Source organism: Antechinus flavipes, chromosome 1 (genome assembly GCF_016432865.1).
Source record: "Antechinus flavipes isolate AdamAnt ecotype Samford, QLD, Australia chromosome 1, AdamAnt_v2, whole genome shotgun sequence".
In the NCBI taxonomy this organism is placed as follows: Eukaryota; Metazoa; Chordata; class Mammalia; order Dasyuromorphia; family Dasyuridae; genus Antechinus; species Antechinus flavipes.
Window position 1 is genome coordinate 93,698,604 of NC_067398.1, and position 144,179 is coordinate 93,842,782.

Below are 144,179 nucleotides of genomic sequence, written 5' to 3' on the forward strand. Positions count from 1 at the left end.
GTTTTCATTTCTTTTGGAAACTTTTTATGCCTTGATTACATATCTGGTATAAAATGATTTGGAAAACATATTTCTGTGAGTAGATTAATGTATTTTGGATTTTAGAGGCATATCAGAGAAAAGAAGCTCTTTCCCCATTTACTTTTTCCTTTCTTATTTTACTTTCATTCATTTTCTTCACGTAAAAGCTTTTCATTTTCATGTAATCAAAATTATCTGTTTTTTCTTTTGAAAAACATCTCTATCTTCCCTTCAGATATGAATTCATTCCCTATCTATAATATGAAAGTTGTATTACCTTCTCTAATTATTTTTATGGTATGCTCTTTAATATAGAGGTCATATATCCTTTTTGAATTTGTTATGGAATATTGTGTAAGATAGTGATCCAAGCTCAATATCTTTCAGAATTTTTAAGTATTCTTGTCAAATGAAAAGTTCTATCTTAACTATTTATTTTTTAGAGTTTAATATTTTGAGTTTTAAAATAACAGAGTTGAATTATTTCTTTCTTATAAGCCCTAGACCACTGGGCTCATAAAGCCTACTTTTCAATGTAGAAATCAGTATCAAAGTATTCTCCTGATCTTGCCTGTCTTCTGCTCCTTTTTGGTCTCCTTGACTAGATCTTTATCCAGGTCATACATACTAATCTTGGCTGTCCCCAAAGGCTCCGCCCTGGTCTCTCTTCTCTCTCAATACTATTTCACTTGGTGTTCTCATCAATTATCTCTAGCCCTGATTCTTAGATCTATTTATCTAGTATTAACCTTCCTCCAGATGTCCCATCTCATATCACCAATCACCTGCTAAACATTTTAAACTAGCGATCCTATAGACATCTTAAATTCACCATGTCAAAAATGTACCCATTATCTTACCTCAAAAAACTTTTCTTTCTTCCTAACTTCCTTATTATGTGGAGGATCAGACCATCCTCCTAATTACTTAGACTTACAAGTGAGGTGTTCTCTACTCTTTGATCTTTCTGGTCCCCATCTCCTGTAACCAATATTTGCCCAATTTGTCATTTCCAGCCTTGCAATATCTCTTCTTGACACCCTTGTATGTGTCCTCATCACCTTAGCTCTAGACTACTGCAAAAAGCCTCCAGTCCATCCCCTAATCAGCTGTCAAAATGATCTTCCTAAAGCATAGATCTGACCATATCTTATCCCTACTTGATAAACTAGAGTGGCTCTATCTTCTGTCCAGATACAAATATAAATTCCTCTGTTTGACTTTTGAAGTCCTTCATGAAAAAGACTTCTTATCACTTTTCCAGTTGTCTTACTCTTTATTATTCTCCACATTAATTCAGGGACACTGGTCTTCTTACCATTCTATGCATTTTTCACTGGATGTCTTCCCTTACTAGAATGCTCTCTCTCCTGCTTTATGACTTCCCTGGCTTCTTCAAATCTTAACTAAAGTTCCACCTTCTTCAAGAATCCTTTTCCAGTTCTTCTTCATTTTAGCACCTTTCCTCAGAGATTATCACTCTCCCACCTCAATTTATGCAATATATAACTTGTTTGTACAGAGCTGTTTGCATGGTGTTTCCCCTATTAAGACTGAATTTCTTGAGAGCTGGGACTGGTTTGTTTTGTTTTGTTTTTATTTTTCTTCTAAGTATTAACCACAGTGTCTGGCACATAACAAGCACTTAATAAATACGTGTAGATTGACTGACTGCTTTGTAATATAATTTGAGTTCTCCTTTTATTCTTACCTTTTTTCCATTATTTCCTTTGATGTTCCAAATCTTTTGTTCCTTCGAATTACTTTTATTTTAGCACTTTAAATTCACAAGTCTTTTACATGCATAGTTTCACTTGAGCTTCACAAAAAAAATTACTATAACATAGACACCAAAAGTTTCAATATTCCCATTTTGCAAATTAGGAAATTGAGATTCAAAGAGCTGTAGTAACCTACTCATGCTCCCACAGCTGCAAAAAGTCAGACTCAGGACCCAAACCTATATTTTCCAAATTCCAAACCCAGTCCGTGATTTTCTATACTAAACCACCTAACAGTTGAAGCTATACAAAAGTAAAATGGACAATTTTATAAATCAAGCGGTTTTTCCATAACTAAAGTTCGTCACATTAAAATTATATAGATATTTCATTTGGACTAGCTATTTTCCTTTCTACCACTGCCAGCCTATGATGCTAAAACAGGTGAGATTAGCCTATCAAGAAAGAAAGCATTTTCCTAGTGGAATTCTCAATTGTATTTTTCTGTAGAGTGGATATATTCTCAATAAGGAAAAAAATCATTCCTATAAAGATGGAGATTTAGGCTTCAATTGTGGCTCCATTATTTATTAGTTTTATAACCAGAGACTAGCTACACATTCACTCTAGGAGGTAACTTCTTCTCTGTGGTAAAAACTCTGATATTGTATGCTATGACGCTACTGTCTAAATGGGTCCATCTCTTATCATTGGAATACTTTGTACTTGGGGTCTGTCATACTGAGTAAGCATTAAAAAATGAAAGCAATACATTTTATCTTTACTAGCCAAAGCACTAGATTTTATAGAAGACAGAAGGAATGATGTTATAAAATATGAAAATAAAAATACAGCACAGTTCTGTAAAGATGGTGTCCAAAATTATGAAGCTTAAAAGGAGCTAAAGCTTAGAAAGAAAACTAATTTAAAGGGAGAGATGGGAGAGTTAACATATTCCAAGGAGAGTTAAACTATATTCCAAGTATCAAAAAGGGAGTAAACTCCCTTGTGAAGTGGACAAAAAGAGAGAGTTGCTCAACTCTATTTTGATTCTGCTTTCTTTGTTAAGGAAAATACTCTTTGAAGCAGAAATTACAGAGTAAAATTGACTAAAAAAACTTAATACCCAAGGTAAATAGGGAAATTGCAAAGTAGTATCTTGCTCCCTATATACTAACCTAGACCTACCCAGGACAGCTCCAGTCCCAGCACCAATAAAGCAGGACTTTATTGCTTAAGCCTACTACATCTTATGGCTACAGATGGGCAGGGATACTCAGAGGAAATAACTTACAAACTCAATATGGGTATAGAAATCTATCTTATCTTGCAGGAAAATAGGAGGGAAATGACATATGGGAAGGGGGTACATGATAAAAGAGAGGGCATATGAGGGAGGGAGTAATCAGTAGGAAAATATTTTTGAGAAGGGGCAGGATAAAAGGCAAGAGAGAATGGAATAAATGGGAGGGAAATACAGTTAGCTATAGGAATTGTAAAAAGAATTTTGAAATAATTTTCTCTATTAAGGGCCATAGATGGCACTAAGTCAAATTTATAAAAAAAAATAAGAGCCATGTCCCAATTGATAAATGATCAAAAGATATGATCTATGCTATAGAGTCATGCATATTCTTTGACCTAACAATACCACTACTGGGCATAAATTACAAAACATTTTTTAAGGAAAAGAATCTATATGTACAAAAATATTTATAACAGCTCTCAGAGCAAAAAAAAAGGAAATTGAGGGGATGTCTATCAATTGGGAAATAACTAAATAAATTGTAATATTTGATTATAATGAAATGTTATTATTCTATGGGAAATGGCAAGCAGTATACTTTCAGCAAAAACCTGTTAAGTACTTCATGAACTCAAAACAAAGTGAAATGTATTGTATACAAAGTAATAGCAATATTCTGGCATGATCAGTTATAAATGACTTTGTTATTCTCAATTGTACAATGATCCATGACTACTCTGAAGGATTTATAATGAAAAATCCTATCCATAAAAAGAAACTGATTATGTCTAAATACAGATTGAAGCATTCCCTTTTTTTATATTTTTATAAACTTAATTTTTCTTGAGGGCTTTAATTTTCATTAGGGTAGGAAATTTATGGGGTTTTTTTCACAACTTGATTTTAATGGGAATGTTTTACATAACTTCACAAATGATTTCTTAATTGTGGGTGGGGATAGGGAGAGAATCTAGAACTCAAAAAATTTTAAAACAAATGTAAATTTTTGTGTTTTGAATATAATTGGGTAAAAAGAGAGAGTGAAAAAAAAGAACTAAAGAGGAGGAAAGAAAGAGAGAAAGAAAAGAAAGAAAGAAAGAAAGAAAGAAAGAAAGAAAGAAAGAAAGAAAGAAAGAGAGAAAGAGAGAAAGAAAGAGAGAAAGAAAGAAAGAAAGAAAGAGAGAAAGAAAGAAAGAAAGAAAGAAAGAAAGAAAGAAAGAAAGAAAGAAAGAAAGAAAGAAAGAAAGAAAGAAAGAAAGAAAGAAAGAGGGAGGGAAGGAGGGAAGGAGGAAAGAAGGAAGGAAGGAAGATAGGAAGGAAGGAAGGAAGGAAGAAGGAAGGAAGGAAGGAAGGAAGGAAGGAAGGAAGGAAAGAAGAAAGGAAGGAAAGAAGGAAGGAAGGAAAAAAGGAGGAAGGAAGGAAGGAAAGAAGGGAGAAAGGAAGGAAGGAAGAGAAAGATTAAATAAATATCTTAGGTCACATGAGTAATATATTGCACATCTGGGATTTGAACTTGGAAGCAAGTCTCTAGAAGAGTTCCTCAGGGATCTGTGCTTAACTCTGTACTGTCATTTCATCAGACTTTGTGTATTTATCAAATTTACAGATGAACTAAAGCTAAAGGAGATAGTTAATTCATTGTACAACAAAGTCAGGATTTGAAAAAAAAAGTCTATATCAACTAGATGAACAATGAGTGGAATTAAATAAGGTGAAATTTAGAAGAATGCTTCCTTATAAGAAGAATGCTTCCTTATAGGATACAAGTTAATTGAAGATAGGGACCATTTCAATTTTGTCAAGTACTTAACACAATTGAAGACAGTTGCTTAATAAATATTTAATGAAGTAAAGTGAATTGAATTCATAGTTGATCCTGAACAGGAAGGAATAAAATGGGTCAATCTCTCTGTATTCAGCATAGTTTGAAGTCACTCAGCCTCAAGCCAAAATTCTGACAAAGCACATGGTCTCCAAGAGCCTGAAGAACTGAAGAAAAGGCATATGTTGAGGAGGGGGAAATGGGGAAAGAAGGGAGGGGAGTACACTTGCTTTTCTGGAAGAGGCTTTCTGCAGCATCAGGCAGCTCTCGCAAAAAAATATGTTGTTTATAATAAGAAATATCCTTAATATTCCTCTTTCTTGCAGTGAATAGTTTGCTATGAGCTGAGATACAACTTGTCCAGTTTTCACCCATACTCTCCCAACATGCGCGCCGCACACACACACACACACACACACACACACACAATTCAACATATGAACACTGGAGAGATAATCATAGGGGCCTGGATCTTACTTGGCTCTGTCAGAGACATCTGGCAGAAGTTTCTTGATGATTTGAATCAAGATACATACTATTCAGAAACAATGCATTTTGCAAGTATAATTTTTGTTATTTCTTTTCAGACAAAAAAAAAGATTTCACCCGCAAAAAAAAAAAATAGCTTGAATATATTTTTAGTATCTCTACCAACTGTTGTGCAGGGTTGAGGGGATATTTTGCTCTTTAAAATATGAATAAAACAGTGATCATGGATAATTTGAAAAAGATAATCCTGGAAAGCTAGGGAAAACATTTCCACAGAGGGAAGGGAAAGAAAAATTAGTGTGGACATGATCATAGCTTTCAAATATTTAAAGATCTACCATGTAAAAGACATATTGAACTACTCCTTCATGGTCTTCTTTATTGGATTATCACCCACATTCTACCCACCAAGTACAGGGGTCTCCCAAAGCTCTAGGCCACCTTCTCTCTTTTCTCCATGTTCTCTCCATCATGATTTGTATTGGTTTGAATGAGTTCAATTGTAATTTCTATGCAGATGGCTCCTGAACTCTAGCCTCATATTACTATTGCCAGCTGGACATCCCAACCCATACATCTCATAAGCAACTTTAATTCGACATGTCCAAAACAGAATTCATTATAAAAGTAAGAAATAAAATAAAAGTCTTTTTATATCAAGGAACTTACAATCTAATGGGAGATTCAAATAATATTCAAACAATAATGTGCAAACAAGATATAAATATGTTATATTATTGATAAACTTAAAGATAACTAAAATTAAGGGAAACTGGGGAGGGTTTCTTGGAGAAGATGAAATTTTGTTTGGAACCTGAAGGAAGCCATGGAGGAAAAATAAGGAGAGAGAGAGAGAAAGATTTCCAGGTTTCTAAGATGAATATATGACCATATCAAACCCCTATTCAAAAATCTAGATTGTTTTTCTAGTTTCTCTAGGATAAAATATAAAATTCACAGACTGACTTTTATAGCCCTCCACAATCTGGTTCTCGCTGCCTGTTCAATCTTATTTAAAATTATGATCCTTTACACTTTTCTTGTTGAACTGGCTGGCAAACTAGGCCCTAAATGATACTTCATGTTCTGCCCTATAGTTTTCCACAAGTATTATTTTATGTCTTGAACAAGACAGGTGATCGGATTTGGAATCAATGAGACTTGGATTCAAATCTTGCTTGAGATATTATGTGACAAGTCATTTAACTTCTCTATTCCTGTATTTCCTCATTTTAAAATATGGAAATAAGGAGGAAAGGTTGGAGTCAAGAACCTCTAAAATCTAGCTCTGAAACTATGATTATATAAATGCCCTCTTCACCTCAGTCTCTTAAAATCCCCACTTCTTTGGTGACCCAGTTTAGTTGCTGCTCTCAATGCATAGCTTTCCTGAATACCTTGGTTCTTAGCAATTTTTTTTGCCTTATTGAAATGACTTTATATTATCTTATACATACCTAGCATTTACTTGCTTTATGTATATGTTGTTAAATTCCAAAAAAATGTAAGTGCTTGTAGGCAAGTGATTATTTCATTTTTTTTTATTTTTCTATTCCCAGTATCAAGTACCAAGCATTGTATTTTACACAATGTCACCATTTAATAAATGTTAAATTAAATTGAACTTAGTATCTGTGGATCTTAGGGAAAGAATCAGGATAAATGGATAGATATTAGTGACAGATATTTGTCTCCATGTAAAAAAACTTCCACCAATTAGAACTGTACAAACTCCAGATGGAATTGCCTTTCATTATTTTGTTGTTTGGATTTTCAGATTTCCTTTTAATCAGATTGACTTAAAGTTTAATAATTTTGTTAACCTTTGCAAAGAAGCAATTTTAGGTTTTGCTTATTTTTTCTACAGTCTTTTTGGATCCATTTTATCTAGTTCTCATCAAATTTTCAGTATCCTTTTTGTGCTTAGGTTGAGCATGCTTAATTTCTAATTTTTAATGCATTTTCAAGTCAATAATGTATGTTTTGAAAAGGAGCTCCACTTCTATCCCCAAAGGACTGCCTTAACTTAGTGTTAGTAATTTGTATTTGCTTTGTCATCATAGTTTTTGCTTATGTAATTATTAATTGGTTATATTATTTATTTTTTACTCATTATTTAGAATTTCATTATTAGCTTTATATTTATGTTTTGCATTCTCAGAATTGATTACTTTTTTTAAATTTTGCTATGATCTATTTTTACTATTTCTTTTTTATGTCAAGGTAAATATCTGTAATGTGGGACCTGATACACAATTTTTGTAAAAGTTCAATGTGGTGCTGAGAAATATGTATGTTCTTTAATAGTCTTATTTGGAAAACATCATGTCTTTTACCTCTAATTTCATCATAAAATCTATATTTTCCTTTTTGTTTCTTTCTGTTAGATTTTTCCAACTCTGAGAGGGAGACATTAAGGTCTCCCACTATCAGTATGCTACTATCTGTGTCTTATTATAATTAAAGTCATTATTTCTTTTACTCTTGTGCAAAAATATTTGTGGCAGTCCTTTTTGTAGTGGCAAAAACTGGAAACTTGAGTGGGGATAATCATCAATTGGAAAATGACTGAATAAAGTATGATATATGAATATTATGGAATATTATTGTTTTATAAGAAGTGATCAGCCAGATTATTTCATAGAGGTCTGAAGAGACTTGCATGAAGTGATGCTAAGTGAAGTAAGTAGAACCAGGAGATTATTATATATGGCAACAACAAAATTATACGATGATAAATTCTGATGGACATGCTCTTTTCAACAATGAGATGATTCAGATCAGTTCCAATAATCTTGTGATTGGAGAGAGCCATCTGTACCCAGAGAGAGAATTATGGGGACTGCATGTGGATCACAACCTAGTATTTTCATTCTTTTTAGTGTTGTTTGCTTGCAGTTTGTTTTCTTTTTCATTTTTTCCATTTTGATCTGATTCTTCTTGTGCAGCATGATAATTGTGGAAATATGTATAAAAGAATTGCACATGTTTAATGCATATTGGATTACTTGTCATTTATAGAGGGAGAGGAAGGGAGGGAAAAATTTGAAAGATTACAAGGGTAAATGTTGAAAATTATCTATGCATAGATCTTGAAAACAAAAATCTTTTAATAATAAAAAGAATATAAATGCTCTGGCATTTGGAATATATAAGCTTAATAATATAATTGCTTTGTCTTCTATGTTTCTTTTAACATTATATAATTTCCTTGTTTATCTCTTTTTATATTGTAAATTATGAATTTTACCTTTTGCTTTGTAGAGTGCCTGATTGTAACTCTAGTATTGGGGATTCACCTGATGCATTATTAATTCTGTTTTAGTCTTTCATTTTTATATGTATAATGCCCCTTTAAAGCATTTTAATTTTGAGGGGTTTTGGCTACCAAGTCATATTTATGACTCATAGGGTGCTTGCTATCCATAAAATGCCTGTGTCTTTTTTCAGAACTGCTATCTAAACATGTATTTCCCATCTTATACTTGTGAACTTCATCTTAGATTCATTCTAAGAAATCTCTCAAGATCCTCTGGATCCTGACACTGTCATTCTACTTGTTTAACATCCTTCCCAGATTTCAACTATCTATAAATGTGATAAGTATACTATTTATACCTCCATGCAAGTCATTGAGAAAATGCTCAGCAGCCCAGGAACCAAGCATGGATGAAAAGGTCTTATGAAGAAAATTCTGAAAATGCAAAGAAAAAAATCAAATAAGGAAGAAAAAAGAGTATTATCTGAAGAGACCAATATGGAGGCAGAAAGGACTTGTCTTAAAACTTAAACTTTTGAAAGACATATATTGAAGATAGAAGCAAGTTCACATAACAGAAGTTATGTACAAAAGTTGACAAAAGCTATGAAAATAACTTCAGGAGTAATAAAAGACAGAATTAGGTGAGGCTGTAGAAGAAAATTAAATGTAATCTTTTTAAAGTAATCTTGGTAAAAAGAAGAGAATCAAAATAAGGGATAGAACCACTGCCTGAGGGTAGATGGAATAATGACAACTGATTAGAGAAAGCAGAGCTCTTGAATTTTTATTTTCCATCAGTTTCTATACAGAGGAGAATGACCCTTGAACAGGAAATAAGAGAAAATAAAGATGACTAATAAAAGTGTTCATACTCAAAATAAGTAAGGAGATTATAAGTCCCTCACCCTTGATGAGTTCATGTAACCTAGAAAAGAATGAGGAGATATGATTGTTAAGCTATGTATGTAGAATGAAAGAAGTATTACATAGACAAAGAAATTTCCTAATTTTTAAAGAGACAAAAAAAGAATCTCCAAACTATAGACAAATAAGCTTGACTGTGTTTCCCAGAAAAATTCCAGAATGCATGATAAAAGAGATGGGCAGTGAACATAAAGAAAAGTAAATCGTTTTCATGAAGAATCAAGAAGATTTCATGAAAAAGAGATCATGCTAGAGAAATATATTCTTTTGTTAAGGCTACCAAACTGGTAGGTCAAGGGAATGCCATAAATGTATTTTGACCTAAGTTTTAATAATCCATTTTTATAAAGTCTCTCCTGCTATTATTACAGAAAATAATTGAGAGAAGTGAGCTAGATGATTGTACAATTAGATGTATAATTGGTTTAATGGTCAGAACGAAAGAGTAGCCATTAACAATTCAATATCAATTTAGAAGTTGTACAGTAAAGAGCCCGAGAAATCACTACTTGGATTATATATTTATCAATAACTTGAATAAAGGTAGAAATGACATGCCTATCTAACTTGAAGATGTTATATATAGAAAACTGGGTGATAAAGTCAGGATTCAAAAAAAACTTGAGAGGGTAGAATATTGAATAAAGTAAAATAAAATTAAATTAAATAGTAATAAATGTAAAGTCTTGTGCTTGGGTCTAAAACTATTTCATAAGTAGAAGACTGGATAAATATGGTTAAAGAGCAGTTTATCTTAAGAATATTTAAGAATTTTAATCTATTGCAAGCTCAATATGAGTAGAGAAGGATAACTCCCAGGTGTAAGGATTTTACAATTCTGATGTACACTTTCCAATTCAGAATATGTTTGGAGTATTATATTTAGTTCTAAGCAATAACTCTTGAGAAGGGCACTTTTAATTAGGAGAATATCTGAAGAACCTAAACCATGATGATGGAGGGCATCAAGTCCATTCATTTCATATGAGGATCAGTTGCAAAAACTGGGTATCATTAGGCTGGGGAAGTAAAGATTTAAGAGAGGAGTATGATAGCTATCTTTAAGTATTTGACAGGCTGTCATATGGAAGAGATTAGATGCATTCTGTTTAACATCAGAGAAAAGAACTAGGATTACACAATGAGTGTAAATTATGAAAAAAATCAATTTAGGCTTAATGTAAAAATCATCTTTCTAACAATTGGAGCTATCCAAATGTGAAAGAAATCTTGAGATGATAGTTAACCCCTTCCCAAAGATATTTAAGCAAATGCTGGATGACGACTCTTCCAGCAAGTTAGGATGAGAATTCTCTTGGTGGACGAGTTAAACCAGATGACCACTGCAGTCCCACTCAAATCTCAGATTCTGTGATTCCATGACTTACCCCATAGAATCTCATTTCTTGGGATCATATTTTTCCTTCAAATATGATTTTTCAAAGGATGCACAAAGATTATGAAATCCTGAGTAGCAGTAGGAGAAAAGAAGTATAAAAGACTACAATGTAGGCTTTTTCTGGCTATGAAAACCTGGGTTCCTGTCCCTATTTCTAACTTCCATTATGACTGGAGCAACTTCTCTGGCCTCCAGTTTTCTCCTCTGGAAAGAGATAGGGCTAAATGAGATCATCTTTAAAGCCCCTTCCAGTTCTAAATTACATAATCTGCATCCTTATGAACCAATGACAGACTATAAATGCCTATGAGCATCTCCATTAGAATGAAGAAACCAAATTGTGTCTCAAGACCAGCTGAGAGCATCTATAATTGAGAAACATTGCAGCTATACACCAGGAGATGGCAGCAAAGAGTAACAGCCTGGCAGAGTTGCTGGAAAGAGCAGTGTCCTAACACCGGAGTACATCATCAGGAGTTTCCCAGTGTCAAGGCTGAGATGCTTCAGAAACAGATTTTTCCTACAGATTTTCATCCCCCAACTAATGCAGAAAGTATATCACAGGACAAGCAGTGAAAAAGTTCTTGTTTTTATGATGCTCATTGGTAAAATCTTTTGTTTTGAACTAGTGGAGATTATCTGATTGGTCTACTAAAAAAAAATTTAAACTTTTTAGTGGAGGGTAAGCCATATAGTGATTTCTATATGATGGTTCTGACAGAACCAAAATGGAAAATGGGATCCAAGTAGCATACAAGGACATGTTACTCATTTTGCAATTGACTAAAATGGAATATTTAAAAATTTAAACATAGAATGGAGTACAATTTAGCTTTGCTTATAAATTAATTCATAGGCATTCATTAATAAGATTGTAGGAGGAATTCTATAATCATAAGATGTTAAAGTGCTTATAATAACTTATTTCAAGTTATTTGGATAGCTTTAAAAATACTATATAAAAACAATTATTACATGTGGCATTCTCATCTATTCCTTTACAAGTACTTTAATGTTCTTTCTAAAATTTCTAATTAATATTTTTTAAGAGTTTAGTTATTAGAACTCAATGCATGGCCCAAAGGGCTTCCCTACTCTGGAGACTTACTGCTAGGGACCCACAAATCCTAAATAAACCAAATTCAGTCTTTGGGCTAACTACCTAAGGAAAAAGTCAGATTCATTTTATTGTATTCTTTGACTTTTTATAACCACATCCTGCCACTTTGAGAAAAAATTACTTAAAGTTTAAAGCATGTCTAAAGTGCCCCTAAATTGTAAGACAGGTATTCTGTGAACAATGGGAATCATGAACAGAAAAGTTATTTTTTTTAACTCTACACAAAAGTAATGCTTAACATACAAAAGAGCCACAAACTTCAGAAAGACTTAAATCAGTATTAATTACTTATAACTACTCTTTGTGCACTGACGAACTTAAATAAGCAGCAATAACACCTACTGTCATATCCTTCCAGGAAGCTGAACTTTTATGTTTAAATATTCATGTTTTATTTGTGTTCATAGGTTGGAAGATTGCTAAATAAACACTGTTATATTTCACTTTGCACCCTACACTGTCTTCCTCAAGGAAGATTTTCTGTCAAGTCAGAACAAGAATTTAGCTCTTCTCTTTATGGTATGGATTCTCTCTAATGCGGAAACTCCCCCTTCTACCAATCAGCCCTGACCAAGGAACCCAGGACCTCCAGCCTTTTGAATTTACAAGATAGCTTCCAAGATCAAACCTGCCCCTCCTTGGGATCCCTTTTAGGTTACTTGTACACTACAAAGGAAACACTAAGTATCCAGAAACCCTAAATACAGACTAAACTCGCTTACCAGAGCACCTGCTCAAGCTGGCATATGGAAGCAGTCAACATACAAGCAGGTGGAATGAAATGGTCCCTCTCCTCATCACTCATGGGAGAGGCTGAAGCAGTACTGATAGAACTCACTGAGCCTGCATCACTCCCTCTTAAAGATCCAATGAGTCTGGGGAGTTTCCTGATCAGTGATTAAAAAGATTCGTTATCATCACAAATAGCCATGGAAAACTTTGTCCTAAAAGTTTTTTCCTCAGAGAGCCCAAAAGCTGAGCTAGACAATGTGGTAACTTGGGATAGAAGTTGGTTATCTCTGTACATGACAATTACAAAAATATTAAAACCATGCAGATAATATAATTTAGAGGATAATATACTTCCTAACAGAAAGTAAGAAAAATGGAATCTAATTCTATTTTAAAATTCTGAAAACTGGATGTCCATGACAGTTTGGCCACTAACTAATTATATCGCTGCTTGATTTTCCTCATCAGTAAAATTATGTAGCATTATGGACTACTGGCCTCTAAATTATGCATAAAATTCCCTGCCAGCTGTCTATTGACTTATAAAACTCCATATTAGAATTAGCATGATCTCATTATTTATTTATTTTGTTACATATTTTCCAATTTTATTTTAATGTGGTTTGGGCGTCATGACCAACATTTATTAAATACTTTAATCTACATTTATTAAATATTTCTAGTTTACGAGTCTCTGGGGCATTAGAATTTAAGAAAAGGATAGAAAAAGAAAAAAGAAAAACCAAAACAGTTTCTGTAAGGCAATGGGGAGCCATTGAATGTTTTTGAGTAGAGGACCAACATGATCAGCTCTCCCCAACTCTAATTTTTTCAATAATAGCTGGTGGCACAGTAGATACAGCACTGGTCCTGGAGTCAGAAAGACCTGATAGACACTTGCTTGCTGTGTGGCCCTGGACAAGTCATTTAATCCCTGCTTACCTCAGTTTTCCTGTTTGTAAATCAGAATAATAATAATAATAATAATAATAGCACCTACTTCCCAAGATTATTGTGAGAACCAAATGAGATAATCACTATAAGGAGGTTAGCATATTGGCTGACACATAATAGGCACTATATAAATGCTAGCTATAATTATTACCATCATCATTCATATTAATATTAATATTAATATACAAAATAACTAATGAAGATGACATAAAAAGTATCTACCTAAATTAACCAAGGTGCTGTTCCAATTATCTAGGTAACTTTATTTGTGAATATTGAGCCTCTGTGTACATCTTAAACGGTATGTGTAGCAGCTAGTTCTACTCATAATATTTTATGAATTATTTTTTAAAATAGTCCTTAATTTGACCTTGCCATTAATTTATCATGATCTTCCTGAGGAGTTCACAGTCATAAAGTTTTATAGCAGAAGTTTCAAACTCATGGCCCACCAAGCTCTCCAACTTGCAGCCAAAATCAGATTAAAATGTAATTGGGGAAATGTTTAACAAAATAAAAATACAATGCAATCCAGTAGTGCTTTTCTAAGTCAACATGCAGCCAGCACAAAGGGATTCATTTCTATTAGAGTTTGACACCACTGTTTTATAGAATTGCTCTCTTCCAAAGAGCTAAAATTCTCTAATCCAAACAATATTTCCCAAAGTTTTAAAATTATTCAACTGTCCCTCTTCATATCCCATATTAAAATCTGTCCTTTTCAAATATTATTCTATTTGTTTTTTCTTCCTATGGTTTGATTAACTTCATATTTGTTAAATCTGTCCTTTTCAAATATTATTCTATTTGTTTTTTCTTCCTATGGTTTGATTAACTTCATATTTGTTTCTCCTTCTGGAGACCTTTACTGATAAAGTTTTTGTCACCATAGAATCTAAATTAATTCATATAACAGTCCTAAAGTGAAAGACAAACTTTCTGTAACAACCTACAAGACTTTTCAGATGATTTAATTTTTTCATTAGGAAAGAGGGAATGGAGTCTCAACAACAATTTATCTGTCCCTCTAAAAAAAAGCAAAGCTTTACACACTCAACATAGATTGTGATCTTTGGGTGAGGGAAGAGTTGGAAAACTTAGGAGTTTAAGTGAGTTTTATTTGGTTCGTTGGTTGGTTGGTTGGTGGGTAGTAAGAGCTCATTTCATTTGAATCTTACAATACCTACTGAGGGTGTCATTTTTCGTATATACACTTCCCCAATAATCAATCAACAAACTATTACTATATATCAGGTACAGTGCTAACCATTAGTGATGAAAATACAAAGAATAAAGCAAAGGTTTTGTTCTCATTTTTCATTTATATGCAAGAAAAGTGACCCCCCCCAAGTAATCTATCTTGTCCTTTGCAGTATTTTACCATCAGATTTTATAGAAATCACCCAGAATAAACCTGATTTTATTCCAATTTATCCTCTACACATTGGATAAATACAACTGTGGCCTACTTTTTTAATGCAATAAAACCAAATATGGTCCTAGACCACTCTCCAACCTATTTAATGCTCTTTGGAAATATGCAAGTGAATTTATCCCTCAGTCCTAAACAAAGGCAGAAATCTGCTCCCTTAAGGACTTGGCTCCAGCTAGTCTAGGTTTTAGATAGTCAGATTTCAGATTTCTGGCACTAACCTCCTTCCCCAGTTCTGGTATTCCCAACAGCCTGATCCTACTATGGCTCCCTTACAATAAACCTCTCTCCTTTTATTATTTTCTTTTGAGTAGGCTTAAGAAAAGTACTTATTCTGTCAATCCTCACTCTATAAAAAATTTCTCAGCAATGGGTAGAGACTGAAAGACTTAGTCTTTCCAGATGAATCAAAGGGGTAAGAAAGAATAGATACTAACTAGAGCCCATTATATATTATGTCATTCCAGGCCAATAGAAATTTAGCAACAACACTCAACTAGTCCTGCCAATAACTGGATGAATTTCACAAAATCAGTTTTGCCCATATTTCCCCACAGGCATTTGATTCTGAATAGATATTGAAGTCTTAAGCTAACAATATGAAGCTGTATTGATGAAATTTTAGACCAGCTAATAATAATGGAAAATTTAAGGGGAAAGGGAGTTGATGAAAAGCACTAAAAGAAAAAGAGTTCATTATTTAAGAAATATACTTGGGGAAATTGATAAGAAATTTGCCAGGAAAGGCACTTAGATCCACATAATATACTACATGCTTCAGTGAATTCCAGCTGGATAATAAAGTTAAACATTAAAAAGAATCTTTTTTTTTTAAAGTATAAGAAATAAAATAATGTATTTATTTGAATATGAAGGATAAATGACAGTTTTAATTTTTAAAATAGAAGAAATTGTTAAGAACAAAATTGATGTCCTTGACTTCATTAAGATAAATATATCTATATTTATATATACTGTATAAATATGTATATTGAATATATATATACATATATATATACACACACAACAAAAATATGATTTAGGAAAAGAAAGAAAAGTTACTACTAAAAACAAATATGGTACATAAAAATTTGACATCTCAAATACATATACATAGGAATACATAGGAAATACATAGAAAACTAATAAAATCTATATAAAGATAAACTCCAAGAAGTAAATGAATAAATAGTCAAAGGATATGAGCAAGTAATTTATACAAGAGGAAATACAAATTGTTAAAAACAAAAACGTTCAGCATAACTAATAATCAGGGATGCAAATTTAGTTCAAAGAAAAAATGCAAATTAAATTTAATTGGTTATACTGTTGTTCGATATTAAGTTTATAATGTCATCTCTATTTTTAAAGGAAATCATTAAAGTATGAATAAAAATATAAGACACAAAATATGTTGCTATAGAAAATATATTTAAGACAGAAAGACACAAATTTATAATGTAAGGTTGAGGGGGAAATATTATCGATCAGCTAATTACAGAAAATTAATAGCTACTATAATGATGTTTAGAAAATACTGAATTCATATTAGGAAGAAGTAAAGAAAGATAAACACATCACTAACATGATGATTAAAGAAACCATTAATGTTAGCATTAATTACATAGATATTTATAAGGATAGCAAATACATGTTAAAGGAAAAATTAATTGGTTACAAAAGGATTTAGAATAATATTAACAATGAAGAGAAATTCAATACCCCAATTTTGGAATATAATAATTCAGAGAGGAAAACAAATTAGAAGAAGTTTATAAAATTGAATAATATATTTTTAAATGTTATTTAATAGATATATGTTGAAAACTGGATGATTTTATTTGCTAATTTGCTTTTGATTTATACCAGGAAATTTGCAAAGATTGATCAAATCTATAAGTTATACATGTATAAGTTGTATATAAATATATAAATATAAATAAGTTGTAAATAAATACAAAAAATTACTGTATGAATGATGAAACTATAACATTTTGTAGAAGCAAATTTATTTCCTCAAATGTTTGTTAACAAAAGAGAAAAAGGAAAGATTTATACTTGATATTTCAACTTAAAATTGATTTTTAAAAAATCAGCAAATAAACCAAAAATAAGCATAAGTAAAACACTAAATTCAAGTGTGAATCTAAAAAAATTGAAAGCCCAAAAAATAGCAAACAATGAATTGAGTTTTAAAGTATTACTAATTGATAATTAGCTTACTTAACAAAGAAAAGAGAACTGAAAACCAAATTTAAAATATTAAGGATACAACAAAATAGTAAAGAAATTGGAGTAATTATTAGAAAATAATAGAACAAAGTTGAGAATATAAAAAGATGAAAGGCTATAAAGATATTATGTCCTAATACTGACAAAATAAAAACAGGTTATACAATAAACTAATATCAGAAAAAATAAATAAAACTATATGTTAATAAACTACTACAATAAAAAGATCAAGTGGATTCACCAAGGATATTTATCAACCAAAGAACTATATGCTAAGCAAATTGTTTTCAAAAACGAAAAAAATACAATAGTGTTCTGTAAGACAGATATGAACCTGATATCCAAACCAGGAAAGAGTAAATTAAAGAAGCAGAATTTTAGACCAATATAATTAATGAATAACAATGAAGAATAGAAGATTAAAGAGAGAGAATAAACAATAAAAAATTTTAGAATTTACCTAAAAGATCATTCCAAAACCCAAAAACCCTTTGACAAAATACAGTAGGTATTTATTTTTAAACTGTTTAAAAATATGGGAAAGCAAGCATTTGTTTCATTTATGATTCAAAACTGTCTGTAAAGGGAAAATATTAGAGCCATTTCCACTGAGCTTAAGTATAAGACATATTTTAATTTGTAATATATCTATCTAAAAGTTAACAATAAGACAAGAAAAGGAAATTAGAGAAATAAGTAGTAAAATAAAGTTTAAAAATTTATGAACAATTTAATACTTCACTTTTAAAAATAAGAGAATTGACAAAATAAGTGTTTTAGATAATAAACAATTTCGACCAGAAAGTTATATAAGAGCAACCACAAAATCAACATATTTATCATTATTGTAGCTCACCTAATAAAAATTTAAAAATAGAAAAATATAATTTGAAATAACAACAAAATGTATTAAATATCTGTTAATCAATTTAAAATATAGAGAGAGCATGCAAAGTTATCTGTAAACCAATGCTTATATAAATAAATCAAGAACTAAATAAGTGGATAAAGAACTAAAATTTGAATATAAATAACCTGAGCTCATATCAAAAAGTGACACTATTTCCAAATTAATCTAAAGATTGATGTAATACTAATCAAAATATCAATTAGAAACTTTTAAGAATTAGAAAAACATTAACTACAAAAAACAGACCAATAACATCAAAGAAAACTGTTGAAAAGGGGTGGGGGTGGGGGGGAAGGAAGGGAAACAATGCACTAAACTTGTACCATTAAGCAGCAACTACACAAACTTTCTGCTAGTGGTTTAAAAAATAGATAAGTGAAATATATTTGATAATAAGCTTGAACTAGACTCATATTATGATCTGGCATTCAGTAAACTAAAGATGACAAGTTACAGAAAAATTCGTTATTCAACAAAAAATTTTGGTTAAAATGTTGAGCAATTTGTAGAAATTGGGAATAGAGTAGAGCCTCACACTAGACACATCATAAACTGGAATTGGGTCAACAATCTAAATTCTAAAATTGTCAAACATACAAAACTAGATAACAAGAAAATGTCCTATCTTTCACAATTGTAGAAAGGGGACAAATTCTTTAAAAACTTTAAATTATAAACAATAAGATAAATATATTTGATTACATAAAAATTTTAAAAAAAGATTTTTGCACAACAAGCAATGCAAAGACATCAAAAATAAATAAATAATAAACATTTGCAAGAATAAGAGTAATTTTCCAAGAGATTAAAGATCATCAAACTAAGTGAGCAGAGAAAAATGAAGAAATACAAAGTTTTAATCATTACATTAAAAGTTGTTTTTAGTAATCAGAGAAATTCAAGTTAAAATAACTGAGTTCCACCTGACATTAAGGAAATTGCCCAAGAAAATAAAAAATAACAAAAATTCAATGTTCAAATGGCTATAGTGGATCGGGCAAAAATTTAGCCAACTTTTTGGAAAACAACGTGGAATTGTATAATCAAAACTATAAAAACATGTGTACCTTGTGATTTAATGGTACCACTACTAGGACCTTTAGGAAGCTGATGTCATTAAAGACTTAGCTTTAAAAAATAATTTATATTACTTATAATTTTCAAAATACATAAACTTATAAACATACCAAATATCCAATAATCTGGGAATAGCTGAATAAATTATAGAATGGAATTTGACAGAATATTATTATTAGGTGAAAAAATATTAAGAATTATAAAAAACCATCCTAATTTTAAGAAATTATAAGAAACATAATAAAACATACAAACAAATGAAGAATGTAGAACCAAAAAACCTGCGTATGGTGAAGCTGACAATCAGTAAATAGATTTATAAATATATGCACAATCATTTAGAATCTTTTTTATTTAATTTATTATTGATTTTCTTTTCTTATATTTGTATGTGTGGTTACTTGTCATTGGAAGAAAAAATAAAATTTATATATGTTATAAATGTTAGTTGTGTATAAATATCATTTGTATGTGTTAGAAATATAGGTATATGTTCATATAAATGTACATTTATATATCAAATAACATCTATATATGTTAAATACATTATAGAAGAAAATTTGAGACTAAGTCAAGAAATTATAAAAAGAAGATAAAGTACAGTACAGGTATGTATGTATTTTAAAGTAGTTGAAAGGGAAAAAATAAGAAAACAAAAGTGCTATTTGTATTGCCCTAAAATACTTTCAACTTACTATTTTGCTGTTCATTTAACAAACACTTATGTTTTATATTTTAATTTTTTTAATCTTTGATTAAAAAAAAAGATTTGGAGTCCATCTGAATCTTTCAGAAAGCACTTATCTGGGACAGTCTTCAGGATTAGAGCCTCCTGCCTCCACCTGATGGCACTGTATGTCTATTACAGGAGCTGTTATCTAAAGGGAGAATTTCATACCTAAAGTACTGAAACCTTGATACACTTATCAAAGAGATTGACAGCCTTGTGACACTTATTCAATTTGATTATTTTTGCTTCTTGGTCTCCTTTGTTTTCTCACATAGTTTTTTACCTTCCAGGCATTTCTGAAAATATAAAAGCACACACTGGGTACAATGTTACTAACTGCTGTAAAATCTCTTAACATTTCCTTCATATCTACTGAACCAAAAAACCAAAAAAATCCTGTATAGTATCGATACGGAGCACTCCATTCTAAACCCCAAATCTAGAAATTCCTTTTAACTGGTTTCTCTGGACAAATCTTGGTAAAGTTCCAGATTCTGCAACCTAAATGATGAATAGTGATTATGTCCTTTTGTCTCTTCCAGTCTCCACTCTTTACTTATCTGTTCTTGGGCCACTTGTATTCATTTTATCAGGGACTTAGATGAAGGCAATATTATGTAATGGAAAGAGTAGTCATTCTGGAATCTGAGGACCTGGGTTATCGTTCAAGAATCTATGTTGCGAAGAGAACTGTTCGGTTCTGCAAACATATATTGTATCTAGGATATACTGCAACATATCTAACATATATAGGACTGCTTGCCATCTAGGGGAGGGGGTGGAGGGAGGGAGGGGAAAAATCGGAACAGAAGCAAGTGCAAGGGATAATGTTGTAAAAAAAATTACCCTGGCATGGATTCTGTCAATATAAAGTTATTATAAAATAAAATAAAATATATATAAAAAAAGAATCTATGTTGCATCAGTTTCTTCATGTATAAAATGAAGTCATTGGAGAGAATGCTTTATAAAGTCCCTTTGTGATTCCAGAATACTAAGGCCAAAATTATGTTTACAAAATCTACAGGAACATGAAGTTGAGAGAGACAGCTAATAATCTAAAATTGAAGCTAATGGGAATGAATATAAAGTCCTGCACGTAAGTGCAAATTATCAATTGAACAAGTAAGCATCAGATGTGGCTAGAAAATAGTTTGTCTAAGGAAGAAAAAAAAGACCTTTGTGTTTTAGTGCATTCAGGATAAATCAATTGTGACATGGTCACATAAGCTCCAAAAGAGGTAGAGTAATCATGGGCTTCATGAAAAAAAGAATATTAAATCCTAGAATGAGGAAAATGTTAGGCTTCCTATACCCTGCCCTGGTCAGAGCACTATTAGGGTGATGCTGTGGTACGTTATAAATACCATATTTTAAGTATACCAACAAAGGCTAAGAAGATGAGAAACCATGAAAATAGTGAGAATATAATAGCAGTCTTTAAATATTTGGTGACTATCATGTGTCCTACCTACTTTCCTTGGCCTCAGGTGTTAGATCTCAGAGCCATGAATGGATGTTTCAGAGAGGTAAATTTGAACTCAACATCAGGAAAATCTGCTTTCCTGTTAAAGCTGTCCAAAACTGAAATGAGATGTCTCTGGATGCCATGGGCTCTCCATTGCAGAAGGTCTTCATAGAAACTGAAAGATGATCTGTCTGAGGTGATATAGAAATCATTTCCATACAAGTTCAAATTGAACAAGATCTTCTCTGGGATTTCTTTCAACTCTGAGACCTTCTTACAAGGCTTTTAATCTAGTCAGCCCTTCAGCCTAAATACTCCCAGATAAACCAAGCCTACCACCAGCTTCCAAAGGTACTTGAAGAAGGCTCAGGCAATACATTCTGATACTTCACTGAGTGCCTGACATCATCAATGTGGATACCCCTTCCAACACCACAGATCAGAACCCTTTAATGTCTTCTAATCTAATAGAATTTTCTTCATGTTCTCCCATTAGTCCTCTAGAAGGAATACTGGAAGCCTTCCAAGTTAAAGTGCTTAAAGCCTCCCTCTTGGCCTTTTAACAAATCATGAGACCTCTACACCAAAGGGATAAAAGAAAGAGGAAAGGGATCCATATGTACAAAAATATTTATAGCAGTTCTTTTTATAGTGGCAATGAACTAAAAGCTAAGAGGGTGACCATCAATTGGGGAATAGCTGAACAATTTATGGCATATGAATGCAATGAAATACTATTGTGCTATAAGAAACAATGAAGGGGATGGTTCCAGAGACACCTGGGAATACTTATGTGAAATGAAGCATAGTGAAGTGAATAAAACTAGAAGAATGATTTATACAATGACAACAATATGGCAGAAACAGTTTTGGAAGAGTTAAAACACAATAATCAATCATGATTACAGAATATCCATGGTGAAGAATTCTCACCTTTCCACAGATAACAGACTAAATATACATTTTTTTTTGTGTACACATTCTTTGACATGATCAGTCAATATGGAAACTTTTTGACTCTGTGTATTTGTTACAAGTATTTTGTTTTTCTTTTCTTTTTTCTATCAATGGAGATGGGGGGAACGAGAGAGAATCCAAATTCCTATTAGCTGAAAAGTTAGAACAAAGTAAAAAAAAATTAAAACATGTTTTGGGAACTAGTGCACAATTTCCCACAATGTCCTTCAGCCTTCTATCTTCTTCCTGTTTAATTGAATCTGGTGATTAAAGTCTCACCTATTTTTCATCAGCAACATCTATCTAAGATCAATAATTAATAGACTAATGATAGGCTGTCCATTCAAATTTGTATCTTAGTCAGGACAATAAGCATTCTTTATCCATTTAATTTTTCAGCGTGAATTGCTAGATCAATCTCTTTTGAATGACCATTTGAGATGACTTTGTAATGTTCTGATCCTTAATGTAATCAGCACAATATCATCTAAAAAAAAAGAGACATCTGAAAGTTTTCTTAATCTATAGCAGAAGTTCTTAACCTTTTTTGTGCCATGGATCCCTTTAGCAGTCTGTGAACTCTCAGAATTAAGTAGTTATTTGTTTTTTAATACATAAAATAAGCTACATAAGATTATGAAGGAAACCAAATATTTTGAAATACAGTTCATAAAATATGCTGAAAAAACAAGTTTAGAGACCATAGGTTAAGAGCCCATTATCTACTTTTGTCATTGTTTTGTCATTTCAGTCATATTCTCCTGTGACCCCATTTGGGGTTTTCTTGGCAATAATAATGCAGCAGTTTGCCGTTTCCTTCTCTAGCTCCCTTTACAGATGAGGCAACTGAGGCAAAAGGGTTATATAACTCACCCAAGGTCACACAAAGTGTATAAGGGTCACATTTGAACTCAAGTCTTTTTGACTTCAGGCCGATACTCCATTCACTGTCACAACTCGATGCCCATAATCTATAGGGAAATCCTTTTAAATGTGAATCCTGTTCAGGATGTCTTCCATGATGGTTTCTGATGTCTTTGGCCAGGAAAGAGAAGAGAAGCAAAAAAGCACTTATATATATGCCAGCACTGTGCTAAATGCTTTTTATAAATATTATCCCAATTAATCCTCATAACCACCCTATAAGGTAAATGGAATTATTATCCTCATTTAGCCCAAAGTTATGTGACTTGGCCAGGGCATCACATCTAATAAACTCCTAAGCTCAGATTTGAATTAAGGCCTCCCTAATTTCAGGCTCAGAGCTCTATCCACTGTGCCAGTTGCAAATATTTGCTCAGTCATTTCAGTCATAGTCAACTCTTCATGAATTCATTTGGGGTTTTCCAGGCAAAGCTACTGGACTGGCTTGCCATTTCCTTCTTGGATCATTTTATAGATGAGGAAATTGAGAGAAACAGGGTTAAATGACTTGTGCAGGGTCACACAGCTAGTAAACACCTAAACCTATATTTGAACTAAGGCATTCCTAATTCTAGTTGCAGAGTTCCTTACAGTAGTCCCCTACAATCCCACCAGCTGCCAGTATATAAATCCCTTTAAAATGAAAGATAATACAAGCAGTTTCTGGAAAGGGAAAAAAAATTTTCTAAAGCAATGAGGTTTCAAAATTTTCATAAATTTAGCTCTCATGATTCCAAATCCAATCTTCTTTCTACTACAGGACAGTTCTTGAGAAGCATCAAGGAACAACTAATCAGGATCACAAATTTAGAGCCAGTGGGAACCAATACTCCATTTTGCAGATGAGGCAAGTAATACATGAAGTGACTTGCCCAGGATTACAATTTACTGTCTGAGGCTGGATTGGAAACAGGGTTTTCATGATGCAAAGACCAATACTCTATCCACTACACCAGCTTGCTGAAAAACTAAAGAATCAAGAAGTCCTACCTCCAATTCTTAACTTTGGCCTTTTTGGACTGTCTAACCATTGGCAAGTCATTTAATCTCTCTGAACCTCAGTTTCTTCATCTGTAAAATAGAAATAATAATACCTTGTAGTAGATATTTCATAGGGACAAATAATATGTAGTAGATATAACATTATATATATATATGGTGAGATATATGTGTGTATCACCATATAAATTTCAGCCATCCCTCCAACTTTGTACTTTTATGATTCTATTACATGATCTATTTGGTCAAAGATGGAGGTGATCTAATTTAGTCCAATCCCCTCACCTAACACAGCAAGGAATTCAGACCCACAAAAATTCAATAATTTGTCTACATTTCATTAGTGACAGAACTAGATCTGACTTTCAAGCCACTGATATTTCTACTACAACATGAAGTTCCTTTCCTCTGAGTTCTCTTAAGTTCCTTTATAAGTCTAAAATTTCATGATATAACATCTTTTTCTCAGTTCTATTTTATTGACTTCCCCACCCCCTAATCACTAATATCTGATAGATAACAAAATATATTTTCTAAAAGTAGACCCTTAGGAAAATGAAGTTCAAAAAGCTTCATTTTAGAGCCAATTTTATTAATTTATTTTTACATTTGCTAATCTGTGAGGCATATAGAAAATGAGGTCATCTAAGCAGATTTTAATGGGGGTAAGGAGAGAAATAGATGTTCTAAATCATTTTCAAAGATTCATACAGCTATAAAGGACCTAAGAGCTAATCTAATAGATTTTTACAGATGGGAAACTGAGTACCAGAGAGGCTGAATGATTTTTTCAGAATCACCTAGGAACAAGAAGTAGAGAGAGAAGTTAAATCCAAGTCATTTGATTTCAAATCCACTATTCTTTCAACCATACCACACTGCCTCCTCAATACCTCAATAAACACTGCTGATCTTGGCAAAGATCTAAACTGGGGGGAGGGGGTAAGAAAATAACTTGCTCTGTGACTTTGATCTCTTGCTCATCTGAGTTTCCATTTCCTTAACTGAACTTAAAAATCTATATTCCTATTATATAGCCCTAATGGGGGAGATAGAGCAAATGAAAAAGTAAGAATTTTCTCAAAGCTTCCACTCCAAAAGAACCAGACTAGTGAGCTGATTCTAAGGCAGAGGGGGCAACAAGGATGGCCATTTGTACAGAAGTAGCCCACTTCTGGCCCCATAAACTTGTTTCTGCAAAGATTATCACATTAAGGTTACTCTTTGGACTTAAAGTAGGCTCATAAAATGAGTGATGAATATGTATGGCTAAGAGAAGCTGGAGGGATGACCAGAGCAAGCATTCAGCAACTGGCAAAGATGAAATGGGTGGAGACAGGATCGACTGGAGAAGAGATGACTTGAGGAAAAATGAGTCCAGATTGATAGTGGCTGCCCTATAAAGCTAGTATCCCAGGTCACACAAATATCTAGACTTGAATGCTCTGGGAGGTTTTGCTGCAAATATAAAAGCTTTTGGAAATGCCTGCTGGCTCCATGTAGGAACAGCTGAGAGGAAATTTAAATAGAAGTATTTCATTAAAGTCTTGAATTTAGAGGCTTGCTCACACTCTAAAAGAGTTTGAACTGCCTGATCTAGGAGTGACTTACACTAGTCCCTTGCAGGCACTGGTTTTTGTAATATATGGGGTTTTTATTCCTTTTTTTTTTTCTTCATTGGTCATGAGTAAAGAGCTGTATAAATTTATACCATGGGAGGTGTGGTTGAGTCTATTTAAATGCAGCCACAAAAGGAATCGCCAGAGTTTCTCGGTTTGTGGAGACACCTTGAATAGGAATTCAATTGAATAAATCCACAAAGAGGGGGAAACCTTAGAGATGGAGGGGACTAGCTCTAGGAGATGATAATTTGATGCTGCCCAAGAATGACCTCTAGTGTTGAGTAGAGAGCATTACGTCTGGGAAGCAATGGCTAACATGGGCCGTCCTCACTGCCAAGGGTCGTGAGGTTCACGTGTGAGGGGGAGTTGGGAGGAATAGTATATGTAAAATGAAGAAGTTTGGGTCTGAGACATTCAAGCTTATCATAATCCAATAGTCTGTCATTACAAGATCCTGTGGCTTTCTGGTCTTTCTATGGTTATATGAATCTGGTTAGCTTACTCCTGGACTGAAAAAATAGGGTTTTTTATTCTGAATGTCCAGAGTGACTCTACAGGTTTAGGAGTTGTCTTCATGTTTACGAGTACCAAGTCTAAAGCTGACAGAGGATGTGTGATCTGTTCTGTGGTCCCAGATCTATTTTGATCCTCGTCACAAATTTCTTCAGAAATGAACTGGAAAAGATAGAGGCCATAGGTCATATCGTCCTACACATTCTACTTTCAACAGCCTCTGCTTGAGATAAGCTGTCACTTGCCAATACAATCCCTCAGTATAACACTTAATTCTGCAGTGCTCTAAGTGCAATAAATATGAAAAATGCACAATTATAATCAGCCTCTCAGATTCTTATGTATAATAAAATGTACCAATCTTCCTGACCTGGATATATTTAAATCCCTTCTTTCAATATAAAATATAACAAAAGAGAACTGTAGCAACTTTGACAATACAAGAATCACCCTCTCTGCCCTCTCCCCTTTTTTTTTCTTACTATTTCTCGACAGCCGGTGAACAATTCTAGAATTCTACTGGGGACAATTTAAAATCCATTGTCCAGGGTCAGGCTGGCTCTCCCAAAATGTGATAGGAGGTATATTGTACCCCAAGCACTACTAGCTTGCAAGATGTATGAAAGGATGCTGAGCTAGACGTCATTACAGTAGCACAGGGTTTCCAGCTGGGTCTCCAGTATGTCCATATGGACTTATAAATACCTGCTGTAAAAAAGTAAATAAGGAATTCATGCCATAGAAGGCAAAAAGTCCCCCCAAAGTCCTGGTTATTGGGAAATAAACATTTTAAAACAGTACCTAAATATGATGCAATTCACAGAACCAACTATAATGATTTCATATACATTCATGATCTGGTCTCTTCTCTCTCACCTTGTGTTTCTAATCATGATCATAAAAAAAAAACAGGAAAGTATAAAAAAAGATAAACTTTAAAGGACCAAATTGAAAACACAACCTACGGTTTCTAAATTGCTTTGAGATCTTAGGATGGAATGTCAAAGAAATAAAAAGGATCACAGAGTGTAATATTACCATTAAGGAGCAAGGCTCTAACTTGGACAAAAACGTCTGTTTAGAGGTGAACAGTTGAAAGGTTCAGTACCTTCAACATCTAAGGTGACATCATATTACCACTTCCTGCAGGCTACTTTTTAGACCCTACCATTATTCATCATGGTACAATGGATTTGGACTTGTGTGCAAATCCTGACTCTGTCACTTGCCACTTGTGTGATCTTGAACAAATCATTTCATCTAAGTCTCAATTTCCTTATTTTTTAAATAAGAAGGTTAGACAGGGTTTGCAGGGATGAATGTTGAAAATTGCCTATGCATATATTTTGAAAATAAAGAGCTTTAATTTTTTTTAAAAAGTTAAAAAACAAATAGCTGAGAAAAGAAGGGAAGTAAAAGGTAAAGGAGAAAGGAAAACAAACATCAAACTAAATTTAGAACTTCAGATAATAGCAAGAAGAGACAAGAAGGTTTTCTTAAATGAATAACACAAAGAAATGGAATAAAGCAATATAAGAGAAAAGACAAGGAATCTTCTCAAGAAAATTAGAGTTATAAAAGGAATATTTCATCCAAAAATGAGCAAGATAAAAGACAAAAATTGTAGGGATTAACAGAAGTAGAAAACATTAAGAAGTGGTAGAAATAATATACAGAACTAAACAAGAAAGATTTTAACATCACCAATAAACAACAATGATGTGGTTAATGGATAACCTGAAGAGTGAAGTTAAGTAAATTGGAAAGAACAGTTTATGTCCCAATCCTAATGAAAGGAAAAGCAAAAGAATGTTCTTGTTATATCTTCAAGAATAAGATTAAAAAACAGCAATGGTTGAAGAAGAATCAGGCAAAAAAGCATTTATCAAAAGTGTACTACAAAATTGCAGAGTAAAAACATAAAGTCCAAATTATACTTCATTGTAATCAGAAAAGTTTTCATAGTAAAAATCACATTACTTATTTACTTCTACTTATCTAACTCCTATAATATATTTTTCTCTCCTTTTCATTTCTACTTTTCCTAGGTCATCATCTTCTCTCAGTTTTTCCCTTAGATACAAGTTCTTCTACTACTATATTTCTACTATTATTTAATAACTTTTGAGGAGCATCTTTTTTTTTTTTTGCTGAGACAATTGGGGTTAAGCAACTTGCCCAGGATCACACAGCTAGGAAGTATTAAGTGTGTGTGGCCAGATTTGAATTCAGGTCCTCCTGACTTCAAAGCTATTGCTCAAGGAATATCTTTTTTAAGTGTTATTGGAGATATATAGAATATACCAAGACCCATTCTGTAATAGCCATTAATTCCTAATAACATTTTCAAAGAACTCAAAAAAAATAAGGAGGTTAGCCTAGATGATATTTAAAGCAAATCAGAAGATTTCAATTCTAAATCCATGGTTCCCAGATCAAAATCCAGGATTCAGTGTGAAAAGCTCTGACTTTGAACACTTTCTATGATCTTGAACAACTAGATGTCACAAAGTTCACCTGGCTTTGGCTAAACAGAGAAGCCACAGAAGGACTGTCTTGCTTTTTGTATTTGTACCCCTAGTTTCTTAACACAGTACATGGAACATAGCAAGTACTTTTTAAAAATGCTTTTTTTTAAAAAAAATTCGTTCATGCATCATGTCTATTTTACAAGAGTGTTGTGAGAATCAAATGAGATCCTGTGTTAAAGTCTTTCACAATGCTAAAATGCTATATAAATGTGAAATATTAATCAAATGTATTAAAGAAATATGAAAATATAAGCCTGTAGATTTAAATTATGGCCTCACTTAAATGAGCAATAAAAAAGGGGGGACAGAGAACACAATACTTTCTTTCCAAATAAAGGCCTCAAGATGGATAACTATGGGCAAGTGTGTGTGTACACATGCTCACATGAGATTCTACCAGCATTAAGATTACACTTTGTGTCAGGCATGCAAATAAGGCCTCTCTCTCTCCATTCACGGGGGATATCTAGGAAACATGCATAAAGAAGGATCTGTTTCTGGATATAGGAAACCATGTGGATGTCAAGAAGAAGAGATGGAGATGCCAAACTCCACCCAGGACCTGGAGAGCGGCCTGCATAAACATATGGCCCGAACAGAAAACCATATGCACTGGAGAATCAGAACCAGCTGAAGAAGTGTAGGGAGAGCGGACAGAGCCACAAAGGAAAAGAAACCATCAGTAGACCTTGCCCTTCTGGTACTAATGATGGGAAGGGCAGGAGAGCCAGGAGGGCTGAGAGGCAGCTCATAGTAGGCTTTAAGCAGCTCTAGACAAAGCATTCAAGGCTTTCTACAATCCGGCTTTCACTTGTTTTTCCAGGCCTATCTCACACTCCTCCTTTGTATGTACTTTACTTTTCTAGCCCTCACACCTGAGATGCTGGTGCTTCCTGAACACCCCATACTCCCAAGGTCGCTCCTCCATCCTTCATGTCCATCTCTCACCTGCGGCTCCAGAAGCTGCACGGCAGCCACCCAAGTCAGCCGTCTCCAAGTGGAGAGTAAGTAATAACAGACCTCAAACCTATCTCTGAGTTAGAGGGGTATTTACCTTACAGGTGGGTGAGAACAGGTTGTTCCAGTTGTCAAGGTCATCCGTTGTATCCCACGCCATCTCCAGCTGTCCTGGCTTTTGTCTTAAAGCTGGACTTTAATGACTCTGGAAGAGAGAATGAGGTTGAAGACTTTCTGCAACTCTGACTCATTTAAATCCAATTCATGCACAATGTCATTGATCCTCTTCAAAAACGAAGGATGAACAATATTCCAGCCATAGTGAGCTATTCTCAATCATCCATTCTCACCTGGCTCTCTCTGCTTTCTATTTGTATAGCAAAAGATCATCAGATTATAACTTGTAGTGTGAGTATTGCTATTCCCATTTTACAGATTAGAAAATTGAAGCTCAGAAATTTTTAGTGGGCAGCTAACAAACAGCAGTCTTCTAAATTGACTCCAAGCCCAATGCTTTTTCCATTAATCCATTTTGCCTCAATCAAAAGAGATATACATCAAAAGAATCATTTGACTGCATTTTAACATAGCATTCTCTTATAGGTCAGATGATAATAAATCATATTTGGAGGACATATAGTTAAATAATCACCTATCTTTAAAATTTACCAGGTTGCAAACTTTATAAGACAATGGTGTGATAGCAATGGCCAAAAATCAGGTTTGGATTCCTTTAAGGAATGAGAAAATAGTCTCTCTGCATTCTTCTCTAGTCTAGAGGATTGTATTCAGTTCTAGACATAATATTTTAGGTAGGACATTGTCCAGGTCCTTTTGCCAGGCCTTGTGAAATGGATCACTCATAGTCTGAAGGCTCAAACAAAAAAAAAAATTCCTTTAATAAAAACCTCCAATAACTACCAGATAAAAGGCAATCCCCAAGGCAGTAAAAAGCAGTCCAGGAAAGTAAAAGCATGTAAAAGCAATCAGCAAGGAGGTTTCCCCGGGCCTCAAGGACTCTCACACCAAAGTTATAAAACTGATTTTATATCTTCCTTGCCCAAAGGGTACATGGCTGAGTCTCAGATCAATTCACCTGAGGGCACAGTTAAATCAGACAGCTCCTAGTCTTCTCCACAGACTTGGCTTACGACAACCCTATTGATGCTGTGGAAGGGTGGGGTATTAACTCAAGCATCCCCCATTCCATTAGTGTTCTGGCCTACAGCACACATTAATGAACTAGAAAATGTCTAGTAGGTTAGAGTGTGTTAACCCCTTAAAAAGAAAACTCAGGAAAAGCTTGATTTGTAGTTGAATCATGTCCCCAGTTGGGTTTTTCTTGGCAAAGATATTGGAATGATTTGCCATTTCCTTCTCCAATTCATTTTACAGCTGAGGAAACTGAGGAAAACATAGTTAAATACATTGCCCAGGGTTACACAGTTAGGTTGAGACTAGATTCGAACTCAGGAAAATGAGTCTTCTTGAGTCCAGATCCAAGGCTCTATCTACTACACCACCTAGAGACCCTAGCTTGGTAGCTGTCTTAAAATATTTGAAAGTAAAAGAAGATTTAGGTTTATTCTGTCTGTCTCCAAAGGCCTAAACAATGAGTTAGAATCATGAGGAGTCTAATTTAAGATTTATATCAAGAAAATTTTTCTAATTAGAAGTATCCCAAAATAAAATTGGATACCTTGGGAAATTATGACTTCCCAATCAGAAGATCTTCAAGCAAAAGTTAGATAAACACTTGTTGGATATATCATAGAGGAGGAAATTAGACCAGATAAACACTGAAGTCCTAAAATTTTGAAATTCTGAGGTTCCACAGTGCTTTAAAGTTTACAAAGCATTTTCCTCTAAATAACCATATAAAATAGGCAGTCCAAGTACAATTAGCTCCATAATACAGATGAAGAAACTGAGATTTCAAAACATAATGATTTAATAAGGGTTAATGAGTCTGTAGGTAGGATCTGAACCCAGACCTTTAGACGGCAAGTCCAGCACTCTCGGCTACCTTGTACATTGCCTCTTGTCTTTTTTCTTGCCAAAAAACAGCAGCCCAGTTTTTACCTGAGACATCACTGTTTCTTAACAATGTCAGCATGCTCCCATGATCCACCAGTCACCACCATGAAAACAAACTGACATTCTCAGCCCAAACTGGAAAAGCTTCAGGAACACAGCAGAGAGGGATTAAGAAGATAACAGTTCTGCTTTATTCCATGCGAACACCATGGATTTGTACCAAAGGGAAAAGTGAAGTCAGCAAAGCTGACTTGGGTATCTGACAGTTCAGTCTGTGTCGCCCTTCCCTCTGAGTTAATACTGACCCCATGGCCCCATCATGCTGTTCAGGAGCTCAGGGCTGCTGAAGGAGCCATCCGTCAAAGAGGATGCAATTGGAAGGTCAGAACCATTTTTGTTCCTCAGAGAGCTCGTGGCAGTTTCACTGATATCTTGGCCCAAGTCCAACTTGGATAATTAAATTTTACCTGCCTCCGACTCTCCTGTGATTTCCTATGGAGCAGGTATTCCTCCTTCTCCTTCCCTCACTCCTCCCTCCTGCACTGGCAAGCAGCTGCCTTCTCAAAGACCTCTACATTTTACTGATGGAAACCATCAGGTTTCTTCCCTCATGATGCAAATTTCATTATAAATATTCATTCATCCTTTTCCCCAACCAGGGCTATTTTTTTTCTGCAATGTCTATAGACTGAAGTGTTATACCAGCTGAAATTGGGCAGAATGTCACATCTGGCTGTTCAGGGAGACTTGGGGATCTTTAGGTAATTCGTGAAAGGCTGACCCAGAAGAAGGTCACTTGGACTATCCCCTTTAACCACCGAAGCCTCCTTCCCAAGCGCTTCCAACCATTAAATACAAAGGAGGCAGTTTGGTTGCTAATCCGTTTTTTTCCCCTTTCTCCACAAATGACAACACAAACACAACTTGGCATCTCTCCCCCACATTACCCTTTCTGAAGTGGGTTAGCTTATTCCATGACCAGAATCTTCCACATCCCATTATATCATTAACCTCCGACAGTCGCCTGCATCTGATTCCAAAAATCTGCCAGAGTGTTGCTGGCAACAGCCGGGAAGTGCAATAATCATCATTCAGCTTCTCAACAACCCTTGAGCATTGAACACTCAACAGAACGGGAGGGTCAAGTGGAAGACAACGCCCTGTAGTCCTATGAATGTGTTAGAGGATTTTCTCTGAAACCACCTGGGGGATACATGGACATTCTTGTCCTATTAGAATATCCAAGCCTCTCACAACAGCTGTTCCAACAACATCTCTAGACAATACATGCAATGTCATTTTTAGAACACAATTTTTTAAAAGCCCCAAACAATTGTTAAGATTTTTTTCTCCATTCCAAAAAAAAAACTGCCACCATATACTTTCCTACAGTCTCCAAGAAATAGAAATAGCTAAGGCTTATATAGAGTGTTAGGTTTGCAAATGTTCTATGTATGTAATTTTATTTGATCCTCACAACAACCCTGTGAGATAAATGCTATTATTATCCCCATTTTACAGATGAGGAAAGTTTGGCTGAAAGAAAGCAAGATATTTGCCCTGAGTCACACTGCTATTTATGTTTCTGAGAAAAGATTTAAATTCAGACTGACTCCAAGGCCAGAGCTCTATCCTCTGCACCACTTACTTGTCCCCACTGCTTATTGGCAAGTAATCATAAAGTTCATCAAGATAGCTAAAATGATGTTATTATTTGGTAACACTAAAATAAAAGAAAGAAATCATATTCATAACAAGAAAAGATTCAATCAATGAATGAATGGTAAGTATTAAAATCCTCATGCCGATTCTATAATTTGACTAATTTCTGCATTCCACAATAAATATCTGCATTAACATGACCAAAACATAAAAATCACAGAATTATTGCTACTTGGAGTTCAAGGGAGCTCAAGCTCCCAATCTGAGGAAAAATCCTTTTTAAATGATTTGCTTAAAAGGAGGACCCTCATTCCTCATTACCAAGGCTATTGCAATAGCGTACTACATGTACTTAATGGATTCCTCTCCAATCCCTCCTCCACACAGATGCCAAACTGCCATTCTTAAAAAAGAGATCTCTCCTCATCTTGCAGTAGCTCCCTATTGCCTCTGGGATAAAATATAAATTCTTCATCTTGATATGAAAAGTCCTATTATCATATATCTCCTTCTATCTATCCAGATTAATGTTTGTGACTCAATATTCTGACCAAACTGGGGAAGCAACATAAAATCTTTGCACATCTGTACCTTGAGATGGTGCGAGAAAAAATGATATTTATACCCACAGAAAGGCAGTAAACAGTGGAAAGTACTCAGGACTGCAAGTCAGGAAAATTAATAACTTTGCCACTAAATCCCTATATAATCTTGAGCTAGTAACTAAAACTCTGTGGGTCCTCAGTTTCTTCATCCTTAAAATAAAGTTAAACTGTATGATAGCAAAGTTCTTTCATCCCTAAAATTCTATGATTTTAAATGTAATATCTCTCATCAAGCTTTTGAAGGATTGTCACATGGAAAAGGACATTGACTTTTTCTCTTTGGCAGAATAAGAAGCAGTAAGGAGGGGAAGATAGTTGCAAAGAGAAAAATTTAGGATTTAGGATTGGACAAACTTTCTAACAATTGGAGTTATCCAAAAATATAAAGAGTTGCCTCAAAAGTTAATGAGTTTCTGCTTACTGGAGTAGAAGTTGGATAATCGGTTTGGAGGTGTAATATAATGGGGAATTTTTTTCAGATGTGGATTGGACTAGATAGCTATTAAGTTGCCTTCCAATGCTGAAACTCTTTAATTCTGTAATATTTTTCCAATTTTCTAAAAGGGGAAGAAAGTGATAGGTCATACTGTAGTCAGCTGAACTTAACAATGATTTTTGTTGAAATTTTAGAGGTCATTTCAGCACTATAATGATCTAAAACAATTACAATAGATTTGGGATGGAAAATGCCATCACATCCAGAGAAAGAATGATAAAGACTGACTACAGATAGAAGCATATTGTTTTCATCTTTTTTGTTTTGTTTTGTTTTTTCTTTCTCCTGGATTTTCCCTTTTGTTTTGATGCTTCTTTCCCAACATGACTAACATGGAAATATGTTTAAAATGATTATACATATATAACCCAAATCACATTGCTTGGTCTTGGGAGGGGGGAGATAAGAGAAAGAAAAAAATTGGAACTCAAAATTTTGAACAATAGTATTTTAGAACTCATTATCAGTAATAATTTGTGAGCATTTAGAAAGGAAAGGAATGACAACGAGACACTAACATGGGTTCTACTTTATGTTTGTTTGTTTATTCATTTATGTAGTTAAAGCCAAATAAAAAGAAAAAAAAACAAAATAGAAAAAGAAATACAAAAAAGGAAAATTCAAAAATACATTGTCATGTACCCAGAAGAACATCAAGGAGAATTTAAATATATAACAATGAATTTCCCTTTCAGAAAAGCATATATAATGATGGAAGAGATTATATTCATGACTTTCTATCTTTGTATCTTTCTATCTTTCTTTGTAGGTTATTCTTTTGTCCTCCACTGTGTACTGTTAATTTTACTCCTTTTCTCCCCTTTCATTCCCCCACACATTTCCCTCAAGTATTCAGGGTACGTTAAGGGTGGGTATATTTTTAAATTCCCTTTCTCTATATATATATAGAGAGATGCATATGTATGTTTATATATATGTACATATATATATTCACACACACATATATATATCTATATATCTATATGCATATATACTTACATATTATATATGCAAATGCATTTGCACATATGTAAACATCCATCAAAAACAATATTAATGTGGCTGACATATACCACAGGTTTCTTTCTTGATTAAATCTTTAAGTTTGACTTTGAGATCAATGATTATTAGCCCTACTTTTTATATATTAATAGCTTTTTATTTTTCAAAATAGTTGCAATGATAGCTTTCAATATTCATCATTGCAAAGCTTATATTTCAAATTTTTCTCCCTCTTTCCCCATCTCCCCCCTCCCCTAGAAAGAAAGTAATCCAATATAGATTAAACACATGCAATTCTTCTAAACATATTTCCACACCGCACAAGAAAAAATATATCAAAAGGAGAAAAATGAGAAAAAAAAAACCAAGCAAGCAAACAACAAAAAGATGGAAATCCTATGTTGTGATCCACATTCAGTCCCCATAGTCCTCTCTCTGGAGGCAGATCTCTCTCTCCATCACAAGCCTGTTGGAATTGTTGGGAATCCATTCAGTTTCCAGTGTCTTGCTGCTACAAAAAAATAGACTTTTTTTATTTCTAATAAATTCTATTCCTGATCCTTGTTGTTGAATTTGTGTATATCTCTTATTTCCTATCCCTGTTAATTTTTCTATTTTAATTCTATTCCTTGACTTACTTTGCTATTACTTAATGTTCCCTACCCTTTCCTTCCCTCTGTAACCCATTATTAATCTATACACCTTATCCCACTCCCCTTAATCTAAACACTCTTCTGTACCCCACTTTATCCTATGCCACTTTTCCCATTAATCCACACACCTTGTCCCACTACAATTACTCTACATAATTTTCTATGTGGGGCATAGAAAGGTGGGGCCATTTCTAAGGTGGGGCCTTATCCTTTATTGCTTTCCCATTGGTCTACACATCTTGTCCCACTACAATAATTCTACACAGTTTTCTGTAGCCCAACTTATCCTACTCCCTTTCTCTTATTTATTTATAGATTTTGTGTATAAAGATATATACATATATATGTATATATCAGTGTTCCCCATTTAACCCATTCTCAATGTGAACAGATTTTCAGAACAAGCCCTCTTTCCCTCCTAGTGTCTGTGTGTCTATTGTTTCTCTGTTCCTCATTTGTATAACATAATTACTATTTTTACCTTTTTCTAGACAGTTTTGCCTTTTAGAGTCAGGTTAAATTCAACTCTGCCCCAGTCTTTCTTTTGAGCTACCTAATTGCTGATGTCAATATTAAACATGGTATACATTTCTATGAAAAAAAAAAAACAACAAAAAAACAATGTGTCCATGTTGAGTCCCTTGAAATTAATCTTTGATGTTGGCTCTCATATGTTATATTTTCTATAAGATTCAGATTTGGTTGAGACAAAGTCCTGAAAACCTGAAATTCATTGAATATCCATTTTTCTCATTCAATATTATAATTAGTTTTTTCTGGATATGATATTTTTGGCTGAAGGTGTGGTTCTTTCAATTGCCAATATATATGATCCCAGAACCTGTGGTTTTTTATTGTAGCTGTGAAATTCCAATTGTAGCTCCCATATATTTAAATTGCTTTTTTGTTTGTTTATTTCTTGAAAAATTTTCTCTTTGATCTGAGCATTTCAAAATTTTGCAATAATATCCTTGTGTTTTCCACATATGATTTCTTTGAGCTAATGACTGATGGATTTTTTTTTCTATTTCTACTTTCCCGTTCTGTTCTATCACTTCAGTAGAAATTTTTTTTTATTATTTTTTGTATTATTGTGTCAAGATTCTTTTTTTTTGGTCACAGCTTTCAGGTAGTCTTATATTTTCTCTTCTTGATCTGTATTCCAGATCTGTTCTTTTTCTTATAAGACGTTTCACATTCTCCTCTATTTTTTCATTCTTTATATTTTGCTTTGTTATTTTTTGGTTTCTTATAGCTTCACTGGCTTCCCTCATCTAATTCTAATTTTCAAAAAATTATTTTCTACTTTAAGACTCTGTATCTCCTTTTCTAACTAAATACCTTTTTTCATAAACTTCTTGTTTTTAATTGTTTTTAGTTTTTCCTCAGTCTCTCTCATTTGACTTTTGAAGTCTTTTTTTTCTGAATTCTTCTATAAATTCTTTCTGGGCAGGAAACCATTTAATCTTATTCTCTGGATAGAAGAAGGTTTTTTTTTTTTACTTCAATGTCCTCCTCTGAAGACAAATACCAATTTTCCCTATTCCCATAACAATTTTCTGTGGTTGGAATCTTTCTTCTTTGCTTATTCATATTTTTTAATGAGAACTATTAGTTTAATTTAGAATACATCTAATTGTGAGGTGGGGATAATGCTTCTAGCTTCACTTCAGCTCTCACCTTTGACCTGGAACCCCAAACCAAAAGGTCTCCCCTCCTGCAAGTGCTGGCAGTTAGCAGAATCCCTGCCCCACGGCTTCTGCACTCACAGGGCGCTGGTTCCTTCTCACTCAGGGCTGCATCTCTGCAGCATAGCTGGGTCTCTTGGCATTCCCAATCAGCCAAGGTTCACTTAATCTTCTAGGACTCAGACCCCTATTCCTCATGCTGTCCCGGAGGAGAAAGTCTCTGTGGTTCTTACTGAGGTTCCATCCAAATTCAGCTAGCCCCAGGGCTTGGTGCTTCTGCAGAGCTGTTTCTATAAAACAGTCAGTGTTTCTGCAGAGCTGGCTTGGAAGTGCTTATTCTTAAACATGGATTAAACACTGGTCCTGGTGTCTTCCAGTCTTTTTGGATTGTCCCAAGAGGACTCCATTCTGCCCCACATCTTATTTGTTTTTCACAGTTTATGTTCACCCTGGGGTGCAAATTCATTCTACTTATGGGAGAAATCTGGAGAGCTTGAAATTGTCTGACCTATTCTGCCATTTTCCCAGAAACCTCCACCACCAATATATGACTGTCAAGTTCAACTAACTTCATTTTCCTTTTTGACAAGTTTATTAAGTTCATAATTATAGCTCATATTTGTAAAGCATTTGGAAGTTGTTAAAGCACTTTCCTCACAACAAGTTCCTCACAACTTTCCTCCTGTTGTGAGGAAATCCTCACAGTTCTTATTTATTCTTAGGAGAAGATGTGGAAACTGAGGCGCAAAGAAACTGACTTGTCTAGTGTGCTCCCCAAACACACATTAAACACACACACACACACACACACACACACACACACGTATATATGAAAAGAAAAGAAAAAAGAAAGAATGAAACAAAGAACAATGTCAGAGTTCTATGCTAATAAGTGTTTAATGACCAAAAAAATGCACAATAACAATTAAACTTTTAAGTTTAAATAGATTTATTAACATTTTATCCATCACTTTCTTGAGTCTAGATAATAAATGAAATAAGGCAACCAATTGTGATGTATAGTATTTGCTGATATCAAAGGTATAAATGTTCACACTAGAACTTAATAGATGCTGCTAGGCTAGCTCTAACACAACAAAGTTAAGCTAGTTTGAATCTAGGTTTTTTTATTCCAAGAACAGTGCTCTTTACCCTGCAATACATTTTTCTCAAAGCAGCTTAGGGAACTTCCATAGACATGGTATACTTAGATTTCAACAAAGAAAAAGTGACAAAAATTTCATGCTAGTCTGTACAAGATGGAGAAATATTGATTATAAGCAATAGATAGTATAGTTAGGAGGTTTCAGAACTGATTGAACTAGCAGAAAAAAGAGGTTTCCAGTGAAATTCCCCAGAATTAATCTTTGTACTTCTTCTATTGAACATTTTTATAAATGACTTAGATGAAGTAATTTCACCAGATTTGTAGATGATAGAAAGGCTGAATTTTTTTTAAAAAGCTACTCAAATAAAAATTTGACAGAATCTGGACCCAAAAATACTTTAAAATTTTGCAATTATGGATGAAATGCTATAAGATTAAATTTAACAGGAAACATGTAAAGTTTTGAGCTTCAGTTCAAAATACCAACTGTAAAAATTCAAGAAAGGGGGAGGCAGAGATAAATGACAGTTCATGTGAAGATAGTCTAAAAATTATAATTTTTAGAAAAGCTTGCAAGAAAAGTTAATAAAGTGTTGATATTCAGAAATCTCACTTTTGGACATACATCCAAAGAGTTCAAGACAGAAGAGATCAAGACAGAAAGGTCCTATATATACCAAAATATTTAAAGCATCATTTTTTTCAAAATAGAAAAAATAGAAACAAAGTGAGTCTCCAATGATTTGATAATAGCTTTATAAACTATGATCTATGGATATAAAAGAATATTTACACAAACAAAAACTTAAGATTTATATGAACTGCTTAATGAAGTATTACCATAAAAACAATGTGTTCAATGACAAAAGTAACATAAATAAGAAACTCACTAAAACAAAGCCTATTCCTAACTAATTGTTAAAACTGACTGAAGGCTTAGAGAAAAAGTGAGATAGAGTAGAGAGGTGGAGGCCACAGGTGTGGAATACTGCTATCAGTATCCAATATATCACTGGTTAAGTTTGCCTCATTTTCTGTGTTACAAAGAAAGACTCAATTGTTAGTTAGGAGGTGAGAAAGCTTATCTAGAAATGACTGTGACATGAAAAACAAAAGGCATAAACACTTAAAAAACAGAAAAGAAAAAGAGAACTGAGAGTTTTAGTAGGATTTAAACCAGCATTAGTCAGCAATGACTTGGCAGACACTAATGCTAATGATTCAAAGCTGCATTAATAGGAGCACATAACTAGGACACTAAAGTTCTGTTGGGGGACCTCATCATGACATAGAGATGACCCTGATTTCTCAAGCAGTCAGTGGAATGCAAATGATAGCATATACTACTTCCTAAATTATGGGAAAGTTTCAAATTCAGACCCAGTACCAAATTGTATATCTGCTCTCTGAGGATAAAGTTTAAAGACATTCATCACTAAGTCAGGCACAAGTTCTACATGTTAGTGGAAATTGTACCATGTTCTAACTGAAGCTTTTTAATTGGGGGATCAACATGGACAGAACAAGTCCAAAAAAGAATGACTAAGATCAGGAAGCAGCTTAGTTATATCATACAAGAATCAGCTGAAAAAAATGGAAATATCTAGGATCATAGAATCATAAAGTTATAGTTGGAAGAGATCCTAGAGAGCATGCTCTCTCACCCTCTCAAATGCATAAGAAAATTAGACCCAGAGATGTCCATAGTCAAACCTATAAGAAATGAGAGAGTCAGTATTTAAAATCATATGTTCTGACTTCCAGCCCAAAATTCTCTCAATATATTAAACTATAATATATTGAAAAATATACTTAATACTTAAATAATACTTAAACAAGTGAAAAATAATACTTAAACAAGGATATGAAATTGGAGAAGGTCAGAAGTGGATATGGAAAGCTTTTTTTTTAGACTGATCTGACTTGATCCCAGAGGGTAAAACTGGAAGAAATAGTGAGAAAATCTGCAGAGGCAGATTTCAACTTAATAATGAAAAATTTCCTAGTAATTCTAGACTCACAGACTCAGAGTTAGAATGAACCTCAGAAACCATTAATCTGTTTTGAACGGTACACTCTCTACAATTTCTCCAAGTAGTGTCCATACAAACTCTACCTTGAAGGCTTCTAGGAATAGAGAGCTCACTCTCTCCTGTAGCCAACAATCTAGATATTCTTATGTTCTATTTTGGACAATTGTCTTTTTTGGAAAGGCCCAATGATGGCAAAGGAATATGCATCAGACTAAACTCATGAGTCTGTTAGGTTTAGCGATGGAAAGCTAAAGTTGCTATGAAGATGAAGTGACCTCTATTTGAGGAAATAATTGAAAATATTAAGATTCATTTGATGAAAATTGAAGTAGAATATGACTGAAATATTTAAAAGGACAAAAGAGATATAAGTTAATTTATTCATCAAAAACAAGCTTCTAAAAATCAGGATTATCCCTTGTAATTTGACTTAAGTAAATAAAATAGAGCACAAAAGTGCTTTATTTTACACAGAATGATAAACTTACAGAACTTATCACTGCAAAAAGATGGTACTGGAGGAAAGATTGATGAACTCAAAGGAATCTGGATCAGTTTCAGGCTAACAAATGTCTAATAAAATACTGAAAAGAATTTAAGTACATCTAAGGCTAATGCCCAGCTTTGGGAGACTCAATATCATGAAGGAAAGATTGCCCAATCTTTCCCAAAATGCACCTTGGTGTCTCTGGATGGATAAGTCCTGGGTCTGACCACTTGTGACATTTATTTTGTTCTCCTTATTCTCCACAGAAAGACCATTGGATGTGAGTCCTGACTTTGCTATGTTCTATGTGACATTAGGCAAATCACATCAAAATCTTTATAACTGACATTTATCTAGTGCTTTAAGATTTGCAAAACACTTCACATACATTACATTATCTCATTTGATTCTCATATTCCTTTGAGATAGATGCTGTTTTTATACCATTTTGTGAAGTACTGAAATTTCCAAAAGATAACAGAACCTATAAATGCCTGAGGCAACATTTGAACCCAAGTTCTTCTGACTGCAGATGCAACATTCTACCTAGTATTCCACACTGCCATTTAATTGTTCCATGAAATGGAAAGTTAAAAATACGGCTGTGAAACTCAAAAGAGATAATAAATATATGGCAATTTTAAACTATAAAATGTTATTATATGTAAATATTTATTGTCATATACTTATTAGTATTTATACTAATCTATTATTAATAATGCAATAATGTTTTTATTTTGTTTCTAAGATACTTGACTATGTATAATGAATCCCTCATTCATTTGGATACTGCAATGACATCCTATAGGACAATGGCAAGTACTGTTTGCTCTCACTTGATATTTGTAATAAAAGCATTGCCATCATTATCTCTATTGTATCTTTCAAAGAATTTTACACTATCTTAACCCCTTTTTGAAAAATTGTCATCTACCCAAAAAAGAAAACTTTAAACGTAATCTTGTATTCTCTAAATCTTTTAGTGTAACCAGCTGTAAAAGCGGAGTCTGCTATTTGCTATCATTTAGTCATTTCAGCTATGCCCAACTTTCCTGATTCCATTTGAGGTTTTCCTGGAAAATATTGGAGAGGTTTGCCATTTCCTTCAGCAGTTCATTTTCCAGATCATGTTCAAAATGTATATCAAGTATGAATAGCCTTTACTTTCACAGAAAATATATAAGATGCAAAAGACTCCCAGGAATCATGAATATAAAAACCTATAAAGTACTCAAAAGATTATTAGACACAATGATAAATTTTTATTTTTAAAATACATGCAAAGATAGTTCTCAACATTCACCCTTTCAAAAACCTTGTGTTCCAAATTCTTCTCCTTCCCTTCCCCTTACTCTCCTCCACAAGCTAACAACCAATCCAATATATGTTAAACATATTCAGTTCTTCTATACATACTTCCACAATTATCAGGCTGCACAAGAAAAATCAAATCAAAAGGGAGGAAAAGTGAGAAAGAAAACAAAATGCAAGCAAAACAATAACAAAAAAGATGAAAATACTATGTTGTGATCCACACTCAATCCCCATAGTCCTTTTTTTTGGATGTAGATCCATCACAAATCTGTTGGAATTGGCCTGAATTACATCAATATTGAAAAGAGCATGTCCATTGGAGTTAATTGTTACATAATCTTGCTGTTGTGTACAATGTTCTCTTGGTTCTTCTCATTTCACTTAGCCAATCTGAGAGGTGTGTAGTGGTACTTCAGAGTAGTCTTAGTTTACATTTCTCTGATCGATTCACTTGTAGACTTTTTTCAGTAGATTCTCTAACCCCAAAGAATTACCTTTTTTCTTTAATTTATTGTTCTCATCTATAATACTCAAGGGGAAATTTCTAGATATTCTAATAATATCCAAATGTAGATCACAGGGTTACCAAATCCCACACAGAAACTTGAGGTACAAAATCTATATCAAGTATGAACAGTCTTTATTTCACATTCACAGAAAATATATAAGATGCAAAGGACTCCCAGGAATCATGAATATAAAAACCTATAAAGTACTCAAAAACATCATTAGACATGAAAATGTATTATAGGATTGCACAGGCATAAACTACATCAAACTGCTTAACATCCCTGAAAGGGAAGTGAGAAATAGAATTTCAAACTGAAAACCTTTTTTAAAAAAATGTTAAAAGTTTTTTACATAAAATTGGTGGGAGGGGGTATAAAATATTATTTTAAAAATCTATTATGAGATCTCAACATGTTATATCTTCAAAATGTACTAGCTGTACAAACCTTAGAAAGTCACTTCAATTCTGAGTATTCTTTTCCTTCTCTCTAAAATGAAAATGTTAATATTCACAGGAGTATTGTAAAGAAAGCATTTTATAAACTGTAATGTGTAATAGAAATGTGAATTATTAAGAATGATTCCAGGCTCAAAAAGAAAAGGGAATAACCTGGCTGAAAATGACCACTCTTAATAAACCTAGTATGATACATACTGCTTTTTCTCAAACCCGGGCATTTTAAAAATTAATCCTCCTGGCCACTATCATATCTAGCAAAAGAACCAATTAGATTTGTGCTTAGCGGCAGAGAACAGAAATAACTAGGAGCAATGGGCAGATGTGTTACTATTTGTCACAAAAGTGTCCAATATTGGGTAATCTTCCCCAATACTAGGAAACCAGTTCAGTTGTAAGGTACTAGACATGAAAGTCTGAGGCAGAATTGGCAGGACACATCAACACAGGCAAAGTACCCCTGTTTCTTAGATCCAATGCAACATAGAAACTTGACCATGGGCCATACAAGTGCCTCAGGAAAATTCAGATATCACACCAAGCTCTTGACTGCTTCTCTCCTTTTTTTCCTTTATTCTTTTCCTTTAGAGTCAAAAATCATGTTATTGTAATTTGCATAAAGAGATATTGCCACTGGGCCCTGAATGGAAAGTGGATTTCTTCAGCTCTACTCTGCCATTAAAACAATTTTAATTGTATTCTTTCTCCCACAACTAAAATTTGCCCATTGGACACATGCCCCAAAAGATGTGCTTCTAAATAACTTGTAAGGAGCCAAATGTATGATATTCGCTCCTTTGATCTTCTTAAATGAATGAAAGATATTAAACAGGTTTCAAGAGATAGCATTTTAAAGATGTCCAGAACAGAAACTGAGAGGACTTCAAAAGCTCTTCCCATTGCCCTTTATATACTTTTATTGAATTGTAGAAAGTAAAAGATGTATATAATATTTAAGATTTTTTGTTTTTGTTCATGAGGATTTTATGTCTAAAGGAATGATCATTTGGGGAGAAAGGTGAATGTATAGCTGAGAAATATGTATGTTCTTTTCTATTTTCAGTTTATATTCACAAGAAGCTCATCATATCTGATTTTTCTAAAATTCTATTTAGATGTTTGACTTCTTTCTTTTTGGCTAGATTTAACTAGGACTAATAAGAATGATTAACAGACTCAGTCACATACTGTGAGACTTGTATAAAACAAGGAAGCTAGTTTGGAATTGAGATTTTAAGTAGCTGGTAACTTAAGTTAAATGCCTACAACCCAATCCTTTGAGAAAAATTTCTTGGTGAGAAGAGCTCTTTGACCATAGAGAGCCTCATGATTTTTGTAGGATGTGACTATTTGGACATTTTCATCAATTTCTGGCAATGTTCCTAGGACAGCAGTGTCTGAATCAGGAGTCTGACAATGATTGAAAGTGATGAGAAAAAAAGATGCAAGGTTCTTCAAGAATCCCAGGAGAAAATCTACACTATACCTATAGGGAAGATCTTGAGGACTCTAGAGAGAATACTTTCAAGAGTTGTAAGTCATCCCTTTACCACGTTTTCTCTAAACCTGATCCCTTTCCTTTAGGTTATTTACATACTTTTGAGAAAATGTACCACAGAGTTTTTTCAGGGGATGCTTTGTATCAACTATATCACCATGATATATATCTAATTCTAAAAGCTAATTAAGTTTGAATGGTTAAGTAACATCAACTGATAATCATGGGTAGTAGTGGTGAGAGCTCATGAGCTACACTACTAATTACTAACTCCTAGAAATGTTGAGATAGTGATAACAGCAAGACTCTAAATCCCCATCCTGCCAGTAAAGATTGGGAAAGTCATTCCAGAATATATAATCACCATCCTGCTTACACTCACACCCATCTGTCTTTCGCCCTTTAGGTCAACCAAAATTCTAATTCTTCTGAGATACCTTAGAGTACATTTAATTTTGTTAGCTAATGGATTCCTCAATCAAAGTTTGGATCCAAATTACAGAGACTTAAGAGTAAACTAGAGTTTATTAGAAGAATGCAAAAAAAAAAAAAAAAACCACAGGTGTCAATTATCTGCCCTTTGCACTGGTGGATGCAACCTCAGCAGGCTTTAAACAGCAATTCCAACTGTCATTCATTGTGCCAAATCCTAAATTACTATTACTAGGATCTTGATATACCTTGTCAATATGGGCAATATGCATTCTTCATCCATTTTGTTTTCCCAGTATAGATTATTGGGCTTAATCTCTTTGGAGGGCCTCTCCAAATCAATTCCTGGGTATCAAGGCAATCAGAACTGTATGATCCATGAACACATTGTTCCCTGTAGGCTAATAAATGAACATATACTTTCTCAACAATATTAGCATAGTGATTCCAGAATATAGAAAATAAATACAGCTAGAGATCTATTTTTGGCCTGGAAGAAGCTAGCCATAGTCAGTATCATTTATCTGATCAGATCCAGATGTACCTAAAGTTGGTAAGAGGGAGGCTTGGATTTGGAAGTGGATTTTTGGCATTCTTCTCTGGGCTGGATAGTTTTTTTTTTTTTTTTTTTTTATCAGTGCATTCATTTATCCAAACTTAATCTCAATACAAAACATTTCCAGCTTAATACACAAAGGCAACTATATGGCCTCTCTGTTTCACACCCCAATTTTTACTTGAAAGCCACTTCCTATAATGTGTATTTGTGTGTGTGTGTGTGTGTTTGTGTGCACATGTATGTGTTTCCTTGGTCTGACTGTCTCTTTCCTAAAATTTCTCATAGCACTTTGTCTGGACCTCTTTTTGGCAATAATAAAGTTTAGAGCCAGAAAAGATTTAGAAATCTAGTCCAACTCTTCATTTTACAAGTGGGAAAATTGAATCCCAGAGAGATTATGACTTATCAAAGTCATTTCTCCCTTGTATCACAATTCATAGATCACAAGTTCATAGATTTAGTCATATGAGACTTAACAGGTCAACTAGTACAAACTGTTCTTTTCTTTATAAGGACACTGAGGGTCATAAAGGTCAAATTATTTGCCCAAGATCATACAGTAGCAAAGACAGAATTTTTTTTCATTTTTAAATAGCTTTTTATTTACAAGATATATGCATGGGTAATTTTACAGCATTGACAATTGCCAAACCTTTTGTTCCAATTTTTCCCCTTCTTTCCCCCACCCCCTCCCCAAATGGCAGGATGATCAGTAGATGTTAAATATATTAAAGTATAAATTAGATACACAATAAGTATACATGACCAAACCGTTATTTTGCTGTACAAAAAGAATCGGACTTTGAAATAGTATACAATTAGTCTGTGAAGGAAATCAAAAATGCAGGTGGGCAAAAATATAGGGATTAGGAATTCAGTGTAATGGTTCTTAGTCATCTCTCAGAGTTCTTTCACTGGGTATAACTGGTTCAGTTCATTACTGCTCCATTGGAACTGATTTGGTTCATCTCATTGCTGAAAATGGCCAGGTCCATCAGAATTGGTCATCATATGGTATTGTTGTTGAAGTATATAATGATCTCCTGGTCCTGCTCATTTCACTCAGCATCAGTTCGTGTAAGTCTCTCCAGGCCTTTCTGAAATCATCCTGCTGGTCATTTCTTACTGAACAATAATATTTCATATTATTCATATACAACAATTTATTCAGCCATTCTCCAATTGATGGGCATCCACTCAGTTTCCAGCTTCTAGTCACTACAAACAGGGCTGCCACAAACATTCTTGCACATACAGGTCCCTTTCCCTTCTTTATGATCTCTTTGGGATTTAAGCCCAGTAGTAACACTGCTGGATCAAAGGGCACATAGGGACAGTTTGATAACTTTGTGAGCATGGTGCCAAATTGCTCTCCAGAATGGCTGGATGCATTCACAGTTCCACCAACAATGTATCAGTGTCCCTGTTTACCCACATCCCCTCCAATTTTCAGCATTATCTTTCCCTGTCATTCTAGCCAGTCTGATAGGTATGTAGTGATATCTCAGAGTTGCAAAGACAGAATTTTAAGTCAGGTTCTCTAACTTTAAATTCAATACTTTATTGTACCATACTTTCGAAATTCTTATCTTTTCCCCCATTAGGTTATAACTTCCTCGAAAGCAGAACCTTACTGGTTTAAATTTAGTATTTCCAGTGTCTTGCACTTAGTAGGTTTTTAATATATTTTTAATTGAATTGCAATAGATAGATAGCAGATGTTTCTGAAAACTGCTTTCTGCCTCAGAATATAAAATTGCTGTTTGTCCAGGTTCCCATGGTGAGACTAATATAACCAATAGGTTCCCATCAGAAAGCCCTATTTTGAGCATCTATTCATCTCACACTCACTGAACTATTAGCCATTCCCTTGTCTGCAATCCATCTTATTCTTCTACACATCTAAAAAGGCTTTTCCCACCTATCTTTACCAACATGCCAGAATCCTCTTTTAGTCATTTCTCAGAAATCAATCGACTTTAATCTGACACTTTGCCTCCTGGGCTCTTCCCCTGTTTCATTCAACCACAGTTGATCATAGATTTAGGGCTGGAAAGGATCTTAGAGATTACCTACTCCAACCCTGACACTCCACAGAGGAGGAAATAAACACTGATTAAGTACCTAAGCGATTCTTTCCCACTAGGCCACAGTTCCCTAGTTGTCCCCATGTTTTTCAATACTTCATAGCCTCAGTTAACTCCAGGAACATCCAGTATCTGCCCACTGATTTTGGTGAGAGCAGATTTACTGTTCCTAATTAACAGACAAACTCACCCTCTAGGGAACTCAAAGATCACAAATGCCTGGAGAAGAGACATAAAGTCAGAAGGGGTCACTGACTCAATTTGCTTGGATTTCTAAAATAGGCTTAGATTTGACTTTAATTTGAAATTTAGATAAATTCTGATATTTTCCCTATTATCCTTGTAGTTAACTTTTCATGATCAGGTTGACTAAGTCCAAAAATCAGCCTTCTACCTCAAAACAGATATAAAATAATTCATATTCACAGAGTACTTTCAAGTCTGCACTTTCTTCACAATGACATAGAGAGGGAAGTTGTATAAATAGTATCCCCATAAAAGTAAGGAAACTGAAGTTCAGAGCAATCATAGGATTATAGATTAGAGCTTTAGAGGATCTTAGAGATCAACAACAATCCAATGCCTCCTTATTTTAGAGATGAGAAAAATGAGGCTCAGAGAAATGAAATTAATTTCCAGGATAATAGTTAGTAAGCATTTCAAGTAGGCATTTAAATCGAGTACTCTTTCTCACTATACAATGGTGCCTCTTAAATATGAATCCTCTTTATGTGAAATAATAAGAATAGTTCACATTTGTATGAAGCTTAAATGTTAGTGAAGTGCATATATTATATCATTTTATCATCACAATAATCCTATGGGGTAAGTACTATTATACTCATTTTATAGAAGAAACTGAGGTTCCAGGAAGTTAAGTAATTTGTTCAGGGTATCATAACTATAGTAAATTGGAACCTCCACCTTCCTTACTCCATGCCCAGTGTTCTGTCTTTCTGTCACACAACCTCTTACATATATTTATTTGTACACATAACATATACATGTATATAAAGAGATATATCAATCAATAAGCAATCATTCACATGAATAAATATTTATTAAGCATTTACTATGCACAGAACATTGATAGGTACTGTGGAGATATGGAATTTATCTAAATTAGGATTCCTTTCCTCAAAAGTTTTATAGCCTATTGGGGTGATAATATAGCAAAAGAGATTACTTAAACACAGTTTTACATTAGAAAGATAAAAACAAGAGTACTGTTTAAGGCTCAAGAGGGTCATAGATAATTATGGGAGGAGAATATAAACATGAACAATGAAAGAAGAAAATGTAGTTTATTTGATGGTGAAGGGGAAGAGAGAATCAAGAAAAAGACCTATTTGGCTGAATCATAGAACACACGGAAGAGAGTAGATTGTGGAAGGTGTTGGGCATCAGGCTAAGGAGTCTTAATTGTATTCAAAGAGTAATAGGAAGCCATTGAAGATTTTTGAGTAGAAAAGCCATCTGACTAGATCTGCAAATAAAGAAGATGAATCTAGTAATGGTATGAAGAAAGGGGAAAAGAAATAGGATAAGAAATGAAGAGGAAAATCTGTTAGGAGGTTATTTCTATAGCAAGTGGTAATAAGGGTTGATGGTAATGGATGTGCTGATAAAAACTGTCAAAGAGAACAGAAATTCAATTTTAAATGAAAAATAATAGCCTATAAGCAATCTAATCATCACTTTAAATGGTTTCCATAGAGATGGCAGAGAACACAGCCAACAGCTGGGAAAGGAAACCAGGTAGGTAACACAAACATGTTTACAGAAAATACTGCACTCTGAAACCTGACACTGAATTGTTTTGTGCCTTTGTGAGAAAACCCTCCCCTTCCAAATCATAGGTGGTCGGAGAGCATCCTCACATGACTGAGAATAGATGAACTGAAACTTAATTGAATTATGAATAAAATAACATTTTTGTTGGGAAGAGAATGAAAACCATTTTTTAAATCAACTAAACAAATATTCTAAAAGCTCCACCTAGGTGCAAAGCATTATGCCTGATACTAGAAAAATAATTCATAGGCAGACTCTGTACCCAAGATGCAGATATTGTGGTCAATAATAGGGCAAGGAACATATAACATGACTTAAATTTATTAGTTCAGAAACTATTCTAAAAATTGTTGTATCAAATATGGAAAATCAAAGGCGACAAAAGACTTCAAGGAGTTAAAAGAGATCAGCTTTCCCCAATATATTCACATATTATCCACATGAATCTAGAAAACATACCAGATTGAGTCCTACTCTGGAAATCCAAGAAAAAAAATCAGATACATTTTTCCAGTCCATGTCAGCATAGCAAGAATGGTCTATGGCTATTGCCAACTATGTCTAGTCAGGAGAACGCCATCAAGAGTTTCCAACTTGGGAAGTGAACAAGGATTCAGTGGTTGTATGCTCTAGCCCACAACTGGCACAGAAGGATCAAAAGCTTTAAAGGGAGCAAAAACAGGTGCCAAGCAACAATTCTGTCACTGATTCTCCACATCTGAACCATAGACCCAGGGTGGATCAAGGAAGGGATCTGTGTCTAAAAGTGGAGGCCTTGTGCAAAGATCCATCCTAGGACCTAGACTGGAGACCAAGAAAGGAATAAGTACAGAAACAAACCAAATTTGTGTGACTCCTCTGACACCAGGGACAGCGAGGGATCTCAAACTGGCTCCTAGCCCAATCTTAGTCCTACAATAGAATAATCAAGAGCAAGAGTCAAGACCACACACAGAGAGTCCAGGAAAAGCCTGGAATTTTGTCTCTCTTGATCTTAAGGGCTTTCCAGCTAGCTAACAAATACTTAGTTTAGCAGCAATTTAATGGAGCTCCAACAAAGGCAAGCCCAAAGTCGTATCGCTCAGATTCAAAGTCATGTCAAAAACTTGAAGAATTCAGAACAAGAAGAAAAAATTCAGACTTCAAAAGCATTGAAAGCTTCCAGGTCCATGGCTTGAGAATTCTCAATACTTTCAGAATGCAGCAAGAAGACCAGGAGGACCCAAAACAGCACTAAGCATAGCTTAAACATCCCCTCCAAAAATGCAGAGTCTGACTCTAATACAAAATCTTGATCTATATATAAGTAATATATTAGTGTGTGTGTATATATAATTTAATGCAAAATTATATATAAATTTATAAATATTGATATAATTTTGTTATGTAATTATATATTATGTGTAATTATATATAAAATACAACAAATTATGTTAGATATAAAATAAAAACCATGTAAAATATCTGGAGATATCAGGAGAGGTATCAAATAGAAAGTAGAGTTTGAATTAAGCTTTGAAGGAAACTAATCATTTGTAAGAAATGAGTCAATTTTGACCACAGATAGAAAGGTCTAGAGATAGAAAAGAGAAAGTCATGTGGTAACAATAAGTAATTTAATTTGGTCAGGCCCTAGAAAGTAAGAAGGGAATTTCACACATTAATTATTCATAAATAATAAGCCTGGAAAGGCAGGAAAAAAGTTTATAGTTTATAGTCTCTGAAATTCCTTCCAGATACTGCTCTTCCAACTCTCAAAAATTTTTGTAAATGGATCTTAAAAAATCATTTACTAACTGGCTAATGTAGCTTAAGTTCAATTTACTTAATATCAATATTAATTTTTATAATAATAAAGGAAAATATATAGCTTTCTATTTTGAATAGTGCTATTTATATGGATTAAACTTAAATGATGAAGCGTCATCAATTGACAATGAAACATATTGATAATAAATGCCTTTCTTTAATCTGTGCAAATGCCCTTTAAATTAAAAAAAAAAATAAATATTTTATTTTGAAATAAAGTTTTCATTCCACTCTTTTGCATTTTGCCTTATGGATAAAAAATAAAGCACTTTTCAATTGACACAGCTTAGTTCTTCAAGGTGTTCTTAAATTCATACCCCTCCCTGTGCTTCAGACTGCATGACCATCCTGGATAATACCAGAAACCAAGGCCCAAACTGCAGACAGCTGGACCCAAGGGTCAAAATTTATCTCTTTAAGTGCTGAAGCTGCTATATTAAAGACGAGAATTACAGAAGCATAGACTATTGAAAGAAATAGAAAAGAAAAAAGAAAAAAATAGAAGAAAAAAAGAAAAACTTGGGAAAAAAAAATTTGGAGATTATCTAATGACTAAGCCAGACTCTTCATTTATAGATGGAGAGGGGAAATAAATCAGCCAAGTGACAGCAGATTGATCCAATAGTAGGATCAGAGCCTCTTGAACCATATCCCAGAATTCTTTAAAAATAGAAAGATGATACAATTGACGGAATGATAGAGCCCTTCCACATCTTCCCCCCTCCCACCACTCCCCTACTTTAAAGCAAAACTTCTTAAACTATAAATTATGACCCCACGTGGGGCCGCACAACACTATGGGGATCACAAAAAGTTTGCCAACAGAGAAAGGTTTCTGAACGTGCAATAACCAAAATTTAATTCAAAATCTAACGCATAATGAATCCATGTTTCTAGCAGTGCTTGTCCATGATGCATTCTTTACTGCAACCTTGGTTCTGAACACACAACACGCACACTTTGCACTGCACATATCATCAGGCACACAGTACTGCCAGAAATACCTTGGCCCAGATTCGAGGCTATTGTATGTTATGAATTGCACTGTTTTTACTGTACATACAAAATTATCTGCTCTTACACAAACCTAATAGCTTAATTATGGGAAATAAAGACTTTTAATATTTTCCTTTCATCATTCTTCAGCATGTAAAGATCAAATTAGTATGTCTTTAGATTGTATTGTGTTAGAATGTTTGATTTTTAAAATTACCATTATCTCCTTCTTTTACAGAAATATCAGTGTTTAATTGCAGCAAGTAAAGACAAATGCTCTTTAATAATATTTTTCCACCATCACTACTGTGTGTATATATATATATACACACACAGTTTATATGTATGTGTGTATATATATATATATATATATATATATATATATCAGTGTGAACATCAGTTTTTTTTAAAGTAAGCATAAACAAATTAGGCATAAACTAAATCTAGTATTTATTTAACAAATTAATAAGCAACATTTATTTATTAAAACAAAAATTTTAGTTATGGATAGGGTTAAATTTATGCAAAAGAGGTAAAAAATACTGATAACAATGTGGCAAAATCTTCACTACCAGGTTTTAGTACATGCAAATTGATAAAAAAAGGTATGTCAAATCACTTTTTGCAATATGAATTTACTTCTAATAATAATGATAGTGTGAGAAAATCTTTTTGCTTAATTTGTAATGAAGTCTTGGTTGCAGAAACCAGCCATAAAATGACATCTTAGTATCAATCATGCAGCATACTGTTCTAAATCAAAGAAATAATTTGAAATACTTTTTAAATCTTTAAATAAAAACAATATTTTGAGAAATTTATTTCTGTCAATAAGTAGTATTTACTTGCATTATTTACTTGTATCTTTTGAAATTTATTTAATTGTAAAAATTTTAAAGCCCTACATAATAGAAGACCTTTTGTTACCTGCTACTATTAAAATGTCAGAAATAGTTCATGGGAAAAAGTATGAGGATGAAATTCAGAAAATCCTTTACCAAATGATACTATTTCCAAAAGAATTTGGGAAATTAGTAATGACCAAACAGCTCAAAGTTTTCAATTCAGTTAGATGAAACAACCGTTATTTTTAACATGGTATAGTTGTTATTTTATGTAAGTTATGTTTATGAAGAAAGCATAGATGAAGAATTGTTGCTTTCTTGCCCTTTGGAAGGACATATGAGAAAGAGAGAGAGAGACAGAGAGACAGAGAGACAGAGAGACAGAGACAGAGACAGAGACACAGAGACCGAGAAAGAGATAGAGAAGGAGAGACAGAGACAGAGAAAGACAAAGAGATAAAGAGAGACAGAGAAAGACAGAAAGAGACAGAGAGACAGAGACAGAGAGATCTTAAAGGTGATGAACTTTTCACAAATGAAAGTTTACAGTGAAAAAATTCTATTGGAGTCTATACAAATAATGCTGGAGAAATGATGGGTAAGATGGGCAATGTAGCAAAAATTAAAGTTGATGTCAATGAACATATCAATTTTACTCACTGCATGATATAATAGAAGGCACTGAAAGCCAAAAAATATCACTTGAATTAGAGTTAGTTAATATTCACAACATCATTAACTTCATTAAAAGCTAAACCCCTAGCAGTCATTTGTTTTCAAATCTTTGTAAAGACATGTTCTCCAGTTACAAACTTATTACTATATGCAGAGTAAGGTGGCTCTGAAGAGAGTAAAATTTAAATAGATTTTTGAAATTTAAAGATGAAGTTGTTATATTTTTATTGAGTAGAAGTCCAATTGTGTTAATATTTTTCATAATGACATGCTTTCAAAGTTGTGTTGTCAGTTTTTTTTTAAAAAAGCTAAATGATTTAAACATGTAGCTTCAAGGAAAAAATTGTCACAATTTTATGTTAAAAGAAAATTGAAAGTTTTACCAAAAAATTAATATATGGAACAATAGGATGAGAAATGGTTCTTTACAAGCGTTTACAGCTACAGATGATTTTGTAATTGAATATAACCTTCCCAAAGATTCAATTGTAAAAGTTTTAATTGATCATCTAAAGTGCCTAGAGACACAGTTTCAGAAATACCTCTCTTCAAATTTTGATTCTAAAAAACTAAGTTATCAAGCAACACAGTTTAAAATTTAAGCTTTCTAAAAAAATTATTAAATGAATTTTGGCTTGGGATTAGGACAAAATTTACAACAATTTCTGAAATGGCCTTAAACATACTTCAGCCATTTTATGCTATGTATTTATGCAAAGTGGCATTTTTAGCATTGACAATTATAAAATCAAAATATTGGTCAACTCTAAAATACATTGAAAATTCTCTACATCCTGTAGCATCAAATATTCTTCCAAGACTTAATTCTTTATGTAAAAATAGACAGGCATATCTATCTCATTAATATGCAAATTTGCTTTCATCTATAATAAATGGTTAAATTATATATATGTATATATACTAAGAATTGTTTTAAAATTAATTTTTTATAGTTTATTATTTATAAGTATTTTATTTGTATACCTATTTTATATATCTACATACTGGAGCTGCATAAAAATTTCTAGGCAAAAAGAAATTGTAAGTAAGAAGCTCTGCTTTACAGCATGTGCTTCTGGAAGCAAATTTGCTACAAGTTTCTAAGTACTAGTATGGAAGAGGGCTAACAGTGGGAACCTTTTTCTTTCTTTCTTAAAAAAAAAAAGCAATAATTACCTTTCCACATTGGTAGTTAACTTTTTTAAGTTGTTGTTGTTGTTGTTGTTGTTAGTAGTAGTAGTAGTAGTAACAGTAGTAGTAGTAGTAGTAGTAGTAGTAGTAGTAGTAGTAGTAGTAGTAGTAGTAGTGATAGACACTTTTTAAAGATATAGTTTACCACAGTTTTGGAAATACTAGTAATTGAAATACTACAAGAAAAAATTAAAGGAATAAAAATAAGTAAAGAGGGAATAAAACTATCCCTATTTGCAAATAATTTGAAAATCCTATGGATTCAGCAAAGTTACTAGCTTTGGTAAAGTTGTAGGATACAAGATAAATCTTTATCAGTCTGGCAGAAAAAATGGTTTAGACCAATGCCTTAAATCATATCACCCAATACATTCTAAACAAATAATGTGACCTTAAAATTAAAGATCATGCAATTTAAAAATCAGAAGAGAAGATTGTCTATCTCTCACAACTTTGGGTAGGAGTAAATTCCCAACAAGGATAGAAGTAATTACAAAGTTAACTGAATAGAAGAAACTGCAAAGCTGTTATACAAACAAAATTAATGTACTTAGGATAAAGGAGGAACTGGTCAAATGGAAAAACAATCTTTGTATCATATTTCTCTAAGGGTTTGGTACATATGTAAACACATATGCACACATGTACACAACATACGGATATATAAAGTATGTTTGTTTACATGTAAAATTAATATTCATATGTGTCAAACTAAAATTCATTCTCCCTTAAATAAGCAAATGATATACACAAGCAGTTCTCAAAATAATTGCAAACTATTCACAACTACATGAAAGAATACATGAGATCACTCGTAATAAAGTAAATGCAAATCAAAATAATCTTTGAGATTTTATCTCACACCCTACAGTCTGGCAAAGATGATAAAAGATAGAAATGATCAACACTAGAGAGATTATGGGAAGATAGACATACTGAAGCATTCATTGTTGGTGGAGCAATGAATCAGTTCAACCATTTTTTGAAAATAATTTGGAACTATGTAAATAAAGTGACTGAAATGCCCATACCATTTGGTGCAGAGGTTCTTCCACAAAGCTAATATGCCCATATTATCACTGATCAGAACAGTCCCATAAATACCAAAATATGTGTAATAACACTTTTTTGTGCTAGCAGAAACACAAAACAAAAGTAGTATCTATAGATTAGGGGATGGCTAAACAAATCTTGATACATAAATGTAATGGAACATTAGTGTGCTGTTAAGAAATGGTGAATACAGAAAAGCATGGGGAGATTTACCAAGAACTGATGCAGAGTGAAGGAAGCAGAGCCGAAAATATGCACAATGATGAAAGCAAATGTAAACAAAATAAACTCTCCCCTCCCCCTTCACACACACATCAAAAGTGAATGTTGCAAAATTATAAAGAACAAGCATGGTTCAAAAGAACATGAGAAGTCACTCTTACTCCATTCCTTGTAGAAGTCAACAATCCACAACATACAACGCATGCAGTTTCAGAATTTTTTCCATCTATTGCTCAATTATCTTTATTTTTTCCTTTTGTCTTTAAAAAATGTTATTTGTGATATAAAGTTAACAAAATATTAAAAATAAAATACATTACTGATAAGTCTATGAATACATTCTAACAAATCATGCAGCCAACACAAATTTATTGCTGTAAGTATTCTGATTATTTGAGTGGGGGAGATTTGAGGAGCGGGATTGTTTTAACCATTTTGGAATAAAACTTTTCTAAAATCTGTTTCGAGTACTATTCTTTTAAAGCAAAAGTCATTGGACACAATTTAACTTTTTCTTGATGGCTCAGGATCATTATTTATAATATTAAATATATTAGGCTGCAAGACAGTGTTACTTATCTTCTTGGCCTATTGAGAGGTGGCAGGCCATTTCTCCTGATGCTAAATGGCCCAGTTATGATAATGGTTTTGAGTTGTTTCCTTTTCAGAATAGAATCAGACTTTTTTCTTCCCACCAGACTTTATTTCTTAACTTTAAGAACTTGTTTCTAGCATCCCCTTTCTTCGTATTATTTAATCCCTATCCAGGCTAAGGAGCCAGATAACCAAGCTTGTTTAATCAACTAAGAATCAGTAAGCTGAGTTTCCTCATGTGGTCTTGACAAGATCGATTTTGGTTGTTCAGATGTTTCTTGCTTCCTTTCTAGTTTTCATTATGCTTTGGATATCCAAGCCTGTTAGAAAAGTGTATGAGACTGCCTGCCATCTAGGGGAGGGAGATGGAGGGAAGGAAGGGAAGAGTTGGAACAGAAGTGTTTGCAAGGGTCAATGTTGAAAATTTACCCATGCATATGTCTTGTCAATAAAAATCTATAATATAAAAAAATTCTCAAAGTTATTATAGGCTGCATTGGCAAATTGTAGGCCTGACTAAAGTGGAAAACCTTCCTACCTTGTGCTTATGACAGACAAGGCATCTACTTTCTGAGAACCAACTAAAAGTGGACCAATCAATCATTCTGGTCATAGCAACTCTCTAATCCACTCAGAAAGGTGTGGAGGAGTTGCCATCTCTATAGGCTTAGGGTATGGCCACTCTAATGAAGTCATGAATCCTCACAGAATTAAAATATTAATGTTCCCACTGTTTTTGGTTGTTAGCAAGATGCTCCCAGGCTACACACTAAGTTTCAGATGTGATTCAGCAGAGCACTTTCTTTTTATATATAACAGAGAAGAGCACTAGGCTTTTCTGCTACCAAATTCCAAATATATCTAATGATCTGTCTATTCTGTCCCTTGGAGTTAATTACCATTTGTCAGGTGTTTCCCAGATTCTGAATAGTTGTATCTTAAATTATTCTCTTCTAACTCTAAATTCACATTTTATAAATATGCTCTATCAGTCCTTTGAATAATACCTCCCATCACTGGTATTTCCAATACCCAATGTTTTCTGTACATTTTATTAAGATACTGCATGCTTCAGGAGCTGCTGCCAATGATGCTTTCTGGGTAGCATTGTCTTATTTAAAGGCTGATGTATATTCTGCATTTACACTACAGAGTGGTGAATTTGCTAACATCAGTAATTATGTATATATTGCTATTTAAAGTTTGTATATGTATATAAAAAAATTTTGACTAGAGATTATTTCAGCAGAAATGTTTTGTAAAAATAATTCCATGGCACATTTTCAGCACTTTTTTTCAAATCAATCTTTTATTTCTTTATTTGAGCTCAAATGTAGGATTTCAGAAAACAAAACTCAAGAACTCTTTGGACATTGTTGCCTTGAGCAGCTTTTGCAAGTAAAATATTTCTGTTAAGAGGGCAATTTTTTTATAAGGAATGAGTGTCATTTCCGCCTTCAGCAGCACATGCCAAAATGTTCCCTAGTTTTAGTTAAAAACTACTGGTCTTTTAAAAAATGGCTAAAATTGTAATTTTTGGATACAAACTTGTAATATGCTACAGATAATTTCTACATGGTACATAGAATGTTGAGTTATTTAAACATTTTATGTTTAAAAAAACTAGTATTTTGGATAGTAATACAAGTCAGAAAATTAAAAATAAGATGCTGCATACTTCTTCATTCAGCTTATTATCAAATATAATAATCCAATCTCTGATACTTAGACAATTTCTTAATGTATTATTACTCTGTCTTTATTAAGACTTTGGAAAAGGTTTTATGCTATTATTCAAAATGAAATTTGAAATCAAACCTTGTAACACTGTACAAAATATTTTATAAGGTCCAAATATTATATACATTCCATTTTTCACTAATAATATCATTCAAAAGAGATAAAAAGTGTTAAAAGCCAATTAGTGCATCTGGCATGTTTCCCCTCCGTGCCATACTCATGATTTCTATAATTCACGATCCACTAGCTATCTTTTTTTTGATTATGTCATGATGTTTTTCTCTGAGAACAAAAGGCTAACCATTATGGTGGAAGAGGATAGAAGTAGAGGAATCCTGATCTTAGGTGTAGAGAGCCACAGATAATGAGGAACCCTGGGTGACTTATATAAGACTTCAGCCCAGAGGAATCTGCTGACAGTCCTCTCAGACTTCCTGAGAATCCGGGGAGGAGGGGGTGACAACCTGTGTTGTGATTAAGCAAAGTGATACCAAGTGGCAAAGAGATATTTACACATAGCCCTTGTGCAGCGAGGTATGGTTATGTAAGGGTATTCGGGTATATAAGGGAGAGGGAATTTGAAATCAACGGACTCTATGTTTTAGCACCCAGTTGAGTCCCACCTATTCACTCCTCCACTAAGACCAAGCACTTGGGCTAGTCCCAAGATCCTCCAGAGAGCTAGTCCAGACACAACATTAGGGAATCTTTTGTGCTAATTTTCAAAATTACTTGTTCAGTAAAGTTACCACAGTTGATCTCATAAAAAGGCATATCATGTATTTTGGTTTTTATAAGTATTCTTAACTTTGCTTATGATCATAATTCACTTGAATGAAAAAGCTCTCAAGTCCTTAACATTTGCAAAGCACAATGCTAAACCCACTAAATTAATCCACCCATGAAAGTGTCACTGGTTATTAGTAAGAACTGGATCTTGAAAGAACTTCTTACAGGTCCTACCAAGATGAAAACATTCGAGTGCAAGCTCAGGCACAGGCTGTGTTTGTTGTCTGGAGATTACTCAAGTTCAGAAAGGACTGATTTAACCATCCATTAAAGCATGAAAGAGCTATAATCTTCATGAATTGAAGGTGTATCCATGCCAGTGAAATCTAGTTCCTTGAGGTTTTTAAGTTAACCTATCCATTCCACATACTGCATATGCAGTGTAATTGCTTTCTTATTTGAAGAGCACCCTCTTAATGATAACAAGGACACTGATGTGTCACTGACTACAGCTCTCTGAATCTGTTCTTGCAAACAGAGATCACCTCATCCCACTCTAGGACACCCTCCACTCAGCTTTCATGTTGATCTTCCTGAATGACAGGGTCGGGAATCCTCCCCTCCACAATCAATAAACTCCCATGGCATGCCATATAGAAAAAAGCATGTTTGCCTTTTCAAGGCTTTCACAACCTGAGTCCTCCCTACCTTTTTTAGTCTTCTTGCACTTGACTCCCTTTCACATACTCTGATCCTACCTCTAAAAGACTAGACCTGGATGAGAGGAAATTACAGTTAGCAATCGTAACTGTGAAAAAAATTCTGAATCAAGTTTCTCTTATAAAAGTGTCATTTCTCAAATATAGAGAACTGAGTCAACTTTAGAAAAATAAGAGCTATTTCCCAATTGAAAAGTGATCAAAAGAAGTTACTTTTCAGATGAAATAATCAAAGCTATCTATTACTACATAAAATATGCTCTAAATCACTATTGGAGAAATGAGAATTAGGACAATTCTGAGGTACTACTTCATACTTATCAGACTGACTTAATGGACAGAAAAGGAAAATGACAAATGTTGAAGGAGATGTGGAAAAAGACATCGATGTACCATTGGTAGAGTTTTGAACTGATGCGAAACTCTTATCTTCCCCAAAATCCATCTCTCCTCTTAATTTTTTATTTATATATAGGACATCACGGTCCTCATCACCAGATTTGCAACCTCAGCATCATCCTTGGCTCTTCAATCTTGCTTCTCTGTTTCCAATTATTTGCAAGATCTTATCTGTTCCACCTCCACAACTTTAACCCTCCTTTTCTCTCTAACGACATGGCCTCCTCACTTGAACTCCTGCAATAGCTTTGCATTGGACTCCTTGGCTCAAATCTTTTGCTTCTCCAATCTATCCTTCAAAAACTGCACGTGATATTTCTAAAAAAACTAAGTCCCACAACTTCAATCACCTCCTCAAAAAGTTTCAGTGGCTCCTTATCACTTTTAGTACAAAATATCAACTCTTCTGACCTTTAAAATCCAACCTACCTTTTCAGGCTGACTCAGATTATTTCCTCTCACTCTCAACAGTACAGTCAAATCATTCTATTTGTTATTGATCACATGGGACACTATCTCCTGACTGCAGGCATTTTCACAGGTCATTCCAATTGGCTGAATGCTCCTCCTTCTCACACCTACCCCCACATTCTGAACTCAGCTCAAATTTCATATTCTGAAGGTCTTCCTAGTCTCCCCACAATTCTAGCCTAATACCCTCCCTCTGAAATTATCTTCTGTTTACAAATATTTAGCTCTTATATATGCCTAATCATTTGCATGTTGTCTTACTCATTAGAATGAAAGCAAGAGACATATTTTGCCATTCTTTGTAACTCCATAACTTAGCATGATATCTGGCACACAATAAGTGCTTTATGAATGCTTGTCAACTGATAGGAATTGCTAGAATTTCTAGGGTTTAACAGGAATCTTGTAGAAGCTCATATCAAGTACTATCTCCTATCAGAAGCCTTGTTTCATTCTGCCCCAAAGCAGTTAGTGATTCTTCCCATGCCCAAAATCACTTTGTATCTACCTCTCTGTATATGTCATTCCATCTCCACCCTACTCAGCTTCAAGTAGAACATATAAGCTTCTTGAAAGCAGGAAATATTCCTTCGTTTTTGAATCCCCAAGATCTAAAAAATTGTTTAGTAAGTACTTAATAAAAATCTGGTGAACTGAATTCAGTTGTTCAAAGTCACAACAATAGCAGAGCCAGAATTTGTATTCAGGTCCTCTTATTTCAAATTCAATCTCTTTTTAACTCAACTTCATTTTGCTTGTGATTATAGATGAGATTGATAATGAAAAGCCACCTAGATGCACTGGAGTGATTTCACACATTTAAAAAAAGAAAATGAAAAAAATCTTTCAGCATACCATAAGTGATGAATAAATTACTTTAATGTTAAAAAGTCTGTATCTAATACAAACAGAAAACAGCACAGGGTTTCAGCTACAGTAATTTTGCAAACTTCAAGAATAATTTTTAACACTTTATCACACACTAACTTGATGTAAAATGACCAGGTTATTTAGCCTGACATTTAGATCTTTTGTATATTACTATGAAACATCAAAATACTAAGAATATCAAATGTTATACAGAACTCTTACTCAATGTCTTTTGAAAAATAAAAATATTAAAAATATACTTATCATTTCATACATATCAAAAAGCTATGTTGTTCTTTTGCAAGTGCTTAAAATATAGTACCTGTAATGTTATCTTCATAATAAAACATTCTGGTTATCTGTAAACCAGTTCCTTGGATGGAATTTTAATGTTCCTGAACCATGTAAAATGTCTAGTGCTTGTCAATACCTGTAATAGCAATAGGTCCATAGTCTTAGGATATGACTATTCATATCAAGTATCACTAAGAATTAAAGTATTAATTGGAACTTGAAACCACAGTATAAAGCACATAAATCTAACATTACTTAAAAAAAAATTTTTTTGTCAAAAAGGAATTGGACTTAATGCCACTATTCTGTGTTCAATTATTATCATGTGTTTTTATTGTTTCTATTTGGGCATTTGGTAATGACCCAAAAATCAAGAGTTATTTAAAGTACCCAACATCAGATTTTCACATGGAGGTTAACTTGTTTTAATTTAGATGATATATTTATCTGTAAATTATGAACTCTAGACTCACAAAAACTGTTTTGCAAACAACTAGTAAGGAATATCCAACTAAAAACAAAAATGCCACAATAAAAAATGTTTTCTAAAAGGGATTTTTATTGCTATTTTAAAAATATAATGTACTTAAGGATTGGGATAATTCCTTCAAGTGACAACTAACACAATGTATTCAGCTTAAATTCTTTAGCTTTTCTTTTCCCTTAGTTATGTGAAATGTTGATAACAATTAGTGATTTCTCCTACAAGTAGTACAAATGTACTTTATGAAAGAAAGAGAGGAATAAATTCTTAGAATGGAAGATATAAGATTAATAACAAATAAAAATTAAATACCTGATTTATTTTGGAAGGAAAAAAGTGAGGGTTCTTTTTAAATATAAAGTAGACTTTAGCTAGGAACTGCACATTGCTAATATCCTGTCTCAATAATATAATTATCTAAAATTTCAGATACATTTTATGAACAATAGATAGAAAAATGTATCTAAAACTAACTGGCAATATAGTTTCACTCATAATACAAAATACCTTACTAAAACTTTATTCTTCCCCTACATTGCATAAATAAATGATTGACAAGTTTTCACACTTTTTAAATTATAGAAGGTAATGGTATACTTCATATGCAAATTAAAAAGTACATGAAAACTGCTAAGGAAAAAAGAAAACATTTATTTTTTTGTTACTTTATAAATACCTTTTAGGTTTTGCGAGCACTTGTAAAAACGTTAGCTTTATTTCATCAATATAAAACTATTAAAAATGATCACAATAGAATCTTTTATATTTAACTTAGAAAAACATTTTTACATGATACACTCATAACAACCAAGAAATTACAAGCTACAATGCCACTTTTAAAGGGCTATAAGTATCCCTTTCAAGCAGAAGGCAATAATTCCTTTCGGTCACCTGCATTTCCTTACATATAATCTTTACTTCACATCATTTACAATAGAAATGTTTATCACAATTTGTGAGGTAAACAAGTAAGAAAATGTTTTTTGGCAACCTAAAGCTCCCCAAGTAAATTTATTCTGTCTTCTTATTTTGTTTCTTCTTATTTTCACCATTGTCTATATAGGGTTTTGAGTTTGTGCTTGTACCATTGAAAGATGATTTCAAAGTACTTCGCAGTAATGCTGAAGCCTCAGGTTGCCGTAAGCCAAATAGCATTCGACCCAGTATAATTTCAAAAGGAGTGAGGGGAGAAGAGTTACACTTAGTGAGCATCATGGTTATCTGGAAAAAAACACAGTTAAATTTCAATTTCAATATAGCATTTTGGTAGTTTCTATAACTGAAAAGAGATAAGTAAAAATGATGCAAAATATGTTTATAATCAATGACAACAGTACCTATAATAAAAGCAAATGAACTTTGCTGTGTGGTAAATTAAGAGGCAAGCTCTAATTCTGACGAATGACTAGTATCATCAGAAGACAGCACTAGCCCTGGCTGGTGCCATAGATAGTGGGGATGTAGAGTAAATCTATGTCCTAAAGGAACAGTAGGACTTAGACAAGTCCTACTTGTCTACACATAAATGAGCATAAAGACAAAGATTGAGATAAAGAATTATAATTTTCTTCTCATAAGTGGATAGGTATAGTGTAAATGGTTGTGTAAATTACATGTTTTAAACTATAAGTGATTATTTTTCCCCCTTATATTGTGCCCCTTATATTGGCTTACTTTTAAATTTTGTCAATTTATTTTATTTTATTTGTTCATATACAGATTAAAAGTGATAAGTTGTAGTAAATAGAAAGCCAGCCACAAAGCAAGAAAATCCTGGGTTTTAATGCCACCTTTGCCCCAACGAGACACAGCCATTTAATCTCTCAGGGTTCAAAAAACTCTCTAACTCACTAAGCTGTAGAAAAGTTACAGCCCTGGAAGTTCCTTAAACCAAGGTATTCACAGTCACAGTCCAGATATTTACAAAGAGACTAAAATTCAAAGGAAAGGAAGAAGAGAAAATATAATTACACCAAGCATCCCAAAGCTGGGCAAAAATGAATTATCAAGGGTTAGGTATCCCTGCTGATATTTTAAGGTACTCTGAAAGATCCTTGGGATAGCCCAACTGTCTTGTGAACACTTGGAAATAGAGCTAGACTTATATTCAAGAGACTGATTGATCCACTTTGTCACTGCTATATATTTTGCAAATGTGGACTTTTCAGCATATCAAATTTTTCAAAAGAAGGATCCACTAGTCTACTTGCATTGTGTTGATATTTATCTTCCTCTTGAATGGGTATAGAAACAGCCTTTTGTTTTCCCACAAAGCCAGGTTTATTAACCAAGCCTCTAAGAATATCTCTCTTGAAGTCTAAATTACAGAGAGAAAACTAGCCCTTAGATACCTTCTTATAAGGCATCTAATTTAAATTTCATATTCAACAAATGATTTTATTTTCCCCACCAAATCAATTATTCCTAGTCAGTGTTCTCAAGGGAAAGGGGGTCATTTTAAAAATTAAAATATTTATATTTAAATTTATATTTAAAAAGCAAAAGAACAAAAAGTTATCTCCGTCTGATTGGGGAAAGAAGTTACATACTTTTTCTCTTCTTTGAAATAAAGGCTCTAGAAGAGTTTAGTGTTAAAAGTAAAGAAATGCTATGTATCTCTCTCTCTCTCTTTCCCTTCTTCAGTTCTTTTTGGGGTAGCTGAGAGATATTAGAAAAGTAGAAATCACTAAAGCCAAAAAAAAAAAAAAAAAGTTGCCCAGAGACCATTAGATGCCTCTCTAATCTGGAAGATGAACAATATAAATCAGAAGTAAATGTTCAATCAGTTTATGTTTAATATTTTAAGTGGAATAAACTATAAGCAAAATATTAAGAATTTACTGCAAGTTGAATCAAAGAATCTCAGAGTTGGAAAAAAAGATTTAGCACTAATTGACATCAAATTATTGCATAACTTGTTTTAACTGTTACTTGACCAAGGAATTTACAAATATTCTACTTCAATAAAGATCTATACTTGACATTTCAATTAAGCTAAAATGTTATTTGTATAAAGATATGGACTATTTATAAATAGGATATTAAAATTCAGTATTATAAATCACTGATGAAAGAGAGGCCATAAGTACTTGTGTTTAGAGACAAATAATTTTTTTTTTCCCTAAACGTTCACATTGTTCTTCAAACCAAATGATTAGGGAGCCACTCTATTTGGTAGAAACATTCATCTTTACTGAAAAACTTTAAAAGAATTAACAAAACTTTTTAAAAGCTGAATCTGCAAACCCAAACTCATAGAATGAAAAAAATTTCCCTCCCTCAAATTTGAGTGAGAATGAGAAATACATCAGAAGGGAAATAATAAGTTAAAAGGGTGGGAGATCAATGTCCTTAATTTTCATTTTCTCCTTCATTTGAAAATATTTTCCCCCATTCCTCAAAGAATGATATGAAAGAATGATCTTACTGCAATATGCGACTTTATCAAGTCCTCTGATGTCAAAGTTACCTCAAAGAATCTTAGAGCTGAAAATGATAAGCAGGAAAATCTATAATCCAGCATATAAAAAAGAAATTCCTCCACAAAATCCATAACAAGTGATGTGTTGGGTAACTTGTACTGAAAGGCTACTCACTAGTATTGAGGCAGATTATTTTACTTTTAGCTAGTCCTAATTATAAGGAAGTTTATTCTTAAAATTAATCTGGCAATTCTCTCTTCTATCCATCATTCCTAATTCTGCCCTCCTGGGAGTACAGATCAAGGTTAATTCTTCTTTCATCGAAAGTCCTTTACATTCTTAAAGACATTTGCCTTAAATCCTCTCTTCTATAAATACGCTTAGTATCTTTACATAATCCTCCTCATCCTTTATGCAGGTGACTCTGAAATCTCCATCTCTATCCCCAACCTGTCCCCAAAGCTAAAGAGTATCTTAACCTGAATGTTCTGCAAAGACTTCAACAAAGAAAGAAAGGGAAGGCACACTATGGTGCAGAGTAAAGAGATGGGTTTAAAATTTGGCTAAACTCAATCCTGTCCCTTTCTCTGCCTCCTTAATCTAACTTCTTCATCTTCTAGGCCTCCATTTCCACATCAATAAAATGAGGGGCCTTGAAAAATTTCTTACTAGCTCAAAATCCTATCAAAGGGAGTAAACATTTATGTACAAAAAAATTATAGCAGCTCTTTTTATAGTAGTTAAGAATTAAAATTATCAACAAATTGGGAAACAGCTGCACAAATCACTGTACGTAATAGAATACTACTGTGACATAATGAAGATGTTAGATGGCCCAGTGGTTATAATATTTATTAGGCCTGGAGTCAGAAAAATCCTGGGTTCAAATCCAATTTTAGACACTCACAATGTGAGCACAGGCAAGTCACGTAACCTGGAGAAGAAAATGGCAAACCCCTCCATTATTTTTGCCAAGAAAATCCCATGAACAATAAGCTAGAGTCCACAGGGGTCCCAGAGAGTTGGACACAGATCAATGACAAAAATACTGGAAAAACTGTGCCATAAGAAAGAATAAAAGGGATGGCTTCAGAGAAATCTGGAAAGATTTGTGTAGATTGATTCAGAATGAGGTAAGCAGAATAAAGAGAATAATTTATACTGTAACTACTACACTGGAAAAACAAAACTTTTGATAAACAACAACATTGATCAATGAAATGACCAACCATAATTCTGAAGCCCAAATGAGGATATGCTACTCATTTCCTCAGATGATGAACTCAGGATGAAGATTTTGACATATTTTTGGACATGCTAATGTGGCACTAAGTTCTACTTGGTTATGCATATTTGTTACAAGGGTTATGATTTTTTTCATTTTTTTCCCCAATTGGGTAAAAAAAGGGAAATATAAGAGATTTTTGTTCACTTTTTTAAAATAATTTTTAAAACAGACAATCATCTATGTTCCAGGTACCAAAAATGACAAAATATGAAATCTGAGAAGATGCTTCCCAAAATTCTTTTTTATAAAAAGGAGGAAATCCTTCAACATAAAGTTCTTCTATAGAAGATTTTGGTAAAAGATATGAACTGCAAAGCATAGATAAGCTATGGCAAAATGAAATAATAATAACTTTTTAAAGATGCCATCCAGAAAGGTAGTAACTGGAGTTCTATTGTGCAGTGTCTGTCAGTGGATTTTGCTTAAGGGATATATCCAAAAATGCTGCAATGTAAAAACAGAAGACATCAAGAAAACATTTTTAAAGGGTTTATGATATGTGTTGTTGGAAGGAAGAGAAACAGACAGACCACATTTTCTCAGTTCACCTATATATGCCTTGAATATTTAGGGTATTTGTGCCACAGACTATATCATATAGATATTACAAATGTCTTATGGCAATTATCTCTGTTATTAAATACCAAACTATAAAATGCATTCATTTTTAAGATCCTATAGATAATTTTTAATGAGAAAAATAATTTCTATTTAATGTGAGATATAATTGCAAAATTATTCTTGGTTTAGACAAATTTCCTTAATACTACACTATGTTCCCTGCTAAAGAAGGACAGAAAAATAATGCTTTCTTCTAATTTATTCTATAAAAAGAAAAGCAGGGTGATAACTAAAAAGAGCACTAGATTTGATTCATTAATTTAACAAGCATTTTAAATACTATTTTCAAAATATTGCAAGAAATCAAAAACAAGCCCCTGTCCTTAAAAAAAAAATGAAATTTTATTGATAAGAAGGACAAGAAAATTTGTGGAGTTGAGAGTACCAACAACTATTCTTGAAGGAGAAAACCTGTGTTCAAATCCCAGCTTTGCTACTCTCTAAACAACCTCTCTAGGTTTGAGGTCCTCATCTGGAAAATAAGAGCCCTGAATCTCTAAAAATCTGTCCATTAATGGAGCTATGTTCCAATGGTCCACTCCCAAATATTTCCCGAGCTCTGATGTTCTCTTTTCATAATAGCACATGTGCATGATTGGTGCTGCTATCTAGCCCTGGGCACCACTACTCTGTCCACATTAGGCAGTGTAGACCCAATCTGATTCAAGCTACCCATAACTTTTTTCTTCTGATCCTTGCAAAAGCTGGAGATACTAGAGAAAGGTAATGCTTTAAGAATAAAACTCTACTATCTTTGTATCTATATTCTACTACCATGTCCTGTTGAGCAAGTTCAGCCACAAAAAAAATCCTGCTGATGCTTAAACTTCATGTAATTCCCCTAAGAAAGAAAATGGCAGATCCAGGAATTTGTAAAATTTAATTTTAAAGTATTTTAGATTCTTACCTTCGTGACAACAATAAAAAAAGTATAGCAGAACATAAGACTATGTTTTTCCATTGGCAGCTTCTCTATATGCTGTAATGTGAAGAGAACTGACCCCACCAAAGTTATCTTCACAGTGCTGAAAATAAAATGAATTTTAATTTAGTATATAATAATACCTAGATTATTATTCATCACAACTTTAAAGACTTAGTTTGATAGTGCTATAAAATTTTATTTTATTTTTTTTAATATTTTATTTTATTTTATTTAATAATAACTTTATATTGACAGAATCCATGCCAGGGTAATTTTTTTACAACATTATCCCTTGCACTCGTTTCTGTTCTGATTTTTCCCCTCCCTCTCTTCACTCCCTCCCCTAGATGGCAAGCAGTCCTATATATGTTAGATATGTTGCAGTATATCCTAGATACAATATATGTTTGCAGAACCGAACAGTTCTCTTATTGCACAGGAGAATTGGATTCAGAAGGTAAAAATAACTCGGGAAGAAAAACAAAAATGCAAATAGTTCACATTCGTTTCCCAGTGTTCTTTCTTTGGGTGTAGCTGCTTCTGTCCATCATTTATCAATTGAAACTCATTTAGGTCTCTTTGTCAAAGAAATCCACTTCCATCAGAATATATCCTCATACAATATCATTGTTGTCGAAGTGTATAATGATCTCCTGGTTCTGCTCATTTCACTTAGCATCAGTTCATGTAAGTCTCTCCAAGCCTCTCTGTATTCATCCTGCTGGTCATTTCTTATAGAACAATAATATTCCATAACATTCATATACCACAATTTACCCAGCCATTCTCCAATTGATGGGCATTCATTCAATTTCCAGTTTCTAGCCACTACAAACAGGGCTGCCACAAACATTTTGGCACATACAGGTCCCCTTCCCTTTTTTAGTATCTCTTTGGGGTATAAGTCCAGTAGTAGCACTGCTGGATCAAAGGGTATGCACAGTTTGATAACTTTTTGGGCATAATTCCAGATTGCTCTCCAGAGTGGCTGGATTCATTCACAACTCCACCAACAATGCATCAGTGTCCCTGTTTTCCCGCATCCCCTCCAATATTCATCATTATTTTTTCCTGTCATCTGAGCCAATGAATGACAGGTGTGTAGTGGTATCTCAGAGTTGTCTTAATTTGCATTTCTCTGATCAATAATGATTTGGAACACTCTTTCATATGAGTGGTAATAGTTTCAATTTCATCATCTGAAAATTGTCTGTTCATATCCTTTGACCATTTATCAATTGGAGAATGGCTTGATTTCTTATAAATTAGAGACAGTTCTCTATATATTTTGGAAATGAGGCCTTTATCAGAACCTTTAACTGTGAAGATGTTTTCCCAGTTTGTTGCTTCCCTTCTAATCTTGTTTGCATTAGTTTTGTTTGTACAAAGGCTTTTTAATTTGATATAATCAAAATTTTCTATTTTGTGATCAGTAATGGTCTCTAGTTCATCTTTGGTCACAAATTTCTTTCTCCTCCACAAGTCTGAGAAATAAACTATCCTATGTTCCTCTAATTTATTTATAATCTCGTTCTTTATGCCTAGGTCATGGACCCATTTTGATCTTATCTTGGTATATGGTGTTAAGTGTGGGTCCACTATAAAATTTTAGAATTGAAGAATCAGACTAATAATTCATGGATATATATACATATGGGGGGGGGAGGAGAGGAGGGAGAGAGAGAGAGAGAGAGAGAGAGAGAGAGAGAGAGCAAGTAAAAGCTCTCATTAAAATTTACCAAGCTCTTTCCTTTAACAATCCTGTGAGACCAGGATGCAAATGCTATCATCCCCACTTTATAAATGGGTAGCCACAGGAATATCAAAGCCAGTTTAAAATTTTCAAAATTTCCTTCCTGTCATATTGTTTATTTGTATAAAATTTTAATGATAGTACTTTATTTATCCATACTTGCAACTAAGGATAAACTTTATATAAATAAGTAAAAATTACCCAAACTCCTAGAAAACCATATTATATAAGCATTAAGTTATCTGTATGTTTTATTACACTGTGAAAATAAAAGTTGGAATTGTTTTGTAATTTAATCATTGAAAACTGGGATGTCAAATTAAATCAAAGTTAGGTCTGCCTAAAGATCCTATCAGGACAGTGGATGTAGTAAATTAATTTCTTGAAGGCAAAAATCCAAAATATTTGATGTGAAGGATCAAAGAGATCTTTTACAGAGAGACCAAAATGTATATATAGCAGCTAAATGTAGATTGTAAATGTGATTATTTGTAAATTAGTGTAAGAAGAAAGATTTGACACTAAGGAGGCAAAACACTGAAAATAGTGGTTTTCTTCTGAAAAGCTTCATTAATTTCATCATATCTCCATATCATTATTCCTTTCACATCATCAATGCTGAACAGAATTTATCAATATCCATAATTTACAATTTAAGAAATAAACTTTTAAAAATTATAGGATCTACTTAAGTTAGTAGCAATCTTGTACTATGAACTCAAGACAATGAAAAAGCTATATGACATGGGAAACAAAAGATAACTGAGAGTATTAAAATTTTGAACTATATTATTTTTATTCCAATGTAAAAATAACAAAGGCTCATACATTTGACTTTTCAACCAAAAGGGATCTACCCCAAATCATCTAAGAAATGCTCATCAAAATAATTCAAGAATATTCTGTCTCTAAGGAAAACATATTTTAGTCATCTTAAAAATCTAGCAGAATAACCAGAAAATGAGTGAAAAAATAACTTTAAAAGTATGTACTTGCTTGAATAAGCAAATATTATTGAATTATAGTCAAAATTAAATTCAGTTGCCAAAATAAGAAATATTTTTGTCACCTTTTCTTACTAAGGACAACTACATTAAAATGTAGGTCATGCTGACTTTACAGATGATAGTATATTCTTAAGTACTATTACACATGCAATCTTGATATACATTTATAAACATTCATATAGATGACACTTATAAGCATAGGAATGATTTTAACTTCTTTTTCTTAACACTGACACTGGACTCTAAGAATAAAATCTATGCTAGAATACAAAAAATGGTATTAAAAAGAAGCATGATAGCCATAAAGTAAATTTATTCAGTGATATATACATATTGGAATGAGTCAATGATCCAGTTATTTGAAACAAGATGAAAGCAACTAGTACAGAATTATAAAATTATGGTAAAAAACTTTATCATTTTGATGTTCAATGAATGCTGATTCTCCTTTAATATGATGATGCATGACCACAGATTTTAATATTAATACAAAAACAATGACAAATCATATCTTGATATGTCTTACAAAAAATAGTAGAAATACCAGGTTAGATCACATTCAGGTAAACTTATTAATAGTCTGTCTCTGATAGTGGCATCAAAGAACCAATATATTTTGAAATAAGAATAAATGCAAGATGATAACTCGCATTTAAATAAGACAACATTGTATAGTAGAAAGAGTATTGGACATGATGTAAGGAGATCTAGATTTAAATCTCAGCTCAGACATATTCTGACCCTAGGCAAAGACCCTTGTCTGCAAAATGGGAATTTTTTTTAACTATGTAGCTGATAATAGTCAATGAGTACTGGGTGTTAAAAGTTCTATATAAATGCAAATTATTATTGCAAAGTATTTGATTGTTTCCTAAGATAACTAGATCAAAAGTTTAAATTATAGCCTAAATAGCCAGCCCCAATAATCCACTATGGAAGGTATTTACTCATGAATTTTATCTGCTTTTTTAATATAACCTTATTCTTTCTACCAATAATACCTCTTCGTAGTATCTGTGAATAGTAAACATTGAAAAGTAGCATTTTCTTTTATTTGTCCCACCTTCTTTCAAGTTGCAAGGAGCTCCCCAATTCTGAAAGGTTTTTAACATCTAAATTTACTCTGTCCATACATTTTTTAATTTTATGAACTTCCATCTTATATCTCCTTATACTTTGTCTTTTTATATACTACAGAATCCTATTTTTTACAACTGTTTTCATTACAAGCCCTCCACCACCTTAGTTTTCCCATAGTTCACTATCTCTGAACTTTTTTCCTTCTTGGGGTAAAGTTCCAGCATACATGACTTCATTTTCAGATGCACCATAGTTTTATGTAAGGTAAGAGCCACCAGATGGCAGTGGAAAGCTAGACTTAAGAACCAGCAAAGATTAGGACTCAAATGCCAGTCCTGACATTCATTAGTTGTATGACCTTGAAAAAGTCAATTTTATTCCTCATCTGCAAATAATAATAATAATAATAATAAAACTTGCAATGCCTTACCTCACAGAACTATTATGAAGAAAGTTTCTGTAAGCTTAAAGCAATATACAACTGTGAGTTGCTTTTTTTTCTGCAACACATTGGGCCAAATTCTTTAACCCTTTAAAGGGTTCAAAATAATTGCTAAAAAAAATTTCATAAACACAATTTGGTTCATTTCTTCCAGATATGTTGGTGTATCATTATCCACTGAGAAATTCAATCACCACTTTCTGAAAACGAATCAACAATAAATTGTGATAACTACTAGCTATCACATCAACTCAATATTTAACTACTGGGAGGTTTACCCGGGTAACTTGTCATTGAGATCACTTATAAAAATGCTTATATTTTTATTTCCTATTTAGTGACAATAGATTCTTGTGTGTATCTATATATATGCATGTATGTATGTGTATATAGAGAGAGAGAAAGAGAGAGAGAGAGAGAGAGAGAGAGAGAGAGAGAGAGAGAGAAACTATAACAGAGAGTTGTTTGTTTTTATTTTTAAAAATCTTTTTGTAAAGTCTTTAAAAAAATTTCAGAGACTAAAAAAAATAGTTTTTGGTTTTGTTTTTTTCAATAATTCTCAAATGGAACCTCCAAGGTATCCAGTCCAATCGCCTCATTCTGGAGATGAGGAATCTGAAGCCCAGAGAGGTTATACAAATAGCAAGTATTTAAAGGTGGGATATGAATCTAGGGCTTTTGACTCCTGGGCCAGTATTTCTTTTAACCCCCATGTTGCCTCCTTATTCTATCTCCTAAGGCTATAAGATTTTAGCACTTAAATTTCACAAGTTTAATTTTCTCAAATTCATATGTATAATGAAAGACATTCAATGACCCCAATAATAACAAGATTTTATTTATAATTACACTAACTTACTAGGACATCTCCAGAAATTTGCTAGTTTCAGGTTTCCAAGCCCCTTTTAGCAATTGCTCCAGACCTGTGATTACATTACCACCAGCACCTAAAAACCCAGAAAGTAATATTATTTAGATTAGATTTATTGACATGACTGAGTAGAATCAAATGAAGACAATTCTATAACATCTTTCAGATGAAAAATCTAACAAGAAGTTTCAAATAAGTAGGGTTAATTCCATCAGCAAATAAGTATGGATTATCATAATTACCATACTTTTCAGTTTCTAACAAATGACCACTATACCTGAGAAAATGGTAGTCTTATGCTTTCACTGTCATAACAATTGTGTTTCACATTCCATTAGCAGAAGAGGTTAGAGCTACAAACCCAAATCTCAGTAGGGTTTTATAACTGACCAGAAGAATTATCCAGATATTTCACAAGTTTCCTGTGAATATTGGTTTCTCGCTTTTATTTTTTATTCATGCAGGTATACATAATCACCTAATGTAAAGTTACAAGAATGTGCTAAATTAATTATAACTCAAACATATACTACTAAACTCATAAAGAACCTGAACAGAGAAATGGCATCATTCCCATTAAAATGAAAAGCTCAAAAATAAAATGCAATTTATCAAGAATAGCACAATTTAAACATTACCGAAGAAATCAAGAATTCCAAGTGATTCTAAATATATCATTTTCAAATTCTTATACTACATTTTCACTTCTTTAAATTAGCTTTATATCTGGCATCAAGTTATAAATAGCTATAAGCTTTTGTGGCTATGGGGATTCCTAATCACATAAATCCTAAAAGCTTCACATTATGCCAATCAGTCTTTCAATAATAATTGGTTATGGCAATTTCCAAAATAATATGAAGTTTTCAAGTCCATAGAGAATAAGGAATCTAAAAGTAAAAATTTCTTATTCTCAAAACTTTCCCATTAATAGAGCAGATGATTCCAAAACAGTGACTAAAAGACAAATCAACATTCTGGTTTATTAGATACTAATTTATGATGTTAATATTACCTCGGGCCCATCCAAGAGCTATCAACACCATCCAGGAATCCGTGTAATTCTTACTAGTATGTATGATTCCACCCATGATTTTCCAAGTTCTGGTTACTTCCTTCATTCCTGCAGCCAAGAGTTGAACAGGCAGGAAACAATAACACTCGGAAACTATGTCATATGGACAATAAAATACAATATACCTGAAATAAAATTTAAAATATTTTATATGTAAATAGGGAAACAAGAATAGAAATAAAAATCCAATGTGTAATCATGAAGCAATATTGAGTGTCCATTGTGGCAAACCGCTATACTAGGCATCAATTTGGAACTACAAAATAAATGGAGACATGGGACCTACCTTCAAGGGAAGAAAGAGAAATTTACCAAAACAGAAAAAAAAGCATTCAAACATATATAAGACAACAGAAATATAATATTTACGTGGCCAACCAAAACTAGTAAATAACATAATCCAATTGTATGGGTAAATTTTTGAGTTTCTACAGATTTTATGTCTAACTATTTTCTATCTTTCTCATTGCCTGGCACAGTGCATGTACATATAAAACATGTTCTTCTGTAGGATCTTACATATTGTAGGAGAGGGAGCTAAGGTGGCAGGACAGTTCTCCACAACTACAAAAAGACCTGGAAAAGGCATATGAAGGGAAAAAAATCACAGTGAATCATTTTATCAGGTCAGGTTGACATAGGAAAACAGGAGATTCTCTACTGGGGATGAGGTCTAGCCAGGGGTTTGAAGCTGAGCAGAATATTCAGGGACTAAAATAACCTGCTCATTTCTGGTGCAGGAAGCACCAGGGCAGGAGAAGGTCTAAGGGAGTCCTTGAACAGTAGTGTTGGAGGCATAATAGGTGCTATCTAGCAATACTGTCACTACTCAGTTCCTAAGATTCAGATGATTTAAGGAGAGAATATGCACATAAAGGCAGTGAAACAGTAAGAAGCCCTAACTATATACTAAATAAGGAACAAGCTCAGAAGCAAGAATTATTACGTGGTTCCAGTTCCAGGAGCACAATAGGGACTCAATTATCCTTCAGCCCTAGCTAAAGTCTGTAGCATACTAACCTCGGAAAATACTCCAGACCAAAAAGGATTCACTCTGAACCTGCAAAATCTCCCAAGTTGCTAATAGTGGCCAGCAGCAATTTATTGAAAATATTAACCAAGGACAGGACAACAGAGATCTTGCTCAGACTCAAATCTGCAGAGTTTAAACTAGGAGGGAAATTAGTTTGATCACTCCAAATCATAACACTTTGAGAGTAGTGAAAGCTCACAGTCAGAGATATCCCTGAGATCCTGGAATAACATTAACATTCAATATCCTAAGAAAGCAACAGAAGAACTGAAGAGAACAAAAGCTCATTCTAGATACCCCCCCACCCTCACCCCAGGAATAAGCAAAATCCAAGTATAACAAAGTCCCAAGTCAAGCTGGAAGAATGAACAATTTTAAATATATATATATATATATATATATATATATATATATATATATATATATATATATATATATTATGGCAACAGGAAAACTCAAGAAACAAATGCAGGAGAAAAGAATGATTCTAAAATATACAAGCAAAGTGTCAAAGAAAAAACATAGTTTGGGTACACGTTCAACCAGAATTACTGGAAGAGGTAAAATTGAAGTTTAAAGGGGTGAGGTGAAGGAAGAGGGGGAGGAGAGAGATAAAAAGACAGATAGAGGGAAGAAGGGGAGGAAGAAAGAAGTGAGGCTTGGAGGAAGAGAGAAGAAGGAGAAGGAAAAAATAAGAATACACACACACAAAGAATTGGATATGGAAATGTATTTCACACAAAAGGGAAACAGAAAAGAACTGAGGTGAATAAAAGAAAGAGAAGATAAGGGAGAGTTTAATCAGAAGCAAAACAAACTCTTAATGATCAAAACAAAGAGAAAATAAAGTATAAGAGAATAAGATGGAGGGAAAAAAACAATTAATGATCATAATTATGAATATGAATGGGATGAATTCACCATAAAAAATGCAAGGAGAGTAAAATGGATTAGAGACTAGAATTCAAAAATATACTGTTTATAAGAAACACACTTGAGACAGAACACATCAAGTTAAAATAAAGGACTGGAACAGAATCCATATTGCCTTGGCTCCTATGTATGTGGTGCGGATTGAAGGTGACAAAAACCATATAACCATGCAGACTGGTAAGTTCTATGACTTCAGCTGAATCCTCCCTGTTTCTGGTAGGCCTTTTTACATCTCAACACCAAGTTATTATCCTACTCCCCACAGTGTTTCTTCCAAACCTTGTCATCCTTTCCTCAAAGTCTATGGTTCGTCTTCTCCTTCATTTTCTCACCTCTTATTTTACTGAAAAACATGAGGCCATCTGCCACGATCTCCCTTTTCTCCTCTCTCTGTCTCTCACATTTCCCAGATGACTCATCCATGACATCCTCCTTTAGCTTGGACTCCCATTAAGAGGTGCCCCACTTTCCCCTAGCCAGAGCCAGCCCCTTCAGGTGCAAAAGTGATTCTGTTCCATCCTCAAACAGATTCCTCCTCACTCTCTCTCACATTTCTAGCCAGTGTCCACTGACTCTTCCCCTGCTGCCTTTAAATATGCTCATGTCTCCCTTATCCTCCAAAAAAAAAAAAAAATACTTGCTTAAACTATCTATCCCTGCTACCATTTCATATTTCTAGTGCCTTTTGTAGCTAAGCTCCCTGAGAAAACATCCACAACAGGTGCCTCCCCTTCTTCCTCCTCCATTCTCTCCTCAACCATTCAGTCTGGCTGCTGACCTTATCACTGCTCTTCTCCAAAGTGAACTGCCAAACCCAATGATCTTTTCTCCATATCACCCTTCATGACCTTACCATTCACCTTCTTCTCCCTGACAACTCTCTTCTCTCTCAGTTTCTAGGACACTCCTCTCTTCAGTTTCTCCAGCTACTTAGATGGCCATTCCTCAGTCTTCCTTGCCGGATTTCCATTCCAGTTATTCCCTCTCACTATGGTATCACATAGGGCTCTCTTATAAGCCTTATTTTCTTCTCTTCCCCATATTATTTCATTTGGTGATCTCATCAATTTATCAATTAAATCTCTGCTGATGATTTTCAAACCTACTTGCCCAGCCCTAACCCCTCTGCTGACCTCTAGTCTCACATCTCAAACTGCCTATTATACATCACAATTTGGAAGTCCTATAGACATCCTAAACTCAAATATTTTCAAAACTGAACTTAGTATATGTGAGAATAGAATATGAAACAAGATCTTAGTGACTCCAAAGCCAGTCTTCTCTTTGCTGCACTAACCTGCCTCTTAATGTTAGGCCGCACTAAAAAGAAAGTGTATAGGTCACATTAAGTCATAGTTCCATTATATTCTTTATTAGGAATATCTAAAGTAGTATGTTCAGTCTTGGGTGCTACATTTAAGAAAAAGAACTTGAATTGGACATAATTATATAATGTATATATATACACATATATACATATATATATATACACATATATACATATATATAATATACATATATATATATGTGTGTATATATATATATATATATATATATATACACATAATGCATCTAAGAGAGGGCCAAGCAGTTGGGTGAATTGTAGTGAAGAATAGGAATGATTAGATGGAAATAAAAAGGCTAGCTTTAAATAAATGAAGAACTGCCATAAGGAAGAGCGGTTAATTGGGTCTTGTTGGTAATTACACGGAGGTACATACTTGGTTCCAGAATAAGAAGGAAGTATCTAACTAAATTCAATAATTGTCCAAAAAGTAATGAACTATCATTAGTGGAAAGTATACAACAGACCCTGAATAACAAAGGATGTGGAATGAGGGATTCTTGGAAAGAAATGGACAGGATGACTAGGTGACATGAGGTTCCTTCCAACAATTAATATTTTTAAAAGATATTTTTGGAAGCCTACTATGTTTAAGATACTGATATGAGCTTTGAGATAAAAAAAAAATGGATAATAACCCTGCATAGGATAGCCTTCTTTCTCATTATACTGGTCATCAGCACTTTGGGTTCTGAAGATCCAGACCTCCTTGACTTAACTTTGGAAGACTGAAGTGGGCCTGAACCAATGCCTTGTCATATCTTGTCATCTGCTGTCAGCCAGCTATACTGTTGGACACTGCTGGCTTTCATTATCACCATCATCAACATCAAATATACTTAATTAAAGGTATCCATGGTTATGACTGGGTGCTAAGGATGCCACAAAGCAAGTGACCCTGACAGGAATCTTTTCCTGCGGGAGGGTGGCACCCCCCACAGGGTCAGAAGGAAGAGGCAATAAAACAGGCAAATGCATAGCATAGGAATAAAACAAGATGGGTTTCCAGCAAATAACAAAGTCCAAGAGCTCCATACTTTATTCCAGCATGGGGTCATGGAAGTTCTTGGTAAGATAATTTCTGAAGTTGGAGGGAGGTATAGAAATATCTTCACTCCTCCTCTCTCCCCATATGGAGTATTCAAAAAAAAAAAAAAAAAAAAAAACGAGCCCCTCTGGTAAAAGAGCTTGCCAAGCCATTTTCAGGGTTTCTTGTCACCCTTTGGAGTCTAACTTTTACCCAACTCCCACCGAGGTTCCAGGAAGCTGCAGCAGTTACAGCAGCCACACCCCAGCCAATTGTCTCAGCAGACTGGTCAAACTGGTGGGGGATAGCCAAGAGGCTCAAACCCTTCAAAGAATTAGGGAGATCTCCCCAAGCATGAGAAGACAGCCCTGGGAGAGTGGGTGATGAAGGCAGTAAACATCATGGGGTGCTTGGAGCTCGGCCAGACCCTAAGAATACCAGTCATCCCCGGCAACCAGCGGCCATCCTGACCCTTCTCCTACCACTGGTCTTTGCTAACTCTGGAAAAGAGTGAGGCGGAAGCCTTTGTACAGCTCTGCCTCCCCAAATTCCAATTCAGACACAAGCCAAGACATTACCCCATCAGGTAGTTGGTCCTCTTTTAAAACAAAGGAGGAAAAACTTTTCCCCATGCCCTCTTCCTTTCCAAAATGGCCAATCACTGTTAAGGGTAGCACCGATCTCCCGGCGTCCTCATCTATTCCTCCTCCTTTCTCATCTCTCACATCCAATCTGTGGTCAAGGACTGTATTTTACCCTTACATCTCTCAAATATGCTGCCATCTCTGCTCTCATACTGACATCATCACAGTGCAGCTGTTCCTCTTGAGAAGCCCAGCCCACTATCAAATTTTTCCCACTCTGTCCATCCTATACTCATGCTGCAAAAATGACTTTCCTAAAACACAAGTCCAGTCCTATCACTCCCACACTCAAACTTCTGTGACTATCATCAACATTAAATATCAAATTCTCCATCTTTTAAATAAGTTTTTTATAATCTACTGCCTCTCTAACTTTCCAGTCTTCCTACATCTTACAGCCCTCCACATACTCTTCAATCTAGTGACAATGGCCTCCATTACATTCCTCAAACAAGATACTCCATCTCCTGACTCCAGACATTTTCAGTGGCTATCTCCATTAACTGAAATATTCTTTCTTCTTCTCCACACCACTAGACTTCCCTCAAGTCTCAGTTAAATTCCACATTCTACAAGATGGCCTTATCAATGCCACTTAATTCTTCTATTATCTCCTATCTATCCTGCAATCAATCAATAAACATTTATTACTAAGTGTCTAAGTACTGGGGATATTTAAGGAGGTGAAAGATAGGCCCTGTCTTTAAAGAATTACTTTCTAATGGGGAAAACTGCATATAGCTTATTTGTACACAGTTGTTTGCATATTGACTAGCTGATTTTTGCTATAGTCAAAAAAGGGCAGAAATAATTTCTTTCAGACAAAACATCGGCAAAAATAGACCTAGGAGATAAAGAGGTAGATTATATTTTGCCAAAAGGTGCCATCAACAATGAATTAATATTGATACTAAATATGTACACACGATACATAATAGCAATTAAATCCATAAAGGAAACTTTTCATGAAGTACAAGGAGAAACAGACAATAAAATTATTATAGTGGAAGAATTAATTTGTCCCTCTCAGATCTAGATAAATCTAGCCAAATAAAAAAGAAAAAAAGTTTGTTTTTTGTTTTTTGTTTTTTTTTTTTTTTTTATAACAGACAGATTAGACCTCTGTGGGAAACTAAATGGGATAGAAAAGAATATACATATTTTGCAACTATGAATGATACCTTCACAAAAATTGACCATACATTAGGAGATGCAAACCTCACCAACAAATACAGAAAAGTAGAAATTTAAATGAACCTTTTACTGAGCATAATGCACTAACAATGACAATCAATATACAATCTCTGAAGTAAAAATTACAAATTAACTTGAAACTAAATAATGTAATCCTAAAAAATAAGTATGTCAAAGAACAAATAGAAATAATGAAAAATTGTTTTTAAAGCAAATTCATTCACATTTGGGATGTAGCTACAGCAATAATTAAGGGAAATTTTAGATCTTTAAACATTTTCATAAATAAAAAAGAGAAAGACTAGATCAATGAATTGGACAAGCAATTTTGTAAAACTAGGAGAAAAAAACATCAAATTAAAAACCTTCAACTACCAAAATAGAAATTTGAAAAATCAAGAGATAAATAAAACTGAAAGCAAAAAATTAACCAAAACACTGAATAAAACTAGAAACTATTTTTTAATCACTAAAATAAAATAAACTATCAACTAACTTGATTTTTAAAAGAAAATCAAATAACCAATATTAAAAAAGAAAAAAGTTAATTTAAAACCAAATTAAATTATTTTAAATTATTAAATAAACTATTTAAAATTTAAATTATTAAAATAAATTATTAGAAACTATTTCACCCATCATATATCCATAAAAAACACTCTAAGTTATATGGATTAATATTTACAAAAATATAAATTGCCCAGATTAACAGAACAGAAAATAGAATACTCAAATAACTCTATTTTAGAAGCAGAAATTAAACAATCCATAAATAAAACTCTCAAAATATCCCAAAACTAATCTAGGAAGTAAAAATAGAAAAAGAAAACTATAAATATCCCCAATTAAAACTGACAGGCAAATGTTAAATAAAATATTTGTGAAGCAACTATAGCAACATATGACAAAGATTTTAATCTTTGATCATAATGACCAGTTTGGATTTGTGCCAAGAACATATGATTGGTTCAATATTAGGAAAGCTATTAACATGTTAGTAATAACAACAACAACAAAAAGAATCGTGAACATATGGAGAAAGGCTTCTGACAAGACACAACACCCATTTTTGTTAACATAGACATATACATATATACAGACATACATGTATTGGAAAAACAGAAGCTTTCCTCAATATGATAAGCAGTATTTTTCTAGAACCAAGAGCTAGTATTAACTATAATAGGGATAAATTAAGTGCCTTTCTAATAAAACTAAAGTAAAAATGCCCATTATTATTATTACTATTCAACTAAAAATGCTAACTATAGAAATAAAACAAAAAAGAAAATGAGGAACTATATGCAGCCAAAAAGTAAATTAAAAGTATCACTTCTGATAATATGACAGTTTGCTTGGAGAAACCTAGACACTCAAGGAAAGACTAGATGAAACTATTAACAACTTCAGCAGAGTTTTAAGACATGAAATAGACCCACATAAACAATCAGAATTTCTGTATATTAGCAACCAAATCTAGAAGGAAGAGAAAGAGAAATTGTAATTTTTAATTACATATACTACTATTTTAAAACTTATAGATACTACTACTTAAAAAACTAGACATTTTATAAAATAAAATTTGGGAATCTACCTAGCAAAACATACATTAAAATTATATGAACATAATTACAAAATATTCTTTACACAAATACAGACATATTTAAATATCTAAAGAAATATTAATTGCTCACAGGTAGGCCAAATCAATATAATAAAGTTTATTGCTTTTCTTTCTATCACCATCATTAAGCACAGTGTCTAGTACATGTTGTTGTTCAGTCATGTCCAACTCTTCATGATACCATGGACCATAATATGCTAAGCCTTCCTGTCTTCCACTATCTCCTAAAAATTGTCCAAAGTATATTCCCTATTTCCATGAGACTATCCACTTCATCCTCTGCTTTTCCTTTTAAATTCAATCTCTCTCAACATCAGGGGCTTTTCCAATCAGATCCATCTTCTCATTATGTGAAATGAGCTTCAGGTTTAGTATGTGAATTTAGTATGTGAACTATTCCAGTGAATAATTTCTTTAACTAAATATTGACTGATTTGATCTCCTTGCTGTCCAAGGGATAAAAGTCTTCTCTAACACAATTCAAAAGCATCAGTTCCATGGTGCTCAGCTTTCTTCATAATTCAACTCTCACAATCATACATTGCTACTGAAAAAAATCAAAGTTTTGACTATAGACCTTAGTCGGCAAGGTGATATCCCTGCTTTTTAACAAGCTGTCTAGATTTGTCATTGCTTTCCTTCCAAGGAGCAAGCTTCTTTTAATGTCATGGCTATACTTGATGTCTGCAGTGATCTTTGAGCCGAAGAATATAAAATCTGACACTGCTTCCATTTCTTCTCCCTCTATTTTCCAGGCAGTGATGGGAAGCTGTTGTCAAGATCCTAAGTTTGGGTTTTTTTTGTGTTTAACATTAAGTTTCAAGGTACTTGTAAACAAATCTCTGTCCTATAAGCATGTAACCTTGTATTTTCTCTTGGTAAGATCACACGTGGGATTGCACCCTCTTTGAGGAGTAACATATTAACATCATTGATAAATTAAAGATTTGGCCAAAAAAAAAAAAAAAAAAGGATAATAAGAATGATTGAAAGAGGACTCTAAGTTCATGCCATATAAGAAATGGCACAAGCTGTTTTACCTGGAAAGAAAAGATTTAAGGGTCAAGGACGGGAACAAATGCTATCTTCAAATATATGTAGGGATGTAATATAGGGGCAAAAAAAGAATATACGTTTTCTTCTTGAATCCAGTGAGCAGTGCCAGCAATAAGAGGTAATAACTACAAAAGAAAATTGTAAAAAAAAAAAAATATATATATATATATATATATATATATATATATATGGTAGGATAAGTGATGCTGGAAAGAAGTGGATGCCAAATTAATGATACAAAGAGAAATTCCGCCATTATAAGGTGAAGATGTAAGGAGAGTTATACTCAATTAACACTAAAAATTGGGCTAGAAGATGGGCCCAGTGATGTCTGTGGTCTATAGACAAAGAATTAGATTAATCCAATCTTAGAGCTAAAAGGGAATTTAAAATATTCCCTATTTGCAAGTTACTTTCTTTAAGGATTAGCTTTCAAAGGGTTTGTTTTCTTTTTCCCTAAAAAACAATCCTGGAGCAGCTAATTGGTGCAGTAGATAGAGCATTAGTCTCAGGAGAACCTAAATTCAAATCTGGACTCAGAACACTTAACACTTCCTAGTTGTGTGACCTGAGACAAGTTGCTTAATCCCAACTGCCTCAGAAAAAAAAAAAAAAAGAAAAAAGAAAAACCTATCTTCACAAATTCTACTCAAATAATGTCATTAAATCAGGTTTATACCTCTAAAATATTATGGCTGTGTGAATATAAGCAAGTCAGTGCTGTAGACAATGTAGACAATTCTCCAAGACTAGAAGATGCAAAGGTGTTGATTTGAGGGAGTAGAGGGAGCTTCCTCATCTGAGAGTCCTCTATTAATGGCATCATAGTTCTCTATCCCCCCTCCCATCCCTATATAGATCAATCAACCATAAAGACCTCAAATTAGTTCAACATTAAAGCCCCACTCAGGCAAAATACAAACAATAATAATTACAAATTAATAAATAATATGAAAGTCTAACTCAGTTATTACTATCAATAATAACAGAAGTAATTATAATAAGTTTCTTTGAATATTCCCATATTTCATTACAAGGCAATCACAGAATGATACACCCACCATACATTTAATCCAACTGTGGTCTTAGTAACATTAAACATAACAAATATGGCCGTAGAAAGTACAGCACAAGCATATCCTTAATAATTTTCAGAAATTTAATTTTAAAGCTAGAAAACAGCTCCAATATATACAATCTTCCAAACATTAGTTATCATAAGTTATTGTTCCTCATTACCATTAGATAGTGCTAGTCCACAAACAATATGATTATTATTACTAGAGTAAAAGACAATAAGATCTTTTTCAATCTATCCATATGAAGGATCAACTGAGGCTCACAATCCACCAGGCCAAAATATTACATTACTATTCACAAGCTAGAATCAGATGAGGCAAAAATCATGACATACTAAAATTTGAAAACAAGAGAATATAATAACATTAACACCATTAAGTGACAATTTGAATACTGACTGTTTTATCTATTAAGGATGATTTGAAAAGTATGTTGTAATATTTTTCTCTAAAATATAATGTTCTCTGGGAGTAGGTTTCTTGGGGGGGTTTCTGGAGGCAGCCTTTGTTTCAGTTCAGGAATCACAAGTGCAGCCAGGGATTAAAGTCCAAATCCTTTATTGTCTCCTTCAAAGTCTTATCTCTTTTCTTGGAGCCTGGTTAGCTTTCTTAGAGGCCTTTCTTAGAGGAGAGCTCTTGCCACTAGTCCTTTGCCTCTGCCAACTTCTGCCTCTAGCTTCCTCCAAATGTCTCCAAATCCAAAGGTTTGTACTTCAGCCTCCAGCCACAACAAAGGTAAAAGATGGAATGGATCTGTCTCAGCCTCAGAAAGCTTCTAGTGCTCTTGTCTTCTCTGGCCCTGAGAACTCCTCCTTACATGCCCTACACAGAGTACACATCAATCATTATATCACTAGGAAACCCTTATTTGTTGTAGGAATAAATCAATGCTAAACTAGATTTAACCACTGTCTCCTCAATTCCACTTATTTAGCACCGTGTAAGGATTTTAACAGTATGTGACAGTCCTGCTTCCAAGACACTTTACAAAGTAAATTTACTTTAAAATTACTGTAATGTTTAAACTTTATGAAACAAAATAGATATACTATGAAGAATTATAATGACATAATTTTTGTTTTAAATATTAATTTTAATTTCAATCTCACACCAATCAAAAATACTGTATTTGTGAATTGTTACAAAGACTAGTATTCTGTGGGAGAAAATCTACAAAGTCTATTGTACATAACAAAAATTTCCCAAATTGATACCAATATGGGACTAAATTTTGCAACTCCATTAAAAAAATAAGATACCAAATCACAATCTCTCTAATCTTATCCAAGTGATAAATTTTATCAGAAACATAAATTATAAATCAATAAATATGATGACTAAAACCAATATATACAATAGACAATAATTATAGAAATGAAAACAAAACAATTAATATTATAATTTTCATTCATATAGTTTAAAAATGAAAACAATAAAGATAAATAATCTAATACTCCTTCCGAACTGTTTTAGAAAACTTATTAACTAGCATATACAACTACAATTTGTATAAATGGAAGAAATAATACTTAAAAAGGAAAAAAAAAATCTGAATTCTCTCTCTCTCTCTCTCTCTCTCTCTCTCTCTCTCTCTCTCTTTTCCTCCCTCCCTTCCCTTCCTTGCTTCCTTCCCTTCCTATCTCTCTCCCCCCCATTAAAGGTGCACAAAGTCACAAGTTTACAGATACAGCATCTACTCCAACCCCTTGTTTTTCAGACCAGGAAACTGAAGCACACAAAGTTCATTTATTTGCCCAAGGTTACACAGTTAAAAGTATTTCCAACACTAAGATTCAAACCCAATTCCTCTTACTCCAAGTTCAGCACACTTTCCACAGTACTATGCCTCTAAAGAATCTTACATATCATCATCACTTTAAAAATACAATAAACAAGTCACAGAAGTGTTATTTAATAAATTACTGTGAGGCTGCAGAGTAATGTGCTAGGCCCAGAGGGGACACAAGAGAGACAGAGACAGAGAGTGGGTGGGGAGGAGAAGAAAGGGAGGGAAAGAGAGACAGAGAGACAGAGAGAGAGAGAGAGACAGAAAGACAAAGAAAGCTGCTGACAGTGGGTATGGGGTATGGCTGGAATGAGAAGCCTTGTGTGAAATACTCCATCCACCAAGGAAAGCTATTAACCAAGACAAGATCCCACAGCCATACTAGGACATCTTGTACAGCTGGTACTTTTGTCTCTTACTACCATCCTAGTTTAGAGATACAGAGTGAACTGAAGAAAAATGTACTCTGGAATAGCATGCTGTAGTCATACCTAAAATGTGTACTGTGCGAGGAGCAAAATCAGAACCAAGTATCAGTGGTATAACTCGGATCTCAGAAACTTCCAGCCTAGTCTAAAGCCTGATGAGGAACAACAAGGGCAGGAATTCCAGACCAAAGAGAAGTCTCCCAGCAGGCTGATAAGGGCTCAGATTCACTGCAATTTGCCATTGCTCAGACTCAAACTCAAGCCAGGAACTTGCACAACTCAAACCAAAGCAAATAAAAATCATACATTGCCCTGGATCAGAACACTTTTGGGAACACTGAAAACTTACAAATCCCAAATCTGAGTTGTGCCTAAAATTCTAGAATAACACAATGCTCATAACCCTAAGAAAGCAACAATAGCACTACCCCAAACTTTTCCTCCAGAAGTACACAGAAATCAAGACATTATGTCCAAAGTCAGGAAGAAGAATGGAAGAACAAGCAAATAGTTATTATGGTAATGATAATGATTCAAGATACAAATTCAAGAAAAGATAATGACTCCAAAATATATATAAGGAAAGTTTCAAAGAAAATACAACTTGTATAATAATTCTTGGAAGAGATAAAGCAAAAGTTTTGAAAAAGAATTTTAAATGTTTTATCATTGAGATGAGACTGCTAAAGGAACAATAAAAAAAGAAATGTACTATTATACCCCAAAAAAATCAGAAAGGGAGTTAAGACATTTGAACAAGAGATACAAAATTCTGTCTAAACAACAAATTCCCTGAAAATTAGAATGAACCAAATAGAAATCAGTAACTTCATGCAACAACAAAAAAATATTAAAACAAAAGACTGAAATAATAGAAGAAAATTTAAAGTACTGCATGGCAAAAACAATGGCCCAGGGAAACAGGTCAAAGAGAAAAATCTTAATAACCATTGCATTATATAAAGGCCAGAACAATAAGCAAAAAAAGAGCCTAGACTTCCTATTTCAAAAAAATCTTAAAAGAAAACTGTCCAGATTTTTTAGAACCACAGGGCAAACAGAAAGTAGGAAAGAAATACAAAGAATCTTCTTGTCATCTCCTAAACGAAACCCCAAAATGAAAACTCCCAAAACAGTTAAGCTCAAAAACCAAAGTTTCCAGGTAAAAGAAAAAGTACTTCAAGTAGTCAGAAAGAATTCAAGTATCAAGTAATCAGTAAGGATCCTACATAACTTAGCAGGCATCATTAGAAGTGGACAGTTTAGAATACAAAATATCAGAAGGCAAAAGATAAACTTTCAGTCAAGAATAACTTACCAGTGAAACTGAATATAATCCTACAGGAGGAAAAAATTGATCTTTGATGAAATAGAAGACTTTCAAGCACTGCTGATGATGAGATGAGAGCTGCATAGAGAAAAAAAATCATAGAAACAAGTAGCTTGTAGAAAGGAATGAAAATAAAGATAGCATACCACAATATAAAGGATGCATAAAGCAACTCTCAGAGGAAAAATTTAGCTCTGAAAGCATATATTTAAGAAAATTTAAAAGGCAGTTTTTGATAAAGTATACATTTTTTTAAATGAGAAAATTAACCAAAAAAATTCAAATAAGAAATCTTGAAAAGTAAGCAAAAATAGACAAAATGAAGGAAAGCTTAAAGAAAATGGTAAACAAAACTAATAGATGATTTTTCTGAAAAAGAGTAAGAAACAATAACCTTTAGCAAACCTGACCTTTAAAAGAAAACAGTTAAACTACCAAAATAAAAAACAAACAAAATGAAATTACAAGAAAAAAGAATTAACAGGAATTATTCTGCATAATTAAATGCTAGGGAAAAAAGAGTTTAAAAGAAATAAAGGACTGTTTACAAAATAAAATTTAAAAATTAACAGAAGATGAAATACATTATCTTAAATCCAAGGAAAGACAATAAAACTGGACAAAACAAAAGGAAATTACCAAATTATCATACATGTAAAAGAAAATTAATATCTGTCACATAAATTATTATCAAAAATTCAGAAAGAATGCATTGCACCAAGCTCCTATTGAGATAAATATGTCCCATTAACACAAAATAGGAAAGATAATATGGACCATAGACAATGATCACTAATGAATATTTATGCAAAAATGTTTAATAAATCTCCAGCAAAAAGACTACAATAATACAACAATAATACAAATCAAATCTGGATTTGCAACAGGACTACAAGGATTCTTTAAGATTAGGAAAATTATTAAAAACAACAAAAAATTCAAATCACATGATTCTATCAACAGATATAAAAAAGTCTTGGACAAAGTATAATTCTCACCAACTCTTGGAAAAAAGATATTTGAAACAACTACAAAAAGGTTAAATGTTAAAAAAAAAATCTCTTAAACCAAAAACATAGCATTAATTAGAATGGGAACTACTCAAAATATTTTCAAATATCCATACTCCCAATTATTATTTGACATAATTCTAGAGATATTAGTAAGAACAATAAGACAAGAAAAATAAATTAAAAGTATAAAGAGTGTCAAAGAAAACAAAATCATCCTTCCATAAAAAGGTCATTATGTTTTACTTTGAAAACTCCAGAGAATTAATAAAGAAATTGAGACAATAATGTGGCTTCTGCAATGCAACAAGGATAAAAAATAAATTTAAAAATAAATCACCAAAATATTGTTAAGCACCCATTATTTTCCAAGTAGTCTTCAAAGTGGTAAAAATAAAAAGGAAAAATGAAAAGTCTCTGTCCTCAAGGAGTTCCCAATATATTGGAGGACAAGGCATGTACATAAATAACAAGCTATACCCACTTAGGCAAGTCACTTAAATTCTTTGGGCTTCCATTTTCTCAACTTTCTAATGAAAGGGTTAAAACAGATGTCCAGTGTGGACTCTTTCAGCTTTAGATTTATGATTACAAGATGTTCCAAGACATGTTTCAGTCTAGATCTGTGATTTTATTAGTTAAGAAACTCTCAATAAGTATGCTCCGTCCACCTATGCAAATCAACAACTACTCTGCAACTTAAAAGTCTTAAAGAGTAATCTTAAAAACTGAAAGACTAGAAGATTCTGAGACGGCAGAAAAAAGACAAGAAATCACATGGCTCTCCCAAATTCTCTGACAAATAATTTAAAATAATGTTTTAGAGTGGCAGAAATAACTAAAAGTCTGAGGAAAGCAGTTGTCCAGCCTAAGACAAATTGGGAGGGCATTAGGAAAAAATTTGACCTGGAATGGTGGTCTGGCCTAACTAAAGTGAAAATACCTCCAGGCAGATACCTCCAAATCAAAAAACAACAAATCCTGGGGTTAACTGTATTGTCGAAGGTAATTTCGCCAGACTGGTCAACCTAGCCAGACTATGGCTGTGGATAAAGAGGAGCGAGCACAAGCTGATGAGTGTGGTTGCAGAGGGATAAAGGCCCTGCTGGCTGGTGATTTGCAAGAGAGGAAAGACCTTGCAGGCACTGAACCACAAGGAATAAGAAAGTTTTAAAATGTTGTTTGTCCCTCATTCTCAGAGGGGACCATGATATCAGGGAGGTGATGTGAAAGTAAACTGGATTTATATGAGATTGGCTATGAACTCACCAGCCTCACTTTCTCCTCCAGAGCCACCTGGGTCCAATGGCAAGACATAGATCAGGATTTCTGACCAAAACAGAATCAAATGCTATTTTATATTCACTCAGCGTCAGGTGAAATCCAAAGACCAAGTAGAGTTTGGCTTGGGATCTATCAGTGGTCAATCAACAATAGTCAGAATAATTTAGGTTTAACGCACGGTCCTACCTAGTAAACCTCCAAAATAACCTGAGAAGTTTCAATGACCAAAAGTTACATTCCTTTGGTTACATTATTGTAAGTAAGGGTATGCAACCTAGATAGACAGAAGGAAGGGTAAAAAGGAGGACCTGATATGAATGCTATGGAATATTATTGTTCTGTAAGAAATGACCAGCAGGATGAATACAGAGAGGACTGGCGAGACTTACATGAACTGATGCTAAGTGAAATGAGCAGAACCAGGAGATCATTATATACCTCAACAACGATACTGTTTGAGGATGTATTCTGATGGAAGTGGATTTCTTCGACAAAGAGATCTAACTCAGTTTCAATTAATCAAGGATGGACAGAAGCAGGTACACCCAAAGAAAGAACACTGGGAAATGAATTTTTGTTTTTCTTCCCTGGTTATTTTTTACCTTCTAAATCCAATTCTTCCTGTGCAACAAGAAAACTGTTCGGTTCCGCACACATATATTGTATCTAGGATATACAGTGACATATTCAACATGTATAGGACTGCTTGCCATCTGGGGGAGGGGGTGGAGGGAGGGAGGGGAAAAGTAGGAACAAAAGTGAGTGCAAGGGATAATGCAGTAAAAAAAAAAAGTCAATAAAAAGTTATAATAATAAAAAATAATAATAAAAAGGAGGACCTGGCATCACTCATATATCAAAGGCCTAGGATTACAAAAATTTGAACAACTAAAATAAATCTAACCAAAAAATAAATAAGAAAGAATTCAAGGAGATGAATAGAATCTTAGCTAAACTAGATATGACAGATACCTGGAGAGAAATGAATAGGAATAGAAAGGAATGAAATCTTTTTTCAGTTAGAACATGCACCATATAAACTTGATAAGGACCACACCTAAGTTTGGAGGGGCAGGTAGATTCTCCTATAGCCCCCACAGCCATGAATCATAACACACTTGAAAGAATTGCAAATCAGCCTTTATTGACGCAGATGTTGCTTGTGAATTGGGAATGAAATAAAGCAGAAGCAAGAAGGAAGAGGAGAAAGGAGAGAGGCCAGAGAATGTACCTGCCTCTCAGTCTCCTTGTATCATTATCATCCTCTCACATGAAGAAATCTATTCTGCTGGTCAGAATTAGAGCCCCAGCAGCCACTAGCAGATTGCTCCCATAACATAAACTGATACATAAAACCTTTATAGTTCAATGCAGATTATATATATGGAATTAATATATGTATCCTTTTCAGATTATAATGCAAAAAAATTATATTTAATAAGGGACCATAAAAACACAGATTAAAAATTAATTGGAGACTAAATCATTTAATCTTAAAAAATAAGTGGAAAAAAAGAAAAAAAGAATAAGTGAGTTAAACAACAAATCATAGAAATAATAATAATTTTATTAAAGAGAATGGTAATGAGACAACATGCCAATCCTATGGGAAGCAACATAAGCAGTAATCAGAGGAAAAGTTATATTGCTAAATACTTACATCAGTAAAATAGAAGAAAAATAAATCAATGAATTGGGCATGCAATTTTTTAAAAAATAGAAAAAACAAATTAAAAATCATTTTGGAAATTCTGAAAATTAAAGGTGAGATTAATAAAATTGAATGTAAGAAGTGAGGCAGTCCCTACTACCCCCAATGGACTTTTCATTTTAATTAGAGATGACAACACATATAGAAGATAGCTTCAGGATGGATAAAATGGCCCAGTCATCCTCAGAGCTCAGCAACAAGGAAGATCACAATGCTCAGGGATCTTAAAGGAATAACAGTATAGGAGTTATTATTACACCCAGTATAGTGTGAGTCCTTCAAGGACAGAGAATATCTTTTGCCCTCTTTGTATCCCCAGTGCATAATGCAGTGCCTGACATACGGTAGGCATTTAATAAATGTTTGCTGATATTAGTAAAGCCTGATAAACAAGAAGAATAATAGCAAGGGTGCAGTAAAAACTAATAGTGTCTAGGGTGCCACAGCAAGACAAAAGAGGAGGAATGGTAATACCTAGGCATATCATTTTGTTGTTCAGATAGGAAAAGAAACTGGAGGCAGGGAACCGAATTAGGAGTCTGCTGCAATTACTAGATGAGAAGTTTTAGGGACTGAACTAAAAGTTGGGGATTTAAAGGTGAGAAGACATAGCCATGTGAGTGGAGAGAAGGTGAACTATGGTGGCTAAATTGAAAAAATTGGTCAAAATAGGTTTTGTGGAGTGAGGCAAAGGTAAGGATTCAAGAATGATTTCAAATCTAGAAATCTAAAAGTAGCTTGGAAGGAGCAAATTTTTGGGAAAGACAATGAGTTCTGTTTTGGACATATTTATTTTGAGATTTCTGTGAACTTTGCCTATTGAATATCCAATAAGCATAGATGTTGGTCTGAAGAGGCATGATTATCCAGCTTTGGAAGTCATCTGCATAGAGATGAAAAGTGAGGTAACCATGAGAGAGTAAATCTAAAAAAAAAAAAAAAGTAAAGAGGACTAAGGTCAGAGACTTGGGGTATACTATTGGAGATCAGAGACGAATAATGTTTTATCAAAGAAGACTGAGAGATCAGACAGGTTGGAAGAGGGGAGCAAGTGCAAGAGGGAGAAGAGGCACAAAACTAAGAGACATGGATTGTAAAAACTCAATATCCAGGAAAAGAGAGGAGACCACAACATAAAATGCTGTAGCTAAATCAAGAAGGATAAGGACTAACATCATCAGATCTGACAAAAATAAATAAATTTGGAAAAAGACATTGTTCTGGCATTCTATCCACCAAGGTATACAAGATTTATAAGCAAACAATTATAATTATTATTTAGTTAAAGAATGACTTAAACGAAATGTCACCATTCCTGATTGGTCTGCAACAATGCAATAAAAATCATGTTGCTATATAAATTAATGTAGAAATTTAATGTTAAACCAAACAACTACCAAGAAGCTACTGTATGGAAGCAAAATAATAGATTCATTTGGAGGGAAAATAAGGTCTAGAGTATTAAAGGAAATAATTTTTTAACATAGGAATGAAGGTTCAATAGCACTTCTAGACCTCAAATTATATTTTAAAGCAGTACTCATTAAAATTATTAGGCACTAGTTAAAAAAACAGAAAAAAAAAGAGAATAGTGGAACAGAGTAAGTAAAAGCAAGAATCAGAAGGGAAAAAAAAAACATACTCAACCCAAACACATACTCTGCTGCAATGACACTGACCTCCTAGCTATTCCATAAACAAAACTACACCTCTTGACTCTGAGCATTTTCACTGGCTATCCCCCAAAACTGAAAATGCTGTCCTGTTCAGCTTCTTCTCTTGATCTCCTTAACTTCTTTTAAATCCTTTCTTTTATAGAATGCCTTTTCCATTTCCTCTTAACTAGAATGTCTTTTTTTTCTGTTGATTACTTTCTATTTATTCTGAATGTAGCTTACTTTGTACATACTTGTTTGCATGTTGCTATCTTTCCATTACATTTGTAAGCTCCATGAGGGCAGGAACTGTCTTTTGCTTCTTTTTGTATCCTCAGTATTTATAACACTGCCTGGTATATAGTACGCACATAGTATGCACTGAAATGTTTACTGATTATCTCATTGGTAACAGTAGAACAGTAGAAAGAATACTGTTTCTGAAGTCAAAAGATAAAAATTCAATCCTTTCTTAGTCTTTTATTTACCCATGTCACTTTGAGCAAGGCACACTCTCCTTGTACAATTGTTTCCTCATCTGTAGAATGAATAAGTTGGACTAGATGATTTTTGAGGTTCTAGTTCAGTAAAGATCTATGATCCTATGACCATTAATTCAGTTTTCTTTTTTCCCCTCAGTTTTCAATAAACCTCAAAATATAAACTATGAGGAGAAGAATTCTCTATTTGACAAGAACTATTCAGAAAGTTGGTAAGCAGTATGGAAGAAATTTAACTTTAGACCAACATCTTATACCACATAACATAATAAAAATCAAATCAATAACTTGAATGAAAATGCTATAAATATAAAAGATTAAAATATTTTAAAAATCAAAGAGAATGAGACCAGGTACTTTTCACAGTTATGAATAGAAAGCAGAATTCTTACCTAAATAAGGGATATGGAAAGTCACACAAGATTTTTTTTAATAATGTTATAAACTTACCCAACTATTCCAGAAAGTAATGTGGAATTATGCTTTTAAAATAATGATTAAAATATGCTAACTCTATGATATACTCCCAGACATATAGCTCACATTTTATGATGGCAAAGAATTAAAATAGATGCTCGTCAACTGAAGATTAAATAGCTAAACAAATTAATATGATTAATAATTATTATGCCATAAGAAATTACAAATCAGATAAATTCAGAGAAACCTGGAAAATATATGAATTAATGCAGAAGGAAAGTGAGAGAACCAAAGCAATTTACAAAATGATCCAAAAAATGTGAAGAAAAACAATTTTGAAAAACTACAGTAGTCTTACCAATGAAATCATGACTTCGGAAGACTAATAATGAATCAAGCATACCACTCTCTTTCGTAAAATGGTAAATAACTAAAATGAGATATACGTTTTTATACATAGCCAATGTGGTGAACTATTTTATTTAACTATACTATTTGTTGTATGGGATACTTCTACTGAAGGGAAGAGTTTTAGAGAGGGAATTTCTACTGGGTAGTGATAAAGATCAAAAAAGGAAGAAAAGAGGGTCAATAAAACTTTTTTTAAATGGAAAAAAAATTCAGAAAGAGAAGACATACAAACATGGCAATTGTCTTACTATCGTGCTAAATTTAATATATACTTAAAAAAAAAAAAAACTATGTAACCAAAGTTTAAAGTTCCATATACAATCCTCTTTTTTGTTCTTTATGTATAGAATTGTTCAAATTTGCTGATCATTAGGTTCCTAATAAAAATGTATTTTTTAAAATTACAAATATGAAGAATTTAGAGAAATATTTGAAAGGATTGAAACTCATACAGAATACAAAAAACAAGAATCGGAAAACAAAACGCACAATAAATGCAACAGAAAGAACCAAAAAAAGAAATAATACTATATGATATTCAAGTTTGGCCCTATGGAATAACTGAGAAAATATATTGCTCCTTCCCTCCCTCAGCATCAAAGTTGGGAGACTCCACATATAAGATTTAACACATGCTGCCAGGGACAGTTGATGAGTTGGTTAATTTTGTTGAACTGCCTTTTTTTCTTTTTAAATATTTGTTAAAAGGAATAGTTCATAGTTAGGAAAGTGGAAGGAGAGGACATCTCTGGGAATGAATGTTACATAAAAGTAAATGACATTCATTAAAACTATTTAGTACTGACTAGGAAATAGAGTAGTTGACTAGTGGAATGGATTAGGTTCACAAGACACAATAGTCACCAACTATAGTAATCTAGTGTTTGATAAACCCAGCTTCTGGGATAAGAACCCACTATTTGACAAAAATTGCTGGGAAAATTGGAAAGGAGTATGGCAGAAACTAGGCACTGACCAATACCTAACACCTATACCAAGATAAATTCAAAATGGCTCCATGATTTATATATAGAGAGTGACATTAAGGGAAAAAAGAGTAATAATATAAGCAAATTAGGAGAACAGAGGATAATCTACCTCGCAGACAGAGAAGGAAAGAATTTATGGCCAAAGACAAACTATATAGCATGTTATGAAATGCAAAATGGATAATTTTGTTTATATTAAATTTAAAAGTTTTTGTACAAATAAAACTAATGCAGCCAAGATTAGAAGGGAAGCAGAAAACTGGTTCTGATAAAGGCCTCATTTCTAAAATACGGAGAGAATTGACTCAAATATATAAGAATACAAGCCATTCTCTAATTGATAAATGATCAAAAGGCTATGAACAGACAATTTTCAGATGAAGAAATTAAAATCATTTCTTGTCATATGAAAAAATGCTCTAAATCACTATTGATCAGAGAAATGCAGATTAAGGTAACTCTGAGGTATCATTACATACCTCTCAGCTTGGTTAAGAAGACAGAAAAAGATGAGAAATGTTGAAAGGGATGTGGGAAAACTGGGACACTGATACATTGCTGGTGAAATTGTGAATATATCCAACTATTCTGGAGAGCAATTTGGAAGTATGCTCAAATAATTATCAAACTGTGCACACCCCTTGACACAGCAATGTCACTACTGAGCCTGTATCCCAAAGAGATCATAAAGGAAGGAAAGGGACCCACATGTACAAAAATGTTTGTAAGAGCCCTTTTTGTAGTGGCAAGAAAGTGGAAACTGAATGGATTCCCATCAGTTGGGAAATGGCTGAATAAGTTATGGTATATGAATGTTGTGCAATATTATTGTTCTATAAGAAACCATCAGCAGGATGATTTCAGAGAGGCCTGGAGAAATTTACATGAAGTCATGCTAAATGACATTGCACACACAACAAGAAGATTGTGCAATGATCAATTCGGATGGATGTGGCTCTTTTCAACAATGAGATGATTCAGGTCTATCAATGGGCCAATGTACAGAGTGAATGTGGACCACAGCATAGTTTTTTCACATTTTTTGTTGTTTATTTGCTTTTTTTCCTTTCTCGTTTTTATCTTTTTCATCTGGTTTTTCTTGTGCAGCATGATAAATGTAGAAATATTTATACAAGAATTGCTCATGTTTAACATATATTGTATTACTTGCAGTCCAGAGGAGTGGGGGAAAGGGAGGGAAAAAATATGAAACACAAGGTTTTGCAAAGGTCAATGTTGAAAACTATCTTTGCACGTATTTTGCAAATTAATAATATTTTAAAAAGCAAATGACATTTTAAAAATATTTTATAAAAGATTTTTATAAGAAGACTAAAGCAGAAGGAAGACAATAAAGTAGAATCAATCCGGGAGACTCTGCAACTCCTTCTATGATAACAAGCTGCTACTTCACACTCAAATTCCACCATATTAACACAAATATTCTGTTGGCAATGTTTTGTGGCTGTGAATCATGGTAAACACTTCAAGTCCCAAGAAATCAAAATGGACATTAACTAACAGGGCAATGGAGTGGGATGCATGGTAAATATGAACATCGTACTCATGATTTTATGCAGGAAATTATGTAAAATTATACAAAAATATGATTAGAAAAGGTGTTTTGATCATGTAATGAGAGTTTGTGATAATGGATAAATATCTTAAGTGTTCTTCTTATAACCATAAAATGTTAAAAGGCCACAAATCCTTCTTCCTATTATACGTTATTTCCATGGCAGGGGGAGGAAGAAGGAGAGGGTTAAGAAAGACATAAACAAAAATGGCAGAGGATGAGACAGAGTAAATGGGTTAGTTATTACCTACAAAATTGAAAGATATATATATATAGGTATCAGTGAGATCCAAAACCCAAAAGTATAACTAAAAGCTGAGTAGTTCTACTTAAGCAGATAATTAATCTCACTCAAGGTTGAGTATTCATACATATCTGAAAAAATACTTCTTCTTGGCTGCTCCTGTTAAGATTTACTAATAAATATAGGCATGCACAACCTGTCACCATTGAGTTTGAATGTGGTAGAAGTAAAACAATCTCACACATAAACAGCCAGCCAGCCAATTTTATGTAATTTTATGATTATATATCAGATTTTGATTTAATAGATATATAATTGGTCTAGGCAATATTATATGGAGTATCTTTGCTTTAAGTAATGAGACAGCTAATGTGATTATTTAAACATTCAATTCCAGAATCAATGAGAATGATCAATAAAATAAGAATTAATTCTGATGCAACTTAATATGTTTTAACATAATGGTTATCCATTTGAATAAATTTGTAAAGTGTTTCCATAGGAAAATTAAGTGAACATAGACTTCAGACTGACAAAAAATCACTCCATGAAGTAACTAGTGAAATTCTTAATTGTCATTTTTATGATGCTTTAGGGATTTTCCAAATTTGAAATGCTTTCAATACAAGAGAAGTTCTGAAAACATTTTTAAGAATGTCAGATTGTAGTGTAGCTGCTACTTACCAGATTGAAGAAGCCAATAAGACATTAGTGTTATTTTCAAGGAATTTTGTTGGAGCCTCTCCAAGTAGAAAAGATGACAAAATTCCCCCTCCAAAGCAGTGCAGCATTGCACTAAACCAGCTTGCTAAAGGATTCTGCCATGCCACTGAAATAGCTCCTAAAATGAAAAATCAGAAAGGTGGTCTCAGATAAATAGCAAAATGTTAATAGCCTGTAGTTTTTAAATAGTCAGAAACTTTCATTCATAGGTAATATGGTTAAATATATACATTTCACAAATATTATATTGATTGAAATGTGATCTTAATTACAGCTGTCTGGGAAAACTATATAATAACATTTTGTTCTCTATTAGAGATATTAGTAACTACAATTCCAAAAAACACACTATAATTCACATTTTTCTTTAATACAGGGAAAATATTCTTCCAATTCTATCAATAATTATTCTTGAATGCCTACTCCTAGGCTAACAATTAATGAGGTAGGCTATTTCGTTGCCATTCCACAAAAGCCAATTTCAGTGCCTTTTAGTATTGAGGTTCTCAAAGGGATGCCAAAAAAGACAGGTTCAAGCAGAGACTGCCATCCCTAGAAAAGTCTTAAACTGTGTTGTTAGCAAAAGACTGAATCAGTTTTTCAAGTACTGACCTATTTAAATATAGAAAGGAATATCACTATGAGGCTGGCCCCTTAAATTCATTAGCAGTCCACAAAAGAAAGACAACTAAATATGAAGTGACTGAAGCTTTTGCAACCCTCTTTCATTGTGGGGGAGGGAGGCGGTATAGGCAGAATGATGGCAATGATGGCAGAATGCTAACAATCATAAAGTTTCTAGATGGTTTATAACTGTCATTGGAACTCTAAATGGGAGATATCTGTCCAATGAACTAAAGTGGACATACCATTGGAGGAAATGAATTTTATCATTTTTTAAGTTTTTCACCATAAACAAAAACCAAAGAAAGATAAAACCAAGAGCAAAACAGAAGTAAGAGTGATTCATAGGTTCTTTTTCAAAAGATAAAAGAATCCCAATTCTCTTAAACTTGCTAGTATATTAGTTTCCTCACAAACATATTTAATCAGATTATATTTACTCTCTATATTGTTTTATATATGTGTGTGTATGTGCACATATATGTATATACACATGTAATTCCTCCAAGACATTTGGTGATCTGATATTGCACTACTCATAAGAATTAGCCAAAATAAAGGAAAAATTGCAGTCTATGCACCAAATTGTATTTAACTAAAGAAAAAGAATGTAAAGAAAGGTAATACAAGAACCTCTGAATTACATTTAATTCAAATATTCAATAATTCTAGTGCAAAGTTAAAATAGATGAAAATTAAAGGATAACATTTCTCAAAAGAACTACAAACTATAAGTTATATCACGTAAAAGATTGCTCCAAGTCACTAATGAAAATCAAAACAACTTAAGATTTCACCTTAAACCTAGCCAAATAGCAAAGATGACAATAAATGGAAACATTCAATGTTTAAGATCTGTACAAAAGTAATACACTGCTGCTACAGCAAAGAATCTGAAAAAAAAATTGAAATTATCCTAAGACACTGAATACCACAGCCATACCCCTCCCCCCACTGACCTAGAGATTCCACTGCTTGGCATATGCCCCAAGAAAATGAAAAGACGTCATTATACCAAAATATTTACAAGCAGCAATTTTTATCATAGCAAAGAAATAAAAACTAAGTTAATGTCCGTGGATTGGGAAATCTGAATGTAACAACAATATTATTGTGGCATTAGAAATGATTAATAAAAATAATATCGAGAATATGAAATAATTATTAAATTGTTAAGAACTGATGAAAGTGAAGTAAAAAGAGCTAGGAAAATATACAGAAAAACTATAATGATATAAATGGAAAGAACAAAAAAAGAAACAACATTATTTAAAACTAAGCTTCTTCCCCAAGAAAAAATATAAAGATGAACTTTCTCCCACCTTTGAAGAAGTGGGGGATTAACGTACTATGCGAGAGAGGGGGAGAGGGAGGACTATCTATCTATCTATTATGTATATGTATCTGTGTATAGATAGTTCTATATGCAATAGGACTTGGTTGACATGTTTGAGGTTTGTTTTTTACTGAACTGTGCTTTTTCTTTGTTAGGAGGGATGTTGGGGAGGAGGGATGTATTTGAAATGAAGATAACAAAAAAAAAAAAAAAGATAGCAGTGATTTGAAAACAGAAAAATGTTTATAGGTAGGTTTGGTTCGAGTATAGTTTCTCAAAATGTGGTCTTACTGATGATAGTGCTACTTGTAATTATTTTTCAGCCACTAATTTTGGTGTTCATAAAGTAATAGCAGATCACCACATTTCATACCAATAAAATGTAAAGATCATAGATGTAAAATTATAAGGAACCTTATGGACAATCCAGTCCTAAACTGAATCCCAGGGAGGTTACTTGCCCAAGCCAAATATCAGAGCTGGAAACTGAAATTAGAGGCAGTGTCTGAGATTTACAACAAATCATATATGCCAGATAATTCTTTGCTCATCAAAAGCCAACTCATAAGATTTTCAAATTTAAATGCTTGTTTGAATATATAACTACAAATCAATGAATCATTGTGGTTCAGAGGGTCAAATTAAATGTATCAAGCATGCCTATAGCAAATGATTTCCTAATTGATTCAAATTATAAATATCTGGATCTTTAAAATAAAATAAGAATTATTTCTGAAGACTGGTCAAGTTATTAATATACTTTATTTCATGTATAGGACAATCATTTTTAGTCATAAATAATTTTGTAAATGTACTAATTGCAGTTTTAATATTTCTGTAAATCCAGTTTCTTTATGTTTGTGAATCAGAGTATAAAATGTGAGTCTTCTATTGATTTAGAATGTTCAGGTTTTTTAAAAAACAATCTAATAAATTGTGCAACCTTCAAAAGAAAAATTTCAATGAATTTTTTTATCTTTATAAATATCACTATGAAAAATAGCAATTTCTTCTTTTTAATCAAATATGATTTAAAATAGCATCATACATTTAGAGTCAGAGAAAATCTTAAAGATCACATTATTCCAACTCCCAAATTTTGTAAGTGAAACTAAGGCTCAGAAAGGCTAAGTCATTTATTTGCCCAGAGACAAGGATCACACAGTTAATAAGATTTTAGCACAAGTCAAATTAGTTAGACAACGTATGTCCTATATTTACACAATTTTACATCGACTTTTTCTTTTAATGGGATTTGGGGGTGGGGGACTTACTTTTATAATGACTTGAAAAAACTACATTTAGGTCTTTATGCATATTTATCCCCCCAAAAGTAATTATATATTGCTACGTTTGTTACTTATGTTTGTAGACCTACCTTTCAACCTGACATCACTTAAGCTATTAACTTAACTATTATTAATGGTCAGAAGTCCAATGCAATGTATGTCAATTTTAAAATCTGTCAATCATAGGAAAATTTCTTCTGACATGAGTGTCATCAATAATTCATTATCAGTATCTCATCATCATATCATAATATTGATATAGTACCTTAAAGTTTATAAAGCACTTTACAAATATATCATTTTATCCTCACTTATAAATTGTTTTACATTACAGTTGAGAAGCAATCAGAGAGGGAGGGAGGCTAGTAAGGGAGGGAGGGAAGAGTCTGGACTTAGAGAATAACATCTGGAGTCTTATCTTCTGGAATGCCAGATCTTCACGGTCCTAATTATCTCAGTTCTAATGAGCAGAAAAGGGGGTGTTATACAGGGAAAACTGAGGCAGAACAATTCAGGGAAACTGAAGCAGGACAATTTAGGGAAACTGAAGCAGGACAATAAAATGAAACTGTGGCACAACAATATGAAGAGATCTAGAATTCTACTAGGAGTATTCCTGCAAAATGAAATCCTTTGGTAAGGATCAGAATAGTGGAACAAAAGCATTATCGCAGATGCATGTTGCAAACTATAAATAAGGACAGGAAGAAGGATGAGATGAAAAATTTGAGAGGTAAGTTTGGTTCAGAATTATGTTATAATTAATGATGGGAAATTTCAGCTATACCTGCCATCTGCTACCAAAAGTTTTTTTTTTTCTCTTTCAATGTGAGAGTAGTTCATAAATCTGTAAATTGTCTTAATGACAATTTCATTCTTCTAAAAGTGGAGGAAAGCAAGAGGCAAGAGTTTGAAATGCAATATGGTACAGTGGAAAACAGGCTAAACCTGGAGTTTAGAGAGCCCCGATTCAAATCTCAACTTTTTTCCTGTTGTTTCTTCTAGAAGAGGATGATCAAGGATATCAAGATTTGCACATGAACTGGATTTAATAAGGCAGAGTTGGGCAAAGTTATCAACCACCCTCTTCCTCAAGATTCTGCAAAAGTCCAGTGGTAAGACAAAAGTCAAGAGAACTGGGCAATGGTCCAGCATGCAGTGAACCATTAATTTCTAAATTAAGTCTGTCCTAGGTCTCAGTTTGACTGGGGAAAGCCCATTCAGGAACTAAGATGTAAGTAAAAATATAGAAAACAGAAGACCAAATTTGCCACCACAAAACTTACCAATTTTTAAGGGAAAAACCCTACGAGTTTCAGCCAGAACAGAAAACAATTGCTATTTATACTCATTGTAAGTCATCAGAACCTAAACAATAAGCCACAAAGGCTTCAGTTGAGGGACATGACAGCCATTCACTAAGAGCTAGAGTGATTTGGGTTTAAAGGCATAGCCAAGTAGTTCCATGAGAAATACAATGGGTGTTTTTAAAGTCTGTTTTTCTAGAGTGTGTCAAAAAATCAGAAGCGAGAATTGCACAGGATAAAAAGTAAATTGCCTCACCTTTTTTAAAAAGAGAAAAATAGTTTTTTTTAAAAAATACCTTTTTTCTAGTTTTAATTTTTTTTATCTTTTTTTTTTAATCTTTGTCCCAAATCCCAAAATGTCTTAAACAAAAATATGTAACTGGGCAATTAGGCATCATAGTATATCAATAAATCACCAGGTTTGGGATCATAAAGACTCATCTTTGTTCAAATCTGGCCTTAGACATTTACTAGCTATGTGACCCCAAGCAAGTCACTTAACCCTGTATGCCTCAGTTTTCTCATCTGTAAAATGAGCTGGAGAAAGAAATGGCAAACTATTCCAGTTTTTCTGCCCAAAAAAAACTCCAGATAAGATCACAGAGGCAGACACAACTGAAGAATAACAACAAAGAAGATGTGTCACTATGGTTAAGTCACTCAACCTCTACCTCCTTCAAGTAACTCTTAAGTCTTTCCCAAATCATACTACATTAAATGTACATTAACATAGTACAAATTGCATATGTAATGATGAGAGGAAAAGGAATGCAGACAGAATGGATCACTTCAAGAGTAATAAGCATATAATCAATGCAATTACATTAGTAGTTTTGATGAGGTTTAGATTTGGGGTACCCAAATTAAATTAGGGTTTCTGGTGGTCAGGGAGTTAAATAAGGTCTAATGAGGTCTAGTGGCAGTACAAGAGTAGGGAGTTCTGGGATTCCCTTCTGGCAGTGCAAAAGTCCCCTGTAAAGGAATTTATAGACCCAAAAACCTAAATTGATAAAAGAGGTTTATTATGGGGATTGGAAGTAAGGTTAGTCTAGTTAAGGAAATATGTGAGGATAAAGAGAGGAAGGCACCAGAAACAGTGTTTCAGTGGGCAGAGGCCCTTGATGTGCCAAGCATAGGGCTGGCATATTTGGAACCTCTGCAAAGAGAGTGTTTTAGTTTGGCTCTTTTTTAATAGGGGATTTTGGCTACAAGCAGAAGGGGGCTTGTGGACGGAGGCCCAGGTTGGCTCCTCACTGGGTTTCAGCTAGGGTTAGAATTTGAATTGAATTCAATGGGTTTCCGGACTGAGCTGACCACACCCAGATAACAAAGATGAAACTGTGCTTGGGATGGAGTCCCCTCACCAAGGCAATAGAAGGAGGTTTTCTCCTTTAAGGATTTTCAGTTTTGGGGTTCCCTCTTCAGTTTCAAAACTCTTTATCTCATTTTTTAAAGAGCATCCACACAAAGTATTTTTTAAAGTTATTTTAAATAGATGACCTACTTTGTAAATATTTTTATTACTTTTGTTTATTCAAGAGAAATCTGAACCAGTATTGCCCTTTTAAAGCCAATTGTCCCACATATACTATTTTAAGTACAAAAAATGCTGGGTTTTTCCTGATTTTTTTTAAAAGTGTGCTATTTATATATGTATATAAACTTCATCTTTTTATGCAAATAAAATGGGAGAATTTTTTTTAATTTTTAAATAATTTAAAAAGAGTCATAGAAACTATAGTTAATATATATTGCTTATGGTGAATCCAAATTATAACAGATTTAGAATAAAATATTTAACCATAACAAAAACAAAAAATGTATATTTTAAAACAAAAAGAATCTGAGTTATATGATTACATGTAGTTTTCAAATCACTGTTACCATTTATTCCCCTACTTTGTAAGAATTAAATTTTCTCCAAATTAATAATTCATTTTCCCATATTAAAGAAGCAAAAAAAACTCCTGAAAACTATGTTGGTTAGCACAGTAAGTACTTTCAGTAAGATCTAAATATTTTCTAAATCACGTATGTATTTGTCATCTCCCCTGTAGTGTTTATTTCATTTATTCTCTCTGCTTCCCCAGCTCCTGACAAATAGAGGGCTCTTAATTAATACTTGCTGATTGACTGATCAAGATTTCAACAAACCACTTATGCCATTACTTTGAAAATATACTTTAACATTCTAGTTTATAGAAGTCCTTCCATGAAAAAAGATGATGCACTTTGAAGATCAATTTTGTAATCAAAAATGTCATTAATTTGTAAAAAGCATAGATTTTAGTATGTGAGAAAAGGGACTTAGAGTTTGGAAATATAATACTAACAAAAAATAAAGCCAATGTGAAGTAATGTTATGAATGAAACTCATTCACACAATAATTATTCGATTTTAAATTCTGATGTTAATGATTAAATGCTTAAGAGGAAAGGAGAACATGGATAACAATTTAGTCACCAAGTGATGGTGAGATGGCCCAGTGGAGAGAGCAGTAGGCCTGCAGTCAAAAGACCAGAACTCAACTGCAGCCTTGGAATCTTGTTAGCTATATAATTTTGGACAACCCTCCATATTTGCCTCAACCTTAAAATGGTGATAACAATAGCACCTACTCCACAGTACTGTGAGCATCAAATGAGATATATGTAAAGCCCCTAATAGGATATGGCATTACAAAAATGCGTATCCCTTCCCATTCTTTATTATCAGTGCCTACAGTAACTTCCACAAAACAGCCCTGAGTTTAAAAGACAGAAGGGTAACAAATAAGCACTTCCTGTTACATTTATCCTATCAGAGTCAAATCTGCATGATGTCTACATGGGTCCAAGTATTATTGCAGCAACTGTAAGTTACTGGTGGTCAAGGTCTTGCTTTATTTTATCTCTACTCTACCAAACCCTGCTGACGGGAAGTAGCTGGTGGCTCAATGAATGTTACTAAGTTAAACACAAATGGCTGACACATTCCTTTTACCCACTGCCAGCCTAGGAAAAGCAGCATGACATCCCTAGGTAGGTAGAAGCCTTTGGAGTCTCAAACACTATTCAACTCCCTCATGCCCTAAAAAGGAAAACTCAGGATCCAGGGGTCAAAAACCCTAATCTGATCGCTTAAGGTTTCAGAGAGGAAAGGAAGGAGGGAGGGAGAAAAGATTTAATTTGAAACTCAAAACTTGAAATGAAAATATTTTTTAAATTGGGGAACAAAAAGAAAAATGAGAAATTATAAAAGATAAAAAAAGAACCTGGGGATACCAAGGCAACATACACCATTCATGTTGGCAAGGCTGTGAGAAGACAAGTACATTAACATTCTGTTGGCGGACTGACAAACTCATTACAGACATGCTGGAAAACAATTTAAAATTATGTGAGAAAAATAACCAACTCGTTCATATCTTTTAATCTACCAAAACATTACTGGGCACATACCCCAAGGAGGTAAAATAGAAAGGTCCCAGATATACCAAAATATGTACAAGCAGGCAGGACAATACAATTAAGCCCAATACTAATAGTTTGCAAAAAAAATAAATAAATAAATAAAGAGGAAAATAAAGAATCCTACCAAATTCCTTCTAGGGTACAAATGTAATCTTGATACTTAAGCCAAAAAAAAAAAAATCCCCAAACAAAAAAACCTTATAAAGCAATATTCTTAATGAATAGCAACGCAAAAATAATTAAATAAAATATCAATAAAGAGGCTACAATAGCATATCAAAAAGATTACACATCATTACCAGATTAGGTTACTAACAAAAAATGCAGGTTGTTTCAATATTGGAAAAAATATATAATTATCCATGTTAATAATAAAAACAATAAGATGGTATTATATTAGCATAAGAGGTAACAGAAAAGTTTTTTGACAAGACACTCACTTCTGTAAAAACACTAAAAAGCATAGCAATAAGTAAGCCTTTCCTTAATATGATAGAGTATATATGTAAAGCCCAGCATTATATAGTCTTCCCAATAATAACGATAACTAGCATTTCCACAATATTTTAAAGTTTACAAAGCACTCTGCAAATATTATCTCACCTTATGAGATAATAACAGGAAACAAATATTAGAGGACTAACAACCTTGGAAAGTATGTGCCATTATTATCTCTATTTTATAGATAGGGACTTTTGAATTCTGGTCTTCTTAATTCTAAGATCAAAGATAAAGCAAGAATGTCCATTATCACATTATTATCTGACTTTCAGCTATGGGTACTTGTTATGGACCAGAACTCTGAACTTGAAACAAAGAATTCTTACAAGGCATTAAGTCAGTGGAATTGATAGAGACAATAATTATCTAATTTAGCCTGGTTCAGTATGAATGATTTAATCCAACAAGGAGATGTTATGGGCCAGAACTTGAAACAAGGAGGAAACAATGGTTAAATCTAGTTTAGCACTGATTTAATCCTACAACAAATAATGGTTTCCTAGTGATATAATGATTGGTTTGTACTCATTGTGGAGCATATAAATTAGAAACCTCAGCCAGGGAGATTAAGAAAGACATTCAGAGAGGAGGCAAAGGACTGGTGGCAGGACTTAAGCTCTCAGCACCAAGCAGAGAAATTCAATCTCATCTTCCATCTTCCTGGTGGCTGGCCTGACCTCCAGCACTTCCCTTACTAAGACCAAGACCAGACTGAAAGGCTTTCCAGAAAACTGCCCAGCCCCAGGAAGGAGATAATAAAGGATCGGGACTATAAGAAAGCTAACCGCTAACCAGACCCCAGGATAGGAGACAAAACTTTGAAAGAGATAATAAAGGATTTGGACTTTAACACCTGGCTGTTCATGTGGTGATTACTCTGAACTGAAACGAAGGCTGCTCCCAGAGACCCCAAGAAAAACCAAAACAAAAGAACATTACAGGTACTCACTAAAGCAATAAGATGAGAAAAAGAAATAATGACATGTCAAGAAAACAAACATCATTTTTGCAGATAATATGATAGTCTATTCAGAGAATCTAAAAGATTAAACTAAAACAATTAACTGAAACAATAATTTCAGTAAATAGCAGGAAATAAAATAAATCCATACACGTCTTCAACTTTTCTATATATTACCATAAAAACTCAAAAGGAAGACACAGATTTCATTTAAAATAACTATAAAACATTACAAATACACAAAAAATATAAAATATTTGGGAATCCACCCAACAAGAAACAAACATCAATCAACAAGCATTTATTAAGTACTTATTAAGTGCCAGGAACTGTGTTAAATGCTGAGAATATAAAGAATTGCAAGGAGCTCAAAGTCTACTGACAAACAAATAAACCCTGAAAAAACAAGGTATGTATATATGTGCATATGTGAATCAGCTAGTAAATATTTATTAAGTATCTACTCTGTGCCAGGCACACTACTAAGCACTAGGAATACAAAAAGAACCAAAAGGCAATTCCTGTCCTCAAGGCACTCATATTTAATTGAAGAGATAATAAGCAAACAAATATAAATAAACTATATACAGGAAATGTTTGAGAGCAAAGATACTATTATTAGGAGGGTTTGGGAAGGCATCCTATAGAAAATGGAATTTTGGTTGAGACTTAAAGGAAGCCAGGAGGAGATGAGGAGGGAAAGCATTGTAAAAAAGAGAGACAACATCCGAGAAAATGAATGCCCAAAGCCATTTGGGTTCGTTTTATTCATGGAACAAGCTGAAGATCACTGCTGTTAGAATAAATGAATGTGGCAGAGAGTAAGAACAAGGAGTCTGGAAAGTAGGAAGGAATTGGGTTATTAAGGGCTTAGAATGCCAGAGAATTTTGTATTTGATGTTGGAGACAAGACACGTGGGATAAGCAGACCCATCAGCAGGCGATTAAAGAGGGCCAAGGCTTATTCCTGTGTTGGAATCTTTACAAACTGCTAACTCATTAGAGTTGATAGATCTTATTGATTTGATCTTACAAGGAAATTTTTTGGGCCAGAACCTGAAATAAGGTACTAAGTAGAATTAATTGATACAATGCTTGTGTTCACATCTTTACTCACTGGAGTTCACACGTTTGGGAAATTTCAAGGTTTAGTATGAGATATCCGAATTCACACCTCCCTTGAAGCTTTTAGGGCCAGAGAACACTATGGGAGAAAACCCAAAATCCCACTGATATATAAGAAGAAAGCAGAGACCCAGTGAAGAGAGTTCAGCTGAATTAGATTGGAGAGGAGCAGGCGGGACAGACGCAGAGCACTCTGGGAGACTGAGAGTCAGAAGCCCTCTCTCGGAGGCAAGAAGATTCATTCCATTTTCCAGTTGGCTGGCTGGTGGCTGAAGAAAGCAGAGGCAGAAGCAAAGGACAAAGCTGCAAGAGCTCTTGGAACCAAGCAGAGAGATAGGCCTCAACTAACCGGGCTATTTTGGAAGGAAAAAATAAATGTTTGTATTTTTATCACCTGGCTGCATTTGGGGTAATTATTGATCTGAACTGATACTAAGGCTGCCTCCAGAAAACCTCCCCGAGAAACCTGCTCTCTCCCAGAGAGAACCATTATTTTATATTATTTTAAAGAAGAACAAGAACTCCAACATTCCTAGGGCTGGCAGTGTCACAGGAAAAGGGGGCTTTTCTGAAACATGTTGCAAAGGTGAATCCTGCAGGGTAAATATGGAGAGGTAAGAATGAATGTGATAACTCCTAGATTGCCAACCTGGGGACTGGGAAAACAGAAAAGGGGAAGTTAGGAAGAGCAGAGAGAGCTTGATAAGAAAAAGAATGGGCTCCATTTTGGCCATGTGTAAGAATTTAAGATGGGATATCCAGTTTGAGGTGTACAGTGGGCAGTTAGATGAGTCTGGAGGTTAGGAGAGAATTTAGGGGTGGATGAACAGATCTAGAATCATCTGCAAGAGAGTTGACAGTTGAATCCATGGGGGCTGATAAGATAATCAACGGAAAGACTTGGAGGGAAAAGAGAAAACCCAGGACAGAGCCTTAAGGAAGACTCAACATTATCAGGCACAGCCTGGACCAAGACCAAGGAGATTAAGAAGAATCTTGGTTCAGCAAATAGGAGAACCCGCAGACAGCAGTGTCACCAAAGCTACACAGAAGCATCGAGGAGAGTTAACCCTGTCAAAGGGTACAGTGGACTCAAGAAGGATGAAGATGGATCTGGCAAGTAAGACATCTCTGGTAACTTTCTGCAGAGCTGTTTCAGCTGAGTGAGGAGACTGGACGCCAGCCTGCAGTTAAGAGAAGAGAAGGAGGGAAGTGAAGAGCGTCCTCCAGGATCAAACATAAAATGCTGTGTGACACCCTCCACCTTCCAGGCATCTTACACATCATTCTCCCTCCCCACAACCCCCCATGGACTCGTCCATCCAGTAAGCCCGCCCTCTCCCCACTCTGAGTATTTTTCTCTGCTGCTGCTCCACTCTTATGAGGCTCTCCCTCTTCATCTCCACTTCTGGGTTTCCCTGGCTTCCACCAAGTCTAAAACTCTCATCTCCAACAGAAAGCCTTTCCAGATCTCCTCTCATCACAGCTCCTCCTCTCTACTGCCAGACTGTCTATAGAGGTGGCAGAGGAGACAGAGTACCTGGCCTGAGATCAGGAAGACTCACCTTCTGTGTGACTCTGGACAAGTCACTTCACCTGTGTGCCTCAGTTTCCTCATCTATAAAAACGACTGGAGAAGGAAATGGGAAACCACTCTGGCACCTCTACCAAGAAAACCCCAAATGGGATCTTGAAGAGTCAGACACAACATACCTTGGTCAACTCTAATGACTTCCTGCTACTGTGGGAGGAAAACCAAACCCCGACTTGGCATTCAAAGTTCTTCACGACCTCGCCTCATCCTACCTTTTCAGACTTCTTACATATCACTCTTCAATATATATTTTTCAACCCATTGACAAACCAGACCCTCGTCCCTGGGCTCCGGACACTCTCTGTGTGTGGAATGTTCTTCCTTTTCCACTCTAACAACTGAGCCTCCTAGATTCCTCTAAATCCCAAACAAAACCCTACCTCTTACAAGAAGTCTTCAATTCCGGTGCCTTCCTTCTGTTATTTCCTATCTATCTTGTACATAGCTTGTCAGGGTATGTCTGTTTGCACGTGGCCTCCCACATTAGACAGTAAGCTCATTGAAGGCAGAGACTGCCTTTTGCCTTTTTTTTTTTATATCCCCAGGACTTAGCATAATGCCTGGAATTTAGGAAATGCTTACTAAATGTTTATTGAACTAATTATTTCCCATTTATCTTGTATATGTCTCATTTGTGTAAGTATAATAATAGTTTGCATTTATATAGAGCCTATCTGCAAGCACCATGCTAAACCCTTTACAAATTTTATGCTATTTGATCCTCCATGGGGGGAGATTATCATCCCCATTTTACAGATAAAAAAACTGAGGCAAAAGGAGGGTGATTTGTCCAGACTAGTAAATACTTGAAGATTGATCTTGAACTCAGTTCTTCCAAACTCCAGGCCTAGAACTCTGTCTCCTGCTGCCACCTAGCTGTCTCTACCACGCTATAGCAGTTTGTGGGTTGTCTCTTCCATAGTCTTCAAATTCCTTGAGAGCAAGATTGCCTTTTATCTCTCTTCAGTGGGCCCAGCACTTAGTACAGTGGCTGGCACAAAGTGGGTATTTAACAAAAGTTTACTAGCAATCATATATGATCCTTAGCCTTTTCAAGGCATTTAGCGATGAAAGGAAAAACGCAGGGGATGAAGGTGAGTAAGGATAGATAACAGAAGGGTTTCTTTGAGGCCTAGAGACACAGATGGGTTTAGAGGCATTGGGGATACAGCACCATAAGTAGATAAGAAGTGACTCAAGATTACCGAAAATATGGAGATAAGAAAAGGGACAATCTGAGAGAGAAGAAAAGTCAGAAGGGGATCATTTGTGCCCAGAAAACAATCCGCATTGGCAAGAAAAGCCAGCTCTTCATATGAGACAAGAGGGAAATAGAGGCCAGGCCTTTGAGAGAGATGATAGAGAAAAGGGAGTTCTAAGCAAATGCTCTCAGTTTTTTCAGTGAACTTTTTCTCCCCATTTCCCACCTGTTTGGCTGCTTATAGACTTCTCCATATGCCTTCCTTCCCCAGAAAAGGCATCTTTGGGAAATCTCATGCTGTAAGAACGAATCTGCCTGGTCCTCCCATCTCATGGAGCCCTCTGACTGGACCCTTTCTTTACAGTGAGGGCCATCGATTCCAGGACCTCTCTCTACTTAAAAGATTTCTCACCAGTTCCACTGCTCTGGTACTTCTCTACCTCTCCATCACCTTCCTTCCCCCTGGAATTGCTTTTGTGTGTAGTCTTTCCCCCTCTTAGATGATAAACTCCTAGAAGCCAGGGATGTCTTGGTTTCTAGCTCTTAGCAGTGTGTCTGGCACATAGTAGGCCCTTTATAAATGTTTACTGACTAACTGAGTGAAATATAAGGTAAAATTCTTCTCAGTGAGCAGAAGGAAGGCCAAAGGAGGTTTGGGGAAAACAAAAACATACTGGGGAGAACTCAAGTGCCTATCACATAGTACTGTGTCACTTTCCCTTCAAACTCTATAATTCTTTTACTTTTATACCGTTTTTAAAAAATACTTATACGCAACTTTCAGAGTTGCAAAGTGTGCCCTAACTTCCTGAGTATTTCAAGAGGTGTCTTTATTTAAAGAAGTAAAAGAAATTTCATGCACCTTTCTGGATTGAGATTGTCAACTGTGAATGTTGCGTGTCTCTGCTTTTAAATGCTTTTCAAGAATGTGACTAACACCAGGCAACACCTTAGACCGCGCCAGAAATCCAGTCGCCTCCAGTTCTGGCTCTAGGTCACTCAGCCACCTGTCTAAAAGGCATTTCGGGGGCAGCCAGCCCTTCCCACAGGACGGCCCAGGTTAATTATACACAGACGGGTACACAACATCCCCTTTGCCAACAACCTCATAACCCATTGCAAGAATTTATCCATGAAGCTCCCTGTAAGGACAAGATCCTAAGTTTGACTCCAAGGATGGAGGATGGAGAAGGTGGGGGAAGGGGGTCTGAAGCATCTATAATCCATAGTTTACTTCCTAGAGGGAACAACTCTACTATAATCACTATCATTTTTATTGCTCCATTTAGATCTGAAAAGGGTTTTACAAACATTGCAATCCCGGGGGAGGGGGAAGTGTAGGAAGATGGATGACCACCCGTGGGCCAGTTCCAGGGCGCTCACAAGTGACACAAGGGCCAAGGAAAGGGGGAGGGGTCAGGAGAAGCGCTAGGGAGAAACTGAGGCGGGAGTGATGCAGGGGGAGGCACCCGAGGCCAGTCCGCGTCTCCCCGCAAGCAGCCCTCCGTACTGGGTATCCCGGGATCCTTCTTCCCTCTCAGGGGACTCACCGTGCTGCTCCCTCAGCGTCATTACAGACACCAGGTAGTGGGCGATATCGAAGAAGGGGAACATGGACAACCGGGAGAAGGCGACGGTCAGCTCTCCCCACATGCGTTCCATAGCGACGGCGGCGGGTTCCCCGCGCAGCTCCAGGGAGTCGCCTCCAGCTCCGGCGGTTCCCCCAGCTCAGAATGGGGTTTTCCTCCACAGCCAGCCCCCAACTCACTTCACCCCAGGACCGCCGCGCGCATGCGCCCAACACTCCGCTGGACCGTAGGGAGGAGGGGGTGTAGAAGAGGAACCCGGGGGCGGAGTGGAGGCGGAGCGCGCGGATGGGGGCGGGACGCCAACTGTCGCGGAAGGCGGTTGGCCAGGCCGGATGGGCCCCGCCTCCTCACTCCCCTCACTGCGGCCACATAAGGTCCTGGAAGCCTGAGGAGGCGGGCGGTAGTTGTCTGTGGGCGGAGCGACTTTAGCTTTCCTCTGAGATTCTTCGTCTCCGCCCCCCCATGCCCTGAGTCCGAGACCTCCCCTACCCCGCCTTAGATCACCTGGTCTAGGACTGGAAATGACCCGAGAATCCCGGAATCGGACCTCCTAGTGTTACACTCACCCTCCGTCCCACTCCCCCACACACCTGCCCGCCGCTGCGCAACTCCGGGGCCTCGAGATCGGCGGCTAACTGAGGCGCCCAGTGGAGACATCTCTTTGGCTTTGCGTTGCCGGGGCCACCTCAGCCCCTGGCTACCTGCCTCGGTTCCCTCCCTCCTGGGGCCGTGATTATAAAATGACTCCCCGTTTCCAAACAGCATGGTCTGCCCCTCTGGTGTCTAGAGCTCGGTGCAGCCATTTACGCTTGAATTCACTTCATCGGCACCGTGCGCAGTCATGAAGCATTTATTAAGTGGTTTGCTGTGCCCGGGTCCATGCTAAAAACAAAGAAAAAACCCTGCTTCTAACAGCGCCTCGCGTGTGCTGTCCTCTGGAGGAGAGTCAAACTTTTCAGCTAAGACGGGCTGTCTTGCTCTCGGGGACTTGTGTCTCTAAAAGAACAACAATCAAGTTGCTGTATTTATGCACATATTACTATAATTACTCTGGGCCAAGCACTATGCTTAGCACTGGGGAAATAAAAACAAAAAGACCCATCTGGAGGTGCCCACAGTGCAATGGGGGAAGAGAACATGCAAACAAACGATGTACGAGCCGAATAAACTGGGGATAATCTCAAAGGGGAGGCTCCAAATTTAAGCGAAAGGCTCCTTGCAGAAGGTGGGATTTGGCTAGAACTTGAAGGAAGACAGGGTAGTGATGAAAAGGGAAAGAGGTCCTAGTGACTTGGCTTGAGCACTAAAATGATAGGAGTGATGTAGACACCAGATGATGGCAGGCACCAAAAATTGGGGTTCAGTCTGCCAGAATTCACAACGGCCATTTTCTTTGGCAAAAGGTAGATTTATTTAGGGAAAAGATTTCAGATAAAATGAAGGGATACAATAGACACCAGGAATGATAAATACGAAATAAAGTTGGGAGAGCATATGGAAGACAAGTTCCTCAGTGAAACTCACAATTACCCATGGAGCGCTCCATGACGGGGGAGGGGGGACACGCCCTTAGCTGGCAGGCTAAATCGTGAAAGGACCCAGCCCCCTAAGAGTTAGTTACCAACATGGAGGAGAAGTGGTGTTGGGAAGCTTAGTGGAGTTAAAGGAGCTACCACCTGGCTTGGGGCAGGGGAAGGGAAAGGATTCCATTTGAGGCTGAGTGCCATGGTGGGCTGACCCAAAGGAGGGCAGCAGCCCTGGATTTGCCCATTAAGTAGATTTTATAGGGAAAGTGTAACATCAGAGACATGACTAGGATTTCTGACAGGGCATGGCAAGGTGAGACACCATACAGAGGGTGGGTTTCAGGGGTTTGAGATAACTAGGATTTCAGAATGTACGCCTCCCCAGAGGGTGGGACAATGAAGTTAAACTGATATTTATCAGTGCCTCCAACTGCCTGCCTCAGGGATCAATTCTTTTATCAATTCCTCTATGCTATTCACACCTATATGGAAGACCTTATCACTAGCAAAATGTCCTGTAGTTCGAAAATGGAGTTTCTTTTGTGAGGAATAACAATATAAAATTTACACAAGTTATTTCACTTGATTTTCATATAAACCCTGTGAAGAAGATGCTGTTATTATCCCCATGTGTAGAGAGTCACAGATAGTGGGGAACCTTGGACAAAGTATAAGACTCTTTAGTCCAGTAAAAGGAACCCTGTCTGGTTTGGCTCCCCATCCCCTTTAGGGGCTTCTCGGCCTTCCTGAGAAGTCAGGGCATGTGACAACCTGTGTTGTACACTGAAGCAGTTACACCAAAGTGGCAAGGAAACATCTGCACACAATAGCAAGTTATTTATATGGTCCCGCATGTACAGTATCCTATAGTTAGCACATGTGCAGTGTGCTATAGTTATATAAGAGTATTAGGGTATATAAGGCTGAGGGAATTTTGAATAAATGAACTCTTGCTTTGACCATTTTTGAGAGTCCCTTCATTCCTCACCCATGATCAGTAGTCAGGCTGATACTGAAAATCACCAGGGAGCAGGTCAGACACACCCCTCCCTCACTCAGATCTAATTTAATTACTTGTCATGGCATCAAGTCCCTGATGAACTGGTTCTCATAACACCAATAACAGGTGTTTAATATATACTTATTGATTGATTTATATTTGACACCTTATTTTATTGAATCAACCAAATAGGTTTTGATCATCTGCGTTTGGTTTGTAATTCTCTTGTTTTTAATAATGTATTGTAGATTTAAGAATTATATCTGGAAGTCATTTAAATTCTACAATAAATTATGTAAGGGTTAAAAGTCAAAAAAAAAAAAAGTTTCATTCAAACATGGAACCAAAGGATCATAGATTTAGGACTAAAACAGACTCTGAGGATCATCTAATCTAACCCTTTCATCCTACTGGGGCCTAAAGTCACACATTTCAAAATTTGGATTCAAAAATTCAATTGCCACAAGTTCATAGAATATAGGAAATGTTTAACAGCTGTTCATGTTCATAGGCAAAGTACCTGAGCATTTTCATGATTTGAAAGGTCAACACTGATTTATGTGGAAAAGGCCTAGGAATTTTTGTGCAAAGTTCAATGTAACCAACAAGTATAGCAGGATAGTCAAATAAGCAAACACTTGGACTGAATAAATAAAATAATAGTATTCATAATAAAGGCAATAATTATGTTGCACTCTGTTCTAGTCAGGTTACATATGTAGCGTGGTATTCATTTCCAGTTCAGATGATACATCCTAGGAAACATTTGAACTAAGTTTTGAAGACTATACTTCTATATTTACATATAGGTACAGTTGTAAGATTCCTCTGAATTTCATTCCTCACTTTCTCTTTGACACATACTACAATAACATTTCTTCATTTACTTTTTATAGTAATTTTTTTTCAATTACATGTAAAGACAATTTTTAATGTTCACTTTTTATAATTTGAGTTCCAGATTTTCTCCCTCCCTCTCTACCCACCCTTCCTAAAATGCTAAGAAATTCAAAATAGCTTCTATATGAGCAATCATATAAACCTATTTCCATATTAGTCATTCTGTGAAGAAACCGTTTGCAAAACAATTACAGTTTGCAAAAGGAAAAAAACTATCAAAAATGCTGCATTCAGATTCCATTAGGTCTTTCTCTGGATGGATGGTTTTTTTTCTACCATGAGTCCTTTGGACTTAGATAATTGTATATCTGAGAATTAAGTTGATAATAATCTTCACTTTGTGTGGAGTTAAAGTAAAAATCATTCAAATTTGTGCATTTTTAATATAGATTCATCATTTATGATCATCATTATCATTTATAATAAATGAATAAATTAATTGAATAAGACTTTTCCTCAGTCTTCTGAGTGAGGTGAGGAGGATGATGAGGGATTGGCTAAAGGACCTGGTTGCACCAGAAGAGATATTTGGAAAGTTCTTAACATAATGTCTGTTAGTAGGCACTCAATAAATGTTTGTTTTTTCCCCTCTTTCCTTCCTTCCTTTAGCCTGGAAACTAGGAAACATGAAAACAGGTTTTCCGACTTCAGGTAATAGAAAAGGGTGTCATGTAATCTACTTGACCTTAGAGACAACAAATCTAGGAAGGATAACTAAGGTTAGGTTTCAGAATACAAAAAGATTTTAGAAGGTTAGAATACCAGGCCAAGTTTAATTAAATGAATTTCAATAGGAGAAGTGTAAACCTAGGTTTAAAATATCAATTTATTAAGTATAAGATGTGGGTTGGTATGCTACAGTACAGTACATTTACAGTACTGTACAGTACTTTACAGTACAGTAATTTATTTGAAAAAGATTAGGGAATTTCAATAAACTACCTGTCAGTTAAAAAGATGATATGGTAGGTCCAAGTAACTAATATGATTTTAGGTAAAAGTAAAGCTACATAGCACCTAGGGTGGTGGAGGTGATGGTCCCATTGCACTTTGGCTTAGTGAAACTACTTCTGGAGTCTTGCATTGGATTCCAAGCACCATCACATTTTAGGAAGGGCACTGATTAGTAGAAGAGCATCCCAGAAAGGAGATAAAAGGTGGTAAAGGAAGAGATCTCACCTTGTATTGTTGGACTGAAGGAACTGGAACTGTTTACCCTAGATAAGAGAAAACTCAGTTGGCATAAGTATCTTTTTGAAGAGGTTAGCTTCAAGGATCTGAGGGGCTATTATTAGGAAGAGGAAACAAAAGGTGAAAGTTGCAGAGAGGCAAATTGTGGCTTATTTTAAAGAAAAACTACCTATCAAAACTAGCCAAGAACAAATTGAACTGCTAAAGGAAGCTTTGGTCCCCCCTCAGTAGAAACCTACAAAGGCAGGATGATCACTCTGTAGGTATGTTGTTGAGGTCATATTCATTCAGGTTAAGGTTAAATTAGAAATGATCTCTGAGGTTCCTTCCAGATGAGGGGCTATAATTGTGCAAATTCCTATAAGTGATGGTTACACAGAGATTTTGATTCAATACATAAAAAAATGAGCCATTCTCAACAGATTAGCAGGCAAAGGATATAACTGGGTGTTTTTTTTTCCAAAATAATAAATGCAAACTATCAATACTCATATGAAAGATGCACCAAAATCATTTAAAGTTAAAAAATGCAAATCACAATGATTCTGGGGTTTCATCTTACACTTAGAAATATTGACAAAAGAAATGACAGCATTTATTATTTGAAGGGACTATAGAAAGAGATAGAGCTGTGAATTGGCGGGTCATTCTGGAAAAACAATTTGAAATTATGCCAAAAATGTCACTAATATCATCACTACCCTTTGACTAGGCCATAATTCTACTAGGTTTATAATCCAAAGAGCTCAAAGAAAGAGGGAAAGGTCCCGTAATTGCAAAAATCTTTATAGTAACACTTTTGGAAGAGCAAAGAACTGAAAATGTAATTTGTGGAATAAATTAACTAAATTGTGGTATATGATTATAATGGAATATGATTTCACAGTAAGAAATGACAACTAAGAATAATTTAGAGAAACTTTAGAAAGCTATAAAATTATGCAGAATGAAGTAAACAAAACCAGAGCAATGTACACATTGACACTAATAATATAAAAAAGTTTAAATATTTCAGAATTTTGATAAATAGTATGAATAATTATTAATTCAGAAAATTGATGGGGCAGTAGGCATTTCAGCCTAGATAAGGAATGAGAAATATATTTTGTATTAAGTGCTTTGCTTGACTATACTGATTTTAAGTAAGGATTCTATGAGGAAGTGAGCGTGATTGATAGTAATAATTCTATAAAAAATAAAAATAGTAATGAAACTTCTAAATATACATATATGAATTTATATATTGTATATAACATATACACATATATATAGTGTACACATACACACACATATGTATATATTTAAATGTTTTGCTAATTATTTGTTCCATGATTCAAAGTCTTCCAATAGAGCCTCAAGAATGTTGTAAAATAAAGTCATACTTGTTATGGGAAGATGGGGGAGTGGGGAGTGAAGGGGGAAAGGGTAATTGAATCAATCAGCCTTCCCCACTTAGAGTAACTAACAATGGATAGAATTCTGAAATCTAGAAGAACTGAGTTCACATCATGCCTTAGATTTTTACTAACTGTAGTCCTCAGCAAGTCACCTAACCTCTGGCTGACTCAGTTTATTTATCTAAAAAATGAGGATAATAATTGCACCTATCTATCAAGATTGTTGTGAGGATAAAATTCAATAATATTTGCAGTTTTTCAACTTTAAAGGGTTATATAAATGTTTATTATTTTCTCCCAAGGAGTAACTTGCACCAATAAAATCATGTTTGTACCAAATACTCTTTCTATACTTCCTTGGTAAATGCTCATTTCTAAAAGCTAATTAAGTCTGGCGTGGGTAATTGATATCAACTGAAAATCAGTGGGGGAAAGGACATATCTGGGAGCTCAAAAGTTTTATAAAGCATAAGGAACATACTCCTAACCCTGAAGGGAAAAGAGGAAACTACTTCTGGTTTTCTTCTTGTTACTAGTGAGTGAAGAAGGTTGGGAAAAGAAGCTCCAGAGACTGAGCTATACCTGAGTCCCTGCAGTAACCCTTTTAGCTCTGAGGTTTTATAATTCTGTCATTAATTCTTAATTCTCTGCCTCTATATTGTAAGAGGAAAAAAAGATGAGAAAAATGTGAACAGACAGACTTCTTTGTGTATATCTTCTAGAACCTAGCACTGTGCATTGTGTATAGTAAAGATTGTGTTTGATGAATGAATAAATTCATACTAGTGGTGGGTCACAGTAATAGATTAAATTAGAAACAATATTCTGGAAATATATCTCCTTTGTTAGGTATAAGACATGTGTTTAGCAGTAGAGTCATCAGAAATCAATTTACTCCTAGGTAATTTAACATTTTTTTATTTGAAATGTCTTTAATTTGTCCATAAATTAATGGGGGGGGTTAATTTTAAAACTGCAAATAAGCATTAGCCCACCTGCCAAAGAAGACCTAAGGGAAATGAAATCATAATCCCACAAAGGTTAGAATCTTTATGTATTTGCCAGAAGGCTTAGTGTATTTGATCCTAGCAGATGCTAGTGTTTTTAGTTTAGGGATAGGGAAGACCAACAGAAGGAGGTGGGGACAAATGGAGGGAAATCTAGATTAACAAAAATAAATGAAATTGAGGCTTGTATAAATATTATGAACCAATTCAATTGTTTATTTAATTTATGTTCTAAAATACAAAGTTAATACCTATCATTGAATTAATCCACTTAAACATATCAGCTGTGGTCTCATATCAATATATAAAAAATGGTAGATGAAAAAGACTAAAAAGTCTGAAAGGTTTTGTGTGTCATAGTGGATAAGTGCTAGGCTTGCAGTTGAGAATACTTGATTTTTAATCCCATCTTTGATGCTAGATAGGTAACCATGGACAATTTATTTAAATTTTCTGAGCTTTAAGGTACTCTCTAAAACTATAAATTATAGGTAAATTGACAGATTTAAAGTTGTCTCACCAGCAGTACCTACAGCTATGAAATTACAGATCCTTATTTTAATATCATAAACTTTCTGTGTGGAACTAAACAGGTAGCATAATAAATAGTTTTGGGCCTAGCGGGAAGAAGATCTGAGTTCAAATCATCCTGTGGGAACTTGGACAACTGACAATTTATTTGTCTCAGTTTCCTTAACTCTAAAATGGAGATAATTCTAACTCCCAGAGTGATCATGATAATGAAGTATGATGATCTTTCTAGTTTAGCCTGGTTCCTAGAAAATAATAAACACTATATAAATGCTAGCTGTTATTATTATTATTAACAATAACAATAAGTCATTAAATGCTTGCCTTAGTTAACAAACCATTATTGTCTTTTTTAGGAAATGAACATTTATTAAGGACCTACTATGTGTCAGGCAAAGAAAGGTTAAGTAATTTGCAAGGTAGGATATATAAAATGTATATAAAGCTAATGTGTATGAAGACAGATTTGAACTCACTTCTTCCCTTCTCCAAATAATCCATTATATGTCTGAAAATAGAGAGATGAGAGTTATATTCATGTCTTTTAAATGGAAACTATCACCTTGACCTTTTGCATTAAGTAAACTAACTGGACATGCAATATTCCTAACATAATTTACAGCATATATTCTATTTCTGTGGTGACTGATCAATGGGGAAATTTGTCTGCCATTTACTACCCTCATATCCACTTGATTAATCAACACCTAGTACCAGGAATTTGTGTAGTTTAACAACACAGAAACAAGTTGGAACTATATCAGATAAAATGGGTATTTGAAAGTTGCCATGGCCTCCAGGATAAATATAAAAACTCAGCTTCAAAGCTGTCTGGTAAAGGTGTTCAACTAGCTATTGCTCATCATTATAATGCCTACCATTGATCCAAAACTGATGGCATCTCCAGAGAGGGGCAAACTGAGGTGTTCGATGATTAGTAAGAATGCTTAAGAATCATTGAAGAGAGACCCCATTTACCAGGCTAAGAGAATATCCATTTCTAATGTGCCCTGATCTCCATTTGGATGGCTTACTTCTTATTGCCTGCATAGCCCATCCTTATAGTACTGAGTACTATGTGGATGGCTTGTGGCTTTACTGTGAAATCATCTATCTTTTTTATCAAGTTCCTAATAAACACCTTTGGACTTCAAAAGTAAGTTTAATCATTACTTTCTGTATGAGAGATCTAAATAAGAGTTAATGAACTAAGGCACCTTTCCCACTTTTAATAAGTAGCAAGCCAAGGCAAGTTACTGAACCCTCCTGGTCTGTTTCCTTACCTATAAAATGTGTATTTTGGATTGTCTGATTATTAACATATCTTTTAGTTCTAGCATCTCTTTATCTATATATTTTAGCTACAGTGGGCAATGATCAATTCTACAGCTATTTTTACCTTGCAGTGATGTTTCTTATCCACTGAGTGGCATTAGCTTCATTCATGGGAAATCAGTAAAATTCAACCACATATTTTTAAAATGACAGATTTTTATTGGAAAATCCACATTTAGGAACAGTAAAAGCACTAATTGTGTTATTAAATATAAATATTTTGATTATAAATTTCATATGTATTTTGGGATATTTAAATATTAAATTATGATGTATAAAAATATAATACATAACCTTTAAGCTATGCAAAACCCTGTTAATAACTACAATATTGACAAAGAGTCTACTGTAGTACCAAATTAGGAGAACTTTTTTAATCTTACAGATATTCAGTGACATGCAATGACTTCTAGTAGCTTTAATTTTTGACCCACCAGGGGAGTAGGTCACAATATGACAGACAGAGGCCAGGACCAGGCTACCCACTGAGTAAATAATTCAGCATATGTATCTTGAACTAGTGCTACAGATGAATCATGGACTGAGTCAAGAACTACCTCAAAAGTTTAGAAATTTACAAATTTAGAAATTGTATGATACTTTCAATTATCCCAAATTGCATCCCATCTCAAAAAAAAATTTTTTTTTGGCATTGATATTCTCCCAATAATGCCATGTGGCTAAAAATCATTACATACCACAGTCTCTTGAGAAATCCAAATATTCCCTAAAAGTAACAGGTAGATTCATGGTGGGAATAAAGTAGTGTGGATCCTAATAACAATAAAAATACCATAAAAGACATAAGGAAAGAAATATGTGATTGGAAAATACAATGGATCAATTATTTAGTAAAAATGGATTTCTAGGGCAATTAAGTGGTACAGTACATAGAGCACCAGCCCTGAAGTCAGGAGGACCTGAGTTAAAATCTGGTCTCAGACATTCAACACTTCCTATCTGTGTGGCCCTGGGCAAGTACTTAACCCCAATTGCCTCACAAAAAAAAAAAAGAAAAAAGAAAAATGGAGTTCTATATGCTATCATCTATAAAAGATTAAAAGATATAGTAATGTGCATTGGAGGTACACCTCTTAGCCAAAGCATTAATATGAATTACATAGTATGAGAAGATTTGGCTGGATTATAATCTACATTAATAGAGAGTGTTACCACATAAATAGATCATAGGTGTCTAATTAGCAAAATAGGTAATTTATTTGCAATTTTTCTAAACTTGCTGAAAAAGAAAAGCACCATTCAATGAGAGCCAAGAAACAGTGTGTGTCAGATGGTTTAAGCTAAATATATTAGGACCCTGAGCCCAAGAGCCCTAAGAATAATAGTGACCCCTTAGAATATCAACCCTGCTTCCAGCCTGGCCCAAGCATCCTCCTCAGGCACAACTTCTGAAAACCCAGTAGGTGAGGAAGTTCTTGACTTCATCAGAGCCTTTGACACTAACAAATGGATCAACAATCATAAGTGGAAATGCCATTAAATAAAATGTATTACCATCTACTTTAACATTGAACTCTAAGGACCAGTAGGCCTTTTCTTCTGATTTAAAGGTAAAATCTCCCCGCATTGGAATAATTAAGTGCAAGAACTGTTTTGCTTTTCTACTTGAAGGCCCAACACTTACTATATTGCTTAGTAGTCTCTAAATAATTTTTCTCATTCATTTATCTATTTACTCAAATAGGGAATATTACAACTACATGATAAAAGTTCCTCATTAATTGCCATGTGACTTAGGCAATAAGTTTTATGCAGTGAAAATGTTTTCTCAGAGCTAAGTAGTCTAAAAAATGGGCTCACTTTAATTTTTTTCTAAAACAAACAATGTAACTACATATTAAAAACCTTGACTTATCTCACTGAAACTGTTCAAAAATTAGTTATTTTTTAAAATAAATCCTTTATATAATATAATGTAGTGCCTCTCTTACTCATCTTAATTATTTCCACTGATAGCTTAAGGTAACACAAGCCTTATTTCCTTTTAAAGTTATCACTGATTCTGTTTGGAGTGAGATCCCTTCAATATTCCTGGAAGTTTGTTCTGAGCTAACACAATGGCTTCTCTCTGCTACAGCAAGAAATGAATAATTCATCTTTTTTTCAGTTATTAGACTTGGCTAAAGGGAATTTTCTAGCTCAGTTCATTAGCTAGAACCTTTTTTGATTGCTCCTTTGACAACTCTGTGTGTGTGTGTGTGTGTGTGTGTGTGTGTGTGTGTGTGTGTGTATGCTCCTCCAGCAGATTTCCTGCAACTTGTTTTCACTCTACCACTTAATGGGCTATGAAACTTAGATAACTTGATTGCTTTCTATGATTCTGAGATACCTATTTGTAAAACAAAGGTATGGTAATAGATTATTTTTAAGGTCCCCTTGAGCTTTAAGGTCCTATGATTTTTATGACAAAATGTCACAAGCCCCTTTTAGCTATAATGTTGCATGAGTTCTACTTGTTTGGTTTTTCTTCTCACAAAAAAAAAAAAAAGAAAAGAAAAAGAAATGACTTGAACACCCTCTTCCCCACTAGATCTTTATATAGATCCTTATATAATTTGCAGAGATTAGTTGTAATCACCTATCATTCTGCACACCTGGCATTACCTCTGATACAAGCTATTTTTAGATTTTACCATAGAACACTGCTTACTTACCACAGAGCAATTCAACATATAAAAACAGAAAAGTCAGGACTTGGAAAAGGAATGTTAAAAATGATTTCTGTTAACTAATTAGGGAAACAGCACCATGGCCAGCAGTTAGTGTAAAGTGAGACTAAGCAACTCAACATTAAATTTTGGATAATAAAATGCAATTCTCAGTCACTGGACAGTATGTGTTGGGGGGCAGTGGAGGGATAGTATTAACTTATGAGAATCAAAGGCAGTTACCAATACCAGTGGGTTTGGTTAGATAGGCTGATTGGTTTTCAAGTTTAAAAAACAAAAACAAAAAACTTTGCTGATACAAGCATGTTCTTGTATTTTTCCTTTGGTGTGCTAGTTGGGAGAAGGCCAAGTATGTGCATGTAGAATGTTTGGTACCATCCCCACATGGTGAAGAGTAAAGTTCCAATAAGGGTATGGTTTGTAGAGAGAAGGCCCTTCAGTTACCTTCAGTTGTATTCTTGTTATGGTCATTGTTCCATGGCTCTTCCTCCCATCACCTTTATTAAACATTTTGAGAGGTGAGGGATAGCAATTTTATGAAAATCCTTAACTGTCTATTCTCTACACAGGAAGATACTTTGGGAACATGTCATGAGTCCAAAGAGTAGGAACATGAAGGGGAATCAGGACAAGAGAGAGGTCCCCATCATATTGTTTCCATGATTGATTTTGCCATAATTCTTTTTACAAAAGTTTATAATTCCTTTTAACAAAACATGTTTTAGGAAGAGGAATAAAGCATAGTAAATGCTAAGTTCACCAAGAAATGTGTTGAACTTAGAGATGGAAGGCCATGACTCTGGCTTACTTCAAAGACAAAGTATTTTGAGGTCCAACTTCTATAGCTCTACAGGGAGGAAGATTTAAAAAGGTGTGTGCAGTCTAGCATTAAAAAGTACTCAGCATCCTCTTTAAAAGGTTTTAAGGATCAAAATAACAGGACAGAAAGTGAAATTCAAAATATCCTGCCAAGCAAACACTATAATAAGAATAAAAGCTTTTTCAAATATTGTACTCATAAAATCAGAGTTGAAAGATACTTCAGAGATCATCCTGTCCAAAAAAATCTGAACAGAAGTATCTTCAGTATTCCTAATAAGTAGTCGTTAATCTTCTGCAAGAAGACCTCCAGGAATGAGAAATTTATTCCCCTATAAGAAAAACCCATTCTTCTTTGGACTTTTCTAGGAAGTTTTCTCTTATTCAAAGCCAAAATCTTTTTCCCTATAACTTCCATCTCTAGTTCTACCCTGACAGATCAAAAAATAAGTTAAATTCTTCCATGTGAGAGATCTTCAAATAAGTGGGGGCAGCTATTATTTATATCCTTTCTATTTTCTTTTCTAAAATAAGCATCCCTGATATTTTGAAACAATCCACCTGCAACATGACATGAAAGCTAGTCCTGGTTGCCTTTCTATGGCATGCTCCAAAATATCATTGTCCTTACTCCATTATGATGCCCAGAATTTTACTTTTACTATAGATATCACCTAAGAATTTAAAAGGACTCTACTCTTGATATAACCACTTGGATTCTATCACTACAGCCTAAATATTTTTAAGTTACCATATAAAATACTTCTAGGTGACAACTTGAGCTAGCAGTCTACTAAAAGGTCAAACTCTTTCACATGAACTTCTTTCTAGTCCCATGCTCTATAACATTCTGGAACTTGAGAACAGCCATTACAATATTTGTAATCAGAAACATTTGGAGGACATAACCATCTGTGGTCCTTTCCCATTTGGACTCTAGGTTTGTATAAACTCTGATAGACATCTTTAGTAAATGTATGTCTTTTTATCTTATGCCTTTATATTAATAATCTGACACTTTTCAAATGTATCTGTTATAAAATCTTTCAAGAAATCTTATATAGTTTTGAACTATACAAGAAAACCTATGAGGTAACATTTTGCTTCATTGAATCAAATGCCTTTTTTTTTATCTTTTCAAACAATTGGGATGTGGTCTTCTTTAAAGGATAACTTTTACAGACCAAAAATAGCTAAAAGGACACAACTGAACATAGCTGAAATCAAACATAGTGAGATACCAAGAGAAAAAATTGTTGCCTTTGATAAGTTCAACAGGCTCAGATGTACTATATCTCAAGGTCCTGAAAGAAGTGACCAAAATAATTGAGCCATTGTCAAAGGTTTTTGAAAAATTATAGAAAATGAGTTCTACAAAACCAAAGAGCAAACATTGTCCTGATTTTCAGAAAATGAACAAGTAAGGTATGAAAATTATAGACCAGTGGACTTGATTTCAATTCTTGGTAAAATCCTAAAACATATTATCCAAGGGTTAGTTAATGATTACCTAGAAAAGGTAATTGATCAGGAAGCATGGTTTCAAAAATAGATTAGCAGTGTTTCCTTTTTTGAACAAGATTACTAGAGCAAAACTTCTTTAAAATTTTCCACTCACAATGCCTTTTTGCATTTTGCAAAGAGAAATCTTTATGCGACGCTAGATATATAGGTATATAAAGTAGGTATGCAAACCAAACATTTACTAATAATAAATCATAATTTTGTAATTCCTATGTTCAGTTACACAATCTCATAGCTTATGAAGTTTTGGAGTAGAGAATCAGTGAAATGCAGTTGATACAATTTACCTGATTTTTTTCAAACTACATTACAAAGTCACTCAAGATATTCTCAACAAGATAGTTGTTGGCTAAAAATTGTACAGTTAAATGAATTGGGAGCTGTTTAAATGACTGAACCCAAAGAGCAGTCATCAATAATTTGATGTATGCCCCCAAGGATCTCTTTGGCCTCTTGTTATTTAATGTTTTTAATCATTTGGATAAAAGCATGGATGACATTCTTACTGAATACAATCTATGCCTTAGAATACAATTAGATTAATATTTATTTTTCAGATTTTAGTCTACAAATGACACAAAACTAAAAGTTATGAATCTAACAAGACAAAATTTAATGCAGATGAATATAAAACTCTTACCTTTCATTAGAAAAAAAATCAACTTCAAAATCACAAGATGGAGAAGTGGCTAATTTGGAAAAAATCTGGGAGTTTGGGTATATTGTCAATAATGTGATATAGAAACCAAAAAAAAAGTTGAAATCTTAAGAGAGAAATCTTAAGAAAGTTGAAATCATTAAGAGAGCTATAATATTCAGAACTGGAGTTATAGGAGCATAAGTTTAGAGTTGGAAGATATTTTGTAGGTCATATCAGGTGTGAACTTTGACAAGTTGCTTATAGTACACCCTCTTTTAGTTTCCTCATCTATGAAATGATCAACCTGGATTAGAAGAGCTATAAGGTCTCTTCCATTTATAAATCCCATGATCTAATTCAGCAGTTCTCAAACTTTGTCATTTTTGACCCCTTTACATTTTTAAAAATTAATGAAGTCTTCCTCCAAACTTTTGTTTGTTTGTTTGTTGTATCTGTTAATATTTACCCTGTTAAAAATTAAAACATCTTAGTATTACTGTGAAAACAGTTTTGATCTTTTAGATTCCTAAAAATATCTCAGGGATGTCCAGAGGTCTCCAGGCTAGCCGTAAAGAACTTCTATTCTATTACAACACCCTCATTTTGCAGATAAGGAAAGTCAAGCCTAGAAAGGCCAAGTGATTTGTCTAAGATTGTTGGTCAGTCATTCAGTCCTGTCCCCACTCCTCATGACCCTGTGAACGTTAGCAGGCTGGTGCTGATCATGGGGTTTTCTTGACTAAAAGATATGGCAGTGACTTGCCATTTCCTTCTCCAATGAATTAGGGTAACAGGTATTAAGTGACTTATCCAGGATCACACAAATAGTATCTCATGTGAATTTGAACTCTGGTCTTTCTGACTTCAGGCCCAATACTCTGAGCCAGCTACCTGCCTCCTGTCTATGATTATACAGGTATTGAGAAGTCATAATTTGATAGTACTATTCTATTCTACTCTGATAAGAACATATCTGGATACTGTATTTTAGGAAGGATATTGATACATCAAAAGGAATTATCTAGAGAAAGGACAAGGACAATGAAAGGCATAGAGATCCTGCCATATAAGGAATGTTGAAGGAAATGATTAGCCTAAAGGAGAGAAGATTTAGGAAGGCCTTGATGGGTGAATATTTTCAAACTATATATTTTTAAGTGTTTGGATTTGTTCTATGTGGTTCTGGAGGGCAGCACCAGATATAATGGACAAAAAAATCACAGAGGGATAGCTTTTGTATTGGGATAAGTAAGAAAAGTTAATAGTAAGAAATAGTAAGAAAAGGTTTGTAACAATTAGATCTAGACAAAAGTAGAATGGGCTATTGCTTTCTCTCTCACTAGAGATCTTCAGACAAAGACTGCCCTGGGACTCATTGGCTATATTATAGAGGATAGTCTTGTTCAAATACAGGTGAGAATGGATGAGAATTCAATTCAGAGAAGAAACAGTACCCCAAGGCCTGTGCCAGTGTTATCTTTGTTTATGAAGAATAACATTAATATTGGAAGGGCACCAATGAATTAGGATCTTAGAAAACTTAGTGTTTGGGGTAAGGAAGATGTGCAGAATTAAAGACATCTTGAGATACTCATGACAGGAACTGTGCTAAGCATGGTGCTTGTCTTTAAAGAGTTCACAATCTAATGAGGGAAACAAACAAACAAATACATACAAAGTATATGTAGGGTAAATAGGAAATAGTTAACAATAAAAGTCTGGAATTAAGAGAGGTTGAAAAAGGTTTCCTGTAGAAGATGGCACTTAAAAAAGGGACCTAAAGAAAGCCACGGAAACCAGTAAGCAAACATGAGAAGGGAGAACATGCCAAACTTGGGAGAAAATAAGAGAAAATAATTTTTAAGATGGTAGCACTATGATTACCTGCTACAAGGGAGGGTCGTGAGGAAAAAGACTATATTGTTGTACCCTCTTCTTGTTGTTGTACCCGCTCTGAACTCATTCTCCATGAGTTGGATGCCTATTATTTTTAAATCTCTGATTTCTTTGTTATAACTTCTTTTGCAAATACAGAGCAGCAGAAGCCAGGTACTTCTTGAATCTTGAATCCAGGTACTTCTGATTCTCACACCAGCTCTCTATCCACTTTGGCAAACTGCCTGTCATGGTTAAAAGTGAAAACATTTAATATTTTATTTTCTGTATTACATGTAAAAACAATTTTTGATATTTGTTTTTATTTTAAATTTCAAATATTCTCTTATTTCCCTTCCTGCTCCTCTCTTTGAGAAGGCAAGCAATTTTATGTAGATTATAAAGGTGCAATCTGTCATATTGTGACCAAAAAAAACGCAGTTTGTTTTTTTAAGTATGCTTCAATCTACATTCAGATTCTTCAGTTTTCTCTTTGGAGATGGATAGAATTTTTTCATCACAAGTCCTTCAGAACTGTCTTGGATCATTGAATTACTGAAAATAGCTAAAGTCATTAACAGTTGATCATCATTACAACACTGCTTGTATACAATGTTCTTTCTACTGCTCCCACTCACTATACTTTGTATCAGTTCATTTAAGTCTTTCAGGAAAAGTGAAAAAAAAAATCTTTAGGTGAATTGTCATAGGATATATATCATAGGATTATAGATTTAGATTTGGAAGTTACCTTTGAAGTCACCCATCTCACCCCCTTATATTATAGATGAGGAAACTGAGGTACCCAGAAGTTAAAGTCAAAAAAACATTAAGTATTATGTGAAAGGTTTTGTGCTAAACACTAAGGGTATACAAAAAAAGCATGGACAAAAACAATCCCTGCCCTCATGAGCTTCACTTTCTCATGGGAATACAACATGCAAATAATGATACAAAATATAACATACAGCTAGGGTAACTTGAAGTCATTCTAAGGAAAAAAAAACCCAAATTGATGGGAATTGCAAATGGTCTCTTGTAGAAGGTGAGGTTTGACCTAAGAACTGAAGAAAGCTAGGGAAGGGATTTGCATAAAAACATGCAAGTATTCTAGAGTAACCATCAGAGAGACTCTATTTCTAGTACTTTGGTCATTAGAATTCACTAATATACTCTATGTCAATAATCAACCAATTGACTTCATTGGTTTTTTAGAAATAAAAGAATTTGCCTAGAAGGATATTAAGAAAAATTAGTACAGAACATTCAATTGTCAGAAGTACAGTCTTCCACAAAATCCCAAAGAGTTCATGGAGAAAATAGAAATTAATTTGACAAGATTGTGTTCAACTTTAAAAGAGATTTTGTTTTTTGGTCTATTGTAAAGTACAATAGTAGTGAGGCAGATGTGTAGAGGAAAGTATGGTAAAGGAGAACCTTCCAACTCCTGACCCTGGGAGTCTTTTTTTCCCCCTCGTGGAATCCTCGTGAAGTTCAACATGGAATATGGCCTCAGTAATAAATGATCACTCTGCAATTCAGTTGGGCTGGTTAGTTGAAACACTTATCTCTGTGGGATGGGCCATCCATTGCTGGACTGGGATGATCTGATGCCAGGTCAAGCAATCCCACTGACCCAGATAACTTCTCCACTGAGTCAGTCTGTTCTGCTGCTGTTGATATTCTCCTCCAGGTCCCCTCACCTTCTTTTCTAGTATTTGGGAAAAGAAAAGTCACCAGCTACTGCCCTAAAATCTCTCTAAATCTTGCAGTGTTCAGAAGGTGGCTTCCTGAGCATGTTCGCTCCAAGATTAATAGTTAATCACGCCCCTCTCCTGTGGATATTGCTCCCATGTTAAATAGGCAATGTTACTGCCACCCTTCTGTTGTGATTGTTTATGGGATCTCTGGATTTTGCAGATTCACAAGGACACTGCTTGAACAATTCCATTTTAAGATACTCATTCATCTAAGATAAAAGAACAAACACAAAAAGAGATAGTAAAGGCCATTTATTCAGAGTCATTGCTAGATAGGAGAATGAGGCAAGCTTCCTCTATCCCACCTGGCTCTTGGGACTAGCTCTAAATAGTTCTGCCTTCTCACAGCTGCAAAAGAACAGAGAACTGCAAGAAGAAAGGTCACCCCTTTGGTAGGCACACTGAGGACTACTAGCCCAGCAACCCCTGAATCATCAGTTCCTCTGGTTCTGAAACCAAATAGAAGCCTTTTTGTCATCCCACAGTGCCAGTCTCTTAGTCACACATAACTAAAAAAAGAATCACACTGAGTTTTCAAGTAGTTGTTGTACTGGAACCAGGCTAGGAATATCTGTACATGATTTGAGAGCTACCTCCCTCCTCCCATAAGCCAACTCATTCCTATGACACTTTCTAATAGGCTAAGGCAACATGTATGGGAAAGTGGTGGACAAGAAAGAGTATTTCAGTCTGGGAAGCCACCAGAATAGTGAATGAACAATAGAGGAAGTGATAGTATTAATCTGGTTGCAATTCTTAAAGCAAGAGGTAGAAAGGAGGGATTCATCACATTTTATGCTAAAAAAGTCATTTGGCAGTACCAATGTTAATGTTTTATTTTAATATATTAAAAGATAGTTAACAGCCTGATGTTTTTGTATTCTGTTTGAAAGATTTCCCAATAATTGTAAACAATGGAATTTGATGTACTAAGTGGAACCTATTGGCATAATAGGCTGTTATTTATTTGCCTGTGACCCTGTCTGATCCTGGATTAGCTATTTTTGTTGTAAATGTATTTGTACCAATGAAGCAGCAGTCCTATTTGCAAAGGGGAAATGTTAGCAAACTGCTTCCCAGAGGGCACTGACTGCCATGTCTGAATGTAGATCAGTACCATGTGGATGAATGGGATTTGTTGGTAAAGACTAAGAAGTCAGTCCAGAAAAGGTTGTAAAGGGGCCTTCTTGACTCTTTCACAATTGTTTCACTCTCCTTGAAATAAAGGGAAAATATTTTCTTGACCACAAGTCTGGCTATTCATCCCTTTGGAGAGTATAGTCAGTTCTGCTATAATGTTATATAGGCATTCCAAAAGACATCATACTATTCAAAAACCATGCAATAAAAACCATAGGGTTATGTGGGGGAAAGGGTTAGAGGGAAAACACTCAAAAACTTCATCAGTGACACATAAAAAAGAAAATTTATAAAAAACTGTAGCAAGTTTTATATATGTTGAATAATTGATGTATATAATATATACACTCTTAAATGAATGAGTATCTTAAAATGGTATTGTCCAAACAGTGTCCTTGTGATAATATATAATTACCACAATCTCAGATTTCCATGGACTGGGATGACAAAGTGTCAGTAAGTTGGGCAGACCATACCTCTGACTGGAGAGGGCCAGAAAACATGGCAGAAGGGCAGGGATAATAAGAATTAGCCCTTCTCCACCCAGAGGTCCTACTGCACCAAAAGATATACAATGAATATGACACTTTTCCTTGACAAAAACCTAAAATTTGCTTATGGAAATGGGTGTTTAGAAAGTTGCATGGGGTAACTAGGTGGCACATTGAATAGAGTACCAGCCCTGGAATCAGGAGGATCTGAGTTCAAATTCAGCCTTAGATCCTGGGAAAGTCATTTAATTCTGATTGCTTCCAAAAAAAAAAAAGTTGGATGTTATGATTGTCTGTGAAGTGATGCAGTTTTCTGTGTTCTCTTGCCATTTCCTATAAAAGAAGTTATGAAGAAAGAAACTCAAAATGTAGATTATGTTCACAATGTTCCCTAATATATGAATTACACTGGATAAAAGCCACATTTTTGAAAGAAGTATAATAGCATAATTGGCTAAATAGAGTTTCAAACTCTCCTTCTTCACCTTGGACTATTAACCTGTCTTCCTAGAAGCCCCAACTAAAATATTACTTTCTACAGGAACCCTTCCCAATGCCTGTTAGTTCTGCTTCCTCCTCTCTTTTAATAATTTCTATTTATCCTTTTTATAGCTTATTATATGTATCACATATGACATACTTGGTTGTTGGCCCCATTAGAATATAAGCTACTTGAAAATAGAAACCGTCTTTTATTTCTTTTTGGATTCCACTGTTCAGTTGATTTGGAGTCCACATAGCAGATACTTAAATGTTTGTTGATTGTGTGAATTGACAATTTTATAATCTAATTCTTAAGATCTAATATGAATATTACTGTCATTTTCTTAGCCCCAATTAAAGCAACTAAATAAATTAGCCATTGTATTGAAAGCAGAAACTTCTTTCAGGAATGATTGTTTAATTTGCTTATTTTTAACCTTAGTCCTGATTTATTTCCCATTTATAGATGTCAAATAGGAATACAGAAAAATAGATAAAAGAGGAAGTACTGAGAATCTGAATTCTTCCACTAAAATATCCTCTTGATCACCTATCATGGATATGGAAGTGACCAATAGTTCTACAAGGCTAAACCATTGAACTACATTGCAAACCTAAGTCTTTCCAAATTAGAAAGTCCTAGCTAAATTGTCATCTGAAGATTAATTACTCTGGGGCTTTAGAGAAGTTTATGAGAAGCAGTTTGTCCAGCAGATAACAGGATTTGGTTTGAGTTTGGGGGTTATTTTGTTTTGTTTTACTTTCTATTTCATTATTGCTTTGACTGTGGTAACTAAGAAAGACCCTTTTTTAAAAATTGTGAAAAGGTAACATTCTGCATTTGAGAAAGGAATATGTACCCTGAGAAAGTAATGAAGAAGAAAAGTCATTCTGAAATCGAAAAAAAGAAGTTAATGCAGCATTCAGGTCTTTAAGTTTCCTTATGTGTTAAAATTAAAGAGTTGTTTTAAGCTACCTCTATGTCACTGGCAGATCAGATATTCTAAATTTTTTTTTAAACTGTTAAATCTCTTAGTGGAAATAGTCTAAGTTTAGTTCAACAAAAGAGAGAAGAAGCTCAGATAAGTAGAATATGGAATGTTGGAATAGCTATTAGTCCAGTTTAGCTAAAAGATAAGAGTATATGAAAGGGATTGACTAAGAGAATTTGGGATACAGTGGAAAGAGCGCTGACTTTGGAATCATAGCAGTGGGATTTAAATCCTGATTCTGAGATTTAGGACCTGTGTGATCTAGGACTGTTCCCTATGCTTGGAATATTCTTTTTCATCCTTTGCTACTATCCATTAAGTCCCAGAAAAAATCCCATCTCTTACTAGAAGTGTTCTCCATCCACTATTAATTCAAGGCCTTCCTTCTGTTAATTATTTCCTATTTATCCTGTACATAGTTTATCCTATTTGCTTTATATATATTTGCTTGCATGTCTTTCCAATTAGATTATAAGCTCCTTGAGAGCAAAATGAGTCCTTTGCCTCTTTCAAAGCACTTAGTACAAAGCTTGGCATATAGTGTACACTTAATAAATGTGGGTATTAATTGATTGATTTAATCTCCAGAGGCCTTAGTTTTCTAAGAGGACTAGATGGTCTCTGAAATCCTTTCTAGGATAGATCTATAATACATATACAATAGGCAAATTTTAAACAATTGAATGGATGTGGGACAGGCTACCCAGAAAAAAAAGTTGAGGGGCTGGTTAGGTCTTGTTGAGCTCCTGACACCCTGTACTATTGTCTGTTCCTGGGAGAGGCTAGCTTTAGTAAGCTACCTCTTTTATGAAGTTTTCCTAATCACCCTGTAGAAATTATCTCTTCCTCCTTTGAACTCCCACTGTACTTACTGAATACAGCAATCTTTTGGCACTATTCTATGTTTTCAGTAAATTATCTTAAAGGGTTGTATGAGTATGTGTGTGTACGTGTATGAGTGTATGTAAGTGTGTCCCTTTCTACCCACTTTCCCAGATTGAGATTAATGCTAGTAAATGTTTAACAATGGGCCCTCAGAGAAAAAAATTGCTTAGTAAACACTTTAATCTGCACTATTAACATTTTCTCCATCACTTTCTTAAATCTAGACAATCAACAAAACAATCATTCAATTCCTGATTTGTAACCTTTATACCAAAGTGTTCATATTCCCTTCTCCTCACTGTTGTTCAGTGATTCAATTATATCCAACTCTTTGTAATCCTATAAATCCTACCATGCCAGGCCCTTCTGTCTTCCACTATCTCTTGAAGTCTGGCCAAGTTCATATTCATTGATTCTATGACAGTATCTATCTATCTCATCCTCTGGAATTCTCATCTCTTTTTTGCCTTCAATTAAAGTCTTTTCCAGTGAGTCCTGTCTTTTCATTATGTAGCCAAAATATTTAAGCTTCAGCTTTAATTTTTGCCCTTCCAATGAATAACCAGTATTAATTTCTTTTAAGTATTGACTAATTAGATCTCCTTGCTGACCAAAAATCTCTAAAAAATCTTCTCCAGTACCACAATTCAAAAGTGTTGTTTCTGTGGCACTTAGCTTTCCATATAGTCCAATTCTCATAGCCATGTATTACTACTGGAAAAAGTCATACTTTTGCCTATGTAAACCTTACTCAGCAAGGTGATATCTCTGCTTTTTAGCATGCTGTCCACATTTGCTATTTACCATTTTCTTCAAAAGAGCAAGCATCTTTTCATTTCATGGCTATAGCTGTGCCTTCTACAATGCTCTTCGAGTCCAAGAATATAAAATTTGACACGGCTTCCATTTCTTCCTCTGTTTGTCAGGAAGTAATGCCATCATCTTAATTGTTTGTTTGTTTTTTTAATTTCAAACTTCAATCCTGTTTTTATACGCTCCTCTTTCACCCTCATCAAGAGACTTCTTAATTCTTCACTTTCTATCACCAAAGTGGTATCATCTGAATGTCTAAAATTATTGAAATTTCTCCCAGAAACCTTAATTTCAGCTTTTGATTCATCCAGTCTGGCATTTTCCATAATATACCCTGCATATAAGTTAAATAAGATAACAATATATAGCCTTGTCTCACTCCTTTCCCAATCTTGAACCAATCATTCCATCTTCAATTCTAACTTTTGCTTCTTAACTTACATTGCCAGTTTCTCAGGAGACAAGTTAGATGATCTGATACTCCCTTCTCTTTGAGGACTTGCTACATTTTGTTGTCATCCACAATAATCAAAGGCTTTAATGTAGTCAAAGAAACAGAAGGAGATGTTTGACCTTCCTTGCTTTCTCCATAATTCAGCAAATGTTGACAATTTTCTTTATTTCCTCTTTAAAAACCAACTTATACTCCTAGTAATTCTCAGTTCATATACTATTGAAGCCTAGCTTGCAGAAACTTAAGTATATCCCTACTGAGATGTGAAATGAATACAATTGTTCAATAGTTTGAACATCATTCTTTGGTATTACCCTTCTTTAGGATTAGAATAAACTGATCTTTTCCAAACCAAGTTTTCCAAATTTCTTGGCATATTGAGTTTAGCACTATAATAGTATCATCTTTTAAGATTTTACATAGTTCAATTAGAATTCTATCACCTCTACTGGCCTTATTGTTAGCAATGTTTCCCAAAGTCTGTTTGACTTCACTCTTCAGAATATATGGTTCTAGGTCAGTAACCACTAGAAAAGGAAAACCACTCCAGTATCTTTGCCAAGAAACTTCCATAGAGAGCAGTACTCACTATATTTTTCAGTAAGACTAACCCACACCCCACTTTTCCTTCCCCCATCTCATCTTACCCTCTTGAGGAATATATCCTCCGTGCCAATATTGTATGTCATGGTCTATTTTCATTTCCACCTGTTGTCATTTAATTTTAGAAATTCTTTTTTTTTAAGATTCGTTCTTTCTATATCTCCCTAGATAAATGTGAAGGGCCTTCTTATTGGCATGGGATCTGATCTAATTTCTGATCTGAATCAATTCTCCCCTCCTTAGACAGCCTGGTGGCACCTTAATTCTGATCCCAGATTTAGTGCAGAGACACCTAAATAACCAGTTCAAGTGCAACTCTAAACTCTCAAACTCAAGTAATCCACTAACCCTACCCTCCCCAGGAGCCAAAATTGCAAACCTGTGCTCCACAACAACTAGGTTGAAATTTTTACTTTCCTTCAAGATCTTCAAGTGCTTACCCTCCATGAAACGGCATTGATTTACATAGCTCAAGTCATCTCTTGGTTTCCTCAGATTTTCCTTAAGCATTTTGTCTGGATTTCTCCTCTACCTCTTTCATCCTTCTTAATAATCTATGAATTTATGTATTCGTTGCACCCCTCTATTAAATTCAAAATCCTTTAAAAGCAGAGATAGTGTCATTTTTCATTTTAGCATATTTAGTACTGAGGATACAACTTTTTTAAATCTCTTCCAGTGCCTACCTAGTAAATTATTGCAAATACAATGGACACAATAAATATTTGTTAGTGAAATTACTGAAGAAAAACATGCTCATTGTATCTACAGAGGCACATAGTTGAGAAAGACTGCTAACAAATTGGATAAAGTATTTCACCTTGTGCATAGAAGCTTAATAAATGTTTTACTAATTAAAATTACACATGAAGCTAGCTTGGCAAAGCACCTCATAATGCTTCCTTGCCTAATAGGCATTTAATAAATATTTGTTGAGTTGCATTGATAAATATTGAACTGCCCACTGCAATAGGTACATCAGCTTCCAGAATCATATATAAAGGGCCTGCCAGAGAGGAAGGTGAAGGGCAAAGAGATGAACCAGGAAAAAGAAACTCACTTAAAAAAAAAAAAAAAAACAGGAAACAGTCTTTCCATTATACCACTCATGGTACATTCACCGTTATGCCTTTTCTGCTCCAATGGTGAGCACTTTAAACTGTCAAGAGCTATGTGGGCTTCCCAGAGTAGCAGTCTTTGTCTTAAGATACAAAAGACATACTCTTTTCTTGCAATGTGTTTTTGGTGGCAGTTGTTGTTGTTAACTGACTTAAACTCATTGTCCCTCCCTCCCCAGCCTAAGCAGACCCTCTGCAGATCCCTTACACTGTTTGGGTTCATGAAGTACAAATTAGCATAAGCCGATTAACTGCTCAGGGGTAGCCTTCAGTCTGAAAAGGAGAGGAGAGAAAAGGTATCACACAAAGAGGGGAGCCCCGAGGACTAGGAGGGGGGCTGGCAACAGTTCCTATGCTGTTGGGCTGAAAGCTTGCACCTGCACAAGCCCTCTTGTAAATAAGGACTCTCAGATGGTATTAAACTTGGAACTAAGGGGATGGAGTTGGGGGGGAGAGAGTATGGGCCAGGGAAACTTTGGGAAGGAAAAAGAAAGGCAAGCAGCCTTGCATCCCATTAATTGATTTATCTGGCTTGGCAAAGCAGGGGCTGCTGACAGTGGAGAATGTCCCTTGATTCCTACTCAGCATGTAGAGTGGGTGAGCCCCATAATCTGGTCTATCAAGATAAGCATTTTAGAATCTCTGCAGGAGACTGATAAGGGGCTTGTGGGGAATGCAGTCTACTGGGTATTTTATTCAGAGAATTCTCCATTAGATTTGTAACCCTCATTTATTTCTAAGAAATAAACATAGATGGTAGTGGTTGTGGGTATTTGGGTAATGGATCTTGGAAGAAAGGAAAGAAGGAAGGAAGGAAGGGACAGAGGAAGGAAGGAAGGAAGGAAGGAAGGAAGAGAGGAAGGAAGGAAGGGACAGCAGAAGGAAGGAAGGAAGGAAGGAAGAGAAGAAGGAAGGAAGGGACAGCGGAAGGAAGGAAGGAAGGAAGGGAGAGAGGAAGGAAAAAGGAAGAAAGGGAGAGAGGGAGGGAAGGGAGAAGGGAAGGAAAGAAGGAAGAAAACCATTTAGTTCAAGTGAATCTGAAGCCCAGGTTGATTTTGATTTCATATGCTTTTGATGTGGGTGTTGTAGGCACCAGATATTGATAGGCACCAAAAGTTGGGGTTCAGTCTGTAAAGAATTCACAATGGCTGTAGTACTCTTCTCTAAAATATAAAGTTCTCTGGGAGCAGGTTTCTTGAGGGGCTTCTGGGAGCAGCCTTCATTTCAGTTCAGAGTGATCACCCCAAATGCAGCCAGGAATTAAAGGCCAAATCCTTTATGTTTTCCTTTTAAGTCTTGTCTCCTTCCTAGGGCCTGGTTAGCTTTCTTAAATGCCTCTCTCTCTCCTTGGTTCCAAGAGCTCTTGCCGCTAGTCCTTTGTCTCTTCCAGCTTCTGCCTCTAGCTCCCTCTGAATCCAAAGCCTCCAGCCAGCACAAAAGTGGAAAATGGGATGAATCTGGCTCCTCCTCCCAGAGTGGGCTTATGGGCTTCTGACTTGTGAATCTCCCAAAGTCAATCCTTGTTGAGGCTCCTAGCTTATATATGCTCTCTAAAGGTGCGAACTCTAATGTGTGAACTAAGTACATAAACATTGTCTCTATCAATTCCAGTGACTTAGCACCTTGTTTCAACTTCTGGCCCATAACAAATGGCCATTTTCTTTGGTAAAAGGTAGATTTATTTAGGGAAGAGGTTACAGATAAAATGAAGGGAAACAATAGATACTAGGAATGGTAAATATGAAGTAGAGAGCATATGAAAGACAAGTTCCTCAGTCAAACTCACAATTACCCAGTAGAAAGGAAGTACCCATGAGGCTGGGTCCTGCCCTTAGCTGGTAGGCTAAATCCTGAAAGTGATCTAGCACCCTAGGAGTTAGTTAGCTGTGAATGGATGAACTGAAGACCACTGATAAGAATATAGCCTTAATTTATACCCTAATTATGAATTGAAACTTTGCAATAACGTTTTGCAAAAAGCTCAAACCTGCAGATGTTTGATTATCTTAGATAAACATGCATTTCCCTCCTGTTACCCTCCAAACCACCTTTTCATTAGAATTAAGTTCCTAATGTGGTAAAGAGTGTATCATTGGCTAGTATTCTTTGTCTCTGAGTAGATTAGAATGTAAGTCCAGGCTCCCAGATAATGAGAAGAAGGACCAGGAAAGGCTGGGGTTTGGGGGGGGGGGACTTCCTTATTCAGGCCCATATAATCCTGTGTTTTGAATCTTGCACTTTGCACTCCTCTTCTGATGATACTTTGTTTATTGGGAGTTGCCCTTTCTCTTGAAATTGTAATAAATCCTTTTTACTTTTTACCTTGAGAATCTCTGATTTTAATTTGGGTAAGAGTCACTGTTCCATACAGCTTTAAGGAGGAGAAGTGAGGGTGAGAAACATTGTGGAGTTAGAGGGGTGGCAGGGAGAGGGGTAAGTCATGGCAGACTGACCCAAAGGAGTACAGCAGCATGGGGTGGCCCATAAGTAGATTTTTATAGGAAAAGTTTAGCCTCAGAGACATAACTGGAATTTCTGAAAGGATATAGCAAGGTGAGACTGATCGAGATCTGGGATTGAGGGATTGATAATTTGGATTTCAGACTGTTCCACCTCCCCAGAGGATGGGACCATGGAGCTAAATTGATTTCTGTCAGAGCCTTCTCCCTGCCTCCTTCAGGGATCAGTTCTTTAGTTTCTCTCTGTCCAACACACCATTCAGGACCTTATCATTTTATGTGACAGATATGAGCATAACTGAGGTTTTCATTATTTTTTTAAAAAAAAAGAGAGAGTGATACAATTCCATACAAAGAAAACACATTGGATTCAGACAATTGATTTCTTTCACTTTTTTATTATGAAAGAAAGATTTGTTTTTCTTACCAAGTTGAAAGAATTAACCATATGAAAAAAAAAGTCATTGTTTTTTTCAATTATCAAGTTCCCTCAATTCAGTCACCTTTATAAACTGATTATTAAATGATTCTCACTAACTACTTAATCCTTCAATTATCTGAAGGGAAGCTCTTTTTTACCCATGTCCTACATAGATCTTTGATGCATGATCACGATCAGAAGAAGAAGAGACCTGACAAGTCATGGTTCATCCCCAAAAGAATTGTTCCATTGGATGAATCCTATAGAGGTAACCTACTGTAATGCTAAGAGCCCTGGACTCTGAATTAGAAAATATAAGTGCTAGCTTTGGATAGTCTATGAATGTACTGTATCTCCTTGAACAAGTCCATTCCCCTTGGTATGCTTCTACTTCCTTATGAATTTAAGAAACTGTGAAACAGAAACTTGAGTTATTTTCTTTGGACAATGTTTCATTTTGCTAAGGGTTCCTATGAAAGTTCTAACTTAGTCTAATTCATCTAATGTTTCCCTTTTTCACCAAGAACCACTTAACAATAAGCATTTTCTCTTTTTGGTTTTTATCCTTTTCAAGCCTGGATAGGTTGTTACTCCCTCCCACTCCAACCTTGCCATCTTCAAATTAGAAATTCAGCTACTTACTGGGTAGCATGGTTTTCAAAGTCAAGCATAGGGAAATGGACAGCTTGTCTGGGGCGTTCCATAAAATGAAGGTCCCAAGGGGAACTCACCAATGGGAGAAAGGGGCCAACCGAGAAAAGGATATTCCAGAGTGAGAAGACTACAGGAATAATTCAAGTGATAAGAGAAGTTCCAGGGTGAGAAAGAAGATAAGGAATGCTTTTGAAATCTAGGAAGCCAGGATCAGAGCTTCCTGACACAGAGTGAACTGGTATCAAAACTTCTCACTTTCATCTTTCTTTTTTCTTTTATACATCTTGTTCTCCCACCACTATCTCTCAGTCTTGTCAATGAGCATAGGAGACATACTTCATCCCTTGTGTCATCTGCAAATATAATAATCATACCATCTGTGCTTTCATTAACCAATTCAATTTACAATAGATTTTACATACCTATTATGTGTAGTGCATCTTTCTGGGT

General features: G+C 34.4%; 1 protein-coding gene across 1 annotated transcript; it reads right to left on the minus strand.

Moving 5' to 3' along the window:
- Nucleotides 1–62,768: 62,768 nt before the first annotated feature.
- Nucleotides 62,769–115,248, minus strand: TMEM38B (transmembrane protein 38B). Its single transcript, XM_051986949.1, has 6 exons — nucleotides 114,983–115,248; nucleotides 100,003–100,159; nucleotides 75,980–76,164; nucleotides 74,953–75,040; nucleotides 69,794–69,911; nucleotides 62,769–64,776 (listed from the first exon to the last, which is right to left on the minus strand). Exons 1-6 carry the CDS (start codon nucleotides 115,092–115,094, stop codon nucleotides 64,567–64,569), a joined length of 870 nt encoding a protein of 289 aa, XP_051842909.1. The 5' UTR covers nucleotides 115,095–115,248; the 3' UTR covers nucleotides 62,769–64,566.
- Between the last annotated feature and the right edge of the window lie 28,931 nt (nucleotides 115,249–144,179).

Excerpts from the sequence above, each read along its gene's own strand:
- TMEM38B (XM_051986949.1), bottom strand. The coding sequence starts at position 115,094 with ATGGAACGCATGTGGGGAGAGCTGACCGTCGCCTTCTCCCGGTTGTCC. Across the intron at positions 100,160-114,982 it reads GACGCTGAGGGAGCAGCACG|GAGCTATTTCAGTGGCATGG; the intron begins GTGAGTCCCCTG and ends TTTTCATTTTAG. Across the intron at positions 69,912-74,952 it reads AAATTTCTGGAGATGTCCTA|CACTGTGAAGATAACTTTGG; the intron begins GTAAGTTAGTGT and ends TTTTATTTTCAG.